A 144,179-nucleotide genomic window follows, 5' to 3' on the forward strand; every position below is an offset into this window, starting at 1 on the left:
GTCTGTAGATTAGAGTTGCCTTAAGCGTTCCGAATATACATCATTTTCAAAGGCTAAATGAGAAATACAGATAGTATCAGTAGAAAATCAAATGATTACACTTAATCCGATATGGAACTGAAACGTATATGGTGGAATGTTACCGTATACAAAAGCCTTCATATTTAAATACTTCGTATACACTAAACATATCGGTACAGAAAACCTAGTCATATGTTGTGAGCAACGAATAAGTACAAACTAGCTCTTGATACTGCGTGTGGTCATGAGTGAAGTTGGCTACAAGAGGGCACTAATGTACTATTTACATACTATAATTTTACAGACATGTATAATTACGTAAAGATTAAAATGAAATAAGTTTGAAATTAGTAAATTATCATATTACATTTGTTCAAAAAACTAATTGCACTGTCGAACACATATTTTCAATACTTCAGAACAAGATAGATAACCGTTGCTTTCGGAAAACAATTTCAGCATGTATACACGATTAACATTTACAGTGACTCGGTAATATTATTGTTTTTTTAAATAGGATGCACGTAGCCATATTATACATGAGTGCGTGTAGGCATTTTCTCATGGAATGATCTTAATTTTCAGGTACACTGGAGAAGAGAAAATAAATTAGTATCACACAATCAACCGTGATGCGGAAATGACTAGCGGAAGTTATACACGATAGCGAGAAAATGTTTCGATAATATATGCACAATACTGACTGAAATTTGTGATGGAACCTGATAGAAAGAGGTGTTCCGTTGATAGGATACATCCTGAGTCATTAATAAATGACCGTTGTATTGCAGAGAAGAGAGAAGGGTAAAAATTGTAGAGGAAGACAAGGCTCGGATACATTAAGTATAGTGAAAGAAGTTACTGAGAAAAAAGACTCGCACAGGATACATTAACTTGAAGAGTAGCGACAGACCAGTCAGTTTGGCACGAATATCACAACAGAACAGCTCACGCTACAGCTTATCTAAGAAGATAGATTAAAGAAAGACAAACCTATGTTCATAGCATTTATATATTTAACAAAAGTTTTTGACAATCTTGACTGGAATACACTCTTTGAAATTCTCAAGGTTAGAGGAAAACACAAAGAGTAAAGCATGAATCCCAAATTCAGTTCGAGTACGGGGGATATGTTATGGGGGCATCTGCCACATTTTCTCACTGAACTCCTCCCACCGCCCCGCTTCAAATATATCTTGCCAACACTCCCACATTTAACGAGCCACAGAGGCTGTAGCTTGCAATAATAATATTAAAATATGTAAAATGGTCTACTTTGATATTAATAACAATCTGTTTACATCAGAGCTTCGTTCATCGCTTTAATATAACTTCCACGAAGTGCGTCAGATTTGATATTGGAATCAGTGTCGGCTTGTGAGTACCTTTACCTGTCTGTAAAGTTTCCTCCGACTGCTCTGGTAGCAAGTCCATCCATGTAGACTACCCCTATGGAAATAAATTTAAAGGTATCGTGCACTAAGCGAAGCTTGCAACATTTTAGAAATTTTTACTGCCGTGCTTTTTTAGACTTCCTCAGTCTCCAAATGTTATCCAAAAGCTTTCGAAATTAAGGTAAGTAAAAATATAAATGCTTTCGATAATCTGTTGTTTGATCAGGTGGTGGATGGCTGAAGGTTGGGGGTTCTTGATAGCCATGTTGTTACTGTTACGAAGTTACACATCCGTGGCTCCTTAAATATGGGGGTGATAGCAAGTTTTATTTGAAGGGGGGAGTCCAATAACAAAACTTGACCTACCACCTTTCGATTCACGCCTGTCCACACACAATACATACAGAATCTCAATTGCAGTTATAAGACGTCAGTGCATAAAAGGAAACCAATAGCTATAAAGGGAGTAGAACAGGGTTATGACGTGTCCCATCTGTTATTAAATCTGTACGTTGAAGAAGCAACAGAGGAAACAAAAAATATGTCTGAAAAAGTTATTAAAACACAAATAACTAATAAAAGAAAATTTAAAATAAACATAAATAAATCAATACTATTTGTAGAAAAAATCTACATAAATGAATTCTATATTCAACACGTGGAATATGAACGTTCATGTTACGAAACATTTACAGGAATTAATTATTTGGAGTCTATCCTTATGACAGCAAAAGGTGGACGATTTACAATACTGAAACTAAAAGAATAAGAGTTTTTGAAAGGTTCTGGTAGAGAAAAATGCTGAGGATTAGATGGATGGATCCGCTATTAATGAAAAAGTACTGAACTAAATGGGTGAGAAATAGAATTTATGGCAAAACTTCATTAAAAGAAGAGATCGATTAAAAGGATGCATCATGAGTCAACGCGCAATAGCCAGTCAAATGGGGCGATTTGGGGGAGGCGGTGAGAACTAATAAAATTTATTCCACACATATTCTACGTAGTTTCTTTCGTGGTTAAGGAAGTTTCGAATTTGTAATTGAGACATATTATAAAGTGTCCGCTGCAGTTTTCTGTCGGCATATGAAGGCTAATCTCAGAAAATACTGCAGGGATTTTGATACTGTACTAATAGATAAACTGATTCAAGTAAAAGGTAGGTATGTAATTTATTACATCTACGACAGAAAAATCGTACGGCCGCAGATACTTTGTGCTAGCCTTGCGAATCCGGGGATGATCGCTGGCAGCCTATGAAAACATTTTGGCCGTAGGCGCGTCAAAACATGCCGAGAGTCGATATCTGTGTAAGCATCCTATTTGAGGAATCTAGCAACAGATCTACACAAATGTCGGTTGCTATCACATTCTTATAACGTGGCGAGTAAAACACTCAGAAAATGAATAATTCTATTAGCAACCAGACTGCGATCACTGATCGACCCATCCAAGCAATTTTTTGCGTAGAAATTATAGTCACATTTATGGAATCGAATAACTGCTGAAAATTGTTCATGAGTTCTTTCATGGAAGACGATTAGTTAACTCAAATGTTTGGTTTCGCAAATCGCTTTCACAGTCCGGAGTACAATGTTTGCATCGTTCTATATCATCTAAATTGGCCTGTGTAAATCCAGCATGCACTGCTGCGGCCCATTACACCCCAAACGACCGATCTATTCAGTATTTTATTAGCATTTTTTTCTTGAGGCACCCAACGGAACGATATTTCCTACGGATACTCGTAATTCAAAACAGAATTGAACAGAACTAATGTAGAGAAGTTACACCTACATGTTAATTCAAATAAATTCAATGAATAATAAGGCGAAATTAATGGAGTGTCAGCTTTTTCACACAGGAGAAACGATGATCAGGAGAAAGATCATAATAGCAGACATGGACGTCATATACTGAACTGACTAGCTGCAATTTGCAAAATTAGTAAAGCGATGTATCACAAACATTTCAACACATACAAAGTCAATTAGAAATAGCACCGAATTTTCGAACTGTCAGTTTATTAATAAATGGAAAAAATAAAAACTGAAGAAATAATCCAGTACACGAGCATTAGTTGCCGAAATGACTAGTATGAAACTCAAACATCATGAACAATTTAACATATGTAATTGTTAACAGCATTTAGCTCCATTTTATCAACCATGCATTGAATCTTGTACTATATCCATGAAACAACGAATCTCTGTAAAAATTTGAATATGATAAAAAAGATCAGGAACTGTGGCTTGGTACTAAAAATGCTACAGGCCGTGAAATAAAATGACTCTAAAATAGTTCTCGTAGTAGTCTTTACGAAGAGCTACTTTGTGATCATTCTACTTCAGTATTTTTTAAGTGGAAATTTTTACACAATGAGTATAAAGTAAAGTCGGTTTTTGTTTTTTGTAAGCACTTATGTGTTTAGGGGACACATAGAACTCTATCTCAGTATCTAAAGTGTTCTATCAACAGTCTCGTATGCACGCAGGCCAAACATGACACGATGAAAACCAATATACCTGCCAAAGTCGGTACACGATCATGCGACGTCAATTGTTCTGAGTAGGAATGCCACCAAAAGAACATCGCTGCCGGTTACGATATTTTACGGAAAACTAGTCAAAAATAAATTACTTGCACTAGTACAAGTTTTTTTGTGAGACTGAAATCATGTCGCTTTCGCGTCATTATCGCTGCTTATTTGGTTCAGAGTATTCGCCGTAACCATTACCAGGTAGAACACACAGCATTTCAGATTTTGCCATCGTTGAAAATTGAAACCTGAGATCTAAACAGTCGCTCATCGTAACCAACTACGCAATATTATCACACATTACGCTGCGTCTGGCTCGTTGTTACGATAATATGTTGTCATAATTACCCTACTAAACCTGTCGTGTATTAGGTATGCATCCTGCCGCAGACAATGCAACTCAAAATAGAATATTCTAACTAGACAGGCTACTTTAGTTTTCTCTTGATCAACTTCACCAACGGAAAATTTCAGCCGGTCATCAGCCACCAATAGGACAGGGAAGGCGAGAATTCAGTTTCCAATATATTAGTTCATTCACGGAAGATACAACAGCTCGTAGTCGCAAGACTTGAGCCCTAATATAGTTTTATACCACTTATCAACATGTGTATCGTAGAATGCAATTTATCAAATGGTTCAAATGGCTCTAAGCACTATGGGACCACATCTGAGGTCATCAGTCCCTTAGAATTAGAACTACTTAAACCCAACTAACCTAAGGACATCAGTTAATAATAGGCAACCAATCGCAATAAAGTCATGAGACGTCCAATTGACTCTTTTATTAGAACATGTTACGCGTTTCGGAATCACACCCATCTTCAGACAGCTGTTACAAAAACATACAAAACATATGTGAACAGCATACTCAACAGGTCTCAACGTTACAGAAAAAGAGATCTGGTCATATGAGTTACATACCACAAAATTCAACTACTTCCTAACCAACCAGGAGTACAGCCTTGACAACTCAAAGAAAGTGTCCAATAACGTATGACTATAACTGCGACACAATCAGTCTTGAAGCAGAGCGTATACTGACGCTAAACAGGTCAACTAGTAGCTTTCACATGTAATTTAATAATAATATACTCAAGATATAACATCTAACACTGTGCAATTACGACTAGAAACCGGAATGGTACTTTCGTACACGTTAACCTTAGAGGATTATTAATTAAAAAAAAAAACTCCAGAAATTTTACATTGCCATATTATACCTATAGCCAGTAGTGGCACTAAGCACAACTGAAACCACATGTTAATATAAAATAAATAATAGGGGGAGGGGGAGTTCCTTCATGAATAAGCCTTTAAACCTCCCAAATCTCTAAAAGAATACCACCAAATTAAATATAAGCAACATTATCCGTCATAAACTAAAACCTTGTCATCAGCTCGCTTACGCTAAGGACATCACGCACATCGATACCCGAGACAGGATTCGAACCTGCGACCGTAGCAGCAGCGCGGTTCCGGACTGAAGCGCCTAGAACCACTCGGCCACAGAAGCCGGCGCAATTTACTGGTCTGGACGGATAAAGCCTTGACCTACAACTCTTTCAGAACATCGAAATAAAATTATAACGAAATAATGGAGCAAAGGTTAGAGTTTAATACCCATGAACCCTATGTGCAGCAGAAGCTTATCACGAGCTTGGAAGAACTGGGAAAGAAAAGTGTGCGTTCCTCAAAGAATCCAGTGATTTAGGAATACACGGAAGCTGGATTTCCTTACTGAATTTTGTACCTTGTTGCTCCCGAACACTGTGCTGCTTCTGAAATAGTCATTTCATCCCGTCTTCATTGATGTGTAAGGCACCGAAGTGGCGTCAAATAGAAAGACTGCAGGAAGTCATAGTGTTGCTAGAGCCTCGTTTTCTGAATCGCATTTCTATTAAACCTATTAATGAGGTTCTGTTCTGATAGCTAAAATTTTTTCTTGAATTTCTATGAGAAGTTGCATGCCAAACACCAAGTATGGGGATTTTTTCTTCACCCTGTATAACAATCATAGAATATATAAAATTATTGTGGATATTCGAGAAATTTAAGGAGATATGGATATCTGACTACCCTTTTAAGTTTACGTACTAGTTTTATTGAGCTAACAGTTACCATGGGGCTACCAGTGGATATGTCCCAAAATAAGGTCCATGCCAACTTATCTGAAGAGTGTACATCATCTGCTTGTGAATTGTGTAAAAATTGTTCCGGTGTTTTATAGTTTTAATATTCTGTATGCTACACACACACACACACACACACACACACACACACACACACATATATATATATATATATATATATACCGACACACCCACACACAAACACACACCCACAAAAAAAAATGGTTCAAATGGCTCGGAGCACTATGGGACTCAACTGCTGAGGTCATTAGTTCCCTAGAACTTAGAACTAGTTAAACCTAAGTAACCTAAGGACATCACAAACATCCATGCCCGAGGCAGGATTCTAACCTTCGCCCGTAGCGGTCTTGCGGTTCCAGACTGCAGCGCCTTTAACCGCACGGCCACTTCGGCCGGCCACACACCCACACACACACCCATATATATATATATATATATATATATATATATATATATATATATATATGTGTGTGTGGGGAGGGGGGTCGGTGTGTATGTTTAAAGCACACATGATATTAAAATAATAAAACAGCTTTAACATATGTGTGTGTGTGTGTGTGTGTGTGTGTGTGTGTGTGTGTGTGTGGTGTGTGTGGAACAAATTTCAAGCATTTCACTAGCAGATAACGTACATGTTTCTTACTCGATGCACTCTACGTGAGAGCGCTCACAAGCTGTACGTCGTACGCGCAAACGACAATTACTTGATAGCACTTGGAATGTGCTTTCATCGCTGAAGGCTACGGCGCGCGCCATTTTATCTTCCAAGTGATCCTCTGACGGCGCCAGTTCACGTTGACACGGCTCACAAGCTTTGTTACCTGCTGTGGTAGCTGTATGGTCGTCATTGCTGCCTCAGAATACGACGATGCTGGCGGGCACCTGTGGTGCGTGGACGTCCATAACCTTGTCTATGACTGTGAGAATGTTCACGAGATCACTGATACCAGCATCGTTGCACTGTTGACGGCGCACCTCTAACTTGTGTGGCAATTCTCCGAAAGGACCATCCCATCACTCGGAATACCACAATCGTTTCTAACTCACTGTGTTGGCTGCAGGAAGCACGAGCGCGTCTCCGTGGCCTAGTTGCCTGTTTGCTTCACACGTTTGCACAACACTGAGACTTTTCGCTGTGTGCGTTACCAATTTAAGTGTAAACACAGAGGGCGCTCTAGTACCTATGCCACAACGTTACGACGTTTGTTTGGACTGACTCTAGCTACTCATCGCAGAAACGAAACTAAATATTTTCCGAATATCCAGAGAAAATGCGCCTGACGGTTCTCATATATTTTCGGCAGATGTTTACAGTTTAGTTTATGTAATGAGTAACGGAGTCAGCTTGAACAAATACTGCTGATCACGTCTTTCTTGAGACGCCCAGACTCCATGGAAATGTAGAAGTAATTCCTGTTACAAACAAAATGACTTTGGAAGTGGAATTTTATGTGCCCATCCGGTAGAGTGGTCCCATAATAGTCTAATGCGATATTGGTTTTATCGATATGAATTAACAGAGACAGTAAAACACCAAGAAACAAGGAATGAACAGTACCACAGCAGCGAATGCACCGACCTGGCCCTTGGTGATTGCTTCAGCCATGCTGCAGCACTGCTCAGTCGCTACAGCAGTACTGGTAGTTCTTTCATATTTTACTGCCGCTAATATTACATACCGATACAACGAACAACGCTCTAGTCTAATTGTGAACCGCCCTTTGGAATGAACACGTAAAATTTCACTTCAACAGTCATTTTGTTTATGATAACAAAGAAACCAACGCAGTGCTTCAGCACTGGGAGTTGCTTGGAAGACGCGATGAGCACTATTTGTTTAGGCAGACTAGAGCTATGTACTGAAATACGGAATTGTAAACATCTACCGAAACATTAGAGAAAATGCACTCCATGACAAGTAAGAGGGTACCCTGTATGTATTGTGGGGTGATTCAGCTGCTCCTACCGATGCCGTTATATGCAACCCACGATTCTCTCTAATCTTCAAAAGAATTGTCATCTTCTTTCGCTCGCTACGTGTCAACCTTTAGTCCTGTAGAAAAAATGGACATGATATTTATGTAGGATATTGAATGTGGTTAAATATTTTTATTGGAATAAGTTTCCGGTGGAGATTGCGGTTTTAGAGGCATTCGAGAAAAATATAGAAATGTGACCTTCAAACGTACCTCAATCCCCACACACATCCATCACTAGTCAGAATTTCTAGTATGTTGTTCCCTGTAGTTGCAGCTACAACTGTACAAAAATTTCAGAGTACACGAACTGTTCCCGATATTCGACCTTTGGTTGGGCTACTATGCCACCAGCATTGAAAGTTGCGAGCTCTATCTTCTTATCTCGTGTTTTCTACTGAAAATCTCGTGCTTGTACTCTTGTTAACTTTGCTATTACAGAGATCGCCTAAACTTTTTTTTTAAATCGGTCCTGTGCGCAAAAAATAACGTACTTGGTCTTTCTGCTGCCACTGCTTGATCTGTTGCATTCCATTATTTAACAAAAACACAAAAAAACCTATTATTCATGCTGAGTGCAATGAATTTTCTGTATGGCGACTCCTGCTGTTGCTGCGGCTGCTGCTGCTTACTACAACTACATATAATTCAAAAGAAAGGGTTTGGTCAAATCTAAACTCGATAAATGATAACCCAAACAAGTAATTCCTTTTTTCAAAAACTATATTCTGAAAGCAATTGTTTCTCTTTCAATTATCAAAACGCTAGAAGCTCTTTGAGCAATCGCTTCGTACGTAAATCTGCCTCCAGTGGCATTGAACTCTTGAGACAGACTGAATGAAATACATAGAGAAACAATTCCTTGACAATTACAAAAGAAATCAGTGACAAAAATCAATACTTAATCTATTCGCCTAACAATGGTTACCCTTAAGAATTCAACTCCTATCATTATAAAAATTACCGTCTGCTGCTACGCACATACACAAACACTTTTCTTTAAATTAATAAGCGCGCTGCAAATTATAAAAAATATCAAGTCAATACCAAATCCTGTGTCACTGCTGGCGGACACGGCAGTACGGCAGCTCGGCGACGACCCCTCGCACAACACACGTGCGCACCACAGCAGGCGGGCTCCTATACTGGCTTCCAAACTGCCACTAATTAATCTGTGCACTGCGAAGCGCGACAACAATATCTTAGATTCCAGAGCTTGTGTATGCGCGCTGTAGCCAACCTTTAAATCCTAAGAGAGTATTGCCAACTTTCAGCATAGTAAGCTGTTTCGTTAACATAATTAATTTCAACGTGTCCATGAGGAAAACAAGTTTTGTAAACGTTAAATTAAAACTAATTACTTTGACAATTCGATCGAAACTTATTCCTTATAAGAACAGTAGTTTCGTAGTCAGAAGACTTGACGAATACAACGATGTAACTGTCTATTTACGCTTGAACATCCACAAAATTGTTAGATAAGATTTACGCAAACGTCACTTTCACAATCCGTAAACGCTTGACTACACTGGTGGCGTAATAAGTGCTCGACTAAGCTGATGCTGTAATAAGGCCAGTCAATGAAGACCAAAAAAGGTCGAATGTGCGAAATAATGCATGGAGTCGTAAATCTATATATGTGACATGAACAACAAGTTAGAAATCCTGACCATTGGGGGACTGAATGGGTGTGAACTTGAAGGTCACTTTTGTACATTTTTCTCGAATAACTCGAAAGTTTTGGTCTCTGGAGGGAAAGTATCCCAGTACAAAATTTAACTACACCAAATTTCTTATAAAAGATCCTGTTCATTTTTCCTGTAGGACTAGTTATTTTCGTGCTGCGAGCGAGAGAATTAAAAAGAACACGTGCATGATTTTTAACGGCCAGGTACAGAATTGCGGGTTGCATAAAGTGACAACGGTAGGGTCAGCTTAATCGCCCTGGATCGTCAATAGACACGTTGTACGATAACTGCGTCCACGAAATCAGCGTCTCACGTAGACCGGTGCCTGGCTTTACGCCGTCCGCAGGCGTCGGCAGACGGCAACGTGTGTCACGGTGTCCCCGGAGAACCACCGGCCGCAACACGGAACTCCTTTTGGCCGGCGAGCCAGCCGGGCGGTCCGCCAACTCGGCAGCCCTTTGTCCGTGACACCTGCGCTCCGGGCAGACCCTCCCCCGCACGGCGGCCAGCCAGCGCCAGGTTAACTGCGCGGCTGCGGTCTCGCCAGCAAGGCCAGCAACTTTGCCTGTCACGTGCTGAAAGTCACGGTCATTTAGACAAGAATGGAATCTCCTCTTTCTGCAATCTTCAGCTCAGGTACCTGTCATATCTCTATAGACGCTGGCATAGCACTACTCTAAGAAGACAGGTGTGTGATGTACAAGTACAGCGCTAGCTTACCAGAAAGGGCGATAAGCTAAAAGCCGAATTTATGCCCCCAGTGAGTGACGGTTGATGTACTATCCTTGTAAGCTTACCGCACGTTGAAACTCTCGCATATGAAAATTGTACGTTTACCACCTCTGTTTCAAAAAAAATACATCACGTAAATTGTTATAACAATAAAACACACAGAACAAACCTTACACGGTTCACAGACAGGGACACTGCCGGGAAGGAAGTTAGTTAGTACACTTGGAAAGACGACGTCGATTTTGATCCTATGATAGTAGAAATACAGAGAATGGTCTCAGCATCGTCCGCCAGCAGCGCAGTGGCATAGCTATCAATGCGGCATCTATGTCTACTCTCTAAAAGGGAATGCTCACAACACGATGGCTCAGTGTTGTGCAAACGTGTGAACCGTGCCACAAAGACGTACTCGTGCTTCCTGCAGCAGACTGCGTGAGTTTGAAAGGAGGCTAATTGCAGCCTTCCGAGTGACGCGCGTTCACCTTTGGTTTTTCTGGAGGGGGCGTGAAAAAGCGATCGATAAGTGCAGAATGTTGTTAGACCCGTTCCTTTTCCAAGGTGATGTATGTTTCGAACACGATAATGCTCTCCGACACACTGACAGTGAAACTCAAAGTGTTATGCAAGACATGCAGCAACTTCCCTGCCCAGCACGATCCCCAGAGTTGTCTCCAATCCAGCACGTCAGGGATATGATGGGACGAGAAGTGACTCGTACAACTCATCAGTCTTGAACTGGAAACCTCTAAGAGAATGTACATTTTTTTTCTAGCAGTGTATGTAGCGACCAGGGGTCAGGAATGGAATAGCTCCTTATAACTGAAACAATTGTCAAATATACTAGGGGAGAATTTCTGCATTCTTCCTGAATGGCAATAAAATGGTTCAAATGGCTCTGAGCACCATGTGACTTAACTTCTGAGGTCATCAGTCGCCTAGAACTTAGAACTAATTAAACCTAACTAACCTAAGGACATCACACACATCCATGCCCGAGGCAGGATTCGAACCTGTGACTGTAGCAGTCGCCCGGTTCTAGACTGTAGCGCCTAGAACCGCACGGCCACTCCGGCCAGCGAATGACAATAAATTCCGTATTTAATCTGTAGCTGGAAGCTCTTTCTCTATTTATTTACCAGTTAGTTACCCCTGTTACAGCGAATTCTGAAAATTTAGTGGCCAGTCGTCATACTTTGGCTCTAAGTAATTGCCGTTCTCCTCGTTGACCGATCTCACTGCACTACACTGTATTGACAAGCATCACAATTAGGTTCAAATGGTTCAAATGGCTCTGAGCATTACGGGACTTAACATCTGAGGTCATCAGTCCCCTAGAACTTAGAACTACTTAAACCTAACTAACCTAAGGACATCACACACATCCATGCCCGAGGCAGGATTCGAACCTGCGACCGTAGCGGTCGCGCGGTTCCAGACTGTAGCACCTAGAACCGCTCGCCCACACCGGCCGGCATCACAATTAGGGATTAAGTGTGATAGATGTTGAGATCTGAATAGAAATTTTCATATCTGTATCATTAAACCGAAAATTTTAAATATATTTTGAAGGGATAGCCTCTTATTACTTCGTATGTCACTACACTGCTGTTGTACACTGGATCTGGTGCTGCCTACGAACAGTAGAAATGATGGGATGAAGTCTAGTAGCCAATATTTGGCCAGGAGCGGATATTGAAGTGGAACTATGTTGTTTCTCATCTTCAATTCGTGAGCAAATATCCTGCGAACATTATAAATCTATTCCCAGTGCTTTACAGGGTAAGAGAAACAAGAAGAGAGAGAAAGAGCGATAGAGAGAGAGAGAGAGAGAGAGAGAGAGAGAGAGAGAGAGATAGAGAGAGAGAGAATCAATATTGTTTTGCAGCTTACGAGCTAACATCCAGACATCCTGATGTCAGACACTCGGATCGGTACCAAACGTTCTATGCCGATAGAGTATCATCCAAAATTCCGATATAGTTCCAGTTATGTGCTGTTGTCCAGAGAACGGACGTAAACGTTAGTTAAAAGTAACACCAGATTTACACAGCAAAGTAAAAGCAGAGCTGTTAGTAATTAACACGCATATCTTCCGTGGGGAAATTGGTAGAGCGTTAGATATTCGTACAAATTGTCATGTAACCCCAATGACGATTTTTCTTTACTCTGTTATGCATGTTTGACATGTAAAAAGACTTTTTGATGTTTACAGAAATTTTCTCTTAGTAGTCTGCTTTCGCTTCGTTACTCTGAAAGTAGTAAACCTATAGAGTACATCTGTAGTTTCACAGAATATACAATCAGAAGAGTAAAGAAACAATCACATAACACCTGCGGAAGTAATAATATCAGTAGTAAAACTAATAATGGTAATAAAAACCAAATAATCGGATCAATAATAACGACCTAACGATAACGAAGCGCCGGCCGAAGTGGCCGTGCGGTTCTAGACGTTGCAGTCTGGAACCGCGAGACCGCTACGGTCGCAGGTTCGAATCCTGCCTCGGGCATGGAGGTGTGTGATGTCCTTAGGTTAGTAAGGTTTAACTAGTTCCAATTTCTAGGGGACTAATGATCTCAACAGTTGAGTCCCATAGTGCTCAGAGCCATTTTTTTTTATAACGAAGCAAAAGCAGACTGCCAAAAGAAAGTTGCTACAAACTTGGAAAACTCCTTTTACATATTAGGAAAATGTTCTGCCATATAACAATTTCAAGCGTAAACAGGTTAAAGAGAGTTTTCACCAGTGTCGTTTGAAGGCGAGGCCTTTGGTACGACGACCCCACGCTCTACCAACTGACCCACGCGAAATTTACGAAACAATTACTGACAGATAGTGTTTCCCTGTGTTCCGTAGTTCCGGTGTTACTTTTAATCAGCATTTATGCATATACTACTGGGCGACAGCACAACTCACGAACTTAATCGGCCTTTTGGCGGGTACTCCATCGACGTACAATATTTGTTACCGATCTGAGGGTCTGACATCTCAACGTTGGGGTGTAAGTGGACGTTTGACAGAAATTACTAATCTGTCTGTTGTGGTGAGAACTCAAACATTTTCCGTTTGCCACATAGCTCTTCACATTTTCGTGGCTGTTGTCAACCCCAATTACAATCGTATCTGGGCGACTCACCGTCAGCTTGGTCTTCATCAACATTGCATTTGAGTCACTGATCAGCATTCTCATGAATGGCTAAGGAAAACCCCAGGTGCGCGATGAAAAAGATGAAGCGGAAACGATGCAGCTTCACAACCTAGACGATTTTTATCTACAGATCTCTTAAAATACAGGCTGTTCGAATGACAAACGGAAAGGGTGAGTAGAGTGCAATGAAACTAGCAAATAATCCGTATACACACAGGCACCTGAGTGTGAATTGCATAGTCATATAGATGCAGTTGGAGATGTAGATCCGGAAACCAGTGATTTCGTCGATATGGTGTATTATGACTGAGTGGATGAGCATCTTGTAACAAAGTATCTGAGGACCCCAACTGAGGATATGCACTTGAGAGCAACACATTCAAACAAGTGTTCCACATGACAACCGTTCATGTCGAGGCAGGCCTCAGCACTTCTCCTCATCACTGCTCATACACGTTGAAAACATCCAGTGCCTTCCCTGAATGCATTGACAACAGTCCATAGTGCATTTGCGGAATTCATAGATACTGTAAAGACACCTGCATGCACCAAAGCTTTTAAATATACTCACACAAAAGAAAACGAGCTAATTCAAGTTTAAGGTCCTGAGAGACTGTGGTATTGGTGTACCACTATTTGACGATCGTTCGTGTTGTGTATTTCTGAACAGTCACATGAAATTGTGCCAATCCACAATCACACACTTATCATATACATATAGTCGCACGATAAGGTACAGCATCCAAATAGCCTATTAACCTCTATTGCACGAAGTAAAGCTATATACGAGCAGTAAGTCGGCATGGCAGGCTTGGGCATATCAGGGAAACCATTGTTTCCATCGCTTGTGTTTTTTGTCGTTCATGTCATGGTCTGATGTTGCTGTTACAGCACAGAATAGTAAAATTTTGAAAATCAGAAAATTTTATTAAAACTAGTTCACATTGCTACAAGCAAAGTGCGGTTACGCCATAGGCAGGGACAGAACCAGGAAATAAGCGATATGTCGCAATTGGATCAGGCCTCGACACGTTACAACACCCCGCCAAGAGAAGGAGGACGAGCTAAACAGAAAATAGCACGGGACAGAAAACCGACGGAAACGTGACGTACACATATTCCTTAGCTCGTAAGAAATGTCCAAAGCACGCATATTCCTTAGCTCGTAAGAGATGTCAAAAGAAGCTGTACCTATTTCGTAAGAATCAGTATCAGAGAACCTGCACAGCAGTTAAGAGACTGTCAAGCGTAAATAGCAGAATAACACACACATGCGGTCGTTACGAACAGAGCATCGCGACATAGCCTCACATTAGCTCCCTACAACACTCGAGACTTCCAGCTCTCAAGTGGTTGATGATTGGGATAAATGGTGTTCACAGTAATGGCACTCGATTCCATGATTGTGATACTGTAGCGAATCTATGTCCTAGATTCTAGAGAACGGTCTACGAACCAGCCGAAGATGTACCCGAGATGGCGATCTTCAGCTGATGAACGCCATACTGTTAACCGCCTATCATTGCTGATGGAGAAGCTAGCTCTCTACCGACAACACAACATCGCGGAGTGCTGAAAGCCTGCAGCAGGGTCTCGTGGGGTCCTCGCTCCTGTTCAACATTAGGCACTTCACGGTGCTGAAACCTACCTGTCCAGTAGGAAGGAGATCGACTGACCAAACGACTTCCGTCAACACTACATCTCGTTTATGCCATCAAGGGTCAACATAGAACTAGGTGTGGGACAGAGCACAGTCCAGGAGCTAGTATGTGACCATTCGTTCTGGACCATAGCCGCGCCGGCAGCGTGCAGCGGCGTGGGGTCACTTACATTTTGCCTGGGCCTGTTAGCGAGGAGCTGACTTGATAGACATCAGCGAGAATCCATCAGGCAGCTGAATGAGGAATCTGCTACACGGCCGGCATGGAACAAGACGACTGTAAATATCGTTAATAAGTAACTGTATTTTGACAATGTTTTACTAGTGTCAGGGACCCTTCATCTTGACTTCATTCAGTCTCCTTTCGGCCTCTCCCTATTACTGTCACATATAAATCCATATTCCGTCACTTGTTTGCGTGCGCTAGAAAAGGCAGTCCTAGGCGGAAGCCGGCAAGCGACCCACTCTGCGGCTATTGTATTCCCGTCAGGTGCCTGCACCCCGGCAGTCAGTGAACGCTGCGATCGCCCTAGAGGCCCCAAAGCATAACTGAGCACGATAACTTCGCGTTTCTTCGTTTACATCAAATACAAAGACACCGTGGCACTATGCGTCCTGTGTGTGAGTTCCATTTCAAATTTGGTCCAACCAGCATTTTTTAGTTTTTATACACTACTCGCCATTAAAATTGCTACAACACGAAGATGACGTGCTACAGACGCGAAATTTAACCGACAGGAAGAAGATGCTGTGATATGCAAATGATTAGATTTTCAGAGCATTCACACAAGGTTGGCGCCGGTGGCGACATCTACAACGTACTGACATCAGGAAAGTTACCAACCGATTCCTCATACACAAATAGCAGTTGACCGGCCTTGTCTGGTGAAATGTTGTTGTGATGCCTCGTGTAAGGAGGAGAAATGCGTACCATCACGTTTCCGACTTCGATAAAGGTCGAATTGTAGCCAATCGCGATTGCGTTTTATCGTATCGCGACATTGCTGCTCGCTTTGGTCGAGATCCAGTGACTGTTAGCAGAATATGGAATCGGTGGGTTCAGGAGGGTAATACGGAACGCCGTGCTGGATCCCAACAGCCTCGTACCACCAGCAGTCGAGATGACAGGCATCTTATCCACATGGCTGTAACGGATCGTACAGCCACGTCTCGATCCCTGAGTCAACAGATGGGGACGTCTGCAAGACAACAACCATCTGCACAAACAGTTCGAAGACGTATGCAGCAGCATGGACTATCAGCTCGGAGACCATGGCTGCGGCTACCCTTGACGCATCCTATGATGCATCACAGACAGGAGCGCCAGCGATGGTGTACTCAACGACGAAACTGGGTGCACGAATGGCAAAACGTCATTTTTTCGGATGAATCCAGGTCCTGTTTACAGCATTATGATAGTCGCTTCCGTGTTTGGCAACATCGCGGTGAACGCACATTGGAAGCGTGTATTCGTCATCGCCATACTAGCGTATCACCTGGCGTGATGGTATGGGGTGCCATTGGTTACACGTCTCGGTCACATCTTGTTCGCATTGGCGGCACTTTGAAAGGTGGACGTTACATTTCAGATGTGTTACGACCCTTGGGTCTACCCCTCATTCGATCCCTGTGAAACCCTACATTTAGCAGGATAATGCACGACCGCATGTTGCAGGTCCTGTACGGGCCTTTCGGGATACAGTAAATGTTCGACTGCTGCCCTGGCCAGCACATTCTCCAGATCTCTCACCAACTGAAAACTTCTGGTCAATGGTGGCCGAGCAACTGGCTCGTCACAATACGCCAGTCACTACTCGAACTGTGGTATCGTGTTGAAGCTGCATGGGCAGCTGTCCCCCTACACGCTATCGAAGCTCTGTCTGACTCACTGCCCAGGCGTATCAAGGCCGTTATTACGGCCAGAGGTGGTTGTTCTCGCTACTGATTTCTCAGTATCTACGCAACCAAATTGAGTCAGTTCTACTATAATATATTTGTCCAATGAATACCCGTTTATCATCTGCATTTCTTCTTGGTGTAGCAGTTTTAATGGCCAGTTGTGTATATTTATTCCCATTACTCGTAGTGTGTAGAACTCTATTAGCTTAAGCATATAAAACTGTGGAGAAAGGAACGCCGTTGGTGGGGCCTATTGAACACGTGGCATAAATCAGCAGTTGGGCAGGCTGTGGTCAAATATCCCACGGCGCAAAACTGTTTGGTCGGAAATCACTCACTGGCCGCGGTGGTCGTGCGGTTCTAGGCGCTCCAGTCCGGAGCCGCGCTGCTGCTACGGTCGCAGGTTCGAATCCTGCCTCGGGTATGGGTGTGTGTGTTGTCCTTAGGTTAGTTAGGTTTAAGTAGTTCTAGGGGACTGATGACCACAGCAGTTGAGTCCCATAGTGCTCAGAGCCATTTGAACCATTTGAACCATTCGGAAATCCCTCGGTACTTGCGGTACCTACAAAAGAGTCTGAAAAACCAAGATCGTAAAGCGCACCTATCCTACACACATGGGCGTCTAGGAATTATATGTTGCAACAGAGATGTAACACGATCTTCTGACAAACAGAATGTATTCTACGCTCGCCTCTGGGTACAGTTGAACGTACATGGTGTTACTCCTTCCTGCCTCGTACGGTTGCGCTGAAATGATAGTCATTTGCATACCAAATCATGTAGCGCCTTCCAATCCAATTTGACGGTTGTTGCATAGTGATCTAATGATGCTGTAATTTTAACGTCTAGTGGTGTATCTTAAAAGTGGACGATGAGAGGATTGAGAACTTATTCATAACTTGTCTTTCTTATTTGTCATTGCTGGTACTATCTTAAAGTGCGGAGAAGTTCCGTGAAGGCCGAAGCTAAACTCGGGGAGACACGGACTGGCTACGTCGGCCGGTGGGACTTTTTTGTTTGCCGTGGCGGCAGTAGACCCTAACGGAGTCGACACGCGAAGTCGGAACGCAAAAAGCGCGCGCGCGCGCGCTCTGGCGACGGGGCGGGCAGACAGAGCGTGGGCGTTACCAGCCGGCAGTCTTCCCAGCGGGGGCGGAACAAGTCGCGTTTTTCACGTCGCGGCTAAAGTTTCGAGGAAGGCGACTAATTAATGGCTACTTCCCGTGATGTATGCGCCAGCGACTGCGCTGCGACGCCGCGGCCCTTTATTTAAATCATCCTGGAAGGGGACTCGCAGAGAAAAAGAGCGGCGCTGGGGATGCTTGTTTAAAAATGTAGGATCCGGCGCGGGCCCCCCAGCTCTAATCCCAGCCATCTGTCCTCCGGCCGGCGCTTCGCCGCAGGGCCGCAGGGCCGCAACCGTCCGGCCACCAGCGGCTACTGTCCCTTCTCTGCTCGATTGCGCTCCACTGACATTCAGTTCTGCCGCCAGCAGACATTCGAGTGGAACAAAAATGTCTGTCTTCTGTGTAGAGGGAGCAATGGAACAGAGCTCAATGAAATGGCTACCTATTAACGAGACAGTGTTTCCGCAGTGAAATATTAAAAGTTGACTTAGCCAAATTACATTCGTGCTCATATTATAAATCATGTGACGCGATTCAAGAGAAAACTCTCATCTTCAGGTAAAATCCGTATGCATTCAACAGCATCTCTACCTAATACGTTCAAAAACGCCGCGCATAAAACGGGATATTCCGCGGTTCCTACCTCGGGTTCCGTTGTTGATAAAACGATAAGATCAAGTGTTTTGCATAGTCCATGGGACAGGAACCATTTGTATACCCAACAGAAGGATTGTATTAGTCTCACTATCCTACAATACAGAGTCATATAATTAATGTTACACATGTCCTCCCGCTTAGCCAAATGGAAAAAAATCGGTTGATTTGATTTGAATTTGACGTGATCTACGGTGGGCCCAATGGGACTTACGGAGGCACCATTAGTTCATTGGCGATTTCTCGGAAACCCCCACAAAAAGGGTTTTTCTACTATATTTTCGCCGTCACCAGCGGACCTAAACCCAGCCTAGAACTGCAAGACGACTATTCTGAATAAATGGCTGAAATTTTTGGGTGTGTTTCTAAGATCCACATCTCCAACAGCCTTGAAAATTTTCTTGGTATCTTTACCCGTTTCCAAGATACAGAGGTTCAAAGTTACCGCACTTCTACACGTTAAATCTGATATCAGGCGAAATTTAAACAATGTATAACCACAGCGAGTTGCTCAAATTTTAACGGTATATTTTCTTGGCATTTATTTAGAATATCCATCCATCCGTTTTCCAAAATCCTTCATCGTTTATCGAGGAATATACCAAAAACTTGTTCCTGGGTACCAAAACTCAACCGCGGATAGCCGGCCGCGGTGGCCGAGCGGTTCTAGGTGCTTCAGTCCTGAACCACGTGGCTGCTACGGTCGCATGTTCGAATCCTGCCTCGGGCATGGATGTGTGTGATATCCTTAGGTTAGTTAGGTATAAGTAGTTCTATGTTTAGGGAACTGATGACCTCAGATGTTAAGCCCCATAGTGCTTAGAGCCGTTTTAACCATCAACCGCCGATTATGAGATGGCTACGCACAAAAAATGGCTAATTTTTGTTATTGATATCTAAGATTTCGATCTCGAAAATAATCTTCAGATCTTTATTCGCTTCCGACATACAGACGTTAAAAGTTTTTCTATTTGTACACTTAAACACGCACGAAAAATCCGGTGTGAGTCGTAATCGATGTTTATAGAGTGACGCAGCATTTATGAAGTGACGTTTCATGGAGAGTGTCCGCGTTGTCATCTGGGAACTTCACATTATAGTACTGAAGGGTATTCAAAAATTTGCTACGTGTAAAATCTTGTCTGAGGTGTAAAATTAGTTTTACATTATTCGAGTTTCACATAAGTAAAATTTCTAAATTTTACTGACTAGTACATTTCATTTCATATCATATGAGTTACATTCATTGTTGCAGTAGGGAAAAGAAGGGAACCAGTGGACAAAATACTCTTATCGGTGCCAAAAAAAAAAATGCTAATATGTTCTTGTTTATTTAGAAGACTCTGACTGAAAAGTGGTGTACCAGCTGCCTATTCTGTCTTCCTTACCACTTTTAAAATTTTCCCAATAATTTTGATATGCGAACACATTCGTGGTTTTTTATGCTGAGAAGTGAGAAGACAGTGCCAGCGCGAAAGAGACGGGAGAGTGATAAATACTGGAAGATAGTAAACAGCGATTGCGTTGTAGAAAGAGCGTAGGAGAAAATGGCAGTGCGAGAGAAAGAGAGAGATGCTGTCGCAGTGCATCATAGTAGACAGCGACAGAACAGTGCTAGAAAAAGAGTGAAGGAGACAGTGCTCGGGGGCGGGGGAAGTGATAATGAGAGACTGAGTGTATGACAATGGCAAGGAGGAAGAGAGAGATAGTGAACATGAGCAGAGACAGCAGCAGCAGAAAGGAAGGAATGAGATAAAAACTGTGAGGGAGAGAAGGAGAGAGACAGTGATTGTGAGAGGAGAACGTAACAGGTGGACAGAACGAAGGGGACTGTCATTGTGAAACAAGATACAATGGCAATGAGTCACAAAGACTTAACAACAATGAGTTAGAGCGAATTAGTGAGTGGGAAAGGATGTAGCCGATTTATTCACCCATCCTCGCTGGATGTGAGCCTACTCCTTCTCTAACAGCCCCATTATCAGTTGTTAGTAAGATGGCTAAATATGAGTGCGTTCTATCATGCTTCGCAGGTCTGGAGTAACATGGCGTAGAGATACAGTTACATTGTCTCTAAGAGCAATAGAACGCACCTGGAGAAGGTACTTCACGTGATTTCAGCAAGGAGAGCGATCAGAAACGTTACTGAGGGGCTTCCTTTGCATCTGGCCGAAACGCCAGGCAGTGTGAAGAAACGGTACTGCAAACAGTGAAGTGAAGACTATATTATTCCACAAGGTAAATGCCAGACATGTTATTTTTTAATGACTAACCGAAGCCTTAATCGCCAGGCCCATGAACTTAATGATGAAAGACATCCATAACGCGCCACTACATCTGCAAGAATATTCACCTTCATCTTCCACTAGCTTGAAGACACTGGATCATTCGCAGCAACTGTCCGCACATTTCGCACCTCAGAGACAGAGGACAAGTATTCCGACATGTAGAACATGAATCTGAAGCGAGTGTATGACGTAAAGGAATTGCTGTAAGTATCAACCATAACCTTGCGTGATCAAAATGAGAGGGGCATTTGCTTTGCCCCAATCATATGCTACGAATGCAAGCTCTTCACCACCATGCTGTTCACCACCATGCTCTATTCCGATTTTTCCAAAGGCTTCTACAATAGACTCCCGAAGATTCGCAGTTCACAGCCTCCATTTCATTTACAGATGAGGCAGGGTTCACAAGGGATGGCATAGTAAATTAACAAAATACGCATGTCTGGGGAGATACGAATCCGTGACAAATCATGGAGGTGACGCATTAGGGTCCTTTCAGTGCCAGTGTATGGACAGGAACAGTCGGTGAGAAACGCAAATGGCTTCTCACGTTACTAAACAGGTTAACGGATGGTGGCTATCACCGATTTTTGCGTGATGAATTACCATCAGTATTGGCGAACTATAACTTTACAGGAAGATAATAACTGTGGTTTACAAACGACGTGGAACCGCCCTGTTTTCTACGCATCGTGTCAGAGTACCTCACAACCAGGCTTCATGGACGGTGGAGAGCTCGAGGAGGTCGGCCTCCTCGTTCACCGGACCTGAATCTGTTGGATTTCTGTTAGGGCTTTTAAAAGGCAATGATATATATAAAGGCATTAATTTAACCTACCCCGAATTTTTCTTTTGTTTCCTGTACTGCTTGTTCAATATACAGATTGAATAAGATCCGGGAAAGGCTACAACCCTGTGTCACTCCCATCCCAAACACTGCGTTCTTTGCATGCCCCTCGACTCTTATATCTGCCATCTGGTTTCTGTACAAATTGTAAATAGCCTTTCGCTCCCTCTATTTTACCCCTGTTACATTCATAATTTGAAAGAGAGTATTCCACTCAGCATTCTCAAAAGCTTTTCCTAAGTCTACAAACGATAGAAACATAGATTTGAGTTTCCTTAATCTATCTTCTAAGATAAGACGTAGGGTCAGTATTGCCTCACGTGTTCCAACATTTCTACATAGTCCAAACTGATCATCCCCGATGTCGGCTTCTACAAGATTTTCCATTCGTCTGTAAGGAATTCGTGTTAGTATTTTGCAGCCGTGGCTTATTAAACTGATAGTTCGGTAATTTTCCCATTTGTCAACATCCGCTTTCTTTGGGATTGGAATTCTTATATTCATTTTGAAGTCTAAGGGTATTTAGCCTGTCTCATACATCTTGCTCACCAGATGGTAGAGTTTTGTCAGGGCTGGCTCTCCCAAGGCTATCAGTAGTTCTAATGGAATGTTGTCTACTCCTGGGGCCTTGTTTCAACGTAGGTCTTTCAGTGCTCTGTCAAACTCTTCACGCAGTATCATATCTCCCATTTCATTTTCATCTACATCCTCTTCCATTTCCATAATATTGCCCTCACGAACATCACCCTTGTATAGACCCTCTATATACTCCTTCCACCTTTCTGCTTTCCCTTCTTTGCTTAGGACTGGGTTTCCATCTGAGATGTTGATATTCATGCAAGTGGTTCTATTTTCTCCAATGATCTCTTTAATTTTCCCGTAGGCAGTATCTATCTTACCCCTAATGATACACGCTTCTACATTCTTACATTTGTCCACTATCCATCCCTGCTTGGCCATTTTGCACTTCCTGTCGATCTCATTTTTGAGACCTTTGTATTCCTTTTTGTCTGCTTCATTTACTGCATTTTTGTATTTTCTCCTTTCATCAATTAAATTCAATATTTCTTCTGTTACCGAAGGATTTCTATTAGCCCTCATCTTTTTACCTACTTGATCCTCTGCTGCCTTCACTATTTCATCACTCAAAGTTACCCATTCTTCTTCTACTGCATTTCTTTACCCAATTCTTGTCAATCGTTCTCTAATGCTCTCCCTGAAACTCTCTACAACCTCTGGTTCTGCCAGTTTATCAAGTTCCGATCTCCTTAAATTCCCATAACTTATACACAAAAAAATAAAATGAAATCCTTGGATCTACTGATGAGCCAAATTTGGTAATTTGAATTTGGAAACTGTACTGCCATCGTTATGCACTTAGAGAAACAGAAATAACCTTCTCCATCAGCAACAGGAAGATGACTGGCTAGAACACTGCGGTAATTCCTTATTTAAGGGAAATAAGATGAATTATATATCTTACGCAGCTGCACCGATTTAATGGGAGTTGTTCCAGTTGTTCCAGTGGTGTCAAATTACACTAACCATATTTGGATTTGTCTGTAGTCAAAGATAAATGGACTGCTTTCGAACTTACGTTCGCTGACATAGCTACCGCATCAACTCGCTCTTTACAACATTGCACCCTTTTTCAGTATTCATCCAAAACAGGGGAAACCGTTTCTTCCTACGTATACTTCATATTCAGAAGTGGCGAGCTCCGCGTTACATAAATTTAATTCAATATTTTATTTTTCTTAGAGTGTTTCGGCTTGTTGTTGTTCAAGTCTTTTTTGAGCCGATTTTATATCCTTTTCTTATGCAATATGTCTCTTTAACTCAGAAATTGCTTTGTTGAAATTAGAGCCCTATGCCGGACTGGAAATTTTAATCTGAAGTTTTGGACGGTAGAGTTCTCTAATTTACACTGCGCTGTATTTTTTAATCCCCAAAACCGTCCAAGGATTTTTGTTCTGCCAATTTGTGATCAGTTTATTCTTCGGGTGCCCTAGATTTTAGTTCTGTCTATAATCTACCATAATCCTCTTTCATTTGAATTTTTCTCTCGCTTCTACAAGCTGTCACACTTTGGCATCAATCTACATTTTTTTGTTAACTCTCCAAAACTCGGTTACAAAGGTAGTGAATATTTAGTTCTGTGAATTGGTGATGCAGTTGTAGGAGATCTAGATTTTAATAGGAACAGTTTGCAGTATATAGCTACTGTGTTTTTGCTTGTTCTAAAAATTGAAGCGTGCCTCTCTAAATTTCTTACATTCTGAAGAAAATAATCTCCGATGCCACAAGTACAGCTTGTAGTATCGTTTGGGATGAGAGTGACGAGCTTTTCCACGAGGAACCCGTTTGTATCACTTGGCGGCCTACCTCCTAGGCGCCATTCGCCTCCGTCGTCATTAACGGCCGGTGTAGTGCGTACTCTGATATGCAGCTAAGGAGGTGTCACATGGCCTCGTTATTGGTCAGCGCTTCTCCATGACCTGTTAATGTGCCATTAGCAACCATGAACGTAATGGATCTTAAACTACGGCACTCGGGCAACTTATTTTGCGGAACATGTGCTCCACCTACTAAGAACAAAGCTAAAGATCTGACGTACTAAAATTTCTTTTACAGCTGTTAATTTTATATGTCAGGAGTGTTAAGTATGTGTGGTGTTTACGAAATCTCTCAACTTTTTGGTTATTATTAACAAAACTAGCGTGATTCTGTAAAATATGAAATAAACGTAGCCAGATCATGTAAAAAGACCTATAACCTACGCTTTTAGAATAGTTGTGTTTCATGGCATTAATGCTGGAAACACCCAGAGGAAGAGTTTTCTTGAACTACCGTCCTGCAACTTACATAAAAATACAGGTGTTCCTTTGTTGGTATTTAGTACCGCAGACCCGTCCCTCAAGCTGCGCAAAAGGCAACTGTAGAATGTATTCTGATATAACACTCCGTTTAGATTTACGCGTGTCAATTATACAGTTAAAGCTGATCTCTTGCAAATGTTTCTTGGTAATCTATATACGACCGTACGATTTTCGTTCTCCCGCTCCTAATGGTTACATTTCGAAAGTTGCACTTGCACTTCCCTTTGCGAGCTTGATTGGATTATTCAAGTCAAAATTTGCGTTTAGTTGTTTTGACGAACTATGTTCTGTGTACACAATGTGATTTGAGCTCCTCATTCACTGTCTCGTTATCAGTTTACTCATTTACGTGGAGGACAGTTGTAATTTAAAATTTAGAACATCTTTCTTGCCTGATGTCAGTAATCTTCAAATGAGAGTTTGCCTATTTTTAATTTTATGCTTTCTGTTTCTCCACCTTCCTTCTCACGTCCGCATGTCTTTAAAAATGGAAAAAAGCTCCTTTGAATGCCAATTTATAGATAACGAAGCAATTGAAACGACAAATTGAAACTTTCCAAAAGTTGATGGTCAGTATGCAGTTACAAAATCCAAAAATTTTTCTCATTCTTCTTTGCCTGCGAGTATAGTTCCTCCAACATCATGTTACGCACACACACACACACACACACACACATACACACACACACACACACACACACACACACACACACGTTTGATCTATCTCTACATAAATGCTACGCAAGCCACCAGGCGGTGCATTGTGGGGTTGGGGGGAACCACGAACCACTGATACTCATTCCCTTTCACATACATCAACATGATTACTCTGCTATTCACAATAAAGTGTCTCGCAGAGAGTTCAATGAACCACCTTCAAGCTGTCTCTCTACCGCCCCACTCTCAAACAGCGCGCGGGAAAAACGAGCACTTAAATTTTTCTGTGCCAGCCACGATTTCTCTTATTTTATTGTGATGATCATTTCTCCCTGTGTAGTTGGGTGCTAACATAATGTTTTTGGTATGGGAGGAGAAAACTGGTGACTGAAAGTTCATGAGAAGACCCCGTCGCAACGAAAAACGCCTTTCTTTTAATGTCCAATTCATGTATCACGTTTGTGGTACAATCTTCCCTATTTCGCAATAATACAAAACGAGCCGCCGTTCTTTGAACTTTTTCGGTGTTATCCGTCAGTCCCATCTGATGCGGATCCAACACCGCACAGCAAGACTCCAAAATAGGGCGGACAAGCGTGTTGCAAGCAGTCTCTTTAGTAGACCTGTTGCACAGTGTAACCGTTTTGCCAACGAACTACAGTCTTTGGTTTTCCCTACCCACAACATTTCTATGTGATGGCTTAAATTTAGGTTAGTTGTAAGTGTAATTCCAAAGTAATTAGTTGAGTTTACAGCCTTAAGATTTGTGTGACTTATAGCGTAATCGAAATTTAGCGGATTTCTTTTAGTAGTCATGTGCTTAACTTCAAACTTTTCTTTATACAGTTTCCACTATTCGCACCATACAATATCTTATCTAAATAATTTTGCAATTGTTGGTCATCTGATGACTTTACAAGATGGTAAATGACAGCATCATCTGCAAAAAATCTAAGAGGGCTACTCAGATAGTCTCCTATATCGTTAATATAGATCAGTAACAATAGAGGCAATACAACACTTCCTTGGAGAACGCCGGATATTACTTCTGTTTTACTCGATGACTTTTCGTCTATTACTACGAACTGTCACTTTTCTGCCAGGAAATCACGAATCCAGTCGCACAACTGAGGCATGTTCCATAGGCAAGCAGTTTTGTTAGAAGACGCTTGTGAGGAACGGTGTCGAAGAGCATCTGGAAATTTAAAAATATGGAATCAATTTGACATCCCCTGTCGATAGCACTCATTACTTCATGAGTATAAAGAGCTAGTTGTGTATCAGAAGAACGATGTTTTCTGATTCCGTGCTGACTATGTGTCAAAAAATGGCTCTGAGCACTATGGGACTCAACTGCTGAGGTCATTAGTCCCCTAGAACTTAGAACTAGTTAAACCTAACTAACCTAAGGACATCACAAACATCCATGCCCGAGGCAGGATTCGAACCTGCGACCGTAGCGGTCTTGCGGTTCCAGACTGCAGCGCCTTTAACCGCACGGCCACTTCGGCCGGCGACTATGTGTCAATAAAGCGTTTTCTTAGAGGTAATTCATAATGTTCGAACACACTATATGTTCCAAAACCCTACTGCAAATTGACCTTAGTGATACGGGCCTGTAATTCAGCGGATTACTCCCATTTCCCTTTTTGGTTATTGGTGTGACTTAAGCAATTTTCCAGTCTTTAGTTACGGAATTTTCTGTGAGCGAACGGTTGTATATAAGTGCTAAATATGGAGCAATTGTATCAGCATATTCTGAAAGGAATCTGACTGGTATATAATATGCACCGGAGGCCTTGCCTTTATTAAGCGATTTAAGCTGCTTTGCTACACTGAGAAATTTACTTCTATATACCTCATCTTGGCAGTTGTTCTTGATTGGAATTCAGGAATATTTACTTCGTCTTCTTTGTTAAAGGAGTTTCGGAAAATCGTGTTTAATAACTCCGCTTTAGTGGCACTGTCATCAGTGACTTCACCGTTGTTATCGCGCAGTGACGGTTTTGATTGCGTCTTGCCACTACTATGTTTTATGTATGACCAGAATCTCTTTGGGTTTTTGGCATATTCCGGGAACGTTTCGTTGTAGAAAATATTAAAGGCATCTGGCTTTGAAGTACGCGCTATATTTAGAACGTCTGCAAAACTTTGCCAATCTTGGGGATTTTGCGTTCTTTTAAATTTGGCACGCTTTTTTCGTTGCTTCTGCAACGGCGATCTGACCCGTTCTGTGTACGATGGGGGATCGGTACCACCATTTTAATTGCCGTCCATACTATCTCTTTGAAATCATTACTCATATTTTCTACGCTTACGTGATCAGATCGGAAGGAGTGGAGACTGTCTCTTCAAAGGCGTTAAAAGAATTTTTATCAACTTTTTTGAAATAGGTGTATTTTGCGTTTCTTTTTGATGGTTGAAGTTGTTACGGTATTCAGTCTAGCAGCAACTGCCTTGTGGTCGATAATCCCTGTATTCGTTGTGATACTCCCTATTCGTCCAGGATTATTTGTTGCTAAGAGGTCAAGTAAGCTTTCGCTTCGAGTGGGCTCATGAACTAATTGTTCAAAAGAATTTTCTGAGAAAGCATTCAGTACAATTTCGAATGACGTTGTATGCCTGTCGTCGGCTTTAAACGTATAATTTTTCCAGCGTTCGAGGGTAGATTGAAGTCACCACCGACTATAATTGTATGAGTGAGGTACCTATTTGAAATGAGACTCAAGTTTTCTTTGAACTGTCTAACAACTATATCTTCTGAATTGGGGGGTCGGTAAAACGATTTGAGTCCGATTATGAAGTATAGCCTCTACCCATACTATTTCGCAGGAACTATCTATTCAATTTCACTACAAGGTAAACTACTTGTGACAGCAATAAATACTCCACCACCAACTGTAATTAAACTATCCTTTCTGAACACTGTTAGGTAATTCGAAAATATTTCCTCTGAACTTATTTCCGGCTTTAGACAGCTGTCATACCTATAACTATTTGAGCTTCAGTGCTTTCTATTAGGGCTTAGAGCTCTGGTTCTTTCCCAACACAGCTACGACAGTTTACAACTTTTCCTATTCCACTTCGCAAGTAGCGAGAGAGAAATACGGCTGGCTGTGATCCTCCGTATGAACCCTTATTTCTATCATCTTATCTTCGTGGTCCTTAAGTGAAACGTGCGTTGGCGGCAGTAGAATCGTTCTGCTGTCGATCTCAAAGTCCGGTTCTCTGAATTTCCGCAATAGTACCTCATGAAAAGAGCGCCATTTTCCCTCTAAGGATTCCCATTTGAGACCATGAAGCTGCTCCATAATACTTGAGTGCTTATCGAACCTACTGCTAACACATTTAGCAGCAGGTCTCTGAACTGCTTTGATGTCTTTCTTTAAACCGATCTGATGGGGATCCTAAACATTCGAGTAGTACTCAAGAATGGGTGGCGCTAGCGTTCTATACGCCGTCTCCATTTTAAATGAGCTACACTTTTGCACAATACTCCCAGTAAACTCAAGTCGAGCTTTCGCTTTCCCTACTACAAAATTGGCGTGCTCATTCCATCTCATATCGCTTTCCATTTTTACCCGTAGATATTTAATGGACGTGACTGCGTCAAGCAGCACATTACATATGCTGTATTCAAACGTTACAGGTTTGTTGTTCCTACTGATCCACATTAAATTACATATCTCTACTTTTACTGCAAGCTGCCATTCACCAGTCCAACTAGAAATTCTGAGTCATGGTGTATTCTCCCACAGTCATCACCGACGTCACCAGTGCTTACACCACAGTGTCATTCGGAAACAGCCGTAAATTGCTACTCACCCTGTCCATGAGATCATTTATTATACAGAAAATAAGAGCGGTCCTATCACACTTCCCTGGGGCATTCGTGACTACATCTTTGTCTCGGATGAACACTTGCCTTCGAGGACAACATATTGGGTTATATTACCCAAAAAGTCTTCAAGCATTCAAGTATCTGGGACTCTATGTCGTACGCTTGGAACTTCAACAGTATTCAGTGGGGCACCGTGTCAAAAGCTTTCCGGAAATCTAGGATTGTGGAATCTTTCTGTTGCCGTCCGTCGATGGTTTGTAGGATATCACGTGAGTATAGGGCAATCTGAGCTACGCACGAGCTATACTTTCTCTGTGCTGATTTGCAGAAAGAGGCTTTCTGTCTAAGGGAAATTTGTTATAACCGAACTGTGTATGTGTTCGAAAATTCTGCAGTAAACCGATGTTAAGATATTGCTCTGTAATTATGCGGGTCCGTTCTTCTACCGTTCTTATATATAGGAGTCACCTGTGGTTCCTTCCAGTCACTTGAGACCTTGCAATTTCGATAAGTAAAGGTTAAGGTTCTTATGCCGCAGAGTACTTTGTAAAACCCGGGATTCACACATTTGCTTTCCGTTCTTTCAGCTGCCTCTAGCCAGGGATGCCTATTACTATGTCCTCCGTGTGGGAGAGTTCGACAGTCAAACGATGGTACGTCTGTACGATCAGCTTGCGTGAATGATTTCTTAAAAGTGAAATTTAGAACTTCAGCTTTTCTTTTGCTGTCTTCTATTCCCATCACAGGCTGAGCGACAAATGGCTGGATGGAAGCCTTCTATCCTTCTATTCACTTAGTGAATTTATATGTGACCAGAATTTTCTCGGGTTCTCGGCAAGACATTTCGCTAACGTATGACGGTGGAATTTTGCACTTCGCTCATTGACCTTCTTCTGGACGCAATAAAATTTGTACTAAATATTGCCTGCCGACATTTGCATGTAATTTTTTTTTCAAGTAAAGGAAACGGAAGTGCAACAATCTCTGTTTCGTCAACGTTTACTGAATCTGATTATTAAATAATGCAGGCCCTTCTCCATCTTGAACCCAATTACTTCACACATACTTCTCGAGAGTGTGACTAAATAGGCACATAGATAGGTATAGAGAGAGAGAGAGAGAGAGAGAGAGAGAGAGAGAGAGAGAACAAGAAACTTCGGTTGAAGAGTTGGTAGCATTTGCACACACAGCTAAGACAAATAGCTCTAGCCACAGACTTTATTTACCGAGAGAAAACTTTAGACAACCGAGCTTCATGTAATTCTTGGAAAAAAAAACTGATACATATTTCCACTGGCGTTGATAATTCACATTAGGCAGATGATTTATGTTACTGGACACTCTTAACTGATTTCTCTGTGCTGACTGATTTAGTATTTCCACATTAATGGCCTGAATACGATCGCTATGGCAAGTCAAACATTCTTCCCTATGCAAGACTTATTTTCTTGATCGTTTTCTGCACAGAGGACGATTTCATACCTCACACCCCAGTTTAGAAAACAGTTTGCTCCATTTAGAAATGCTGATGTGGCTCAGAATATACAACTGACTAATTCCCAGGCATAGGATGTATCTGTGTTATCACAATAATGGAAGTTCACTTAGATTGCAACTGAAATTATTAGTTTCAAAGAGTAGAACAAGAGAAAGATTACTGGTTTGGAGACCTAAACTGAAGACGCTTTTTGGACATTATCCAAACTAAATGGTACCATAACTACTAACTCTAATAATGAGCGATTAACAGTATCTGTTCAACATCAGAGAGTCAATGGATGGACTAAATTGTCGTTTAAGGCATCGGGATGCAGTAGCTACACGTAAAGATGTTCTTGGTTCTCCTTGCAATTATGGAAGAGGAGGACATCTTAAATGTTTCCTTCTCCTTGGCTGAAATTAGCAAGTTACTCTTCGAAACACCAGGTAACCCAATTATTAGGATGGCAGATTTTAGACAAATATTCCGCTCCTATATCTTACGTTTCCACCCTCCGTTGTGCTTCAAGCTTCCTTCCTCTCTTTCTGCGTCTCACCTTCACTGTTTCGATTTTGCACCTCCTCCCTGGACACCACACCGTATTCCATCGTTGATAACCTGACTCTCTCACAACTAGAAAGCCAAAGAGCTGATCGCTCCTCGATATCTCACCATTATGCGCATGGACACGTTTGCTTTCCAGCGTCAGAGTTGAGGAAACAGTCGTGCCCATATTAGTTTAGTATGAGAAAATAGGACTTTGTGGCTGTGTTTGAGGGGATGAGAGCGGTGGTAAAACACTACCACCAATATGCGTCGTTGCTGTTAACATATTACCGCTAGCACTCACTGGAGACGAGCTCTGAACATGTAACAGTTAGTTAGTAGAGCGTTACCACCTCACACTAACAACCTTTGTTGCCACTCCGAATGGAATGCAATGTGAGTAATTATCCTTCTTGTGAAACAGTAGGTAGGGGATAAAAGTTAATCTTGCCTCCGTGTCCGTGGTCATTAAGGCAATGCAATGCTTTAGAGTTTCACCCGGTTCGAATGCCGACGATGAAGACTTTTTCAACGTCAGTATTTCACGAGCGAATGAAGCTGGATTAGTTGTTTCAATTTCTTCACTACGACAAAATTGGCCATTGTCTTTAAAAAATTACTGTCGGATATTCTTATGTGGAATGAGGGCATATTACTTTCTATGGCTCCTTGATGTGTGTCCCTCCTGATTTCCGTAATGGTATTACGAACATCTTTAGTAGCAGTAGTAATGCATAAGCTGCTTTAGGAGACCTTAACTACACTTTGAATTAATTAGTGCCTCTTCTGTAAATTAAAATATATGCACAGGTCATATGAATAATTCACAATCTAAATTATATTTTAGTCTTTTTTCGATTTTTTTAAGGTAATATTTGGTTACATTTGTTGAAATTTTCGATTTGGATGATCATTATAATAAATACTTACCTCACAATAAATGGTGACATGTGAAGTCTATCGCGTTAAGCTATCATCATCACGGACAGGGATACTGTGGGAGCCACGGGCATGGTGTCGATTTAATTGGTCCTCGGGGCAGCTGCATTGTGTTATGTGGCTGGACGTCAATTAGTCGTAATTCAATATGACAGCTGTTACACCAATTTGCGTAGCGTTGCGCCACTGTATATACCGTGCCCGCAGCTGGGCTGAACAATGCTGTGGCTGATCAACCATCCATAAATAACACGAGCGCAGCGTGGAGTTTTGCCTGTTCTGCTCACCATGATTTATATTTTATTTATGCACTTCTTTCATTCGACCCATAAATCTTGCCCATATCCTTGTACCGATTTGTAGAACTCTTCATAAATCTGCACATTTCGTACTCAATCCAGTCATTCAAATTTTAAAATCATTCGATAGCGCAATATATCAGACTTCTTAAGTTTCTTACCCTCCGGTTTCTCTAATGCTCTGTTTTACTTCACTGCAATTTCACGTAAAAACGAACAGTTTCACAGTCATATTCGCAATTTCACGACAATAACTGATGGATACAGGATGTTTACCTGTCTCAGTACTCATCAACAGATTACTTTCGTTCATATTATACCGTTAATTTTGTGCTTGTTATCGTAACACTCCTTTAAATAATTTGATGAGAAACTTTCGGCTCCATGAAAATTGTATCGCCGGCCGGTGTGGCCGAGCGGTTCTAGACGCTTCAATCTGGAACCGCGTGACAGCTACGGTCGCAGGTTCGAATCCTGCCTCGGGCATGGATGTGTGTCAAGTCCTTAGGTTGGTTAGGTTTAAGTAGTTCTAAGTTCTAGGGAACTGATGACCTCAGATGTTAAGTCGTATAGCGCTCAGAGCCATTTGAAAATTGTATCCGTAATATTTATTTTTCTTAGCCAGTAAAGAACTCTTACAAGCGAAGTCTAGATACCGGTCTCCAATAATGATTTATTTCTCGAAGTTATTCAAGTTATACGAGATATAGCAAATGACTGATGAATTGGTTAACGACATGATGAGAAAGATGGAGAGACGCAATGAACATTAATTCTGCAGGTTGTATGTAATTATTTGTCAACAACGTGTATATGGCAATTGTGCAACCATGGAAGACAATGAGCATATTGGTCTGTTCCAGCCTGTTTCTAGAGTGTGTCCTAAGAGGAATGGTATGTATTCAGGGCTATGATAGGAACGATAATTTGAAGGAAAAGATTTCATATGGACGTATGCCCTATTAAGAATGGTTCTTGAGATAGAACACACTGCCATTTATTTTCTGTATTATTTAATACATTGTCACCTTAACATATGTCCAGATTCACAGCAGTTACTAATCATTACAACACGTTTTACGAAATATCAAAAATACATATTTTTAACATAATCATTTCTAACCATTAGCTACACGTCACATTACAGCTACTCTACAGTTTACATTAAATCTGAATATCTCACAGTCAGATTCAGTCTATTTCTTTACTCTTGGGAGAATATCTTGTGTTGCTTGTTTGAGCGCCTCTGCACGTTCCCTAGTTAGAGCAGCAGCGTGCAGGCCGCAAGTAAGCAGTCCATGTCGCTTATTCGCCTTTCGTTTGTACACCTCTGAACTCACCCAGTCTCACAAAGAAAAAGCTAATGGCCTAAGCTCTCGTGATCTTGCTGGCCAGTTAATTGCACTATCACGACTTTTTCAGCTATTAGGGTAAGTATTGTTGAGATGTTCCCTTACACGTTCGTTAAATATGTGGTGTGGCTCGGTCATAGTGGAAGTATACTGCAGTTGAAGTGGCCTCAGGAACGTCCACAAGGTGAACAACAAACGAATTTCCAGAAAAATTAAGTAATTTTGTCCCATCACTCGCTCTTGTAAAATGACTGGACCTGTGAATATGTTACCGATCGTGCTGTAGCAATCGTCAGATTGAAAAACAAATTTGAAAATTGGTTTCCACTATAACGTGTGGCCTTCCCTGTGACCATCGATGATTACGTGGGCTACTAATTCCATTCCGTTTAAATGTGTCTTTATCAGTGAATAATATGAATGGAAGCATATGACAGTTGTCGTTTAACCAGTGACAAAATTCAAAGTCGTGTGGCATTTTTGGTAGTGTGAAGATTGTGGACATGGTGTGTGTGAAACGGATACAAATTTTCCTTGTGTAATGGTCGACATGCACGTGTTCCTGGGACATTGATATGTACAGAATGTCGCCGTGTGCCAGTATTACAAATACGTTGCGCCATTTCAACAATACGTTGCTGTTCCTGCACAAATTCCTCGACTACACGTTCAGGCGAAAAACTGTAAACTTGGAAGAACACCGGTTCTCGCAGTGTTTTGAAAACTGCGGTAAACACTCTACAATCATCTGAGACGTCGGAAAGCGCCGACGGTATTCTTAAACAGCAGCGCGAGCACTTCCATCACAGAAGCCTCAGAGGCACACCATATTGGCGGTCTGGAACCGCGCGACCGCTACGGTCGCAAGTTCGAATCCTGCCTCGGGCATGGATGTGTGTGATGTCAAAAATGGTTCAAATGGCTCTGAGCACTATGGGACTTAACATCTATGGCCATCAGTCCCCTGGAACTTAGAACTACTTAAACCTAACTAACCTAAGGACAGCACACAACACCCAGTCATCACGACTCAGAGGAAATCTCTGCCCCCGCCGGGAATCGAACCCGGGAACCCGCGCGCGGGAATCGAGAACGCTACCGCACGACCACGAGCTGCGGACTGTGTAATGTCCTTAGGTTAGTTAGGTTTAAGTAGTTCTTAGTTCTAGGGTACTGATGACTTCAGACGTTAAGTCCCAAAGTGCTCAGAGCCATTTGAACCAAATATTTTAATTGTGTAGAGCCGGATATAAAATTTTCCAGTAAACATTAGTCCTGGAATTGTTAGACGTCGAAACCTAGAATACACAAACCTAAATGGCGTGACAAAATTAATCGCGAAATTTTATACAAATATGTCTCTACAAAGACCTACGTTCCCTCTTATTATTATTATTTTTAGTAGTAGTAGTAGTAGTTGTAGTGGTAGTAGTAGCAGTAGTAGTAATAGTAGTATTTCATTTGACCCTTCAGAGCTCTTAGAACTTTTAGGTTGTTTTCAAGAAAAGTAAAGTACGAATCTGCATCGGGTTTCACCGTATCTTCATCTACATCACAAACACGACACTACACTATATTCATTTCAGTCTGCAACACGGGCTGCTGCATTCGAAATAATTGACATACAGGCAGTCGACGTGGTTACAATTAAAAGACTTTTATCAAACCACTACACGAGCTTTTAGATTTTCATCAAGAACGTACGAATTTTAACAGTCTGGAAATACATACAGAGATTCAAGATGTGTTCTACTAAGTTAACAGCACCAAACCCCTGGCCCTATTCTGTACAATACTCGAGCCAAAATTTTGGCCAAGGTGTTCCATATCTTCTGCGACAAATGCTGCGAGTTTGTGATATGGCGCTACGGTCGCAGGTTCGCATCCTGTCTTAGGCATGGATGTGTGTGATGTCGTTAGGTTAGTTAGGTTTAAGTAGTTCTAAGTTCTAGGGGACTGATGACCTCAGATGTTAAGTCCCATATTGCTCAGAGCCATTTGTGTGATATGGGATGGGATGTTCGTGGGAAACTAGCACGTTAATACTTTTTAGCGTCATTTTGTATCTTATTCTGAGGTAATCTCGAAAGTGGTAAACTCACTGTTTACTTCTAGCTCGATGAAAGGCGAAAATACAAAAGTAAAATTACCGCATTTAACAAAGGCGGTGTGCGATATAACGCTCGAGACTACCAGTCTTCGTCACAGAATGGTAGGGAGAGGGTGGTGCAGCTGAGGGGCAGCTTGTGGTGGAACAAATGGATGCCGTTTATTGCCTAACTCAGGACAACAGCCAGTGGCAGGGACTTTGGAGAGAGACGAGCGGAAAACCTCTCGAACTCGATTACGGCAGAGCCGGGGCGGCCTCCTAAGGGATGCTGCGCACGCGCGGACGTCTGGCGCTGCGGGCGGCCACAGCACAGTGCCCTGGGGGCAGCCAGCGCCACAGGACTCCTCGCCTGTCCCTACACGTGCTTCCAGTTTATTAATATTCCGCTGCCTTGATGAAGGACGATGAGCTCGTGTGGCTAATGGCCTGGTACAGGCCTTTCTAATTGTCGCCACTTGGGCTATTTGCATGTCATGTGTGTTAAGTGTAGCCGTCTCGAACTGCTCTTGTAATGAATCTTTTTCTATATGGTAGTGCCGTGTTTGTGCTATATATGATCGTGAGAGGATAAGGTGAATGTCGGTGCAGACAAGTAACCTTCTCACTGTTTCCATAACATTTATCCCTTAGTAAGGTGTCACCTTTTTTATGATTTAGGAAATCTGTTTTACTTTGGTAAACTCTTTCCCCCGATGCCTGTCATGTCACCACAGTTATCAGTAAACCTAATGGTGGAAATCTTATCATGGGCCTGTCAGTTTAGTAAACTTTGTTTTACATCTACATCTTCAAGGGACATTCAATAAGAATGCAACACAGTTTCTTTTCGAACGCAGGTAGGTTTTACTGAAGATTCGATACACCATATTATCCCCCAATATTTTGGATACAACATCCTATTTTTCAACATAATCTCCATTCAAAGTGACGGCCTCACGCCAACTCACTCTGAGGGCAACAAGAACCTGCCCATCATCCACGTATTGCTGCCCTCGGGGTGCATCCTTCATTGAACCAGAGGGTCCTTCCTTGCTTTTGTTGTGTTAGGCGTTGAGAAAAACAGTGGGCACAGACCTTTATGTACTCAAAGTGGTGGACGAGTGTTTCAGCACAACCAACAGAGACGCCCAGTTGAGCAGCGAGGTGTTTGATTATGATTCGTCGATCGCCTCGAAGGAGGGTCTCAGCACGTACCAGCATTGTAGGAGTCACACAGCTGTGTGTGGCTAGTCGGTACTCGGGAGATCGAATAGGTGTGCGTCACCTCACCCAATGACATTCTGCAAGCGCCTATAAATACTCTCGATGCTCTGGTTTCCCACCAAAATGAACTCAATGACAGCTCTCTACTTGGAACAAACCCCTGTTATAGACGCCATTTTCAAGTCTAGCTAGCGGCGCCACCTATCGGAACTTCGTAAATCTAGAGCGATTGAACAGGGAACATTGTACAATATTCCACAAACATTATGCACTTTTTCAACCGAAATTACCCCAGAAAAAAAGTCTTGCTCTATTTATTGAGCGCTCATCGTATATCTGTATTCTAGGAGCTACCTTGCGGTACGTGGTGACGAGTACTTCTGGCAACGCTATCTTTTTGCAGATTTCTCTGTTCCTTTCACGAATGGCGCGTGTGAAGAATAGTAGCTCTAATTTCTAGAGTTTTCTCGTTGCGTTCAAGTTGCGAGATGTATGCAGGAAGAAGTAATAAACTACGCAACTCTCCCCGTACTCTATTGCAATTTCAATCTATACCATTACGTGACGCACAAAGCATCTTTTGTACCGTCTGCTACTTTAGTTTCTTGAGCGTTTCCGTAATGCCCTCGCGCTTGTTCCTCGAGGGAATAACATCACATACCCCGTCAACGTATCCCGTTTCATTTCGTTTTCTCTTACCCTTCTTCGTGTTTCACTTTTTTTGTCAGGCGGTGAATATAGAAACTGGTGACATTAAAACACACGAACACAAATTAAAGTGACGCTGGAAAACAATTATGTGAAGGAGTCTATCGGTTCAAAGTTATTACAAAGCGTAAAGTTCTGTAAGCACAGATTACGCAAGAGCACTTGCCCGCGAAAGGCAAAGGTCCTGACTTCGACTCTCGGTTCGGCACACAGTTTTAATTTGCCAGGAAGTTTCAGACTACAGAAGGTTTCAAATAAGTTGAGGGGCGTTGAAGATGACATTCCCAACCTTATCGACTATACCGAGTATGTTGCTTTGTCGTAATCAAATACGACGAGTATACATATACTGGCAAATGTGCTCTCATAAGAGAGCTACAGACATTAATACATTAACGAGGAAGTGGACAGGCGTGCTACACAGACAGTTGTCTTTCTTACATTGCTGGCTTCATCGTGGTGCTAAGGCCAGATACTGGATTTGTTGCAAAGCGATTACCCTCAAGTATGGTTTCTTCGCTTTATACGTCCCAGTGTGTAAGATAATGAGAAATCCAGTGTTAACATCTTCCGTAAGATGTGATCGTACACTATGGAGAAAATTTCAAGGTGTGCTTGCAGAGCTTCGTGGAAAATCAAGCTGGCTGAGGGAAATTGTCGCTTATGAAAGTTTTAACAAGGAAAGTTGTGACTGGTGTCTGCAGCAAAGTCCCATACTTGTCGGTCGGCGAGCGTTGGGGCAGAAGCAAACTGAGTGCTCATCCCTGCGAGCAGCTGGTGTCATAAGGCGTAAGTCAGGAATGTTGCAACTTTTCCCGTTGTCAATGACACCAGTTACTTGTTATTTAAGTCCTAACCAACCGTCGCTATAGCAGTAATTTCCAAAACTTTCATGAACGGAAATGGATAGTAACGTAAGCAGATGACATCTGCAGCAAGGAGCATGAAACTTAAAGGACTATAAAAGCCATATTTCGAGAGGACAGAATACGTTAAGATTATCTGGCTATGAAATTAATTAGAATAAATGTACGTATGAATAGAGTAATTAACCAATACTACTGCATAGAAAAATAGACAATATTGAGATAATGTCAATATATGCGAATCACTTAATATTTGTAAGCGACTTGATCTACCTACTGCAAGATTAGTGGTACTTGCGTGAAACCGTACGACAAATAAATTGTGTAACCCATTCAATATCCATTGCTGAATGAAGAGATCCTATAGATTTTGCCTTGTGTTAAAGCATTCACCAGTAATCATCTATGTTGTTCTTGCATGTTTTCTAGTACCTTCTACCCAACTTCTATTCTTTCGTTGCAGAAGTCTTCGTTATTTCTTGGAAAACTGCAAAGAATTTGAATGAATGATAGAGTTCCGTGCTGTAACTCACTTATTCACCATGAAAGTTTCTAACAGGCAAGAAACATAGTGCACACATACTTTTATATTCAGGTACATTTCAAAAAAGGGATATTTTCAGGGATACCAATGGAAAATGTATACGATTTCTGTTAAAGTAACAAATACTTTATATTCATCACGGTATTTACAAAGTATGTAGTCATCTGCTTCGAAATTTAGTCTGTGTTATAGCTTGAAGAAAGCACAAGAGTATGCTGGGAAGTGGTAAATTATGAACAAGAATCAGAAGAAAGCAGCAAGCGACAGGCATAAAGGTAAGCAGGGAACAATTTCCACAACAGGAAATGATCGAACATTGTAAGTACACACATTACATTTACAACAGTGTCATATTTAAACAGTAACATTCAATGTATAGGCAATAACAAAATGTTACTTCAATTTACGTAGATGTAAGTTATTAAGGAAGACTCTTATAATCGTAGTATGGTGTGTGATAACGCAAACAGCACTAAATAAAAAATACCATAAAAACTCTAGTTCAGGGAGAAGAAATAAAAACTTCGAGGTTTGTCAGTGACATTGTAGTTCTATCAGAGACAGCAATGGACTTGGAAGAGCAGTTGAACAGAATGGATAGTGTCTTTAAAAAAGGTTATGCGGAGAATATCAACAAAAGCGGGATAGGAGAATATAGTCGAAGCAAATCAGGCATTGATGAGGGAATTATATTAGGGAATGAGACACTAAAAGCAGTAGATGTATTTTACTACTTGGAAAGTGAAACAACTGCCTGTGGCTGAAGTACGCTGCAATTTGCTGACTCGTAACAGCAAAAATTGTTGTGGTGTAGGAGGACGCTGGAAATTCAAAGAGTATATCGTATAACAAAGGAGGACGTACTGAATCCAAATGGGAAAAAAATACCTGTCATTACTTGACAAAGTAAGGGATAGATTGACAAAAATCATCATGTGGCATCAAGTAACGAGTGATCATTACTTTGTTAACCCGTAAGGAAGACTGCGAATAAAGACTGCACAGGCACCCGAAGCTTCACTGCAGTAATGAGTTTCAGATGGATGTACACTAAGGTGACAAAGGTCATGGTATAGCAATATGCACACACACCCCTGAGTGTAGTATCGTGAACACAAATTATAAAAGAACAGTACATTGGCGGAGCTGTCATTTCCAGTCAGGTGAATCATGTTAACAGGTTTCCGACGTGATTAAGGCCTTACAAAGAGATTTAACAGATTTTTGAACGCGAAATGGCAGCTGGAGCTAGATGATGGGACATTCCATATCAGAAATCGTTAGGGAACTCAATCTTCTGAGACTCACAATATCAAGAATGTGCTAAGAATGCCGAATTTCAGGCATTACTCTCACGTAGAACAAAGCAGTGGCCAACGGCCTTCACGTAACGACCGAGAGCAGCGGCGTTTACTTAGAGTTGTCAGTGCTAACATACAAGCAATACTGCATGAAATAACCACAGAAATCAACGACTTGTTGAGTCCTTGCTACGTCGAGCTGCTACAGTACGCCGGGAAAAAGGAGGTCAGACACGATATTAAGAGGCATACCATGACTTTGATCACGTCAGTGTAGGTTGCAGCAGTTATGCACGGGTCATGAAGTCAGCACAGGCTAGACTTTTGTGGAAAGTTGCATGGAACCAATCCTCTGACTGAATACCACAACATCATCAATAAATGTCCATTGACTGTACCGAATATGTCTACAACAACGGGTCGAGGACAATAAAAAATAGCGATGGTTGGTGTTGTTCAGTGGAATGCAGGAAACGTACTTTCGAGAATGTAGCAGTACACTGACGAATCGTTGTAAAATCACGATGGGAGATCAAAGTATACCAGGATCTTACGTAACCACTGCTAGATACAACAAAATCTGTTCCCTTTCGCTGATTAGCTACGTACCTATAGTTTTTGCCGTTTTATACCATTCGCTATGTACGTGGTTCATATGTACATTTGTTCTGTTCCCTTTTCTGGAGCCAAATAACTGTCATTCAGCGATTACTCGCGGTGATTATGAAAGTAACTATACGATTCAATACTTACGACATTCGCTGCATCTCGAAATGGGGTCTGTATGATATCTTCAGCAAAATGACAGCAGAATTTCCTCTATGCAATGACACGGAAGGCACTTTTGACGGTTCTCTAACGTACATCATTTGTCAGTGCAGACTGTCACAATCTTTGTGTAATATAACAACACAATAAATCTAAATATGCCAGACAACGTCAAATATGAGGAGCAGCCAAATGAAAACCGATCACTCGCCACAACGGGATGATGGAATGTTTCTATTCAGAAGTAGTCTCCACACGCGTTAAGGCATTTATCCCACTGGGAGACGATGAATTCCTGTTTCGGTGGACGCGACTGAGCGCTGACGGATCCACAACCACACTTTCACGTCCGGCTGAAATCGACGTCGACCCACGTCTTTTTTCAGGTCGCCAAAGATGTGAAAGGCGCTAGATCCTGGGTGTATGGATGGTCTTGCAGTTTTCCAACCAAATCACTGAAGCTCAGCCTTCGTCCGAGTGGGAGGGTGAGGGGCGGCTGTCTTCATGCAACAGGATGATCCCGTCCGACAGCCCTCGGCAAACGGCAAAGCCAACAGTGGAAACATCCCACATCTCCTCCGCCAAAGAAATCCAAAGCTGTTGGCACAAGTTCCGGTGAGATAGTGATGATCGTCTTCTTCCTCTACAGAGGCCCTCTCCTCGTCGACTTCCTCGAGGGCGGAACCAGAATCAATGCGCGGTGCTGTGAAGACACTGTGACGCGCCATGAAGCCAAGACACCCAACAGTAATGTCAGATGGCATCATCCAGTTGCACAGTAAAGCACACACTGCCAGTCGGATGAAGGCAGCGTCTGCGATTTGCTTGGAAAACACTGCAACATCCTCCGTGCAGCCCGCATCTATCACCGTGTGCTTTTCACATCTCTGGCGACCGGAACAGAGACGGGAGACGTGCGCAGACGTCGGTTTCAGTAGAACGAGGAAGTGCAGAAGTGGGTTGGTTCAAATGGTTCTGAGCACCATGCGACTTAACTTCTCAGGTCATCAGTCGCCTAGAACTTAGAACTAATTAAACCTAACTAACCTAAGGACATCACACACATCCATGCCCGAGGCAGGATTCGAACCTGTCACCGTAGCGGTCGCTCGGTTCCAGACTGTAGCTCCTAGAACCGCACGGCCACACCGGCCGGCCAAGAAGTGGGTGCGGTGGCGAATCCGTCAGCTGCCGACCGCGTTCTACGGAATAGGAACTGAATGCCTCGCCTCCTATTGGGATAAATGTCTTAACGAGTGTGGTGATTGGTATTTAATCGAACCATTCCCCACTTCCTTTTTGGTGGAAGTTCGGTGGTCATTTGATTGCCCCTTATCGATGCTGTTTATGTTTACCAAATTTGAGGCGGGAGCTACTATAAACATAGTACGTCGATATTGAGATATTAGAAATTTAATGACTTCAGGATAGCAAAGGCTTCGAAACACATTTCACATTAAAAAAGTTATATAAGATACCTGCAAAAAGAAAGAAAGGTCATTCGCATTACCAACCGGAGAAACGACGTAGCGTATTAAAGAGTAAGGGTTTCTCGATCTCAACCTCTGTCTTGTGATTCGTCCCGTCAGGATCGATCACTTTGGTTGCAATGGACGAGCAGTTTATTAAATACAAGTTCTTGTCATCCACCAGAATATATGGTGTGTCTGTGACCTGATAAACAGAACTGAGCCTAATGATGGCAGTTTGTGTACGTACAGTCAGTCTTGTCTTGTGCCACCACATGTCTTAATTCGTCCATCGACTGTTCAGACCATTTCTACATGATGTTTCTGATTTCCAGGAACTCCACCGTTCTTGTCTTTCGCCGGATAACAAGAAAGGGTCACTAGCGAACTGTTTGTACACTGTCACTATTATCCAGTAGATGGGATAACAGAATCCGAATAACAATTGCTTATTTCCTGTATTTGATAAAAGCTTGATTTTATTGGTTTAAAACACGAAAGAGTCACTGCTTACTTTTTGATATGTTAGTGCAAACATTCCATTAACAGATTGTGTGTTACTTCGTTCGTTGTTCATTCATCCTTTCATCATTTTACCACGAAATGAGCTGGACACAACATTAAGCTATAACTAATTTGCAATGATACAAACACGCTGTTACACAATACTCACATGTCCTGTGTGCCAAGAATTTATTCATCATGTACAGCGCTGGTGTTTGTCCTTTATATGTAACAAGTTAAACTGCTGTGACAAAACTAATGTTCAATATTCATTCACGTATCATCGAATTTGCGTCTGCACACGCTCAAACACACACACACACACACACACACACACACACACACGCACACACAGAGAGAGAGAGAGAGAGAGAGAGAGAGAGAGAGGGAGAGAGACATACATACATACACACCATCAGCTGCCTATGAAGACCATGGTGACACGCAAGAGTTTCCATTGCATTGTTCTTGTTTTCTCATTTCTCCGGAAAGAGCTGAGTCAACAACCTCCACACTGAAAATTTAATTACTCTTTTTTGTCTTATGAAAGTGTCCATTAAGAATTCAGCTATTGTGGAGCTCTGCACCAAAATCTCATCCTTACCCTTCACGCAATTTTTGCTCCAAAATTAGATTCTGCTACGTAATTGACATTTTACGGAAGAAAATGACAATTTTAAAATTCACTAACCAATTTCTACCTGAAAAGAGTTCCTACATCCGTTTTTGTTGTCATGACATTTTTATGTCCTCCGTTGTTACCTCTAACGAACTTGCGTGACCGCTAACGATGTTGCGTCTGTTTACTTTGAGTGCTAACGACGCTTCTTCAGAGATTCCATTATCGTTATTACAAGACATTTACAATGCGGCCATTGAGAGCTGTAGTCATTAGGGCGGTGGTTATTATGGAACATTATTTACAGTAGCCAGAGAAATTAAGTCTTCTGGCGCTAAGGAGAAGCCGGAAATGAACGCTCCTTGCGTTCGATACCCACACAGGCGTGCGGTGACGTGTCTGATCACAGTCTTAGTGATTCAGGTGGCACATGAAAACAAAGATCCAAACAATATATACCGTTTCATATTGTTAAGTGACTTTAAGACGTTTACTGATATGCATCATGAAATCAGTTCTTTTGATTGGCTCGCAGAGAGTAAAATAAATGTAACACATTTTGCAGTTTTCATTCATCTTTCTGAAACTGAGATACCCCCACGCTAGACGGACAACTCCACACGCATTCACCATTAAAACTCTCTGAAATCGGTCTGCGTGAACAGAACTGTCTTCTAACGCAGTTATGGAATCCTACATATCTGAAGTTTCCGTCACCGAGATTTCGCAGGAGTTATTTGCGCCCAGTTCACCATTACTGATGTCATTATGAACAGAAAGGTCATGGAAGCACTGTTACTATTATTGCATGGTTGGCCAAAGGCTTTGTGTAGCCTCCGCATATATTCCGGCGATTAAATACGAACTTCACTGTTTTTATGTGAAATGATCGTTCGTAATTTGCATTGTGCGCTGCACTGGTATAATTAACCATCGCTAAGGTTTCAGGTTTGACAGTTTGAATTTCAATTTTACAAAGCAGGAAAATGTGCTTCTTGAGTAGGCACGTAGGCGCTAGAGTAGCGCCGTTTTGGTTATGCACCTATTGTGACATTTAAACAGGAAGCTATCCTTTTCTGAGACACCACTGTTCAAAAATGGTTCAAATGGTTCTGAGCACTATGGGACAACATCTGTGGTCATCAGTCCCCTAGAACTTAAGAACTACCTAAACCTAACTAACCTGAGGACATCACACAACACCTAGTCATCACGAGGCAGAGAAAATCTCTGACCCCGCCGAGAATCGAACCCGGGAACCCGGGCGGGGGAAGCGAGAACGCTACCGCACGACCACGAGCTGCGGACAGACACCACTGTTCCTCGTTGAGACTATGTACTGGGAACTGTCCACAATTTAGGATTTGCTGTTCCGTTTATAGGGTAACGACAGTAGTCGGTTTTTCTTCGGGGTCTCGCTTTGTTATTGTTCGTTTTATTTGCAATGTTCCTACATGTTGCAATATGTTATATAACAGCTACTACCAAAGGGATTCGAGCTTGATGGACGTCAGCTCTTTGTCGCACATGAAAATTTGGGCCGAACCCGGCCTTGAACATGTCTTCGTCTATCCGAGCACCCCTCCACGACCAGTGCAAACTTCCATATGTCGCAAAATGTGAACCCATTTCGTAATATTTACCACATTTATGATGAAGAACATAATGTGATGTATCAGGACCGTATAAACACAGATATTGTAAGAATGATTGGTATATCCGTGCCTCGACGGGCAAAAATGACGGTAAAATACACTGCTGGAAAAAAGTTAGGGCATCTGGAAGGACGAAATATATTTGGATCCGATGATGGCATATGCCACCTGGGCATAGTAGGTACACTGATAACAGTTTCAAGGTTGTCCACCAACAGATATCATAGTCGCATAGTTACCAGCGCGCCATCTGTGTCTACCCTTTAATAGGGAATACTGACAGTCAGAAGGCTGTGTGGTGCAAACGTATGAAGCAAGCTGGGAACAGTGTCACGGAGAGACACTGGTGCTTCCTGCAGTCAACTGAGCGAGTCCGAAACTGGTCGAATTGTGATCTTCCGTTTGGCGGGAAGGTCCTTTAGGAGAACTGCTGCACAAGTTGGACGTAATGCGTCAATTCCGCTACGATGCTCGTGTCAGTGGTCACACATTCAAAAACATGTGGACGAAGTTGGGGACGTTCACGCGGCACAGACGCCCACCAGGACTGTTGTATTGTAAGGGCGGCAATGGCAGATCATACAGCTATCGCAGCACACATTAGAAGCCCTGCGAGCCGATGGGTGTCAACACGAACGGTTGCGGACCGGTCGTTAGCAATGGCACTCTTCAACTCACGCCACAGTATCGACGTGCGTGGCTCGACTGGTGCCGTCATAGGATCATTTGAAAAATGGAATGGCGCGCAGTGATATTCAGGGATGAACACACATTCTGCCTGCAGACAATGATCGGTTTCAAGTATGACATAAACCTGAGGAGCGCTATCTCGTAGTGCATTCGACCGGACCGAACTAACCCCACCCCAGGCCTTATGGTCAGGGTGAGATAAGCTGAAACTCTAGTTCACCTTTGGTGTTTCAGGAGAGGACGCCAACCAGCGTGCAGAATGTTGTTAGACCCGTTCTTTTGTCGTTCTTAAAACAGTAAGGTGATGTGTCGTTTCAAAATGATAATGCTTGCCCACATACTGCCAGTGAAACTCAACGTGCCCTGCAACACGTGCATCAACTTCCCTGGCCAGCACGATCACAGAACTTTTCTCCCATCGAACATGTTTGAGATGTGATGGGACGAGAAGTGACTGATGCAACTCGTTAACCAAGTACTGTAACAGAACTACGTGAAGAAGTCGAGCAGATGTGGTATATCGTATCCCACGGCAGTATTCGCAGTATTCGGCATCTATACGATAGACTGAATGCCAGAGTAAGCGCCTGCATTGCGGCCGTTGCAGCCTACACCACTGCACATTAAAATTGCTACACCAAGAAGAAATGCAGATGATAAACGGGTATTTATTGGACAAATGCATTATACTAGAACTGACATGTTATTACATTTTCACTCAACTTGGATGCATAAATCCTGACAAATCGGTAGCCAGAACAACCACCTCTGGCCGTAATAACGGCCGTGATGCGCCTGGGCATTGAGTCAGAGTCTGGATGGCGTGTACAGGTACAGCTGCCTATGTAGCTTCAACACGATACCACAGTTCGTTAAGAGTAGTGATTGGCGTATTGTGACGATCCAGTTGCTCGGCCACCATTGACGAGAAGTTTTCAATTGGTGAGAGATCTGGAGAATGTGCTGGCCAGGGCAGCAGTCGAACATTTTCTGTATCCAAAAATGTCCGTACAGGACCTGCAACATGCGGTCGTGCATTATCCTGTTGAAATGTAGGGATCGAATGAAGGGTAGAGCCACGGGTCGTAACACATCTGAAATGTAACGTCCACTGTTCAAAGCGCCGTCAGTGCGAACAAGAGGTGACCGAGACGTGTAGCCAATGGCACCCCATTCGTGCACCCAGGTTCGTTATTGTCAAGGGTGATACGCCAGTATGGCGATGACGAATACACGCTTCCAATGTGCATTCACCACGATGTCGCCAAACACGGATGCGACCATCAGGATGCTGTAAACAGAACCTGGATTCATCCGAAAAAATGACGTTTCGCCATTCGTGAACGCAGGTTCGTCGTTGAGTACACCATCGCAGGCGCTCCTGTCTGTGGTGCAGCGTCAACGGTAACCGCAGCCATGGTCTCCGAGCTGATAGTCCATGCTGCTGCAAACGTCGCCGTACTGTTCGTGCAGATGGTTGTTGTCTTGCGAACGTCCCCATCCGTTGACTCAAGGATCGAGACGTGGCTGCACGATCCGTTACAGCCATGCTGATAAGATGCCTGCCATCTCGACAGCTTACGAGGCCGTTGGGATCCAGCACGGCTTTCCGTATTACCCTCCTGAAACCACCGTTTCCATATTTTGCTAACAGTCATTGGATCTCGATCAACGAGAGCAGCAATGTCACGATACGATAAACCGCAATCGCGATGGGCTACAATCCGACCTTTATCAAAGTCGGAAACGTGATGGTACGCATTTCTCCTCCTTACACGAGGAATCACAACAGCGTTTCACCAGGCAACGCCGGTCAACTGCTGTTAGTGTATGAGAAATCGGTTGGAAACGTTCCTCATGTCAGCACGGTGTAGGTGTCGCCACCGGCGCCGACCTTGTGTGAATGCTCTGAAAAGCTAATCATTTGCATATCGCAGCATCTTCTTACTGTCGGTTAAATTTCGTATCTGTAGCACGTCATCTTCGTGATGAAGCAATTTTAATGGCCAGTAGTGTAGGTGTTTCAGAATGGTCAATACCTGACAGCTCAGAACTTTTTGTGTTACTGATCTGTAAATTTAATCACTTGATGTACTGCATGTGCATTGCTTCAACAATAAATCTTGAATGAATTGGAAACATCTTAAGACGTTTGTTGGTCTTTCTCCAGTAATGTATTCGTCTCTTTCTATAAGGGAATCACGAATAGTGCGAGCATAAATTTCGTGAACTCCGTGATATGTGGAAGTCTGGATCAGTCCTGGAGCCGTATTTGGATAGCCGAAGTGGTTAAGGTGACCCCTCACGATAATTGGGAAATCCAGATTCGAATCCCTGTCCAGCACAAATGTTCATGTGGTACAAACTGCTGACGTGAATCCAGATCTGCAAAGTGGGAAACCGTTTCTTAACATTTACCACAGTTTTAATCGTCAGAACAGTGTCCGTTCCTTCAGACATGCACACATCACTGAAAAATATTGGAACGTGAAGACACAGATACTGTAGAAACACAGACATAGTAACCGTCATTAATGTAATAGGTGTTAAGAAAGTTAAAGGTGCTGCCTTGATTCATATTTCTTCATTCCGTCAGTCTTTTATATCCTGTCCTCGAAAAATCCTACGCCCGTGTGTGTCTCTAATGGTCCATCTTTTGTCGCTATTTACAGCACCAGGTCCTGTATCTTCCACGGTACTTTTTATTGGTCAGGGGCTCTGTCCTATCTTCTGTCCACCATACCACTGACATCCCTGAACCAACACTACGCACCCGACAGCAATGAATCACTTTCGCAGGCCTCGGTCCTGAAGTAATTCTAGTGTACGCTTCTCACACCCTCCTATCTACCACCAACTGCATGTTAACCATTTATAATCTTGGTACACTTACTAGCTCCCCAAAACTCAGGAAATTTTAGGTTATTTCTTGTGCGGTGTATATTTCCATGGTTTCCAACTAATCATTTACGACCTGCTTATCCAGTTAACTAACATTCTTAAATAATTCAGTGTAACTCTTGATTGTAGCCTCCCGTCCTCAAATGTTTTCCAGATCAAATCCTTGCCCCATCCTTCCACAACACCCTTTTTCACGATAGACATCTCCGTACTTCATAAACATCCCGAAAATTTGTTTGCAACTGCTCAATCACTTCCTCCCAGGTTAACAATTGTGCTATGTTGCGGAGCTAATATTAAAACGTCTCATCAACACTACATCGACATGCCGTCGATATCGCCTCCCAGTGCTGCTATAACATTTTTCTTCTACTAAATAACGAAATCTACCCAGAAATTTATCCTTCCTATAAGATATAACCCAACCCTCCTCATGTTTTCTCACATCAGAGGTGTTCCTTATTTCTCATAGCACCCCACACATCACGGCAGCACTTAACAGAACTACTTACAACTCTTCCTCTCCTAGTGCAGGTGCTACCGCTTTTGCATTGCTGCGCAGTGATGTGCTTCACAGGAAGTAACGTCAGCATCCGTTTTAAAATGCAACGAACGTTATTTTTCATAAATTTCATTAGTTTTTGAATGTATGAATCCAAATACACTACTGGCCATTAAAATTGCTACACCACGATGATGACGTGCTACAGACGCGAAATTTAACCGACAGGAAGACGATACTGTGATATGCAAATGATTTTCAGAGCATTCCTACAAGGTTGGGGCCGGTGGCGACACATAGAACGTGCCCACACGAGGAAAGTTTCCAACCGGTTTCTCATACACAAACAGCAGTTGACCGGCGTTGCCTGGAGAAACGTAGTTGTGATGCCTCGTGTAAGGAGGAGAAATGCGAACCATCACGTTTCCGACTTTGATAAAGGTCGCATTGTAGCCTACGTGGTTGCGGTTTATCGTATCGCGACATTGCTGCTCGCGTTGGTCGAGATCCAACGACTGTTAGCAGAATATGGAATCGGTGGGTTCAGGAGAGTAATACGGAACGCCGTGCTGGATCCCAACTGCCTCAGATCACTAGCAGTCAAGATGACTGGCATCTTACCCGCATGGCTGTAATGGGTCGTGCAGCCACGTCTCGATCCCTGAGTCAACAGATGGGGACGTTTGCAAGACAACAACCATCTCCACGAACAGTTCGACGACGTCTGCAGCAGCGTGGACTAACAGCTCGGAGAACATGGCTGCGGTTACCCTTGATGATGAGGATGATGATGTTTGATTTTGTGGGGCGCTCAACTGTGCGGTTATCAGCGCCCATACAAATTCCCAACCTTTGCCCAGCCCAATCTCGCCACTTTCATAAATGATGATGAAATGATGAGGACAACACAAGCAGCCAGTCATCTCGAGGCATGTGGTTACCCTTGACAATAACGAACCTGGGTGCACGAATGGGGTGCCATTGGTTACACGTCTCGGTCACCTCTTGTTCGCATTGACGGCACTTTGAACAGTGGCCGTTACATTTCAGATGTGTTACGACCCATGGCTCTACCCTTCATTCGATCCCTGCGAAACCCTACATTTCAACAGGATAATGCACGACCGCATGTTGCAGGTCCTGTACGGGCCTTTCTGGATACAGAAAATATTCGATTGCTGCCCTGGCCAGCACATTCTCCAGATCTCTCTCCAACTGAAAACGTCTGGTCAATGGTGGCCAAGCAATTGGCTCGTTACAATACGCCAGTCACTACTCTTAATGAACTGTGGTATCGTGTTGAAGCTGCATGGACAGCTGTACATGTACACGCCATCCAACCTCAGTTTGACCCAATGCCCAGACGTATCAAGGATCTATGCACCCAAATTGCGTGAAAATGTAATCACATGTCAGTTATAGTATAATATATTTGTCCAATGAATACCCGTTTATCATCTGCATTTCTTCTTCGTGTAGCAATTTTAATGGCCGGTAGTGTATTTCAGGGTAAGGGTACTTTACAACTAGCTTTGTATTTTGAAATGATTTCGGGTGGTAGATGAGTAACGTACTGCTCATCAGTGCAAGGATTTGGTTGGAAATACAGAACATACTTCGTATCCCGCGATCACAGTAGAGAAACTTTTAATAATACAAGGTCTTACGCTGGCGTCATCTAATCTTTCTGAACTTGTTATAAAAGTATCATGTTGCATTACATGCAGTCAAAACACAAAGGCACTCCACACATTTCTTGATAAAAAGCACACATGTGATAACATCCTCGTACCATTCATGCATATCGGCGCTAGACGTGACTGTCCCAAGCTTGCCGCACAGCACTACGCTACAGGCGGAGTGTTAACATGGAGGCTGCAGATCCGCTAACTTAGTCTACGCCATCCAGCGGCGAGAGAGCTAACTTTGTAGCTGATCTGCCGCCTCTGTGATAACACTACGCCTGTAGCGTAGCGCCGTGCAGCAAGCTTGGGAACGTCATGTCCGACGGCGATATGCGTGAAAACTACGAGAATGTCATCAGCTGCGTGGATGTTACTGTGTGTTTCTTATCAATATATGTGTATGTGTGGTGTGCCTTTTGTGCTTTGACTTCATGTGATATGGCCCTTTTGCAACATGTTTCATTAGAGCAGATGGTGGCAGCATAAAACTGTCGAAGCTGGTCAGCGTAGAACAATAAAAGTTTCTATCATGTATACTTTATGTAAGGGGATCGTTTTACAATAAGTGGAAAAAAGTAGGTCAAAATCAGCAAAATAACTGACTCAATAAAAATGTATAGTAAATAACAGTTTCGTACACACATGTCATCGCCAGAATAAACAACTAACCGAGAGTGTATTAAGTAAGTAATTGTAGGAACGCAATAATAAAATGTAGTAAAATACGTATTTTATAATCAAATTCAGAAGGCACCCACTTCCCCTGCTGTGCCCGCTGTCTCGCTACCAGGCAACGGTCACGTTCCGTCCACTTCATATGGATTGGTAGCAATCGAGAGGTGAAGTATACTCGTCCCTGCAGCGAAGAATTGTCAAGAACAGCAATGAACTGCACTTACGAGTCTGGAATCATGTTTATGTCCTGTATTTCATATTCCGTCAAAATTTGTTTTCTTTTAAGTTCTTTATTACCAGGGTAAACTGCTGCCTTTAAGAAAAAAGTTTTTAAGGACTGCTAATCATCATCAGGTCCCAAAAAGTCGTGCGAGTATTGGTACTACTGTGACACCAGTAATAAAATGTAATTACATGTAATTGCAAAAAATGGTTCAAATGGCTCTGAGCGCTATGAGACTTAACTGCTGTTGTCATCAGTCCCCTAGAACTTAGAACTACTTAAACCTAACCAACCTAAGGACATCACACACATCCATGCCCGAGGCAGGATTCGAACTGCGACCGCAGCGGTCACGCGGCTCCAGACTGTAGCGCTTAGAACCGCACGGCCACTCCGGCCGGCCGTGTAATTGCATCCACTGATAGAAAATCAAAAGTCATCATGGCAATTGTTCTCAAAACACGGCGGTGACTTTTACGGAACGATCGGGTCAGAATACTCGTATGTCGTCGACTGCTGTATTTCATGAAATACTTTTGTATGTTCAACAAAGGGAATATTTCTTTACTGGATTTCATATTCATGACTGACGTCTTTTGACCGTTTAAAATGGTTATAAACGATTTTCTGTAAGCGAATGAAACTAAGAAAGACAGAGAAATATTAATTTTATTATGCTGTAGATCTCATCGTAAGCCCTCCGGAGAAAATATTTGTTACCCTCTTTAAAGAACACAATGGTGGGTGTTGAGCACTTCAGGCAAAGTATAGATGGTAGCAGGTGGTATTTTGACCTAACTACTGACGTACTTCATGGCAGTGAATTGGTGTGTATTTCGCAGTCGGTTGTAAGGAGGCAGTGCATTAAGACCTGTCGACGTAGATACGTGACAGAATGGTAGAAAGAAGAAATCGTCTACGTACATGACCTCGCAGTCGGTTGTAAGGAGGCAGTGCATTAAGACGTGTCGACGTAGATACGTGACAGAATGGTAGAAAGAAGAAAACGTATACATACATGACCATCATACACCGTAAATAATGTTATTCTGTTTGCTGGTGTAAGGACGCGAAATGTCCGCTGTCAGCAATGTAGCTCGGCATCGGAACAGCAGTCGTTAAATTACCCTAATCGACCATGGCCAGAGACACCTGTTACACCTTGTCAACGACAATCGATTTCAAACCCGATAAGAACTGCTGACGTTAGATAGTGCGGGTCCACTTCAGTCTGCGACTAACACTGCTAAGGGATCCGAACGTAATGGATCTTTGTACTTGGGTGCCTTGCAAAAGGCCACTGCTCACAGGAGCACATAATCCTGCACTGCTTAATTGTGTCAAACAACACAGGAGGTGGTGAATAACGGGATGTAGGTGTGTAGCGTGATCCGACAAGTCAGCATTTGACATCTTTTCAAATGATAAAACCGCTGAAAGCTCTGGCCGACCAATTAGATGCTTAAACCACAATTTTCTTAGATGTTTTCTGCTGCATGACTTGTCCCACTCGTTTACTTTACCATGAACATGAAGTAGGTCATTTGATTCAAGATTTTTGGTGATAAAATGTTGCCCTTTGCTCTAATTTTCAATGATTATGCTGTGACACTTATCTTCCAACATGACAGCAGCCTGGCCGGCCTACGTTCCTGGTTTGACGAAAATTCAGACACTGTCGCTTTTATACTGGCCTGATACATCACCCAGCCTTAATCCCACAGAAATTGTCTACTTGGAAATAAACGTAGCAATCAGTATATCGGGAGTTCGGTAACTCTACGAGATTTAATCACGGAAGAGTGGCTTCAGCTGGATATGGCATATCTGATGAATCTTGTGCGTTGTCGCTCTCGTCCAGATTAGAAAACTTTCAAGGCTAGAGGTGATGTAACGCGGTATTAGCTTGATATCTTGTGGGAGTGAAGATTTTTCTGTCTGGTTTGCTTATTAACTACGTTGTCACAATTTTTCTAGACTTCATGTTGATGTGCGAGAGAGAAACCGATGCTAAGTACAAAGTTTATTTTCATGCTTCAGTTCGAAACGCTTCCCCTATCTTAGACCTGGATAGGATGTCGTCCGATGATGGGTTGCCGAAGCAAGGTAGGCACCTCGCAACTAATCCACCGAGAACGGTAGTCGCTGCATGCTGCTCCGACGAATAAGAAACGCGGGCGTAGACGCTCCTCCTGATGCCTCGTTGCAGCACCGCAATCGATGGTCTAGTTTCGGCTGGGCGGTGGGACGCTAGGCACAGTTTGCAGTCACTATCCAAGACGAAAGATCGTCTTACATAGGCTGTGGTGTCACCGCCAGACACCACACTTGCTAGGTGGTAGCCTTTAAATCGGCCGCGGTGCGTTAGTATACGTCGGACCCGCGTGTCGCCACTATCAGTGATTGCAGACCGAGCGCCGCCACACGGCAGGTCTAGCCTAGAGAGACTCCCTAGCATTTGCCCCAGTTGTACAGCCGACTTTGCTAGCGATAGTTCACTGTCTACATACGCTCTCAATTGCAGAGACAACAGTTTAACATAGCCTTCAGCTACGTAATTTGCTACGGCCTAGCCATATTCAGTTGCTATAATTCTGAACAGATAATATTGTGAATCATGTATCGTCAAGAGCGACGTTCATCATTAATGGATTGAAGTTAAGTATCAAACTAATTACGTCCGCTTTCTGAATTCTAATTCCTTGTCATGTTCCAGACCTCACGTCAGTATAGTTCTTCCCTCTTCACGCCAGCCTGCGTGAGTTAAAACGCGTGCATTTCGGCCTCCTCTAGTAACACACTGTTGGCTCTTCCGCCAACACAACATAGGCCACCAGTGTATTAAATCTCTTAGGCAAAACTTGATATAAGGATTACGTTAGTTATATTTCAAGTGAAGAGTCTTGTAAATTTCTGTCTATCAGGTGATACTTTAAGGGTAGGTTTACTTTCTTTGGCCCAAGGAAAGCATGTTCTTTGAGAATTTTTTTCTCCCGATGTGTTATAGATATCAATGTCAAATATTGTCAAAATGTTTATTTATATTTCCTCTACAAACTGGAATTTTTTTCGACCGGAAATGTCGACGAACAAAGGCGGAATTGCCGTCGGAACGAAACAAAATTTCGATGTAGACCTCCACGCGCGGTATGTCACAGGTCAGCCGGCTCGTCTGAAATCAAAATTGAGTTGACGTTAGCGAAGTATATTTCTTTAAGAGTTGTACCTCGCTTAAGTCATTTGAACCATCGGTTACAAAATGGAACACCATTTGCAAAAAATAGGGTGTTTTCAAAATGTTCAAATGTGTGTGAAATCTTACGGTACTTAACTGCTAAGGTCATCAGTCCCTAAGCTTACACACTACTTAACCTAAATTGTCCTAAGGACAAACACACACACCCATGCCCGAGGGAGGACTCGAACATCCACCAGGACTAGCCGCACGGTCCATGACTGCAGCGCTCTAGCCCGCTAGACTAATCCCGCACGGCTAGGTTTTTTTTCATCGATTTTTTGAATTCGTCGTCCAAATAAAAACAGTTAATGGATCGGAATAAAAGTGGCACAACTCCTAGACAATCGTGCCAATCGTTTCAGTAGATTTGAAGTTACCATACCGCGTGATAAAAAAAAAGGTCATTTCGAGAAAAACGCGCTTGAAGTTTTGACTACATGTAAATGCAATATTGTGCAACTTACGTTCAATCTCCTATTCCGGATCCACAAACTAGTCCTTCCTCTTCCTCATAAAGGGCGTTCTGCTCGATCTGGCCATCCTGCGCTGCTCCAGAGCCGCTCGTACGGCCGGTGACGAGCGGTTTTCGGCTGCTTGAATCCGGTGGTCGTCCGAATGCTTGGCGAACTGCATCGAATAGAGTCCCAGGGTGACGTCCATCGTTGTCATGGTCTTCAGAATTGCTGAATACCCTTCTTTGAAGCTGTTCACTGCCAGGAAAGTCGCAATCTCCACAGTCTTCGCACGAGAATGCAAATGCTTGGGGGCTAAATTCCAAACACATGCGTTCAAACTTTCATTTGAATTTTGTGTGTTTCCTCCTAAGCACCGGTACAATAACTCGTCCTTCGAAAGAAAAAAACTGGTGTGTGGAAATGACCGATTTCAGGCACGTGCATTTTATTGTTCAACTGCGTATAACAAACATTTCCATGCCGTATTCGGAAGAAACACTTCTATGGATCCAAAAATGCAATTTATAAAATTATATCATTTTTTTGAACCAAAAGATAGTAAACCTCCCCTTAATATTCATACACAGTTGTAAATAGTCAGAACCTTCGCGTGAAAACGGGTTGTAAATCTTCATATCTATATTGTAATGAACGAGGATAATATTATAGTTCCACTCAATCTCCTCCCAAAACATACGAAAGAATCCAGTACTGTGCCGGTGATGTATTTTCGTCCGGCACAACATTGCATATTCATGAATGTCTACGAATCTGCGTTTGACTTGAAATTTTCCCTAAGAAATTAAATGGTTCAAATGGCTCTGAGCACTATGGGACTTAACTTCTAAGGCCATCAGTCCCCTAGAACTTAGAACTACTTAAACCTAACTAACCTAAGGACAGCACACACATCCATGCCCGAGGCAGGATTCGAACCTGCGACCGTAGCGGTCGCGCGGTTTCGGACTAAAGCGCCTAGAACCGCTCGGCCACTCCGGCCGACCAAAAGAAATTAAATAAGACTCTTTGTAGCGCAGGCTGATTGAAAGGATAGTACTTTGGAGATAGCATAACTCATATCACAAGGAAGTGCGCTAATCTGAACTGATTCAGAATAATTTAGATGAGAATGCAGATACGTTTCTGCAACAGCATGTCTCGTAGTACCGCAATCACGAAGCCTTAAGTGTCGCGCTCTGGAAGTATTAGGGAAGATAATAGCTTAGTTACATGTCGTGGGCCCTGACTAGTATGCAATGTAAGTGGACAGTGCACGCTTTCATGAAGCAGCTTTGAGTATGCGCATGCTTAGGTGGGGAACATGGGGTAGGAATCATAGTTCAAATGGCTCTGAGCACTAACATCTGAGGTCGTCAGTACCCCTAGACTTACAACTACTTAAACCTAACTAATCTAAGGACAGCACACACACACATCCATGCTCGGGGCAGGATTCGAACCTGCGGCCGTAACAGCAACGCGGTTCTAGACCGACGCGCCTATAACCACTCGGCGAAGCGGCCGGCTGGCAGGAATCATAGAGAAGGGCAAATATGCAGAGTAATATCTATATGAATGTCAAACGTACTGTAAACGTTGCATAATCAGAGAGATACTACAGAATGAATTACTGTTCATGAGTGATTACATTGTATCAGTTCCCACATTTGCAGAACACAAATTTTACATCGTCATACTAAAAAATTTTAAAAGAATATTATAAAATTGCGGATCGTGAGTTTACGAGTGAGAGAGATCTGGTATAAATTACTTGAATCCACGTATATTCGAATTAGAATCGGTTATTGATTACTAGGTGTCTTGGTGAAATCGAGTGATTACAGAGCCATAGAATTCCCCACAGTAATTCGAATGAAAATACAACTCGACAAATGAGCTCCAGTTTGCGTAGTTTCAAAGCGTATGTGTGTTCCAACAACAGAGATGAAACGCAAATGCACGACGCAAGCTCCAGTCTCAAACCTTTGTAGTAGCTGGTTGAATGCGCCCATCGCAGTGACATCCGAAGCGGCAATTCAACGAACCACCAGAAACTACAGTCACCGACATAGTGCGACTTTGATCTGAAACGATTCGGTCTAGCAAACGAATATCGGTGGCTCGCACCCTGGTAGATGCCATACGTCAAATCTCTACGTATGATTGAACAGTACCTAGCGATGGCTTGCAAATGTACACTCCGGTAGCAGATCAGCTAGCAGACGTAGTTCGCTAACTTGCGAGAGTCGCTAAGGAAAAAATTACATGCGTGACACGCGAGTGCGCATGATATGAAACAGCGGTCGTGAAAAGAGGCCGTATTTCAAATTCAGCTTACGGACCGTGTTATTCTTTGCAGCTTGAAAGGAATCTGCGTTAGTAACGATATGAGCTCAGAAATAAAAACCTACGAGTGCTACCCACTTATCACGACAACAAACAGCTTTGCACGTTTCGTAACCAAAAAGCAGTATTACACTCAACACAGAAACGACGGAAAAAATTTGCTATAGACGCTATAAGGACCTCATTTCCAACTAGACGTCACTTGATAATGGACAATAATCCGAAACAAGCTTGTCGTGTAAGATATTAAAGAAACACATTACTTTAATGTAGTTACTTTAGGAGCATTCGTTTACATTCCACTAACAAATTACCCACTGTGTCCAGTGGAAGCACCTTCGCAGTGAAACAACATTTAATGTATTCCTGATTACTTTGTTAAATAAGGGTGGTCTATCATGGGAGAAGTTGTAGGAAGTAGGGTTCATATTCATAAAACCACATGGAATCTTATGGCAATGTCTCTCGTGACAAACAAAACCATAGAAAGCTACCTCGACACTGTGATTACGTAGGGATTTTGTTTACATCGTCGGGAAGACTGAATTATGAAGAAATCAGAGTTCCTGATCTGCGCAATTCAAATAATCAAGAGAGATAATCCAATGAACGCCCCATCCAAGACGCGCAAACAACGTGATAAATGCGAGCTGTTCAGAGTACCAACTCTGGAGTATGAAACTAATACCTCATGCTACAGCGAAAAGGGACACGTACATCTTTAAACTCCACATTCAGTAGCGGTCGACACCCAGGAAGCGAATAATAAGAATACCAATTTCTTTGTTCTTAATACAGACTCTCTTTGGAGCGACGGCAGCAAGGTTGTAGCGAATGTGATGAATGTAGAAATGGCTGGAAGCATGAAAATGGAGGGAAACGCTGCAAAATCTTATCTGCCATGGTGTAAAAATATTCTAACAATTTACCAAAAATTCAAATGTGTGTGAAATCTTATGGGACTTAACTGCTAAGGTCATCAGTCCCTAAGCTTACACACTACTTAACCTAAATTATCCTAAGGACAAACACACACACCCATCCCCGAGGGAGGACTCGAACCTCCACCGGGACCAGCCGCACAGTCCAGGACTGCAGCGGCTTAGACCGCTCAGCTAATTCCACGCGGCTGAATTTACTAGTTTGGTACTGAGTTTGAATGGTCTTCCACTACTGGAGAACGTAATACAGTGTGTAGAAGGGGAGGCAATACAGCGGATTGGCCGAGCAATGATGGGGTTAAATTTCTAACGCTTCATGGGAACGAAAACATTGTTGTTGACATCCATGTTGAACAGATACTTGTCTCATCTGAAGTAGGCAATCGTGGGAAGAGGCAGTGCGAAAGAAATTATCTCCCGGAAATCGAAACTTCAGAACACACCGAATGGTCCACACGAACCCCCACAGAATGCCACGAACTTGAGGAACGCCCTGTTCTGCAGCACTTCAGAACAAACACACGATGTCTCGGAATCCGCAACTTCATGCGAAATCTTTCAGCTATCGCCCAACAGTCGCTACTGCTCACTTTCAATTAAGTTACAAACGTAGCTGAGCAGATACACAATTGTAGCTGCCTGTACACATGCCTGTAACAAAAGAATAAAAATTAACTTGGTAGCGGAGTGATATGAGGAGTGTACCTACACTGATGTGGGAAAAGTCATGGGATACCTTCTAATGTGGTGTCGGACCTCCTCCTGCAGGGCGTAGTGTAGCATCTCGAAGTGGCTTGAACTCAACAAGTCCTGCTGAAATATTGAGCCATGTTGTCTCTAAAACCGTCCATAATTAAAAAATGTGTTGCAGGTGCAGGGTTTTGTGCACGAAATGAACTCTCGTTTACGTCTGATAAATGTTCTAAGGGATTCATGTCAGGCGGTCACGAAGGTCAAACATACCCTCACACTGTCCAGAATGTTCTTTAAAACAATCGCGAACAATTGTGGCCCGGTGGCATTAAGTCGCTGATTGAGAACAATTAGTCCATGAATGGCTTCAAATGGTTTCCAAGTAGCAGAAATTAAAAATTTCCCGTCAATGATCGGATCGGTTGGAGCAGAGGACCCAGTCGAACGCATGTGAAAACAGTCCACATCACTATGGAGCTATCACCAGCTTGCTCCGTGTCTTGTTGACAGTTTGGGTCCATGGCTTCGTGTGGTCTTCACCACGCTCTGAACCCACTATCAGCTCTTACAAACTGAAGTCGGGGCACACCTGACAAGTCACAGGTCTGGTCTAGGGTACAAACGATATGGCCACAAGTTCAGGATTGGCAGGCGATATCGTGCTGTTAGCAAAGGCATTCGCGTCGATCGTCTGCCAGCATAGCTCATAAACGCCAAATTTCATAACTCTAACGAGATTCTGAAAAAAGTAGGGGTAAGCTATAGGGAGAGACGGGTCATATACAATATGTACAACAACCAAGAGGGAATAATAAAAGTGGACGATCAAGAACGAAGTGCTCGTATTAAGAAGGGTGTAAGACAAGGATGTAGCCTTTCGCCCCTACTCTTCAATCTGTACATCGAGGAAGCAATGATGGACATAAAAGAAAGGTTCAGGAGTGGAATTAAAATACAAAGTGAAAGGATATCAATGATACGATTCGCTGATGACATTGCTATCCTGAGTGAAAGTGAAGAAGAATTAAATGATCTACTGAACGGAATGGTCTAATGAGTACACAGTATGATTTCAGAGTAAATCGGAGAAAGACGAAGGTAATGAGAAGTAGTAGAAATGAGAACAGCGAGAAACTTAACATGAGGATTGATGGTCACGAAGTCAATGAAGTTAAGGAATTCTGCTACCTAGGCAGTAAAATAACCAATGACGGACGGAGCAAGGAGGACATCAAAAGCAGACTCGCTATGGCAAAAAAGGCATTTCTGGCCTAGAGAAGTCTACTAATATCAAATACCGGTCTTAATTTGAGGAAGAAATTTCTGAGGATGTACGTCTGGAGTACAGCATTGTATGGTAGTGAAACATGGACTGTGGGAAAACCGGAACAGAAGAGAATCGAAGCATTTGAGATGTGGTGCTATAGACGAATGTTGAAAATTAGGTGGACTGACAAGGTAAGGAATGGGGAGGTTCTACGCAGAATCGGAGAGGAATATGTGGAAAACACTGATAAGGAGAAGGGACAGGATGATAGGACATCTGCTAAGACATGAAGGAATGACTTCCATGGTACTAGAGGGAGCTGTAGAGGGCAAAAACTGTAGAGGAAGACAGAGATTGGAATACGTCAAGCAAATAATTGAGGACGTAGGTTGCAAGTGCTACTCTGAGATGAAGAGTTTAGCACAGGAAAGGAATTCGTGGCGGGCCGCATCAAACCAGTCAGTAGACTGATGACAAAAAAAAGGACACGTTTTTCATACTTCCCACATTGCTTTCTGTGGTATTTCTCGCAGTGTTGCTTGTCTGTTAGCACTGACAACTGTGCGAAAACGCCGCTGTTTTCGGCTAGTTAAGTGAAGGCAAACGGTCATTGCGTTGTCCGAGGTGAGAGGTAGTGCCTGAAATCTGGTATTCTCGGCACATTCTTGACACTGTAGATCAAGGACTATTGAATTCCCTAAAGATTTCCGAAATACGGTGTCCCATGAGTCTAACTCCAACTACCTTCCGCGTACGGACTAAGTAAAACGCTGAAATTGGTTGCCAAATAGAATAAGATTGGAAACTTGATGGCTGCAAGGAGTTTAATTAGACATGCCCTATCAAACAGCCGAGTCCCGCAACCATCTCCCGTCGTGTAGCAATAATCACTTTGGTAACCTTTACCCGTGTCACTTGAGTACAAATGACAGCTCCGCAAGTGCACTGACATTCCATACCTTGTGTATCTAAAACACTCTCATCTGTATGCGTGCACATTGGTACGCCATGATTTTTTTCACCTCAGCGTACTTTAGTAATTGACAGTTATTCAGTTCCAGGGGACAGCATTTCCTTCTGATACTGTCTGGAGGCAGCGGCATAAGCCTCGCTCGTTTCCTATTGGCGAGACGGCCGACGCAGCAATCGCGGCTCGGGCCCCGGTGCGCAGGAAGATGCGGTTTGCGGGCGCGCGCGCTGTTTTATGCGCGCGTTAGTCTCACTTACGTCCTCCCGGCGGCCGTGGACACGTTTACGGCACCGTACGTCTCGCGCTCGGCGGTGGGCGGGGCCACACCAGCGCTGCGGAACTGATAGGCCCGCCTCCCTGCGCGGCGGGGTGCTTCGCGAATACACGCCTAGCCTGAACCGAACCACTGGGGCGCGTATACGACCGCGGCGCAGGCCTCTGTCCTGCCAGGGACGGTCCGTATGCTTCCGGGAGGGGCCTCGTTTCCTCGGGCGATGCGTCTTGTTGAGGAACACGATTGCCGCTCCCATGTGAACACGATGCCTGCGTATCCCCCTCTCACCCACACACGTACAGAGTGAGTGGAGGACCCGTCGCATTCTGGGATTTACTTGTCTCTTACTGCTTTCAGCGCAAAGTACCGTCGATAACGCGATATTTGGTGGCGTCATCATCTCGTTAGAAACACTTGGGCCGACAGTCAGCACTTTCTTTGCTAATGGGACATACATAAACGTAAAAGAATTTCATGCAGATTGTAACGCACGGAATACATAGGCCTATCTGTATCCATATGAGTGCATCAGTAAAGAAGTGAAAAAGGAAAAACTAGATCATGTGGTGACTTTGTTTTCTTTGACTAGTGGAAAGTATTTGTAATATCTTCACAGCTAGAGCAGTAGTAGTGGGGATCACAATAACATTTAATTATTCACCGGTTTCGGCTTATGCTGAAGCCATCTTCAGAATTTTTTGACCCCTAAGGCTGGTGGTGGCGGCTGCTTGGCTTTCTCGTGATGCCACTATCGTACACTGTCAAACGTGGACGAGCTGCTACACTGATCCACAGATGGCGTGGACGTGAATACGCACACTGCATTGATTTCCCTACAGTGCTTTCGAAGTGTGCATGCGCCCTGGGCCACAGAACTCGCACTGTTGTAGACGAGTTACTTACATATCTCGGCGAGTAAAACAGTTTTTTTTCGTGCAACATATGTGCCTCATTGCATGTTACTATTTCCCCAAAAAGCTCGTTTCGATAGCATCAATCGTTTGCGGAATACGATGGTTGTTATGACTACGCGATATGCGATGTACAAGGGCGTGAATGGCTGCGTGGCGCATGATCGTCCATCGGATTTAAAACCCAGTAACTCGAGAAACAAATGAGATATCGTTCTGCTCTCAATTTCGAATAAAACTTCGATATCTTATTTACATTTTATTTACTGCAATTTATGAGCTAAAATCGACCACACGCAAAATTTACTCAATTTACTAAATTTGATGCAGCGCAGTAAGTGTAACGGATAACGAAAAGAAATTCAGTTCTGTATCGAGAGGAGACATCATACTGCAAGACGTGACAAAATCAAATTTTTTCTACCTAGTAGTTCCCCAAAAATCGGATGGTAAGTATTTCTTATAGGTTGGAACGCCATCAGTCGGCATAGACACAACATCTGACGAACAGTATAGCCATAACAAAAGCCGCCATTAACACAGAATGCAGAGAACATGTCTGTAGCAGCGAAAGGGTTATATCCGCATTTGGCAGATGGAGGTCAAGCTGTGAACTGCGTATGTGACATACAGTGGAAGTCCGTATTGTGTGCACCTACTGTGGAGTCCCACCATAACCATGTTCCGCCTCTGTGGAGGCTAGGCTTGCCGTGAGCTGCCCTCTCTGTGAAATGCTGTGTCATGTATCTTGTGGATGGACACAGCACTTACGTAACTGTTTTGTACGTTTGAGAGAAATCACGGAAAAATCGCATTGACTACGGTTATTTTTCTGCTGTTTTTGCAGCCGTTCCATTCGTGAATGGCACGCAATTCTATATTTTAAAAAACTCCCTCCTTTAGATAGAAAATTTGAAACCGAAAGGCTGCTAATTATAGAGTCAACATCTCAGTCGTGTTTACACTTCCGTTATGAGCACATTCCGATCTTTTGCTGGTGATTATAACATACAACTGCAGTCGATTTGCTGCTTAGCAATTTACAATCCTACTTCGCGTCATGATCTCTCCTTTGGCAAAAGACCCCGGAATAGACCCCCAATCGGATCTCCGGGGGGGAGGGGGGGGGGGGAAGGGACTGCAAAGCGGAGGTGACCATGAGAAAAAGATTGAATAACAACCGAAAGATGAACGTTCTACGAATCGGGTAGTGGAATGTCAGAATCTTGAATGTGGTAGGGAAGGTAGAAAATCTGAAGAAGTCTAGATGTCGTAGCGGTCAGTGAGGTGAAATGGAAAGAAGACAAGGATTTTGGGCAGGAGAGTACAGGGTAATATCAAGAGCAGTAGACAATCGTATAACGGGCGTAGGATTGGTTATGAATAGGAAAGTAGGGCAGGCAGTGTGTTACTGTGAACAGCTCAGTGAGAGGTGTGATCTTACCAGAATTGATAGCAAACCAACACCGACAATGATAGTTCAGGTATACATGCCGACGTCGCACGCTGAAAATGAAGAGAAGATATATGAGGCTATTGAAAGGGTAATAAAGTACGTAACGGGAGATGAAAATCTAATAGTTGTGGAGGACTGGAATGCAGTTGTAGTGGAAGGAGCAGAACGAAAATTCACCGGAGAATATGGGCTTGGAACAAGGAATAAGAGAGTAGAAGGACTAGTTGAGTTCTGTAATAAATTTCAGCTAGTAATAGCGAATACGCTGTTCAAGAAACACAAGAAGAGGAGGTATACTTGGAAAACGCCGGGTGATACGGGAAGATGTCAATTAGATTACATCATGGTCAGACAGATATTCCGAAATCAGATAGTGGATAGTAAGGAGTACCCAGGAGCAGGTACAGACTCAGATCACAATATAGTAATGATGAAGAGTAGGATGAAGTTTAAGAGAGTAATCAGGAAGAATCAATATGGGATATGGAAGTACTAAGGAATGACGAGATACCCTTGACGTTCTCTAGAACTATAGATACAGCAATAAGGGAATGCTCAGTAGAGAGTACAGTTGAAGAGGAATGGACATCTCTGAAAAGGCCTATCACGTAAGTTGGAAAGAAATACATAGGTACAACGGAGGTAATTGCAAAGAAACCATGGGTAACACAAGAAATACTTCAGCTGATCGATGAAAGAAGGAAGTACAAAAGTGTCCAGGGAAATTCTGAAATATAGGAATACAAGTCGCTGAGGAATGTAAGTAGCAGGTGCAGGGATGCTGAGACAAAATGGCTTCATGAAAAATGGAAAGAAATCGAAAGAAATGATTGTCGGAAGGACTGCCTCACCATATAAAAAAATCAAAGCATCCTTCAGTGAAATTAAAAGCAAGGGTGGTTACATTAAGAGTACGATGGGAATTCCACTGTTAAATGCAGAGGACAGATCGGATAGATGGAAAGAGTACACTAAAGGCCTCTATGAGGGGGAAGATTTGTTTGAAGTGATAGGAGAAGAAACAGGAGCCGATTTAGAAGAGATAGGGGATACAGTATGGTATTGAAACATGTGCCCTCACAAAAAGAGAATCATCAAAGCTGCAAGCATCAGAGGTGGAATTTCTTAGATCCACCATCCAGAAGACCAAGACGGACAAGTTAAGGAATGAGGAGGTCAGGAAAGAAGCCGGAGTAAAAACATGCCTATTAGATACCACTGGCGCAGCTAGACTTCGATGGTACGGGCATGTGATGAGAATGGAGCCAAATATAACAGACAAAATAGATTTGGAAAGACAGCCGGATGGGAAAAGGCCTCATGGAAGACCTCAAACCCGATGCATGGAATTGATTAAGGCCAGAAAATGGGCAGTGGATGATGTTCTCCATGAACAGGTGTATTTGGACAGGCCCTAGGCGCTTCAGTGCGGAACCGTGCTGCTGCTACGTTCGCAGGTTCGAATCCTGCCTCGGGCATAGATGTGTGTGATATCCTAAGGATAGTCAGTTTCAAGTAGTTCTACGTCTAAGGCATTGATGGCCTCTGATGTTAAGTCCCATAGTGCTTAGAACCCTTGAATTTGAACAGGACGAAGTGGAAGAGGCTCATTACCAGTACTTGGGAAACTGGAACTGTTAAATGATGATGATGATGATGATGATGATGAGGGATCCAGTACTAGGCTCAGGCAGGACTTAAGATCGAATATCGCAAAAGCGATAGATAACGTGCAATCAGAATTTCTGAAATCATTGGGGAAAGTGACAACAAACCGATTATTTACGTTGGTGTGTAGAATGTATGAGTTTGGCTACATACCATCTGAATTTCGGAAAATATTATCCACACAATTCCGAAAACTACAAGACCTGACAACTTAACAATTCATGCATCCAAGTAGCTTACAAGAATAACATACAGAAGAATGGGAAATAAAGTTGAGGATGTGTTAGATGACGATCAATTTGGATTTAGGAAAGGTAAAGGCACCAGGAAGGCAACTGCGTTTGATAACAGAAGAAACGCTACAGAAAAGCCAAGTACGTTCATAGGATTTGTCGACCTAGAAAAACCGTTCGACAGTGCAAAAAGGAGCATGATGTTCCAAATTATGAGAGAAATAGGAGTAAGCTATAGTGAGAGACGGGTAATATACAATATTTGCATGAGCCAGCAGGGAATAATAAGAGTGGACGACCAAGAACGAAGTACTCTGTTAAAGAAGGGTTTAAAACAGGGAGGTAGTCTTGCGCTCCTACTGTTCAATCAGTACATCGAAGAAGCAATGATGGAAATAAAAGAACGGTACAAGAGTGGGATTAAAATTCAAAGAGAAAGGATATCAATGATAAGATTCGCTGATGACATTTCTGTCCTGAGCGAAAGTGGAGAGGAATTACATGATCTGCAGAATGAAATAAGCACTCTAATGAGTACAGAATATGGACTGATAGTAAACAGTAGAAAGACGAAAGTAATGAGAAGTAGCAGAAATGTGAACAGCAAGAAATTTAATATTAGGACTGATGGTCACGAAATAGATGAAATTGAGGAATTCTACTACCTACGGAGCAAAATAACCAATGATGGACGGTGCAAGGAGGGCATTAGAACCGGACTACCACCAATAAAAAGGGCATTCCTGGCCAAGAGAAGTCTGTTAGTATCAAACATAGGCCTTAATTAAGGGAAGAAATTTCTGAGAATGTACGTTTGGAGCAGAGGAATGTGTGGTAAGTGAATCATGGACTGTGGGGAAACCGGAACATAAGAGAATCGAAGCATTTGAGATGTGGTGTTATAGAAGAATGTTGAAAATTAGATGGACTGATAAGGTAAGGAAAGAGGAGGTTCTGGACAGGGTCGGAGAGGACAGAAAAATATGGAAAAACAGACAAGTGGAAGGGCCAGGACGACAGAGCATCTGTGTTAAAACATCAGGGTATGACTTCCATGGTACTAGAGGGAGCTGTAGAAGACAAAAACTATAAAAGAAGACAGAGGTTGGCGCGGGAGAGGAATTCGTGCTGGGCCGCATCAAACCCATCAGAAGACAGATGACAAAAAAAAATAAAAAACAGTGTATGTGTGTGTGTGTGTGTGTGGGAGGGGGGGGAGGGATAATAAAGGTCACGCCCCTTAGGCTCACGGTCAGAATGCAAGCACACTGCTGATAGGTTATCCCTCTATAACTGGATACTTAATAATGACCGGTGCCTAATTTTCTGACCAGCTAGACTATAGCAAGTATAATAATCTTTAAGTACACTGAAAAGTAAGGAGGCGGCTTACATTCTGAAACTGAAAAAATTTCTAAAACATGAAACCAGCGTACCCAGATCGCTCTACGAAAGAGTGAGATATTTTCCTTGGTACGATAATGAGTCATCGCGATCACTGGTTATATTTCCCTGTAATGTTCCTCTTGTTTTTCTTCTATCTTCGTATTCCTCATTATCATCATCATTAGATCGCTGTAGGAAATCATTGCACCTTATTTTATGGTGGGATGGTGCATCTTAAACTGGATCGTGTTTACCTAGTTGGCTCGCCCGTCCATCGCTTCGAAAGCCGTTTGACCCAGCTGTATCTTGGAAACGGTGAAGGGCAGAGGATCGTCTATCCGACGTTTTCCGTATGGGACGATTATTACAAGTTGATGCGTGTACTCAAACATCCTCTGTGAGCAGCAACCGAAGCGAATAAGTTCTGACCTCGTTAGCTGATTCACGGCCAGTAAAATGATGCAGGCAAGCAGGCTACAGCTATTGCTATTGTGCGCGCGCAATATTAGGGCGCCATCAGCGATGCAAGCAAGCCGACCGCCTACACACTGTCCGAATTGAGTTATGCCGTAATGAAGCAGTAATGAGTGATAATGAAAGAGCGGGCCGCCCAGCGCGCTTCCTGTGTGAGTTAGCTTCGATTAACGCCGAATCTGCGCCGGCAGAGGTCACATCCCCCGCGGGCAATGAAGGTCGCTTGTGCTTAATTGTTAGTTACAACACACGGACGGTCCACGATGCCAAATGCTATAAATTGCACGCAAGTATTATTGCGCGCGACGCTGGCGCTGCGCGTTACTGATAATTACCGTGCGGCGAAGTGGGGCATCAGATTGAATTACTCGTCACAAAAGCGCCAGCCACTCCTCACTAGCCGGCAAAACTTTAGCGAGATAACGCACACCCCAATAGGCCGTTTCGCGGTCCGCCGGCCACCGGTTATTTAAAATGACAGCGAAATCCGCGTGAGCGAACTCGATGTTTCCGCTCTCGGTTTGTCCCGTAATTTCTTGAAAGCAACAGCTAATATCAATTTTCATGAAGCGCAACCAAAGAGGATGACTTTTTTTTAACCATATATAACAGAGCTGCATTGTTGAAACAGCCGTACAGATTCTTTTTACTTTGTAGGCGGAGTTTGATGCAGTGGTCAGGATTTAATATAATTCATTACAGAGGAAAAGGAATCGCTGATGTGGAATAACTTTGTGAGCGGTATATTAGCAATGATATGACTCGATGCTTTTCCGCAGTCAACATAATAACACAGATCTCTGTGTTTTCTATGCGTGCCACATTGCTCTGCAGTCGACTGCCTCACTGCACCTTAATGGATACTCGGCGCGACTTCCTCTTGATTTCAAAGAAACGCGCAGGACTCAGAGATAGGAAGTTCTATCCTACAAAGCGGGGTAAATGCGATACAGATCGTGGGAGAAAAGACAACACCCAAAAATCTGATAGGATTTCATGTCATGGCTAGTACTGACTGAGGGATGTCTGACACCGGAACGGTACGCCACTGACAACTTCGTCCTCACGTGTTACCTGTAATGCGCCAGTATCGTGGTCCCCTTTTCTCGCAGGGTAATGCTCGTCCACGCTGTGAACGGTCTGCATGATACTGAGATATTCCTGCGACCAGGTAGATTTCCAAATCTGTCCCTTAAGGAAAATGTGTCGGACCAGCTCGGAAGTCAACTCTGAACCAGTGCCAGTATCTAAGCTATCGGCTAGTAGTTACAATAGCTGTGGCCTTCTCGGTTGGCAGGAGCAGAAGTCAGGGAATTACGATACGCGTGGTGTACGATATATATATCCCACACCGGCGGCCGTGATCAGGCCATACAATTGGGATCCGTGTTTGGCACTTCTTAATGAACTCGAGTCTTTGCCTCTTCCATCTGCTTTTCAGGTCCACCCACATACACCACCTCGGTGTATTCGTCGGCCGCAGCTTCGGCTGGACCTCTCCCGATGGCAAAAAGGTTCAGTTCCTCCTGCAGTCTTGGGCCGCCAATTTCTTGATCTCCTAGACGCATCCCGTGACTCGGAGGTTATCTATACCGATGGCTCGATGGTTGATGGCCGTGTGGGGTACGCTTATGCTCATGCGGACTATGTAGACCAGCGCTCCTTGCCGGAAGGCTGCAGTGTTTACACCGCAGAGCTAACAGCCATTTTTCGTGCCCTTGAGCGTATTCGTACCAGCACTGGAGAGTCCTTCGTCATTTGCAGTGACTCTCTCAGTAGTCTACAGGCTCTTGACCAGTGCTACCCACGCCATCCCATTGTTGATGCCATCTACGAGTCCGTTCACGCTCTTGAACAGTTCGGTGGTGTTCATATGGACCCCTGGACACGTTGGGATAACGGGAAACGAACTCACCGACAAGTTAGCCAAAGAAGCCACCCGAAAACGGACGTTGGAGATTGGCCTCCCGGCAACTGATCTCCGATCGGTGTTGCGCCATCGGGTCTTTGGGATGTGGGGAGACGAATGGCGCACTCATTCTGCACCCAACAAGCTGCGGCGAGTGAAGGAGACCACGACTGTGTGGGGTTCCTCCATGTGGGCCTCCCGCAGGGATTCTGTTGTTCTCTGTAGGCTCCGCATTGGTCACTCTTGGCTGACGCATGGTCATGTGCTGCGTCGAGAGGACCCCTCTCATTGTCGCTGTGGTGCAAACATGATGGTGGCCCATATATTGTTGGAATGTCCTATTTTAACCACCCTCAGACGAACTTTTAATCTCCAGGATGATTTATCATCTCTTTTAGGTGACAATGTCTGTATGGCAGATCGAGTTTTAAGTTTTATTCGCGCAAGCGGCTTTTATAGGTCCATCTAATTTTATTGCATTATCCTCTTTTGTGCTGTATCTTTTAATTAGTTTTGTGTTGTAATTCGACTCTACCCTAATCTTTTAGGTTGGAGATTTTAACGTGTTGCAGAGTGGCTGGCTCATCCTTTGATTTTCGTGATCAGCCAGCCACGATCCTCTGCTGTACAGTTTTAATTCTTTCTGCCTTAGTCTCTATGTTGTTTTTGTTGCTGTGCTCCGTTTTCCATGTTGCCTTACCATTGACCTTGGGGCTTTTCTTCCCCCGGAATTTTTCTTTTAGTGTTTACAATGACTGGTGGATGGTTTCAATGTGCTCTGTGTGTTTATGAAACAAGGGACTGATGACCTTTGCAGTTTGGTCCCTTTAATCTTTAAAGCAACCAACCAACCAACCAACCGTTGTGGTGACCTCATGTTATCGACCAGAATATTACGACTAGTATGCCAGCCATCACATTCCCATAGGTCCAAAATCAAGCAGCCGTCACATCCGAAGCCTCAAAACTTATGTACGAATCGATCAGCTGGCCAAATCGAGACCCATAACGAGGTCGCTTTCGTTCAGTAAGGCCCTGTCTCACACTTGTACGTGGAATCTATGTGTTCTTCAGTGTGATATCATTCAATATTTGACATTATTCACGCCCCTTATATATCCTACCAGGCTTGATAACAACACTGAAATGAAAAATAGTAACGCTCTCTGGTGGCCACGCTAACACAGAGAATTTTAATTCTAATAATTTACATACCCGCCAATGGTGCGTACGTGCACAAATTTACATTGGTAGCCGACCATGTCTTCTGGGTGCTTCACCTTTTCCAACAGGCAGTACGTTTAGCAGCATCATGTAATGATACAGCGGACGTGTGATTATGAGACAATATAGGAACTGTCAGTGCTGCGAAAATAAAAACAACAGAGGAATAGATTTGTTAAAGCCGGTTTCGGAAACAACCTCATGTAATAACTACGCTTGCCTCAGAAACTATGTTGAAAGCAAATATTCTTTTTTTGTTTGATTTTAAACGAGACAAAGATCATTTTGATTCACAGGAATAGAGAAATTACTACACGAGTAGTTCTAATAATACGCTTGGTGGTAAAAGCAGAGTGATATACGTCGAGATACCTTCCTTGCCTTTGTACTACTAGGAAAATCCTTTTGTAGTGTACAGTGCTATCAGGCCTTTGAAGAATGAGCTAAAATAGAGGGACAAACGAACTATCTGCAATATCTCCGAACTCCCAGAGGAATAATAAGAGAGTAAGAGCAGGACAAATAAATCCCTCATAAGCAGGATGCAGGCTGGTTACAACTTAACATCACTATCTTTCACATTGTACAACGGAGAGTCATGAAAGAAAGCAAAAGACACTTTCGAAAAAGAAATAAATGTTAAAATTTAACCAATACCAATGCTATTGTGTGCCGACGACGTAGTTCTTTTGTCTGCCGTTGGAGGGATTTAAACCATAAAGAGCAAATACAGATGTGATTGAGGGTATTAGAAAGAGGTGTAACACATTTATTAACATCAGAAGTGAGAAAACCACAGTTGTCGAAGCAGTGGCAAAATTCAGCTTTTTAGGAAGTAAGAGTATACACGATTTCAGATGCAAGTAAAATCTCAGAAGCAGATTGGCACCGGTGATGAAAGCGTTCTTTAGTAAAAGACTACCACTAATTTCAGATGATGTTACTTAAATGAGGAAGCATTTGCTGCAATTGTACGTCTGACGCACAGTATAGAGCGAAACTTGAGCTTTCGGAAAGACGAAGATGAAGTAGTTGGAGGCATCTAAAATGTAGTACTAACCGTATATGTTAAAAAATTAAGTGGACAGATAACATTAGAAATGAAGAAGTTGTCACCAGTACGCTTGTTTGCCCATTGGGACCACCCTGCTGCAACTAACTCCCACACTCGATCCGAACCCATTGGGCACCTAGTCGAGATGCTTACAACTCTATGGACATGGTATCGAACGAAATATATCAATATTTTACACGTGGCTAATATCGCACTCATGAAGTTATTGAAGAAGGTCTTCATATTTGATAAAAGGATTAGATACCCCAAATATGTAACTTTCTACTACAATTTAGAGTTTAAAGGTATAAGTGAAGAAATTTTTATTGATAGCGTATTGGAAACATTACATCGGTATTTACTACATTTGCGGGCTAGTAATTATAGATTTCAGGAGTAGTGGGTTTTTAGGTTGGTTAGTTCCTCGAAATGCATGTGTGAAGAGCAAGCCATTAATGATAATTTTCCCCTGGGCGAAAGGCAAAGGTCCCGAGTTCGAGTCTCGGTCCCGCACACAGTTTTAATCTGCCAGGAAGTTTCATATCAGCGCACACTCTGATGCAGAACGAAAATCTCACTCTCGAAACTTCTTCCAGGCTGTGGTTAAGCCATCTCTCCGCAATATCCTTTCTTCCAGGAGTGCTAGTTCTGCATGGTTCGCTGGAGAGCTTCTGTGAAGTTTCAAAAGTGAAGACGAGGTACTGGCGGAAGTAAAGCTGTTAGGACGGGGCGTGAGTCGTGCTTGGGTAGCTCATGTGGTAGAGCACTTGCCTGCGAAGGCCAAAGGTCCCGAGTTCGAGTCTCGGTCCAACACACAGTTTTAATCTGCCAGGAAGTTTCATATCAGCACTGACTCCGCTACAGAGTGAAAATCTCATTCTGGAAACATACCCCAGGGTGTGGCTACGCCACGTCTCCGCAATATCCTTTCTTCCAGGAGTGCTAGTTCTGCGTGGTTAGCAGGAGAGCTTCTGTGAGGTTTGGAAATTCTAATTCTAATTCTGTGTTTTTAGACGCAAACAAATAATTTCAAGTAGAAGACCATACACACCTGTTTAGCAATAGTACCACTCATTAGCTTCAGCCTGTGAATTGACTGACTTAATATTGAGAAAAGTGTTCACAGTTCTTTCTGTGTGTTTTTAAAGCCTGTGGAGCGAAATATTACTTCCTTTCACGTTACATATGGTGCACTCAACGCTGTACAAGATTTCGCCATTATCATAAAGAAACCATTATTTAAAATACTTCAGCTAAGAGAAACTGAACAGTATTCCAGAAGTCGCCTGCAAATGGATGCCGCTTCTAGTTAACTGAATGAAATGTTAGTGTCGATATAATGAGCTCATTATCACATACCGTCAAAGACAGTGATTTTCAAACTTTTTCGGTCCACAGTTCCCTTGACCTGAACATAAAATCCCGCACCTACTTCTGCACATGATATCCACCACGAAGTCTGAGGAAAATAAACTTAATTTTTGGAAAATAATTGAATAAGTGTAATTATTTCTATATTAACTGTTGCCATATCACATTTTAATCAACTTAAAATTTTATTCTTGTAACAAAATGAGTGGTAACGAAGGACTTGCTTCTTCATCTTCAGTTCTTCAAATCTCGTCACAAAATTTGAAATTGCGACTCTCCTCTGTTTTCACGTTCATTCGCAATCTTAATTTCGTGTAGATGACTGTCAATGCTGAAAAACCTACCTCACGTAAGTAGGTTGTTGCAAAAGGTATGAAAATTCGTATTGCCTTTGTACCCACTTGTGGATCCTCTTGCTTCACCAGACTCCAAAACTCATTTAGTAAAGAGGAAGTGAATCTCGATGTCAACGTTGAATCTGAAGAAATATTAATAAATTATTCTTGTTCTTCAGTGATAAACGTTGTTGGGAGCTCCATAGTGAAAATATCTTTGATCCAGTTGTACTGAACAACTTCTTCTGAAATGTACTTTAGAATGGAATCACGAAGTTCGGTTAAAAAGATCCGTGACAATAGGCATTAACTCTTCCCTAAACCAAAAGTCACTGTCTCCTAAAACCATGTGAAGAGTAGGGAAAACGTAGTGTATATTGTTATCATCTAACTTTTTCTTCCTAAATAATAGTTTGTTTCAGGGTGGAATTTTGTCTGAAAGCTACGGAATGAGTTCACATTAACTTGGAAGGATACATTCAATGAATTGAGGTTTTCGAAGATGTCACAAAGATGCGTCGGCTTCAAAGCAATGTCACTATCAGGTATTTCTCAGAAGTCAGACGTTTCTCTTGAACAACAGTAAATAAAGTTCATTCCTGAGTTTCATACGCCGTTTTCAAGACTTTCTCACATGAAAGCCAGTGAAAGCCCAAATCCCAACGCATATTTGTCGAAAACAAATCGACTTAAGTGAGCGTCTTTCAATGAAATTTAGTGGAAACCACAGAAAAACTCAATTAAAAACGATCTGCATTCTACAAAACTAACTTTCAAATTGATTGTTAATGAATATATGAAACAAATGAGTTAGGTAATACTGTTTGATTGAAAACTATTGAAATCTACCTCGCTGCCACAGTAACAACACTTACCTGACGGCTCACTAAATACCACAACTAGCGTACACGTTGTTCCTTTACTCAGTAACCCCATAAACCAAATCATTGCATTTTTAAACAATCGCGACGCCCTTATATAAGAGCCTCGGTGCCCACTGGAGCCGCGTTGCACAGATCGAAAACCGCCAAACTGCGTTCCGTGGAACACTGGTGCACTGCGGAAAGTGAATAAGTGCTCTGCGAAAAACTATTAATTACATGGCGGTATATATTTATATTTTTATGGTACTTTATTTTGGTAGATTTTATTGTGATTTATGTGTTATTAGTTACGATTTAAATGATGTAAGCTTTTCCTATTTTTTAAAATTTTTTTAATATTATTAATCTTCAATATATACAAGACGTTCCATCAAGGAATCAACATTCTCAAAGTGCTGAGTCAAAGTCTGCGATCCCCTGGTCTAAACAATTCAGCGTCTGGGGAAACAGCCCAGCGTCACGACAGACGAGTCGCCGTAAGGTAGGCAGCCCGCGATGCAGACCTTCCGCTACTCAGCGCTTGCAGCCGGCTGCTGATGGGGTGGTGGCGTGACGGCGTCCACGCGGCAACCAGAGCTGCGGAAGCAATTAGGGGCTTATCGCCACACGGCTGTCGCTCCACCCCCACCGCCCGGCCAGAAGGACGCAGCTTGCGGATATGAAATCCGACAGGGACGGGAGCCACACATCAGCGCCTGTCACGTGTCACGTGTGATGAGTCGGGAACCACTTCTTGACTTTAGACGACATACTACACGTTTATGAAGATAGAAACTTGATTTGAGTTGGGTTTATTAAAAACTCTTTCTCTCAGTCTACTTCGTACATACTGCCAAACACACACAAACAATTACCCGCAGGATTTTTCAGAGTGGTTTCTCTGTGACTTAAAAAATAATAGTCAAAGATATACTTAATATTTAACTGTAATTTCGTGGAGTTACGACCAAAGTTTACTTAGTTATTTTCCATATAGCTATAGAAAATAGTTACACACTGACGAAAGGATGGGACAGCGATATATTCACGTATACAGATGGAGGGAGTATCGCATACACACCCTATAAAAGTGCAGTGCACCGGCGAAGATGTTACTTCTGATTATGGCTGCACGACAGAAATTAACAGACTTTGAAAGCAGAATGATAGTTGGAGCTAGACGCATGGGACATTCAATTTCGTAAATCGTTAGGGAATTCAGTATTCCGCTATTTACATTGTCAAGAGTATGCCGAGAATACCAAATTTCAGGCATTACCTCTCACCACAGACAACGCAGTGGCCGATGGCCTCCACGTAACGACCGAAAGCAGCGGCGTTTGAGTATTTGTGTCAGTGCTAATAAACAAGCCACATTGCATGAAATAACTGCAGAAATAAATATGGGACGTAGGACTAACTACCCGTTAGGCAGACGACCGACGTGAGTGACTTTGCTATCAGCCCGACATCGCCTTCAGCGCCTGATCTGGGCTTGTGTACATATCGGTAGGATCCCAGACGACTGGAAAACCGTGGCCTGATCAGAGCTGTCCAGATATCAGTTGCTAAGAGCTGATGATAGGGTTCGGGTTTGGCGCATGCCACACGAAACCATGGACCGAAGTTGCCAACGGGGCGCTGTGCAACCTGATCGGGTCCTCATAAGGGTTTGGGCTGTGTTTACATGGAATGGGTTGGGCCGTGTGGACCAACTGAATCTATCATTAACTGGAAATGGTTCTGTTCGGCTACTAGGAGACCATTTTCAGCCACTAATGGACTTCATGTTCCCAAACAACGATGCAGTTGTTACAGATGATAATGCATAATATCACCGGACCACAGCTGTTCACAATTTTGTGAAGAACATTCTGGATCATTCGAAAGAATGGTTTGGTTACCCAAATCGCCAGATCTGAACGTTTATGGGACATAATCGAGACGTCAGTTCGTGCACAAAATCCTTTAGCGGTAGCACTTTGGCATTTATGGGCGGCTATAGAGGTAGGACGGCTCAATTTTTCTGTAGGGGACTACCAACGATTTGTTGAGTGCACGCCACAGTGAGCTGCTGCTCTACGCGGGGAAAAACGAGGTCCGACAAGATATTAGGAGGTATTCCATGACTTTTGTGACCTCAATGAATTTTTTAAAAATCAGAACGTTATTTTCTGTAATGAAGCTTGTGCATATAAACCGTGTACATATTAGTTTAAATCCAATTTTTATCAACTTTAGGTAGGGAGTAGATGCATTCAGTGTCTTAGGAGTGGAGGCAGCAAGTTGTGCATAACTGACTGTTTTCATACGTATGTTATGGTGGTGGAATATTCATATGAGCGATTTTTTCTAACGAGTGCCCATTTTCGTTAATTCATGCGCCTTCTAAACGACCTGCCGATGGTGTGCAAAATTGCTGCAGCAAGTTACCTCTATGCGCTTTGAAAGGTCATGTTCAGTTAGATAGTATAATGCACCCTTACAGTCTAATTTGTGGCGATAGTTGCATTGCACTCAATAATGACATTTGGTCTGCCACAGACAATGGCGCGAGTTACGCATGTCATTACTTGGAACAGCTTATAGAGGGAGCTTATCGTTCCGTGTCACAGTTACAGTACATTCTCTCTGCAGGTCGTTGAGAACGAAAACTGATTTGTGCATTGATGGAAATAGGCTTTCCTTGCAGCAACTCACTTAAATGAATCCTAGCATATCATGTATTAGGACAGAGACTGTTATGTACAGCAAATTGTATCCAGTCCTAAATAAATTAGTTAACTAAATCGTTACTTCAGAAAAAATTGTATTCTGTTGAAAAATTATGACTCATGGCTATAACGTTCTCTAAAATAATCTAAATAAACTGAATATACTATTCTGATAGTGCCACAGAAGGAGTGTTTTTCTCATGCTTACTTACCAAAATAAGTATCCTTTTCACTTAGTATTTTGTAAATTACAAACAATTGCCTCTAGCGAAAACTTGTCTAATTACGTTGTATTTTCTACAGTATGATACGATACATACATATATACATACACCGATTTTGTTTTAATTTGGATTGATGTACAGGGTGAACATTAATAAAACTGACAAACTGCAGATACGGAGTACTGACTGCGATCCCATCCCTGATGTATCCGGATGCCTGTATTTAAGGTGACGTTGATGCTCGACGCAACAATCGGCAACCGTCCGTAAAGGCTGGCCCACGTAGTTCTTGCCACTCTCACAAGGCGAGACTGTCTTTGATGGATTGCAGTATTCCTTTAATATTTGCGACCTGAAGTAACAAGAAGATTCTAAAATAGAAAGATTCATATCTTAGGGAGGTAAACGTCTTACGAACATCATGTGAGAAGTCAGAATTTTGCAAGAAGGGGATATGATAAGACTTGTGGTGAGGATGTAGGATGCTGATTTGCTCCTTTCGAAATTGTATAGTTGAGTCTGAAGTGGGTGCTAGCCTCCTAAATCTGCTGTGCAGGACTTCACTCTAAGCTGCCATATGATAGAGGAAGGTCGTATTATAGGCACTCCAAGAGCCTAGCTAAAATTTTTTAACAAATAAATTTATTTAAAGTAAATGTTGACGAATATATACTGTGCTTCGGAGTACGAAAGTTTCATCGTAACTTGTAGGTTTCGCCAGTTGACAATAAATGTTTAGGGAAGTTGATTTACTGCTCTGATATAGACACGGAAAGCCCCCGCGCTTATTTCTTTCATTTAAAGGTAGTAAGGCGATGTTGTGGCCTTGCTATTCAATACTTAATCGATGTTTATCATACGTCGGTGTTAACAGTTGACCTGCTGCAGAGCCATAGTCTAACTGCAATGCAACATGGTGTGAGACAATGTAGAACTAAATAGAGATTTTGGGGTAATAAAGGAACTCATACTGGGAAGTACAATATTCAGACAATAACTAAGAAAATCCACGTAACCCCACTACTAGGAGTATTTATTTTCAACAGGATGGTGGAATATCGTACATTGCACTTGTACCATAGCCACCAAGTTCACCATTTCCTTCCACTATAGATATTTTGCTGTGGAGGTAATTGAGAAAGTGTGCCATTGCTAACATACCGCAAGGTTGGGTAGAATTGAAAGCTCTAATTGGAAAAGATGTGAATTTCACTGACTAACACAGTTTGTCCCACGTTTTGGAGAACTTCTGACAGGAGCCGAAAACTGTATTCGACCTGAACTGCTGTCACAACAAATACAGTCGCAACCTGCACAACACCGCCTGCTACTTGGACGATATCCAAAATCCGCAGGACCTTTTAACGGCATTCCAGCCGCTTAGACCCACCATCTCAATCCACACCAGTTCTCATAGCACCAGCGTCATAAGCCGCAGCATCGTCAGAAACAGCAGCAACCACACCATCATCAGGAGCAGCCCCAACTCCGCCAGCCACAGCGGTCGCTACAACGCCTGCTCAGATACCAGTTGGTAAACATTCCCTACCCCAGTGATCCCACAACCCCCCCCCCCTCCTTCCACACCAGCCAAAACCTATCACTGTACGACAGAGTGAAACTAAAAGGACACAGATAACATCCCAATTCCAGAAAGTGACGACATACCAGTCGAAATCATTCCAGAATGTCTAAGGCGCTGCAATCATGGACTGTGTGGCTGGTCCCGGCAGAGGTTCGAGTCCTCCCTTGGGCATGGGTGTGTGTGTTTGTCCTTAGGATAATTTAGGTTAAGTAGTGTGTAAGCTTAGGGACTAGTGACCTTAGCAGTTAAGTCCCATAATATTTCACACACATTTGAACATTTTGAACATCCCAGAATAGCAACATCTACTCCATTCTTCTTCCTTCTTATCAGCAGATGTGACTCCCACTCCAAAAACATTCCTAACTGATATTCAGCTCTACATACCAGCAAAGCAAAACCACCAACTCATTCATAAGAGAGATTCCATCATCATTAAAACTAACGATCCTCATTCCGATTCATGTCTCCTCCGCATTATGCTCCCTTTAGGTGGTAATGCTACCATTACAGCCACTACAACCCTCCTTCTAGACAACCCCAACCTTTACGCGGACCCACACATTCACAACAGTGATCAAAGAAGTCAGCTTCGAGTACAGCAACGAAGAGATGGAAAGTGAACCCAACTCGCAGTCGATGATCAACGTCCGCGAGGCACTCCGCATTCAAAGTGATAATGCACCTTGCTTCTTAGTACGAGTGTTCTCAGAATCACCCGACACCACTTTCACTCTCATAATCCATGGGGGTCTTGATTTACTGCAGAAAGCATCCTGTAGAAGCATCTCTATCCACAACCCAACGTGTACAAATGTTAACGATGCCTCCAATACAATGGCCACCTGACAGAACATTGCAGGAACCCACCCCACCTCTCCTCATTGCAAGCAAACCACCTTCTCAAACACCCCGCCTACTTGCAACATATGTGACCAACCATAGCCTTCCTACTCCCGCAAATGCAAATCGAAGCCCTCTCCGTACATGCCTGAATTCGCCGTTCATACAATCACAATTGATCAACTGCTCCGAGGAAACAACTGCCTTCGTTTTCCACGCGCCGTTGAAGATATGATCTGTTTCATACCATTAATCGTGCGAAACATGCACCCTTTTGAAAGACCCCACATCCTAAAACATAAAATCCTCGCCACTTGCACCACTCTTCCATCTCAATACCTGCGTCATATTTCCCCAAAATGGAGCTCATTTCTTTTTCGATCGTCTAGTCTAACCCAACCCTCAAACTCATTGTTTTACAGAAAATGGCGTAGCATACCATGTCATCTACGAAAATATCTGTTCTCTCCAGCCGGCCGCGGTGGTCTAGCGGTTCTAGGCGCTCAGTCAGGAACCACGCGGCTGCTACGGTCGCAGGTTCGAATCCTGCCTCGGGCATGGATGTGTGTGATTTCCTTAGGTTGGTTAGGTTTAAGTAGTTCTAAGTTCTAGGGGACTTATGACCACAGATGTTGAGTCCCATAGTGCTCAGAGCCATTTGTTCTCTCCACTCTGATAAACATCTTCTTATACATACCCTCCAACAAAATGAAATCCATGCACTCCTCCTCAATGAATTATTTTTCCAAACCAACATTCCATCTGCATGTCTTCTTACATCCTACATCTTACTTACAATCGACGTCCTATAGCCCATGGCTGTGTGGCCGTCGCTCGTCTCAAAAATATCCCCTCTACTCCCCAACCACTCCTCAGTGATCCAACTGAGCACCTCATCCTCACCACCTTTCTCCCAAAATTCATATTAACCCTTTCCACTATCTGCATTGCTCCTGAACATATTTCTCGTTATTAATTATGAAACAGTATGTACACATTTTTTCCATTTTATATCCTGGCTGTGCTATGACTTCACATGATGGATTAATATCGGCTATGTGCAAATTTCAGGTGTTTACTCGTATCCTCATAATTTTACAACATTTCCGTGTATGGGTGTATAAAGTGTACGCGTTTCATGCCCACAAAGTGTGATGAAAAATTTAGAGGATATGAACAGACACTTCAAAATTAGCTGGTGATGGGAAATAAACGAATATGATCATAATACTGTCAAGATGGAAAATTGAATTGCATTTTATTACATTTGTCGCTGTGGCACCTGATACATAAAAAACAACTGACTTTGTAACTAACCGTCAATCGCCATTTTGAAAAAACAGATTGAGACACGAAGACGTAACAAGGAATTGAGTCTGACTGATATGGAGAAGGGGTAAGGCACTGGATTTACATTCAGCACCCCCCCACTTACGTTTGCGTTATGCTATTAAATGGAATAATACCATAGCATGGATGGTTCCTTTGAAAGGCTGCGGTCGATTCCTTCCCCATAATTTATTGAAGTTTATGCTCTGTATCTAACGAACAGTAATCTCCATTCCTTACCAAAACAGGTACTAAAATTGTTGCCTGTGGTTAATATTCAGCACTCATACTGCTTTCCTTTTTCTCTTTGTAAGCGAATCAGAACGTAAAAGGCACTGTATGCGGATCTGTTCTCCAGCAGCTACTGTCAAGGAAGGGCAGTAAGGGTATATAGCGTGACACAAGTGCTGAGTCGCCAGATCCGTCTCCCCGGCAAAGAATCCGCCGCAGCGCAGCGCAGCCATCCCCCAGTGGCAGACGAGTCCTCCGATGGCGCCAAAGACTATCTGGTCCACTCTCCGCCCCGCCAGATCTTATTTCGCGGGCGCCCCAACCCCCATTACTCCCTCTCTACTCTCCCTCCTCAGTCCGTCTTACTCCCGAACGACGGACTAATTTTTTCCTCTCGGTATTTTCGCAGGCGGTAGTAAATTCTGGGAGGTTCGCCTTATCTGCAGAACCGAAGCCTGCGCCTCATTTGCATAAAGCGCTTTCGATTCCTGGCCGCGTTCCGCGCCTCGGCGCGCTTCGCCCGCCAGCGACGCCCCTCGGGCCCAGAACTGGCGCTTAGCACCCTCTGCCTCACCCCTCCAGTACCCATTCTTCCCCTTTCACCCGACACCACTCCCCCTACCCCCTTCCGCTCTTTCGCGCGGAACGCTGGTGCTGCAGTGCACCTAGTGCCCTGAGTTTCGTGGAGTCAGCGCTGGCTGCCACAGTGGGACTGTTACCTTGTCTCTCAAATATTCTGTCCCACAGTCAACTGGCCACACACAATATCCAAAGACATGAAACCGATTGATCTCATCGCCATGCTTCATCACACTTCCTTCAGATATGTCGCCACAAGATGAAGTTTCCACCTTCGCTCTAATCCAGCTGCCCAAACTTTTAATAATCACCATAAGACTTTGATACTAGAAAGAGATAGTGTCTGTAGTGCGTAAAAAAAAAGTGACTACCCTTATAATGTTGTGTGGCAAGGCACACTTATCGGTTTTCAGATAGGAACCTTTTATGTTAGCAGAAGAGCCAACACCGTGTTACGAGTGGAGGCCGAAATGCACGCGTTTTAGCCCAAGCAGGCTGGCGTGAGGAGGAAAGAACTATACTGATGTGAGGTCTGGAACATGACAAGGAGTGAGAATTCAGAAAGCGGACATAATTGGTTTGATACTTAACATTAATCCATTAATGATGAACGTCGCTCTTGACGGTACATGAGTCACAATATTATCTGTTCAGAAGACATTCTTGAAGATAGTACTTTGAAACGTCCCCTCTGAACAATTATACATGACTGTGCTTATACTGACACACAATATTTTTAGCGCAACGCAATCTGACTTTCAATAATCCCTACAAAAGAATGGCCCTGACTAACATTAACCTATACCTTTCACAAATCACTTACCTCACAAAAATCTTCGTTACTCGAACTACTGCAATACAGCGAGCGCCACTACTGCCAGCTAAATAAACGATTCAAACTACGGAAGGCACTAGCTACTGATAGGCATAGTTAGCAAATGAAAGATTTTAATAGAGAACAAACAATATATTTACCTTAATAGTTTGAAAAATCATAATATACATAGCAGTTCATGACATCCAGTCTTACAAATTTCAAAACTCCGCCATTTCTCTCCCCATATCCACCACTGCTGGCGGCTCACCTCCAACTGCGCAACGCTACGCGCTGTTCACATACAGCTGCCCAACATTACAATGGCAGACAACAATGCAAACTAGCCACAGACTGCACACAGCACAGCCAGTGATTTTTATACAGAGCGCTACGTGGCGTTATCAATAAGAAAACCTAAACAGCCTACTTACAACTTATAGTAACTGAATATGGCGCCTTGCTAGGTCGTAGCAAATGACGTAGCTGAAGGCAGTGCTAAACTGTCGTCTCTGCAAATGAGAGCGTATGTAGACAGTGAACCATCGCTAGCAAAGTCGGCTGTACAACTGGGGCTAGTGCTAGGGAGTCTCTCTAGACTAGACCTGCCGTGTGGCGGCGCTCGGTCTGCAATCACTGATAGTGGCGACACGCGGGTCCGACGTATACTAACGGACCGCGGCCGATTTAAGGGCTACCACCTAGCAAGTGTGGTGTCTGGCGGTGACACCACAGAACGTATCTCCAGAAACACACGGCTTGGTCGCTGAAAAGCATTCCAGTCTCTGCTGGGCGTGCGTTTAACATTAAGCCAATAAGCCCACCACATCGCGCTGTCTACATTGAGCATGGGCTTCGAACTCCATAACTCCTACGTCAACGCAGACCATAGTGTGCCACACACCATACTCTGCATACTACGCAACAGAAAATAGTCCAGATCTGACGACCTTGATGGCTACTGGGATTTACAACAGTGAGGTGATTCCACACGTCGATATCAAAGTGTGCTGGACCTCTCTGACATCGCAGCCACATGACCAACCGGACACATAGTGGCCCTGAATAAGAGAAAGTGTGAAGTTATTCACATGAGTACTAAAAGAAATCAGCTAAATTTCGAATACGCCGTAAGTCACACAAATCTGAAGGCTGTAAATTCAACTAAGTACTTAGGGATTACAATCACAAATAATCTACATTGGAACGATCACATAGATAATATTGTGGGTAGAGCAAACAAAAGACTGGTACTAATTGGCAGAACACTTAGAAGGTGCTTACACAACGCTTGTCCGCCCTATTCTGTAGTGTTGCGGTGCGGTGTGGGATCCGCATCAGGTGGGACTGATGGATGACATCGAAAAAGCACAAAGAAGAGCAGCTCGTTTTGTATTATCGCGAAATAGGGGAGATAGTGTCACAGACATGATACGTGAATTGGAGTGGCAATCATTGAAACAAAGGCGTTTTTCGTTGCGACGGGATCTTCTCATGAAATTTCAATCACCAGTTTTCTCCTCCGATAGCAAAAACATTCTGTTGACACCCACGTGCATAGGCAGAAATGATCATTACGATAAAATAAGAGATATCAGGGCTCGCACAGAAAAACTTAACTGCTCGTTTTTCCTGCGTGCCGTTCGAGAGTGGAACGGTAGAGAGACAGCTTGACGGTGGTTGATTGAACGCTCTGCCAGGCACTTTATTGTGAATAGCAGAGTAATCACGTTGGTGTAGATGTATCCAGTAGGGTAGGCAAAACATTTCTAATAAATCTGAGGTAGATCGGTCCTGCCAGATGTGACCCTATAATGCAGTCACCAGTTACCCCAGCCAAGATCTTAAAAGCCACCCTGCATTAGCGATTTTTAATCAACTGTGCAAGCGCACTTTCGTCTGCCCAAACAAGCATGTTCTGCAGGTTTACTATGTCATCTTTAGTAAACATGAATTCATCTGTAAATAGTACCAAGATCGGCAACTGATGCTGGAGTGTGCACTGTTGTAAATACTCTGTAAACCGTTCGAGAGTGGAACGGCAGAGAGACAGCTTGAAGGTGGTTTATTGAAGGCTCTGCCAGGCACTTTATTGTGAATAGCAAAGTAATCACGTCGATGTAGATGAATCCAGTAGGGTAGGGAAAATATTTCTAATAAATGTGAGGTAGATCGGTCCTGCCAGATGCGGTCCTATGATACAGTCACCAGTTATCCCAGCCCAGATCTTAAAGCTGACCTTGCATTAGCGATTTTTATTCAACTGTGCACGTGCATTTTCGTCTGCGCAAACATACATGTTCTGCAAGTTTACTATGTCATCTTAAGTAAACATGAATTCATCTGTAAATAGTACCAAGTTCGGCAATTGGGGCTGGAGTATGCATTGTTCCAAAGACTCTGTGAACTGTACCTCTCATGGGTATTTCTGCTCCTGTGATGCCTGGACTTCCTGCAGATGGTATGGTTGGAGCTGCTGCTCATGGACGGTCCTGTCCTCCTCCAAGTGTAGTGTTTGAGCCATGTGTGGACAATTCGTATCAGATTTACTAACCTACCAGGAGGACAAAGTTAGACTGGAGACAGTATTAGCAAGTGCCAAGCACAAAGTGCTAATGCTTTAGTGTATACTGACACAAATCAGGCAGAAAATACCTACGTGCAACTTTCTGGCATCTCTGAGGTGTCTCTCGACTGCTGCGAACATGGAGTGACGTTGGGTACATCTGTTTGGAAAACGTTCCGCAAACGATCCTACAGCAGCTCTCGCACTGCAATCTGCTTCGTTGTACATGAGCACCATCGGTCATTTCCACAGCTGTATAACGGTATATGTCGCACTGCTGTCAACACAATTACTGTGCTGGCAGACCCCACAAGCTCAGCGATAGGAATGCGCACAAGGGCTTTGTGGAGGAATACAACGCATGCACAGGAATATCATTAGGCTCAGCTCGTCCATCCGCAGCACACAGATCCATAAATGGTTACACACCTTCCCCATTAAGATACCAAAATGAACCGGAACCGTCACAACCATACATTCTCAGATTTCACCGCTCTCCAGCACCCAAGCCGTGCATTTCCGGATAAGGGTCCCTTCTTAAAAAGCAGTTAGTTTGCATTCCCACATATCGTTGTCGGTGCTTTTCTGTAGTACCCTGTATGTGACAGCCCACTCATCTATAGTGCAGTATTACATGGGTTTCTCACCCCACCAAAAATTTTTCACTAGAAGCATTTACATTTCTCCATATATCAGTTTCAAAATTTCGCAACTAAAATTGGGAGAATGAAGAAGCATGGAACTAAGGTTATCGAAAATGCCAAGGAAATCTGTTACCGTCTACATCTAACACAGGATGTTTCCCAGTTGCTTGTGTAAAGCCCAGCCTACATAAATGTGGTTACGTCTTGGCGAGTAACCATCTAGCCAGGTAAAGGCACACGGTCCTAGGCAGGATGTATCAGATGTCAAAAACAAATCTCACATGATTCGTAAGGTTACAGTTAGGAATGACAAACCACAAGAAACTGAGTTACGGAAGAAATAAATAAAGGACCATCCGTTAAGAAAACTGAAATATCAGACTTTCCAAAAATCCACTATGTGGTCAAAGGTATCCAGACACCTGGCTGAAAGTGACTTACAAGTTCATGGCAGCCTCCATCGGTAATGCTAGAATTCAGTACGGTGTTGGTCCAAACTTAGCCTTAATGACGGCTTCCATTCTCGCAGCCATATATCCAGTCAGGTGCTGGAAGGTTTCTTGGGAAATGGCAGCCCATTTTTCATGGAGTGCTGCGCTGAGTGAGGTGTCTATGTCGGTCGGTGAGGCCTGACACAAAGTCGGCGTTCTAAACCGTCCCAGACGTGTTCTATAGGATTCAGGTCGGGACTCTGTGCAGGCCAGTCCATTACAGGAATGTTTTTGTCATGTAACCACTACGCCACAGGCCGTGCATTATGAACAGGTGCTCGATGGTGTTGAAAGATGCAAGAGTCATCCCCGGATTGCTCTTCAACAGTGGGAAGCAAGAAGGTGCTTAAAACATCAATGTAGGCCTGTGCTGTGACAGTTCCATGCAAAACTACTCCATGAAAATCACGACCACAACATAACACCTCCGCCTCGAATTTTACTGATGGCACTACACACGCTGGCATATGGCGTTCACCGGGCATTCGCCGTACCCACAGCCTGCCATTGGATCGCCACATTGTGTACCGTGATTCCTCACTCCATACATCGTTTTTCCACTCTTCAGTCGTCCAACGTTTACGCTCCTTAGACCAAGCGAGGTGTCAGTTTTGCATTTACTGGAGTAATGTTTGGCTTATGAGTAGTCGCTTGACCACGAAATCCAAATTTTCTGCCCTCCAGCCTATCATAGTACTTGCAGTGGATCCTGAAACAGTCTGAAATTCCTGTGTAGTGGTCTGGATAGATGTCTGCCTATTACACATTATGACCCTCTTTAACTGTCTGCAGTCTCTGTCAGTCAACAGACGAGGTCGGCCTGTACGCTTTTGTGCTGTACGTGTCCCTTCACGTTTCCACTTCACTATCACATCGGAAACATTGGAACTAGAAATGTTCAGAAATGTGGAAATCTCGCCTACAAACGTATTACACAAGTGACACGCAATCATCCGACCACGTTCGAAGTCCGTGAGTTCCGCGGAGCGCCCCATTCTGCTCTCTCACGATATCTAATGACTACTGAGGTCGCTGATATGGAGTACCTGGCAGTAGGTGGCAGCACAATGCCCCTAATATGAAAAAACGTATGTTTTTGCGTGTGCCCGGATACTTTTGATCGCACTGTGTAGGTAGAAACGACTTGTAAACAGCTTTCACATCATTTACAGATTCATATGGCCGTAGTCTTTGGATATGTTTTGATAGACGTAGTGGGAATGGATGCTGATAACAGTGAGTGTGCGCTTTGATTTTATATTGTTTGATTATGACATTGTCAAAGTGGTGCTAATTTGCAAGTATTATACTAACAGTTCTTAACATAATAGGATGACACATGTTCCTTACAAATTTATGGAGGAATACTTTTCAAATGCTACGTTTCTCTGAACTGCAATTTCTAGGACACAATTTCTAGGACACTGATGAAGCGATGAACGAAGTACCGATGTAAGCGTATTATTATTCTTGCATTACAACATTCTGTCTAATCATGTGTGGTATGTTAAAAGTGTCGCTGACTGCAAGTAATATACATTAGAGTGAGGTGGGTGTAAGGTGAAAGGACAGAGGCAAAGAGTGACACCCCCTACCCTCTGGAACCGAACCATCAATCCGCTCCTGCATCCAATAGGCATCTTTCAGTATATGAAAGACTGGAACTGAGAAGGAAACAAATATTGAATTTGTAGCTCAGTAGCCGGCCCATAGCGCTCAGAGCCATTCGAACCATTTTTCGTAACTCAGTAATTCAGGGTACTGGACCCAACAAAGACAGTCATTCATCTATCAACTGAAATACAGTTACAAAAAAAGGAACGACAGCAAAGGCAACATCATAGATCACATGCAGCATGGTATGCTGGAAATACGCCTGACAAGTTTATAGTGTTAACACCAGAAAGTAAATTATAGGACGTGTTCGAAAACAATTAAGCAACAAAATAGCTGAAAATATACACAATAACAATCTAAGTAAGTGATTATATGAAGCCCAAAACGCTTATAGAAATTAATACATAACACAGTCATCAGGTTTAGCAAAGCGAAGTCTTTATTTTTATCAATTTAAGAATACAGAAGCTGCATATAAGAGGGCGCGCTGAAAGTAATGCCTCCGAATTTTGTATACAAAAATTCTTAAAACTTTTTAAGTAAAACAAACGTTATTAACATTTTACATTTTTATTTGCAACCCTCTGGCGCTAGAGGGCTCCGAATGGTAGCGCGTGACGTGGAGGTGCATGAGAAACACTGTGATGGAATTTGAAGCGTTTTTTCACACATGGAGCGCCTTCTACTTTATCATGACAGTGCTAGACCACACAGAGTGCTGTGACATCTGCAACAATCCAACGCCTTGGTTTCACAGCCATCCTCCATACAGTCCCAACTGGTCCCATTCTATTTTCCTCTGTTTCCAGAACATGAAGAACACCTTCGCAGACTTCACTTTGATATTGGTGAAGCGGTGCAAGCAGAGATCGAGTTCTGCCTCCGACAACAAAGTCAGTCTACAGCGAGGGTATCAACAAACTGTTCTCTTATTCAGAGAAACGCGTTCATCGCTAAGTTATCTATGAATAAACATGAATAACAAAGATGTAGAATATTAATAACGTTTGTTTTATGAGAAAAACCTGAAGAGTTTTCTGATAAAAGATCGGAAGGCATTTATTTTCAGTATGCTCTCGTAGTATACTGTCAGCTTTGAACACCAAAGTTTATTCAAATGGAAAGCCTTCTATAATTATGTGAATGTACCGGCATCGACAGAGCATTCATTTTCATCACTCCATCTGAAGAGTTGTCACAATGTTCAAGTTACGTTTTCTGTACCCCATAATCATAAATAGTCTTTTATATTGGAAACTGAGCAACTGAAAATTATTGTTCAGTTGGGTTTGATATATCTACATAATTAATACATGAATTTGCCTGTAACTAAATTAAGTGTGAATAATATATGTACAAAAACATTTATGTTAATAAAAATCTTTCATAATACTTCATTTATAAATTAAGTCTGGTGAAATTCACCTGATATGGATTTTTAGGTAACTAAAGAAACAAATGTACAATAACCGCACATACGTTGTCGTCAGAGGGGCACAGTAATGGTCGTTATGTGCTTATGTGGACCCACCCTTCCAAGTCTGATTCATTATAATGACTATTTCGAATTTTAGGAAAAAATCAGATCCCTGAGTTAGCTATTTTCTGCAAATTAAAGTTGAAAGTATATTGCAGGAAACGTTTTCCGTTCTAACTTCCAGCAACAATTATATTCAACGGCAAGTGTCATAGAAGTAGACAGACGTTTGAGCGGTCATGTCTTTTATCTCCCTTTCTTTTATCCGTTTCGAATGAGAAACTTAAATAACTGGCCTCAACACAGCACATTGAATAACACCCACAGAAGCATCAGTCTAAATTCCCGAGTCAGTTACAAACAGAGAAAATATGAGATGTCCAGATTAAATGTTATTTAACGTAATAAGCTAAATTGACGCATCTAAATGTAGCTGTTACAATAAAATATATAAGAAGGAATATGTACGATAGGGGCTGGAATTTTAATGCTGATACATTTCACGTGCTTTTACTTTTCATGAATCATTTACTTTAAATGATGGCTAAATTTGTATTATGTTTAAGCATGCCAGGGCTCCACAATCGTAGTGTCTAAGTGCTTGAAACTTGGTCATAATAAAACAGTGGTTATTAAAACTGTTGCTCATTCTACTGATGGTTCCAGAATCACTTTACTCAGAACACTGGCTGGCTCACTTGCACTGACGTTTGCTACCGATTTCTATTACAAGAACGCGGGTATCAATTCTAGTAACATCATACGTGTCCCACATGAATAAATACATATAAAAATATTTATAATCTAGTGATTTCGAGTGTGCCTTTTATTTATGAAGATGTTTCTCCATTTCGATGTTTAAGCTATCAATAAAATATGCATATTTGCTATATTACTTCGCATACTTGTATCTCACACAATTATAAACTGACTTACTGACTGTAAAGTTAGAACTGTCATCAAACTGAAAGCGGGTTTGAACATCACAGTGCTGTACTGGGAAGGATCCTGTTACAGGTGGTCTGCCATTGCCTTCCTCTGACTACTAAAATTAGTTACTCAGCCGGATATAGGAGGACCTGTAGTTTAACTCTGATTCCTAACCACGGTTACTGGCTGTAAGCAGCATTAAAGAGGAGCTGATACAACGTAGTGTCTATATTGGGTGATTTAGCTGCCCCTACCGATGGTTTTTATACAATCTACGACACCAGCAAGAACCACATGCTGTATTTCCATATTCCCTTGCTTGCTGTGTGCATACTGTTAGTCCTACAGACAAAATGGACAGGATCTTTTAGAAGGAAATTTCTTGTAATTAATGTTCGTAATGGGATACGTTTTCGTTGAAGGCCACTACTTTCTAGTTATTCAAGAAATATGCGTTTGAAGGTAACTTTTAACTAATACAGGAACTATGGATTCAAGAGAAAAGTGTACCCCAGTACAAAATTTAACTTTATTACATTTCTTACAAAAAGGCCCAGTTCATTTTTTCTGTTGGACTTTTGGTTAGCACGTACCGAGCGACAGAATACGAAAATGTTGCACATGTACTTTAATCCAGTGTAGGTTGTATAAAATCCATAGGTAATGGCAGCTGAATTACGCTGTATGTGTGAAAATATTATGTTTGGTTGTCAGCAGTATACAATACATCTGTTGCTCTGTTTGGCAACGTAGGACAATATGATCGGAATATACGTGCACATGCCACTTGACATGTCACGAGAAATGAAGACTGACCGCGGATCTTTGATGAATGCCTTGCGCTTTACGACTTTTAGTTTTGTTCAAGTATCTGATTAAGTGACGTTCCTTTTCGGCAGAACGCAATATTCCTAGTTCGCAAGCTATATTTTATGTCTGACACAACCAAAATAACAAACTAGGTCAGAGTTATTGCGCAAAACGTATTTTAATATCCCCGAGTGCGGAACGTCTATGATATTGCTCTGAAAGCCTCGATTCAATATCAGTGATTCAGTGGCAACTCAATTTTATCTGCATTCGACGTACGTCAGTGTCGTCACAGGAATGGGGCATCAGCATTCAACCGATTACATCACTATGAACCACGTTCTGCGTTACCGCCAAGCAGTGGAACGTACAAATAAATGAATAAGTCTTTCACTTTTAATGATATTCAGTTTCCAGCTTAGACGTTCACAGACTGTTAGGAAGGAACATAAGAAAGATTTCTATTATTGTGAGAATAACGTATGTTTTATAGGAGTTTTACCATAAATGTTCAATACGTTCACCTTAGCTTGCATTTTTACCATTTTAATGGTGAAATCCAGAGAAAATATAGCAACGCTCGCATTGTCTGTGTGCTAGGACTTATTCCACAGCAATCGATTTCTTGTATAAACCCATATATAAATTAATTATTCTAGCTGTTATGATGACACAAATCTCCTCACATACTATGAACTATTCGCTGAAGAGAATTCGAACCCGAGACTCTGTGTGTGATGCGAGACACATTCTGAGTTCAACAAACTGATTTCGATTAAATGAATATTAAATGACACATTTACGGGTACTACGTAGGGCTGTTGCCTAATATTTCTGCTACTGAGCGGTAGTGCTCATACATTTTGCGTTGTTGTTTTGTTATTATAAATTTTTTGTCACATCCACACCAGTATCTTGAATGATTTCATGTAGTTCAAACCAACTCTGTGGCCTTAAGGCCCAGAAAATTTGTCCTCAGTCTGTTCTTAACCATGCCGAAGTTCTGTAAAGCAGGAGTGGCAGTAGTTTAGATTTATACGGGAAAATTTTGCTTGGTTCTAGATGTTAGTTGTAATGAAAAAAGAGATTGCTTTGTGAATCAATTCCTACGTGTGAGCAGAACCCAAACAAATATCTTGTTCAAAACTTTTACTTTTTCTGCCTACTCTAGTTGGTTTCGAGACTTCGGATGTCGATTTTTTGTAATGGGCCAGTCTAATGTGAAAAAGAACGCGCTTGTCTTGTTAAGTAGATTGTTCGTTTCGTTTTCTATATACTAGGAGCTAGAAATGTAAATCAGATTGATAGCAGGGACAAGGGCCTTCAATAGAATGCATCTGCTGATATAAAAACATTTATGTAGAAATGAACGCACGTCCAGAGAACAGCCTTGTATGCAATGAAATATGGACCAACGGATAGCTGGAGACGAAGGAACTGGAAGCGTATAAAATGCTGTGCTGTTGGAGGGTGTTAAACCCTATCTGGACAGATCAGCTACGGAACGAAAAAGTACTAGAAAAAAACTGAATCTAAGGACAGAAAGGTAAGAAAGCCGCTTTGTGGCACCTGCTGATTTTAGCTGCGAAAGGGCTCATAGCGACCACAAATTTGTCTTAGAGCGCAACATGTCTGTTTGTTTGGTCGTCTCCTGCAGCGGATGTTATAATAAATTATTGTTAGTTTTTGCATCTTAGAAGCTTATTGCAAATTGAGACTTTTCACCACGTGCTTTCATTCGTAAATTATCTGCTGTGGACATTCTGGAAATAAGGATACGTTATATGTACCGAGATACTGACATTTATAAATTGAAGACAGTATTTTCTTATAAAATACACACACAATTTACTTACGGTCTTTTTTACTTCTTGTTTACATATTAAGTAAACCAGTACTTTTTCTTTCTTTGTCAGCGGACTGCACGTTCGCTTTAGGCAACGTTTAGATTTTACACGTTGGCGACAATGACAGTCCACACATAAAGGAAACGAATAAACATTGATACTGTTCTGTGTGTGGAACACTTGAAACTTTATTATTGTTCCTCTTGTGGAGTTTAGAAAAAGTGAGGTGAAATGTAGAAACACACATGCCGTGTAAGAAAATTTGTGTTAAAAAAGCCAAAAACTAAATGTGCAAACAAGTTTCTTTCGACCTCATCCTCCGCTAACAACCGAACGAAAACATTGATTCGCAGAATATATAAACAAGAGGTAAAACACCGCAAGTAAATTGTATGTCAATTTCATAAGGGAATACTGCTTTTCACCTACAGAGGCCAAAACGTGGGGACATATTATGTATCCACATTTCCATAATGACTACAGAAGACGCTTTATAATTACAAGCGAAGCTCTTTTGGTGAAAAATACTCTTTATCAGTAGTAAGTTAAGACGTAAAGAACAAATGAAAATTAATAATCTCTGGCCAGCTGGTCGCGATGTATGGCTGTACATAGGCCGGTACGTTCTTAAGATTTGAGTAGTATCCTACATCAGTATTTGACAACATACCGTGGGCAACTTGTTTGCGATTGTGACGTCCGATCAGCTTCCTACGTTTTTACCAAGGCGCAGTTTACGCTCTATGAACGTATGTAGATTTTGATACAATCAATTTTAAAATGATTTCTCAGTATAAAGTGCGGAGAAGTGAGATTAGAAAAAGAAAAAAAGAACTTAGGAACGTCTCTCTCAGCTTATACTGTCTACTACACCGAGGTTCTAACCTGGAACCGCGCATTTCCCTTACCGAATGAGCATTTCAGTTGCTCTAGAAATCTTCTTTTGTGCTAAAATGTAATTAACTGCAACCTAGCAAAAATGTTGGCACAAAGCGTAATTATCATTAACACAACGCTAAACTCATTTACATCACAAAAGTAATTTAAAGAAAGTTAGAAGACATCGTGTATGACTTCATACACAACGGTAAGGAGAGATGCGCTACAGAGTAGTGTGGCAACTGTCGTCATAGAAAAGCTGTACAGCAGCGGAAACGATTAGCGAACAAGTTGACACAGTAAGCAGAAAATATACTGGTATTTCTCCAAGTGTATTACCACTCATTACAAATACGGCAGAAAGAAACAGAATCCAGCTCTTAGTCTCAACAAGAAAGAGGCTCTCTGTTCTTAAGCACGATCGATGTTGTCGAAACCGCGACTAGGCGGCGTCTGTGAAGCTATATGTACCGAAGAGGCTTCAGGTGCGTGTAGGTTGAGTTGTTGCTGTCGTCTACCTTATATTTCAGGGGCAGAGGGCACTCGTGGTATGGAGCTACCGCAGGTGTGGCTCAGTGGGCGTGCACGCCGGATTCCACTTGACCACCATCAGCATCTGGCGTAAACTTTCAGTTCTATTCCCAAACTTATGAAGTAGGGTGGCAACGCTTTTGTGTCCGTAAGACTATACTACCCTTAACGAGATAAATTTACTTTAACTTGTTTTTGAACAACGTTTTCTCTGTGCTATTTTGTTGAACTATTTTGACAGGTTTCTGATGTAAATTAGAGAAATTAAACACCATAATTGCAACTGCCACAGAAAATATATTGTTATCAATTAACTATTCAGGTGTACGTCAGGAAAGCAAACATGTGATATTGATCTTAATGCTACGAATGATTTGTTCAAATTTGTTTCAGAAGAAAGAGGTTTGCCGAGACTTTTAACTGGAGTTCTTATATAACAGAATTAAGGAATGATACACAACATCTATCATTTGTTCACCTTCATTACAATAAAGTCAAATATTACAAACATCAATAGTATTTTCCTTTCTGCATTCTCACGTGTAGTCTCGCAACAGTCTACAGTTTAGCCTATTTCCATTTCTAATTTTATAAGACAATATTGTCAACTATCTTGTTCAATAAAGAGGGTGCGTTACTCATTTCAGTGCAGAATCTACATCATCTTTCTCTCTTATTAGCTTGTCTCCACAGTCGCATGTAAACTCCTAGCTGAGATTTCAAAATAGAATTCTGCAGTGCTGTTGAGACAGTAAATCACTGTATGTCAGTGCCACTGAGTTGGGCGAAGAAGAATACTAAACAACTGGCATGCCAGGCAAAGGCGTTTTGTGTAGCATCCACGAAAAATTACACTGTAGCCACAAAACCTGGTCTACGCTTATCATATTTATAGCGGCTCTACTAAAGGTACAGAGATTTGTTCTAGCTCAAATCGAAATGGCAATCATAGAATGAAGGGCTTCACGGTCGGTATCGGCTTCACTTGAAACTTCCGGGCTCATATGCTGTGATCGATGTATAAATCTCTCCCCGGCTTTCGTCTCCGACTGTGGGAGACATCCTATTTTAAGTGAAGATGAAAAGTTTTCAAGCGTACCTCGCAACCCACCGTCACAGCTCACTTCTGCCAGTATCTCTGTGCCACTTTCCAGACTTCATTCTGGAAGGGATATTTTAATCCGCCAAATATCAGGTAACACTGGAAGAGATCGTGGAAGGGCAAAATTATATGACAAAACTTTTTTTTTTTTAGTGATTAGTCTTTTGACTGGTTTGATGTGGTCCGCCACGAATTCCTGTCCTGTGCCAACCTTTTTATCTCAGAGTACGTATTGCAAATTTGTCCTCAGTTGTTTGGTGAATGAATTCCAACCTGTGTCTTCCACTACTGTTTTTACCCTATACATCTCCCTCTAGTATTTCCCCTCTAGTTGCTAATGTCGTAACAAATGTTCTGTCATCTTGTCCCTTCTTTTCATCAGTGTTTGCAATTCATTCCTTTCCTCGCCGATTCTAGGGAGAACGTTCTCCTTCCTTGCCTTAACAGTCCACCGAATTTTAAACATTATTTTGTAGCACCACATCTCAAATATTTCGATTCTCTTTCTTTCCTGTTTTCCTACAGTCAAAGTTTCACTACTATACAATACTGTGCTTCAAAAGTACATTCTCAAAAATTTCTTCCTATGTTTGGTACTAGTAGAATTCTCTTGGCCAGGAATGCCCTTTTTTTCAATGATAGTCTGCTTTTGAATTTCCTCTTAGTTCCATCCATCATTGGTTATTTTGCTGCCTAAGTTGCAGAATTCCTTAACATCTACTTTGTGGTTACCAATCCTGGTGTTAGGTTTCTCTCTGTTCTCATTACTACTACTTGTCATTACTTTTGTCTTTCTTCGATTTACTCTCAATCCATATTCTGTACTCATTAGACTTCATTCCATTCAACAGATCCTCTAATTGTTTTTCACTTCGGGATAGCAGTGTCATCAGTGCATCTTATCTTTCATATCCTTAGACCCTGAATTTTAATTCAGTTCTTGAACCTTTCTTTTACTTCCATCACTGCTTCTTCGATGTATAGACTGAACAGCATGAGCAAAAGACTACATTCCTGTCTTACGTCATTTTCAATTCTTGTTGTTTCCTTTTGGTTCTTGTATATGTAGTCTACTACCCGTCTTTCCCTATAGGTTAACCGTATCATTCTCAGAATTTCGAACATCTTGCACCATTTTACACTGTCGAACGCTTTTTCCAGGTCGACGAATCCTAAGAACGTGTATTGATATTTCTTCAGTCTTCCTTCCATCATCAAGTGCGTCAGAATTGTCTCTCTGGTGCCATTACCTTTCCTACAGCAAAACTGATTGTCATGTAACAGATGTTCAGTTATCTTTTCCATTCTTCCGTATATTATTCTTGTCAGTAAATAGGATGCATGAGCTGTTGATTTTGTGATAATCCTCGCACCAATCGGCTCTTGCAATCTTCGGAATTGTGTGGATTATAGTTTTTCGAAAGTCAAATGGTATATAGCCAAACTAAATCAAATGATTCAAATGGCTCTGAGCACTATGGGACTTAACATCTGAGGTCATCATTTACCTAGAACTTAGAACTACTTAAACCTGACTAACCTAAGAACAACACTCATCTCAGCCCGAGGCAGGATTCAAACCTGCGACCGTAGCGATAGCGCGGTTCCAGAATGAAGCGCCTGGAACCGCTCGGCCACGCCGGCCGGATGTCGCCAGACTCATACATTCTGCACAAAGATATGAATACTGGATTTGTTGCACAATTCCACAATGATTTTAGAAATTATGATGGAATGTTATCTTCCCCTTCAACCTTGTTCTGTCTTCCAAAGGTCTTTTTAAATTCTGCTTCTTATACTGGATCCCGCATCTCTACATCTGTCACGTCTTTAGACAAGTCCTGCACCTCATAAAGGCCTTCAGTGTACTCTTTGCACCTATCTGCTCCCTCCTTTGCAGTTAACTATGAAATTGTAAGATTAGGACAGGCTAGTAAATGTCAAAACAGACTGTAGAATCTGTGCGTATAGTTGCGTGGAGGTGAAATAATTGGTACAGTATGGGAATGGATAGAGGTCAAATGACTGATGACGTAAAAGAAAAAGATCTGTGGGCAGTTTTCCGGTGCCACAGCATTTCTCGGCTTACGTCTGCAGCCGCGCCTTGCTCCTTGAGACTGAGGGAAGTGCCTCCTGGGGAAGCTCCGGCTGGCTGCGGTTGACAGCGCCGTCAGGGCCGCCAACTTTATTTGTATTCGGAATGAGCGGCGCAGAGAAACGGCCGCGTTAGCACGGCGGCCGCGACCCCCCGGGTTTTATCTTCCGCCCGCCGGGCTCTGCGGTGCGGGACCAGAAGGTGCGGAGAGCGGCCGGGTGCCCGTGAAGGCGCGCGCGTCGCCATGTTTGTGGCCCACCGGCAGATAACAGGCCGGCAACTTTACGGGCGGACGCAGTTCCGGGAATTCCGGTGCGATGGAGGAGGCCGCTTCCTGGAGAGTCTGCTGGGAAGACACAATGCTCCCAGGTTGCCTCATCACGCTTCCATCTTGCAGTACATTGTGTCGAACTGAACAGAGGCAGCGCTGCAGCAAATGGCCAACGCCGATGTCTTCCGTTTCATACATCGATGAAAGCGCAAGGTGGTGAACAAAGAGCAGTCGACAGGTATAGTAGATACCAATATGTAAGCCTACATCGACAGGATATGACGTACATTTCTCACAGGAGATGATCCTGTACCAATAAAATCTATTATATTAAACTATATAAATAATCAACAAATGTTGACATTCACTGCACCATAAAGCTTTCATCTGTCTTCCTGAACCTGTATCCGGGACGTTCCTGCATATTGTATAATGTAATTAAATCAAGTCGACATAACATTGTTTCCTTACTTTACGAAATTCCACATCGTACCTCTGTTGGGAATGCAGGGGGACGGCGTAGTCTGTCGTCATTCAGAATCAATTGGTAATAAAATGGTACTTATTAAACACGGAGACAACCGCAACTTGCCGGTAGGAGTGGCCGTGCGGTTCTAGACGCTGCAGTCTGGAACCGAGCGACCGCTAGGTTGCAGGTTCGAATCCTGCCTCGGGCATGGCTGTGTGTGATGTCCTTAGGTTAGTTAGGTTTAATTAGTTCTACGTTCTAGGCGACTGATGACCTCAGAAGCTACGTCGCATAGTGCTCAGAGCTATCTTTTGAACTGCAACTTAAATGAACTACTTCTTCTGAAACGTCCAGCACAATAATAGACATTCGAAATTAAACTACTGGCCATTAAAACTGCTACACCATGAATGACAAGTGAGTTTTCGTTGGACAAAACTAGACATGTGATTACATTTTCTCGCAATTTGGATGCATAAATCCTGAGAAATCCAGAAGAACCATCTGTAACCGTAATAACGGCCTTGATGCGCCTGGGCATTGAGTCAAACAGAGCTTAGAAGGCGTGTACAGGTACAGCTGCCCATGCAGCTTCAACACGATTCCACAGTTCATCAAGAGTAGTGACTGGCGTATTGTGACGTCCACTGTTCAAAGTGCCGTCAATGCGAACAAGAGGTGACGGATACGTGTAACCAATGGCACCCCATACCATCACGCTGGATGATACTCCAGTACGGCGATGATGAATACACGCTTCCAATGTGCGTTCACCGCGATGTCGCAGAACACTTATGCGATCATCATGATGCTGTGAACAGAACCTGCATTCATCCGAAAAAATGACGTTTTGCCATTCGTGCACCCAGGTTCGTCGTTGAGTACACCATCGCAAGCGCTCCTGTCTGTGATGCAGCGTCAAGGGTAACCGCAGCCATGGTCTCCGAGCTGATAGTCCATGCTGCTGCAAACGTCGTCGAACTGTTCGTGCAGATGGTTGTTGTCTTGTAAACGTCTCCATCTGTTGACTCAGGGATCGAGACGTGGCTGCACGATCCGTTACAGCCATGCGGATAAAACTGCTAGTGATACGAGGCCCTTGGGATCCAGCACGGCGTTCCGTATTATCCTCCTGAACCTACCGATTCCATATTCTGCTAACAGTCGTTGGATTTCGACCAACGCTAGCAGCAATGTCGCGATACGGTAAACCGCAATCGCGATAGGCTACAATCCGACCATTATCAATGTCGGAATAGTGGTGGTACGCATTTCTCCTCCTTACACGAGGCGTCACAACAGCGTTTCACCAGGCAATGCCGCTCAACTGCTGTTTGTGTATGAGAAATCGGTTGGAAACTTTCCTCATGACAGCACGTTGTAGGTGTCACCACCGGCGCCAACCTTGTGTGAATGCTCTGAAAAGCTAATCATTTGCATATCACAGCCACTTCTCCCTGTCGGTTAAATTTAGCGTCTCTAGCACGTAATCGTCGTGGTGTAGCAATTTTAATGGCAAGTAGTGTATTAAAAGTCCTCTAAAATATTAGTCCTGTCACTCTGTCTCTGAGTGATGCCTACGTAGAGTCCAGAGATGGCCTACGATGCTTACGGAGCCTAAGTCTCGGAGACGACGAATGAACACTGCTGCTTCAAACTCAGCGGTAACTGGAGACTGTATACAATTCGGCGCACTGAACAGAACTGTCCGCCGTAGTGCAGTGTTCCGACTAGGCATCGACCAATCGCAATCCACATGTGTGATGCGCCTGGGTTGGCAGCTGTGACCCCTGGCAGACCTCGGTATAGTTCATACTGCCAACTCCATAAAGCTGCTGCGCGACGATTATTTCGAGGCATATATCGATTGCGGTGCGTTACTCTCTGGATACGTGAGTAGCGCATCACACCCTCCTTGACCCATACACCAATCACTGGTCCATCTACATGCCCCGCACAACTCTAATTAATTTTTTTCTCGTAATTACATCACCCACCTCGCCTTTACCCAAATTCTCTTTTTCTTTTCCAGTCTTTTCAAGTAATTCTCTTTATTTTAGAAACGTAACCAGGATTCACTTTATTTTACCACATGGCTGAAAGTTCTGGCTAGAGCAGAACAGGGAGCCCCAGGTGGCAAAATTCGTACGTTCCACCATAATTTAAAACATTAGCAATACTTCTCTCTTCTCCGACCCTGGGCAGTATGCTGAATCATTTTTCTTACGTTTCTTAAGGACGCAATCGACAGGCACCTACTGTGTAGCGTTGAGACACTACAAAGAGAAGAGTTCCTGTTGCATTCCTTCGATTAAGTTCCGTGACATTATTCAATTTAGGTAGTCTCGTGTCTTCCCATGTTTTCTTTTACATCCGGCGTTCGCGTGCGCACTACGGACCTTTTGTTCATATATTGAATTGTTCTAGAACACATGGTTATCTAAATCCGTGTCTGTGCTACGCATGTTTAAATTCAAGTGGCATATAAGGAGATTTTCCCACTATCGACTACAATTTCAAATCATTTAAAATGCATTTATTTTCTGATCCTGAGACGTTGTTCGGGACGGATATTAGTTAAGCCGACTCAATGTTTTCATCTGCACCACGACGAAACTACGTACATCACCTGTGTTGTATCCTGGCTGCTCGTCGAATATGGGGTGCCTCGGAAATCTTCATTCTCGGTTCGCTAGACAACAATTCCAGCAAATCGCATTAATGAATTTTTATGGCAGTAAGGTACGTAACAATACTAAACTTTGCGAATTTACTGTGGTGTGTCGCAAACAATGGCCGAGAGACAAAAATAGGAAAGTCTCTTCAGTATATACAATTCTTAATAGAAATGCGATAATACAGTTGCCATGTCGCTGTTGTAGAGCTCGTAAAACGTCTAGTCGTCAACTTAGCAGTGGTCAGGCTGCGAGGCGCTTATGTTCTGCCGGCCGCGGTGGCCGTGCGGTTCTGGCGCTGCAGTCCGGAACCGCGGGACTGCTACGGTCGCAGGTTCGAATCCTGCCTCGGGCATGGGTGTGTGTGATGTCCTTAGGTTAGTTAGGTTTAAGTAGTTCTAAGTTCTAGGGGACTTATGACCTAAGATGTTGAGTCCCATAGTGCTCAGAGCCATTTGAACCATTTTGCTTATGTTCTCTTCGCGTAGAGGCCGCTGCTGTCTCGGCGTCGTCCTAGAGAGCGGTCGGTCATCGTACTATTGGCTGACGTCTCCTTCACAGCCGTATCTGCTCTACCGCTCCTGATGGTCGTTCCGGCGCTTGACTCTTACGCTGGAACGACGTGCTTGTAAATTGCATTGAACCTCTGATACAATTAAACTCTTTAAATTCATTCACTCATAAATTTTTCGCTGGAACTGGTAATTCCACTACTTGTATTTCCCTGCATTATGAATCCTTAAACTATTTTAATTGGCAATCATGACTTTTGCCCTTGTGTTGTATTTGATCCAGGGCTACACTGCAGATCCACACCCCACTAGTATTTATTCTTTTGTAAAACGTTTTCAGCACTCTAGATAATCTGACGCTTATGCAGTTTTCCTGTCGCTCAGACGACGTGATCGCAATTCATCGCATTCTCCGCACAAGCGTAATATTTTGAGGTTCTTACGCAGTGTATGTAACAGACGACAAAGGCATTTATCCTTGCACAAATCGGTCGTACAATGTGCCAACTTCTGTGCTTTGAGGCCACAGAGAAGATAGTTTGAAGTTCATGTACGTGTTCAATATTCGGCCGCGTTACTTCCAAATAACTTTCCCCCTTTTCGTTGGATATTTCGTAGCTTGCCATCTCCAGTTGTAAGTTGAAAATCATATCGCGTTCTCAATGGGTCATATTATCTGGGATATATTCAGGGCATAAATGTTATTGGTAATCATGTATAAAATTTCATGTGTGTTTCAAACGGAGAGGAAGCGAATACCATACTCATCCTCTTTTATTCCATACACATATTAGGTTGAATTTGGTTTCTTGCAGTCCTTCCTGACGTTGCAGTTTCATAGGCCAGCAGCAGATATTGCTCAATCCAACAACACCCCTCTTGTCAGTCGTAATCCATAGCCCGGCAATTTAATTACGAGCGCGAATTTCTCTCTGATTGATTCCCTGCCTGCAGCAGGTAGCAGCGCAAGGTGAGACAATTAGATGGCCTTCCTGGTCACCGCGTTGAACTGCGGAACTGCGGTGCTAATGGCCGCCTTTCGCCCAGCCGTGTCTTCGAGCCGAGCATAACACGGGATCGGCTGCTCGTGGCTGCGCCGCCACCGCCGAGCTGTTTGCGCAGTGACCAATACGGGGGCGCCAGCCATTACCTTGTTTACATAGGCGCCGGAGCCGACGACAGCGCCCCGTGTTAGCTGCAATGTCAATAGCCGCCGCAGTCGATGACCCGGATTTCTAAACACCAACCACCGCACTCCACTGGTTCCGTTACGGCACGGGTTTACCGCCACCCACTTTACTGGGTGGGGTGATCCGTAATATTTCGGACTCCGCGCGAGGCATCGAATCACCGTGTTGTGCAAACGTTGTTTCTGTTACGAATACTTAGATTCGTTTACTGCCATGCCCAATGCAGTCATCTACCGGCGTTCGTCTTCGTCTCACGAGAAGAACACGGCAAGTGCCGTGATTCGATTTTCCAGGAACTTAACACAGTAGAAGGGGAGTCAAAATAAGCATACGCGCATCTATAGATAAGTCGAGACACGTGTTCGCTTCTTTTGAACCCTCTTACAACTAGCAAAGTTTGGATGATGGCACGTACTGTGTTCTGCTAGTCAGCCTAATTGTTACATGCCACATTATTGACCATCTACCTTATACAGGGTGTATCCGAACTCCACCGCCCTAATTTTGGAGACGATCAGGCATATTCCCTGAGTATTACGGTGGACGTTATTGTAGTGTATGATATTCGGTGGTGTACGCAGCAGAGATAGATGATGAGACAGTAAACTGTACGGTACACACGTCTGAGCGGTCCTCTAGCAATCATGCAGGTGTGGCTTTAAGGGCGATTCTGTATCAATGTATGGGTACAAATTTTCAGTGACAGAGTTATTGGGCTGACACTTGACCAGATTAACAGCTGCTGTGTACCACAGGTCTCTCTGCAATAAATTGCCAACCCTATTGGAGAACTTTACCGTCGCAGAAAGACATCGACTGTGGTTAACTTAGGATGGGGCACCACCCAACATTCTACGGATCATGGTACAGTACCCGTAGCTGTGTTTCATGGGCGATGAATTGATCAAAGAGATCCGATAGCATAGTATCCCCTGCGCCAGGCCTGACGAAATGGGAGTATGTAAGTTTTATTAGCTCGTTTCAGGATGAAATTACCTCACTCTGTGATTCTGTTAAAAAACCTGCTGTAATACTGTTTATGTTACCACACAGGGCAAGATTTTGCTTAACGTGACTCACCTCGTGGGCGATTGAATCGTTCACTTCACGCACAAGGATCGCTCGGAATTCTGAATGGTTAGAGTGAAACACCAGGGATTTAACATAATTTTATCAGTTACTGTCGGTGTTCCTTCCATCACTGTATTACTATCGTAAAATAATAAACAAGCTTGACAACGAAAATAAATTCTCGAAAAGTATCATGCTAAGCATGAAAAAATGCATAAGTGGTGCAGCTTTCATTATTTAAATCCTAAATTGGAAAAAACCAACAGCTTTCAGTCACAAATAGTGATCAATTCACGATGCACTTTAAGCCCTAGGGTCTCATCTAAAGATGCTTCGCAGGTTTGCATCATTTTCCAAATTTAGGTTACTGTTCGTCTCGCAAAGGTTACATATGTATGACAACAAAGTGATAGACTGTGAATACACGTTTTTACAAAATTAAGACAAAATCGAAAAATTACTTACTGTTTCCATCAGTGGTTAGACGAAGTATAGTATGAGTAGTTACATACAGGGTGAACATTAATAATAACCGTCAAACTGTAGGGGCGGATACTTGACTGGAAATGGTGGAACAAACGTTGTATTAGCATGTGTCCGGAAATTCATCGTTGCCACTGTAGATGGCGCTGTCGAATCGAATGGATGTTCCTCTGATCACGTGTCCTGTGTAGACTGTGTAGGCTGTGTAGCTATAAGTACTGTAAGTAGTAGAACGGTCCGGTATTCATGTCTGGAAGAAGCCGAGGTGGTGCTTTGTATGGCCTGGCAGATGGAAACACTCGAGAGGCAGCTTATCCTGTAGAATCCAGTCCTCAAAATTTGGTGTTCGCACAGTCAGCCGCCTCCCTGCATGTTCGTCAGTCTGAAAGGATCCATGATCAGCAAAACGTCCATAAAGGGTTTCAAATGTTGTGGTTGGTGTCTGTGACAGTACTTGTTTTGGTATAGCTATGCTGCTTCTCGACCCTTTCCATCCGCTTAGCCGTAGACAAACATCTTTTCGGCTTGCTCCCAACATGAATACTGGACCATTCTGCTACTTACGGTACGCTGCGCCAATCACACGGCTTGCAACAACAGAGAACACACGCAAGTGGTCAGCGCCATCTACCGTGGCAACGAAACATTTCCGGACACATGTTCGTAGGAATTTTTTACTCTATTCCCAGTTATGAATCTTCCCTTAAATTTGTCCGTTTTATTAATGTTCAACCTGTATATGTACATATGCAAGGTGTTCGGAAATTCCCGTTACTAACTTCTAGGAGTTATACAAGGCAGTAAGAACCTAATATTTTGAATAGGAATCCACGTCCAGAAAGTTACTAATTCCGCGCTACAGCCGTTTGAAAACGTATTTGTGAGTAGGTATGCAATGGGGCAGTAATGGAGGGGTAGGGGGGGGGGATGGGGGTGGTTACGTCGGATCAGCTGATGTCATTTGACGTCCATTCTACTTCGACCTGTACTGAGACTCATTCATGTGTCTCTGAGTGTTACAGCAACATGACTGAGTACACTTTTGCTGAATGCACCGACATGATCCTTCTGAATGACGAAGCTGACAGTAATGGAAGAGCTGCTCGTCGCCTTCATCAAGATCGTTCTCCACAACATCCGACTCCACCGCATACCCTTTTCGCCACAAGCACGCAACTTCTTCGACAAAGGGTACCTGTATCTTCAGCAGGAATGACGGTGGCGATCCAAGGAGACGCTGTACACCCAGAATGGATGCGGTTGTGCCGACCGGGGTGGCCGAGCGGTTCTAGGCGCTACAGTCTGGAACCGCGCGACTGCTACGGTCGCAGGTTCGAATCCTGCCTCGGGAATGGATGTGTGCCATGTCCTTAGGTTAGTTAGGTTTAAGTAGTTCTAAGTTCTAGGGGACTGATGACCATAGATGTTAAGTCCCATACTGCTCAGAGCCATTTGAACCATTTTTGAACTGATGACCTCAGAAGTTAAGTCCCATAGTGCTCAGAGCCGTTTGAACCATTTGATGCGCTTGTACTGCATCACGTTGAAGGGTATCTGTCAACGAGTACACGAGCAATTTGTTCTGCTATTATTGAGTTGAATTCTAAAAAAAAAGTGATGTACTGGGTCACGCCTAATCAGTTACTTATAAAAGTCGTCGTATGATCAGAATTCTTTCATATGACTGTAGCAGGAAAGTACACACATCAATACAAGTTTTTCATCACCCTAGTTACCAGACCTCATGAAGACAGACATTGACTGTGGATATTGTATCACTGACATACTCCCTTTGACTGTTCAGAAATGTCACTAAACCCGCCTGTTAGACGGGGGTGTCCGACAGCCGATCAGTTCCAGTCAGAACAAAGTTCATATTTCCGGTTTCCCTCAGCCACAATTCTCTTGCAGTACTGATAACAGGTGCATTACCTGGTGGGAGTGAAATTGCACGGCTACTGGAAACATACCCCACATTTGAAGTACGATGGGCAGTACGACTCTTGTGGACAATACGTTTAACTTGTATAGATGCACCCTCAAATTCTGGCGGTATGTGAACCAAGTACAGTGTCGCATCCAGCCACAGGAAAATGTACCAGTAACTTGTTGGTATGATGAATGTGTAAAAATGTAAGTTAATGCTAATGAGTAGGAAGAACATACCTGTAATGTTTGGTTACAGTGTTACAAGTGTCTTGCGTGGCACAGTCAGGTCGTTTAAATGACTGGGTGTAACGTTGCAAAGATATATGAAATGGAACAAGCATGTGAGAATGTGGTAAGAAAGATAGATGGTCGACTTCCGTTCATTGGGAGAATTTTGGGAATGAGTGGTTCACCTGTGAAGGAGACCGCATATAGGACGCTGTTGCTTCCTGTTCTCGAGTACTGCTCCAGAGATTGGGACCCGCATCAGATCGGATTGAAGGAAGACATCGAAGCAATTCACAGTCGGATTGCTAGATTCGCTACAGGTAGGTTCGAACAATACGTAAATGTTACGGAGATGCTTCGGGGACTCAAGTGCGAATCCCTGGAGCGAAGCTGATATTGTTTTCGAGAAACGCTATTGAGAAAACCGGCATCTGAAGCTCACAGCCGAACGATTATACTGCCGCCAATATACACTGCGCGTAACGACGACAAAGATAAAATTCGCGAAATTAGGCGTCATAAGGATGCATACGTCTCAAAAATGAGATCGACAGGAAGTGCAAAATGGCTAAGCAGGGATGGCTAGAGGACAAATGTAAGGATGTAGAGGCCTATCTCATTAGGGGTAAGATAGATACTGCCTACAGGAAAATTAAAGAGACCTTTGGAGATAAGAGAATGACTTCTATGAATATCAAGAGCTCAGATGGAAACCCAGTTCTAAGCAAAGAAGGGAAAGCAGAAAGGTGGAAGGAGTATATAGAGGGTCTATACAAGGGCGATGTACTTGAGGACAATATTATGGAAATGGAAGAGGATGTAGATGAAGATGAAATGGGAGATATGATACTGCGTGAAGAGTTTGACAGAGCACTGAAAGACCTGAGTCGAAACAAAGCCCCCGGAGTAGACAACATTCCATTGGAACTACTGACGGCCCTGGGAGAGCCAGTCCTGACAAAACTCTACCATCTGGTGAGCAAGATGTATGAAACAGGCGAAATACCCTCAGACTTCAAGAAGAATATAATAATTCCAATCCCAAAGGAAGCAGGTGTTGACAGATGTGAAAATTACCGAACTATCAGTTTAATAAGTCACAACTGCAAAATACTAACATGAATTCTTTACAGACAAATGGAAAACTAGTAGAAGCCAGCCTCGGGGAAGATCAGTTTGGATTCCGTAGAAACACTGGAACACGTGAGGCAGTACTGACCTTACGACTTATCTTAGAAGAAAGATTAAGGAAAGGCAAACCTACGTTTCTAGCATTTGTAGACTTAGAGAAAGCTTTTGACAATGTTGACTGGAATACTCTCTTTCAAATTCTAAAGGTGGCAGGGGTAAAATACAGGGAGCGAATGGCTATTTACAATTTGTACAGAAACCAGATGGCAGTTATAAGAGTCGAGGGACATGAAAGAGAAGCAGTGGTTGGGAAGGGAGTAAGACAGGGTTGTAGCCTCTCCCTGATGTTGTTCAATCTGTATATTGAGCAAGCAGTGAAGGAAACAAAAGAAAAATTCGGAGTAGGTATTAAAATTCATGGAGAAGAAATAAAAACTTTGATGTTCGCCAATGACATTGTAATTCTGTCAGAGACAGCAAAGGACTTGGAAGAGCAGTTGAATGGAATGGACAGTGTCTTGAAAGGAGGATATAAGATGAACATCAACAAATGCAAAACAAGGATAATGGAATGTAGTCTAATTAAGCCGGGTGATGCTGAGGGAATTAGATTAGGAAATGAGACACTTAAAGTAGTAAAGGAGTTTTGCTATTTGGGGAGCAAAATAACTGATGTTGGTCGAAGTAGAGAGGATATAAAATGTAGACTGGCAATGGCAAGGAAAGCGTTTCTGAAGAAGAGAAATTTGTTAACAACGAGTATAGATTTAAGTGTCAGGAAGTCATTTCTGAAAGTATTTGTATGGAGTGTAGCCATGTATGGAAGTGAAACATGGACGATAAATAGTTTGGACAAGAAGAGAATAGAAGCTTTCGAAATGTGGTGCTACAGAAGAATGCTGAAGATTAGATGGGTAGATCACATAACTAATGAGGAAGTATTGAATAGGATTGGGGAGAAGAGAAGTTTGTGGCACAACTTGACCAGAAGAAGGGATCGGTTGGTAGGACATGTTCTGAGGCATCAAGGGATCACAAATTTAGTATTGGAGGGCAGCGTGGAGGGTAAAAATCGTAGAGGGAGACCAAGATATGAATACACTAAGGAGATTCAGAAGGATGTAGGTTGCAGTAGGTACTGGGAGATGAAAAAGCTTGCACAGGATAGAGTAGCATGGAGAGCTGCATCAAACCAGTCTCAGGACTGAAGACCACAACAACAACAACAACAATGATGCATAGAGATGGTCGTTCTTTCCTCGCTCTATTTGCCAGTGGAACAGGAAAGGGAATGACTAATAGTGGTACAGGATACCCTGCACCACGCACCGTGCGGTAGTTTGCAGAGTAATTATGTAGATGCAGATATAGAACTGACGAAGGCAGCACAGATCTGTGTGATACTCATCCGCGATACAGTCTACTAGATCTCGCTGCCTCTTTTCGGGAAGTTGAAAATAAAACATCGGGGAGATGGGGAGGGCTCCAGATTTTTCAACGATAAGGGCGTCCACAGCCCTCCTCGAAAGATTCCGTGACCTAGCACCGGATTTCCGTCGTCCCATAATTGAATGATCTGACCGTTGTCCACAGTACCTGGCGACTACGCTGAAGGATAGTGGCATACGAGTATATCTGTGTAACTCCGAAATGTGGAGCAGCGTCCGATAAATAGCCTTCCATGATAATGTTAAAAGTAACAATTAACACAACAAATATTGCCGTGCCAATATGCTTTTCCAGATTTTTCAAAAAGTGAAATGTCTTAGGTTGCTGGTAATGATTCCAAAAGAATGTCAAAGAATCAGTTTTAAATAAGCATAAGATTTTTGAAGTTGGAAGTAGAGAAACTCGAGTGAGCAAGAGAAATGCTGACAGAATAGTTCATATTCGGCAACGTCTAAGGGATCTGTCTTGTTATGTAAGTCTGCTGGCTATTGTGGCCGCTGTCACTGATGGTAGGCTCTTCCAACTTGTCAAGCCGCGTTACATTGCTCTCCAAAATTTTCAAAATTTTAAATTGCTTGCCGTTTCGATGTCTATGTTGGAATCTTCCTCGTGCTGTTCTCGGGTGCCCGTTTGAAAGCCCTGACGACGATCCCAGCACAGAGGTGAAAGTGTTTTAGGCTTTTGAAGAGGAACATCACGCGACTTATCAGCTCAGTATATTTTACCGTCTGCGTTCCCGTAGCTGTTTTACGAACTGTAATGCTTTGCACACCATCTATAGCCGACAACTGTCGCTGTTGAGCGCTGAGGTCGCAAATCATGCTGAGGACATTCCGTCTGATGTATAAGCTAATTTCTCAGAGAGAACCAACCATGTTGGAAACCACGTTTGAGGTAATGCACGTTAAGAAACACTTCCCATCTGAGGACAGCTGTCGCCTCCCATCTAGCTGCATACAAGACTTAAGCTACGGTAAATTGTGGGTGGGCTCCTTTGTGACGTTGTAAGGACACTTACTGAAATAGAAGATTATACTAGGAAATATTCTGGAATTGAAACAGGGATTTCTTAAGCAGTTCCGCGATTTATTTCATATACCGTCTAAGACAAAAGAAACGACACTGCACAAAGAAATTACCTAAATGAAAACACATGATTATAGTTTCAGAAAATTGGAATATTTGTTGAACAGGATAGGTTCACTAATTAAGCAAGTGAGTTACGCGTTGGTCCACCTTTGAACCTTATGCAAGCAGTTTTTCTCCTTGACATTGATTGAGAGGGCTGTTGGACGTCTTCCTGAGGGATATTGTGCGAAATTCTGTCCAACTGGCATGTTAGATCGTAAAAATGCGACGATGGTTGGACGGCCCTGCCCATAATGCTCCAAACGTTTTCCGTTGGGGAATGATCCGGTGACGCTGCTGGCCAAGGAAGAGTTTGGAAAACACGAAGACAAGCTGTAGAAACTCTCACCGTGAGAGGTGGGCATTATCTTGCTGCAATGTAATCCCAGGATGGTTTACCATGGACAGCAGCAGAACGGGTTTTATAATATCGTTGATATACTGTTGAGATGTAAGGATGCCGTGGATGAAATGGAGTGGCACCCTAGACCATAACTCTTAAATGTCAGACTATGTGGACGGCTACAATCAGGTTAGTATGCTACCATGGTCCGGGGCCTCTCCAGACGTCTTCGGCCTGGAATCTCATTGACTGGAATATGATGGTTTTCAGTGACGGATTCATGGGTTTCACTTCGAAATGGGCCCCGATGGTAAGCGAAGAGATGTCTGGAGGCACCACGGACAGTGATGCGATACCAATGCGACTATAGCCCGCCATACAGAACCAGGAGTGATGGTATAGGATGCCATTTCATTTCGTAGTAGGACCACTGGAACTGTCATCTGCAGCAGCCTTACAACACAATGATAGGTCGACGATATTCTTCTACCTGTTTACACTGTACTGATCTACTCTTGTTGCCAATAAAAGGAAATATTATACATGAACCATAAGATACAAGACCTTTAAGCAAAGCTTGTTTACCACACTCATAGTACACCAATAGCTCATTGCCTAGAGCATGACTGATCAAGTCGAGAGTAACTATAAAACGGTCAAGTTGAGAGTAACATGGCATAACACCACGTCCCAAGTCGCGGTTACACATTGGGTTAGACTTGAACGAACGTAAAATTACTGCACAACATAAACAAAGGAAGAGCCAGGAAACTAGTCATGACTTGCAAGCTAAAACAGAATAGATACAATATACGAGCGTTATCCTACAAAGTCAAACTCAGACATGAGAATTCGGTACTACAACCTGAAGAATTGTACATTTCGGAGTGTCTTATTTTAAATAAAAGAAAGGGGAGCTAAAAGAACTCTAAATGAAAGAAAGATTCTGAGTAAAATACTCAGACCACAGAAGACTACTGACGGGACGAGGAAGAAGAGGAAAAGGGAAGAACTCTACAAGTAAAAAGATGACGGACACAATGAGGAAGCTGAGGTTGTCGTTTTATTTACACTGCTAGTGATGGATGACCAAAAGAATCTTCATCTACAAATGGTTCAAATGGCTCTGAGCACTATGGGACTTAACATCTGAGGTCATCAGTCCCCTAGAACTTAGAACTACTTAAACCTAACTAACCTAAGGACATCACACACATCCATGCCCGAGGCAAGATCGAACCTGCGACCGTAGCGGTCGCGCGGTTCCAGACTGAACACCGGCCAGCTTCTTCATCTACATCTTCAGGTTAAAGGCCACATCTAATTGGGTAGATGAGATGAAGAGGTATGCAGCAGACGTAGGAATTGCGTGACAGAAGACCCACAATAGAAGAGAGTAGAGAAGCAGAGTTAACAGTATAAAATCAACAAACCAACAAACGAGAGGCTCATACGGATCGTTTCCGAGGAGAGAAAAAAAATGAAACGAAAGAGTGAAGAGGTTGTAGGATAAGAAGAGATCAAAAACCTAAGAAGAGACCAAAAACCATGGATTCATAAGTTCTTTGCGGTGCACAGTAGGCCAAATTCAGAAAAAAATCACTGAATGCTCTTTGCTAAAATAAGAGGCACATTTTACGTAGTCATGAGTATTAGATCAATACCGTGGGGAACGAAAATATCACTCAGCGCTTCATCTGGCCCCTCTAAAACGTGAGGAGGAATCGGCGGCTAACGCGGTAATTCGCAGCGCAGTTTCTCGTCGATCGGCGCCCCGCAGCAGCGGCCACCAGCGGGCGGATTGCTATTAGCGACTTAACGAAGCTGAAATTAGCACGCCCCACTGGCTTTTTACAGCTTATGAGCCGTGGGCGTCGATTCGCGCACGCCCCATGTACTTTAATGAACGCACGCCGGCGACGGCGGCGGCGCTAGGCGTCGTGTCCGCGCGACCTTCCTTCAATTTCGAGGCGTTCCGTGCGCCGCCGATTAAATTTTCAATTTCCACCGCGCCGAGAAGTCTGCCTTTGTTGCTGCGCGGCCGGGGAGAACGCCACGCCCCGGGAGTAATTATTTATGGAGGTAATACTACTTGCAGCGGCAATTAATTATGCCGTTAACCGGGATCTGGAGAGCGCCCGCAGCGCTCGAGGTGCACCATTAACTTAAAGAAAATGGGGGCCGGCCTCGTGCGGCGTTAACAAGACGGCTACTCGGCTGCCAAGAGGTGTAAGCGAGGCTGCAGAACCCGCCGCAGACTCAAGACAGATAGCTCCCCGTGTTTGCAGTAGGCACAGGACATTGTTGCTGTCCGCGGGGGCGCTCGATGAAGCGCAAGGGCAACCAAACTTAGAAGAGTATCGAGCGGATTTTCATTTCTAAGTGGTCATCAATACTGTAAGTATCTGCTGAAGAAGACGACACAAACAAGATATTAATTATGCCTCGTGTTAACAACAATAACATTTATCATTGTAATGATTGATTGGTTGCTTAGCTGATATTATGGTACCATAATGAAAACTACGCAAATCCGTGTCAACGATCACTGATAAACATAATACACTCATGCTCGTAAATCAAGGATAACTGCAGAATGTGCCACACAACGTGGCACTACACAAAACTGGCGCTGATAGCATAGGCACATAGGGAACACACACGACACAGATCTGTAAGTCCACGGTAATGGTGATAAGTTCGTCGCGAAACACATGTGCTACAAAACGCCACTGTTTCCTGCGCATGTACCCCGACATCAGTAAGTGAAATGATCAACATGCACACGTACACAGGCCGCACAACGGGTTGGCATACTCTGGATCAGGTGGTCGAGCAGCTGCTGGGGTATAGCCTCCTATTCTTGCACCAGTGCTTGTCGGAGCTCCTGAAATGTCGCAGGGGTTTGAAGACGTGCATCAATACGTCGATCTAGAGCATCCCAGACGTGGACAATGGGGTTTACGCCTGGGGAATAGACAGGCCATTCCTTTCGCCTGATATCTTCTGTTTCAAGGTACTCCTCCACGATGGCAGCTCGGTGGGGCCGTGATTTATCATCCATCAGGAGGAAGGTGGGACCCACTGCACCCCTGATATGGCGGACATACTGGTGCAAAACGACGTTCCGATGCACCTGACCTGTTATAGTTCCTCTGTGAAACACATGCAGGGGTGTACGTGCACCGATCATAATCCCATTCCACACCATCAAACCACGACCTCCATACAGGTCCCTTTCAAGGCCATTAAAGGGTAGGTATCTGGTTCCTGGTTCACGCCAGACGAAAATCCTGGAAGAATCACTGTTCAGAGTATACCTGGACCCGTCCGTGAACATAACGTTGGACCACTGTTCCAATAACCATGTAATGTGTTCTTGACACAGGCTTTACGGGCTCTCCTGTGGCCAGGGGTCAGTGGAATGCACCTTGCAGGTCTGCGGGCGAATAAACCATGTCTGTTCAGTCGTCTGTAGACTGTGTGTCTGGAGACAACTGTTCCAGTGGCTGCGGTAAGATCCCGAGCAAGGTTACCTGCAGTACTCCGTGGCCCTCTTTGCGGGCACTGGTGGTGAGTTATCGGTCTTCTTGTGGTTTTGTACACTGTCGACGTCCCGTACTGTAGCGCCTGGACGCGTTTCCTGTTTGCCGCAATCGTTGCCATAATCTTGAGATCATTCTTTGTGACGCAACGAGCGCCCATACTACGACCTGCTGTGTTTGACGAGCCTCCAGCCGCCCTAGTATTCTACCCCTCATGACGTCATCAATCTGTGTCCTTTGAGCTATTTTCAACACATAGTTACCATTATAATGTCTGAAAACGTCTGCACACTTACTCACTGCACCGTACTCTGACATACACCAACACACCTCTGCGTATGTGGACTGCTGCCAGCGCCACCGTGCGACGACCACAGGTGAAATGGAACGCGTGATCATACCTCGAGGTGATTTAAACCCGCAAACCGCGCACCAGATCATTGTTTCACCACGTATCAGCATTATCCTTAATTTATGAGCACGAGTGTATATTCGCGAAAATTGATACTTACATTATACTTGTACTTCATATCGAAGGGGATAAGACCCGGAGAGTCTAAGTAGTTGCCTAAGAGGAAACTGCCACACTACTTAACTGCGAAGTCGCAGAAGAAATATACACTGACGGTTGCACCATGAGCCACCAATACATTTATTCTAGTTCGTGGGATTGTTCACCATACAATGGGTATTGAATTATTGAAATATATTCATATGCTGAGATCATAAAAGTCATGGGATACCTTCTAACATCACAGAGGACTCCTTTTACCCGGCGTAGTACAGCAAATCGACGCTCCGTGGACCCAACAAGACTACTGAACCATACTGCCGCTAAAGACATCCATAACTCGAAAGTGTTGTGGGTACAGGAGTTTGTACACGAACTGACCCCTCGACAGTGTCGCATAAACCCATAAATGTTCGATGGGATTCATATTGGGCGACATGCGTGACCAGCTCATTCACACGATCTGTCCAGAACGTTTTTCAAAATAACCGCGAACAACTGTGACCGAGTGACGTCTTGGGTAACATGAAGTCGACGAATGGCTGCGAATGGTTTCCAGGTAGCCGAACATCACCATTTTCTGTAAATGATCAGTTTAGTTAGACCTGAGGAACCAGTACGTCCACGTAAACACAGCCTACACCATTATGAAGTTTATGGCTCCGTGGAGTCTGTGCTACACTCGAACCCCAACATCTACTCTTACCAACTGGAATTGGGATCCACCTGACCAGGTCACAGTATACCAGGCGTTTGAGGTCCAACCGCGGTGGTCACGAGCCTAGGAGCGGCACTCCAGGCCGTGTCCTGCTGTCAGCAGAAGCACTCGAGTCAGTAGACTGCACCCACAGCCCGCTAACGCCAAATTTCGCCACATTGTCCTAAACGATACTTTCGTCTTTCGTCCCACATTGATTTCTGTGGTTATTTCACGCACTGATCTTGTCTATTAGCACTGAGAACTCTACGCATAGGCCGCCGCTCGGCCACTGCGTTGTCCGTGGTGGGAAATAATGCCTGAAATTTGGTATTCTCGGCACACTCTTGGCGCTGTGGATTTTGGAATATTGAGTTCGCTAACGACATCCGAAATGGACTGTCCCATGCGTCTCTGCCATTCCGCTCTAATAGCCTTAATTCAGTCGTGCGGCCGCAATGACTTCGGAAACATTTCCACATGAATCACATGAGCACAAATGACAACACTGTCAATGCACTGCCCTTTTATGCCTCGTACGCGCGATACTATCGCTATCTTCATACGTGCATATCGCTATCCCACGACGCTTGTCATCTCAGTCTGTATATATTCTCGTTATGTTTTGTAGCATATCGGGGAATTTTGTGATATTTTACTGTTTACGAGAACATAACGAAGTCTCTGCTGCATGTTATTTATACTGACATATCAAAATATACTACTTTCAAAGAAGACGCCACCAAAGAGTATGGCAGAACCGATTGATATTTCAGTAGCACAAAGACAATGAGTAACTTACATGTGATGCGCAAAATGTAATGTTTAAGCGAATTTTTTATTCACAAATATTCTACAGTAAAATAATAAGATTGTCTACTCTCATCAGCGGTACAAATTAAACGTGAACAATAACAAAAAATATTGTATAAAATTTATGGTGCTTATTATCTTTGTGATACCGAAATATCGATGCAGTTTGTCATATTCATACGGAGAGTAGCGGCTCCGGTAAAAGAAAACCATCATAACGACCGGAAGATCGGTGTGCAGACCACACGCCCTACCTATCCGCGTCCTCAGCTGAGAATGACATGGTGGTCGGATGGTCTCGATGGGCCACGATTGGCCTGAAGACGGAGTGCCTTGTCATATCCATGAAACTAGAAGTACTATGTTAGGAAACTGTGTTTGTTGACGTTAGGTGTAAGTAACATGTGGGAGGGCTTACATTGTGACCTCTTTTGCAAAAGTAACCAAGATAATTCCAGAATTCCAGGTACAGTGTGAGGTTGTATATATATATATATATATATATATATATATATATATATATTTCAGTATACATTCTGTATTCTACCACAATTTCACACACACACCCACACACCCACACACACACACACACACACACACACACACATATATATATATATATATATATATATATATATATATATATATATATATATATACGAGGGCCGTTCAGAAAGTAACCTCCGGTTGATTTAAAAAATACACCAAGTTAAATAAAAATATTTTAATATATACATCTTACAACTACATCTTTGCACTATTTTTCTACATAGTCTCCATAGCGATTGAGGCACTTATCGTATCTCTTCACAAGCTTTGAAATTCCTTCTGCATAAAAATCACCCGCTTGTGCCTGGAGCCAGCCTGTGACCGCCTCTTTGAGCTCTTCGTCGTCATCAAACCGCTGTGACCCGAGCCATTTCTTCAAATGCATGAAGAGGTGATAATCACTTGGCGCCAGGTCTGGGCTGTAAGGTGGATGGTTGATAACGTCCCACTTGAAGGACTCAAGAAGGGCCGTTGTTCTGCGAGCAGAGTGAGGACGGGCGTTATCGTGCAAAAAAACGATACCGGAAGTTTCACAGTACACGTCTTGATTAATGGTCGTACCACGTTCCATGAATTCAACCAACAACACCCCTTTGGCATCCCAAAACACCGTTGCCATCAGTTTTCTGGCAGAAAAATCTTGCGAGGCTTTTCTTGGTTTGGTAGGCGAATTTGAATGTGCCCACATCTTTGATTGTTCTTTTGTCTCAGGGTTCACGTACTTAATCCAGGTTTCGTCACCGGTCACGATTCTGTTTAACAATGGTTCTCCTTCGTCCTCATAACGTGACAGAAAGTGTAATGCAGAGGCCATTCTTTGAGTTTTGTGGTGGTCGGTAAGAATTTTGGGCACCCATTGTGCACAGAACTTACGATAACCCAATCTTGCTGTCACTATCTCGTACAAGAGAGTCTTAGAAATCTGTGGAAAACCAGTAGACAACTCCGACATTGAGAAACGTCGATTTTCACGAACTTTTGCATCAACTGTCTGAACGAGTTCGTCAGTCACCAATGATGGTCTACCACTCCTCTCTTCATCATGAACGTTTTCTCGTCCACTTTTAAATAAACGTACCCATTCACGGACAACTCCTTCACTCATAACTTTTGGTCCGTACACGGCACAAAGCTCACGATGAATAGCTGCTGTAAAATATCCTTTGGCTGTAAAAAACCTTATGACAGCACGCACTTCACATTTGGCGGGGTTTTCTATTGCAGCACACATTTCAAACTGCCACAAAAACTAAACTAGCGCAGGTACGACGTTCACTCGACCACGGCTTGATGCCGACTGACCTGTTGAGTGCGTGAACGCACAGATGGCGTCGCTACTCCACCCACAACCCGCACTGTGACCAATCGGAGGTTACTTTCTGAACCGCCCTCGTATATGCAGGGTGTTTCAAAAATGACCGGTATATTTGAAACGGCAATAAAAACTAAACGAGCAGCGATAGAAATACACCGTTTGTTGCAATATGCTTGGGACAACAGTACATTTTCAGGCGGACAAACTTTCGAAATTAGAGTAGTTACAATTTTCAACAACAGATGGCGCTGCAAGTGATGTGAAAGATACAGAAGACAACGCAGTCTGTGGGTGCGCCATTCTGTACGTCGTCTTTCTGCTGTAAGCGTGCGCTGTTCACAACGTGCAAGTGTGCTGTAGACAACATGGTTTATTCCTTAGAACAGAGGATTTTTCTGGTGTTGGAATTCCACCGCCTAGAACACAGTGTTGTTGCAACAAGACGAAGTTTTCAACGGAGGTTTAATGTAACCAAAGGACCGAAAAGCGATACAATAAAGGATCTGTTTGAAAAATTTCAACGGACTGGGAACGTGACGGATGAACGTGCTGGAAAGGTAGGGCGACTGCGTACGGCAACCACAGAGGGCAATGCGCAGCTAGTGCAGCAGGTGATCCAACAGCGGCCTCGGGTTTCCGTTCGCCGTGTTGCAGCTGCGGTCCAAATGACGCCAACGTCCACGTATCGTCTCATGCGCCAGAGTTTACACCTCTATCCATACAAAATTCAAACGCAGCAACCCCTCAGCGCCGCTACCATTGCTGCACGAGAGACATTCGCTAACGATATAGTGCACAGGATTGATGACGGCGATATGCATGTGGGCAGCATGTGGTTTACTGACGAAGCTTATTTTTACCTGGACGGCTTCGTCAATAAACAGAACTGGCGCATATGGGGAACCGAAAAGCCCCATGTTGCAGTCCCATCGTCCCTGCATCCTCAAAAAGTACTGGTCTGGGCCGCCATTTCTTCCAAAGGAATCATTGGCCCATTTTTCAGATCCGAAACGATTACTGCATCACGCTATCTGGACATTCTTCGTGAATTTGTGGCGGTACAAACTGCCTTAGACGACACTGCGAACACCTCGTGGTTTATGCAAGATGGTGCCCGGCCACATCGCACGGCCGACGTCTTTAATTTCCTGAATGAATATTTCAATGATCGTGTGATTGCTTTGGGCTATCCGAAACATACAGGAGGCGGCGTGGATTGGCCTCCCTATTCGCCAGACATGAACCCCTATGACTTCTTTCTGTGGGGACACTTGAAAGACCAGGTGTACCGCCAGAATCCAGAAACAATTGAACAGCTGAAGCAGTACATCTCATCTGCATGTGAAGCCATTCCGCCAGACACGTTGTCAAAGGTTTCGGGTAATTTCATTCAGAGACTACGCCATATTATTGCTACGCATGGTGGATATGTGGAAAATATCGTACTATAGAGTTTTCCAGACCGCAGCGCCATCTGTTGTTGAAAATTGTAACTACTGTAATTTCGAAAGTTTGTCTGCTTGAAAATGTACTGTTGTCCCAAGCATATTGCAACAAACGGTGTATTTCTATCGCTGCTCGTTTAGTTTTTATTGCCGTTTCAAATATACCGGTCATTTTTGAAACAGCCTGTATATATATATATATATATATATATATATATATATATATATATATATATATATATATATATATATATAAAAGTCAGTGCATTTTCTACCACAGTTTCACATACGGTACTTACGAATGCACTATAACTCCCACACTTACGCAAAACGTAACAACAGAAGGCTCTAATGATGAAGCATTTACTTCGAAATGTACAATGGCACATGAAGAACGCTATCGCGAGTTGATCCCGATATCAAGTTTATCGTTTTCACTGTATAGCGGAGTGTGCACTGATTTGAAATTTCCTGGCAGATTAAACCTCTGTGTCCGACCGCTGAATCTGGGATGTCTGCCATTCACGGGAAAGAGCTCAGATCTCAGGTTCAAGTCTCCGTCCAGCACACGATTTTAATCTGCAAGAAGTTTCAGTTCAGCGCACTCTCTGCTGCCTCCCCCACATACTTCTTCCGGGAGTGCTTGTCTCACATAAGGTTCGGAGAGGAGCTTCAGGAAAGTTTGCAAGTTAGCAGATGAGGTAATGGCGATAGCATGTAATGTGTTTTGTACATGCTCGGTTCTGCAAAGAATAGCAGCTATAAAATCTGAAAAAATGCATAAAAACTACAGACGAAACAAATACGAGCCTTGGGGGAAGAAAGGAAACAGATTTAAAACCGGCACAGCTGAACCAGAGTTGAAGGTGAAAAAGCTCTAAATATATAGATACTTCATGCAAAGCTGTTGAGCAACTACTGTCACAATTTACATCACTAATTTTCACGTAGAAGAGTATACAGTAATCTAACAGTGTGCACCTGTTCCAAAGAACCACACAGAAAATAAATATTCAAGGTGACAGCCTCTAATTTGCAGTGAACCAGCCTACACCGTCCCTACAAAAATGGAGGGTTTCACGCTGATTTACATTTCCTGAGAAAGGTTTATGGGCGATTGAGGGAAAGCAAATTGCGGCAAATGACGGGCAATTTGCCTTCAGTATTCCGTGTGGAGCACAGCTGCTACACAGGCGGCGATTTGTGGCTTGTGCTTCCCCTTTGCGGTCTTCTGATGTTTATCGCAGATACCAGCTAATGTCTGTGGCAGAGTCTGGTACAATCGCCCATTATATCTCAATGAGAAACAGAAGTATCTGGCGAGTAACCACTGGATAGGTTAGCGGCCAAGATGCTTTAGTGCTTAAGCGCATCTTCAGAAACAGTCAACAATTACTGGTGGAACTCCAATGGTTTTTCAGGAACTACTAACATCTTTAATGCAGCGTTAACTAGATCACGACAAACGTGAATGTGTTCTGCTATTAATCAGTCGTTCCTCGTGCACATAATGACACAATATCAGGAACTATAGTAGACATAAGCATAATTAATTAAAGGAATTGTTGTGACGTAGGAACACTGAGCCACACTGAGAAGGGAGCCGAAAGGCACGCGTACACACACGCCGACTGGCGTCAAGTCTGGAACAGGATACGTTATGACTGCTATAAAGAAAATGCGTAGCTTAGGAATATACTTAACTTTATTCTTTGTTGGTTTACAACGTTCTTCTTGAGACATTTATACGATAACTCTCAAAGTAGGTAAGGCTAATGGCGCCTTGGTAGGTCGTAGCCATGGACTTAGCAGAAGGCTATTCTAACTGTCATTCGGCAAATGAGAGGAAGGCTTCGTCCGTATTGTCGCTAGCAATGTCGTCCGTACAACTGGGTCGAGTGCTCGTCCGTATCTCGAGACCTGCCTTGTGGTGGCGCTCGGTCTGCGATCACACAGTGGCGACACGCGGGTCCGACATGTACTAAATGGACCGCGGCCGATTTAAGCTACCACCTAGCAAGTGTGGTGTCTGGCTGTGACACCACAGGAATAGAGATTTTCATTCTTCCAGTATCAAACAGATCTGTGGAAAATAGTTTGACGAGACATATGGTCGCAATCGCATCCGTATCAGACAGTTATTCGGATGCAATATTGTCAGTAAAAAATATAATAAATCGGATGAAGTATAGCTAAATTTAATCCGCTGCCTTTCGGAGAATGGACGAATAAAGCTTACCCGATTTATTCACAAACTCAAACATGACCAAAAATTTCTTTGTCAGGTAGCATATTTGTAAATTTCGTACGGGGTCTCACGGGGTGAGAAGGGAGAAAACTAGACTGCAAAACGAGATATTAAATTGGCACATGTGCGTATGAAGATGTGAGGGTATTTCAATGTCTTTGAAGTCAGGGGGTGATAAGTAACGCGCCATGAGGAGAAACATTTTTTTAAAATTAGAGACATAAGTGTTCTCTGACGCTTTCCCTTTAGTATTTGCGGATTTGGAGTGACGAGATTTCGCCGAGCTAGTAGGATCGACTAAGCAGGTGTGCACCATAGTACCCACCGCAGCAATTTGAGAGTGATTTTCAACAAGAAAGAATGAGGGTTTCTAGGAGGAGAAAGATATTTTAGCAGCGAGTCAGCAATTTTTACTTTCACTGGGCGAACTGCTTTTCACATGGAGGAGATGAAATGCGCTTTTCACATGGAGGAGATGAAATTCTGATAGGTCTGCCTCGGTAGCTGCACCGTATTACTAACCGATGGGGCGCGGGTTCGATTCCCGACCGGGTGGAAGATTTTTTTCCGCTCGCGGACTCTGTGCTCTGTCGTCCTTCTTTATAGATAACATTCCACTGTTGAGATGATTGCATGGGCACGTCCGGAAAGTCAATAAATTACATAAAGACGAATGACATGCAGCACATATTGCTTACGAAAGCTGCAGATTCCCTAAGCCCTGCTACCTCTCAGGTGACAACTAGATTTAAACGACGGCTTGCATCACGAGGAAGCGTCGTGGAACATTTTGTCTCTAACAAAAGTTGTGCCCTGTGACGTGGTCTATCACCCCTAGACATTCATCGCGAAAGCTTCGAAACACCCTGTATATTAACATTTTACTTAGAAACCTGTAACAAGAACTGTTTTGGTCTAGCTATCGCCTCGTAACCGTAAAAATATGTTACGTCCCTTCACGTTGAGTTCGAGAATCATTGCCATCGAATTCTATTTTTTCATTTGTTTTTAACCGAACTGTGAATTAAACTTACAATGGTATGGCGTCTCGCATTTCTCACGTTGTTCCTCTTTTTAGAGCTCGTGACTTACGGTTTGTGTCTTTGTGTGATTCATATACCATTATGTTGCCTAAACACCATGAATCGTGTGATCACTAGCTTTGGAATTTCTGGAGCTGTGATTTGGTAAGTCACTGCATGAGAATTGGTCATCTTTTGGTGAGTTGTGTGAGTAATGCTTTACAGTCAAGTACTATAACTTCCCTCGATGTTTTACGTCGATCAGTTGGTACAAATATGTTCAATGACAACGTTTCCTTATCTGTCAATTACAAATCACAATTAAAAAAAAGACTGACAGTTCGTTGAGCGATACCGTACAAATAATTCTGTAACTGTATAAAATTAATAGATCCTGTGAACGTACATTAATAGAGTGTGGCCGACAAAAGAGCTACTTCGTGTCCATGCTATCCTGCACAAAAACTAACAAAGAAACAAATGGCACATTACGACATTGTTAAGTGCCAATCGCATAAACATATGAGCCGTGTGGCTGTCATTTTTTTTTTCAGGTGATCTCGTCACGGAACTTAAGTGAACACAATTGTGGAGGCCTCTACGTGGACAAAGACAATGACACATCGGCACTTCACCAGAAGATAGGATAGAAAAATATGCTTCTCGAATCGTGGTGTATATCCAGGGACTAACCCAGACAATAATTCGTGTAAATTTTATTAAGACGGTATTCTAAACCTCAGTTACTTGCAGTTGTCAATTAGACGATGTCCGTGGAGTTTCGTAGCACAGAAGTTGCCGCCATGTCTTTGTATGTTTTTGTGTTTGCTTACTGTTCTCAGTAGCAGCCGTGGACCTTACAACTCAGTTTAGTATTGTTTGGCGTTAAATGTAATGCAAATGGTTCAAATGGATCAAAGCACTGTGGGACTTAACACCTGAGGTCATCAGTCTCCTAGACTTATAACTACTTAAACCCAACTAACCTAAGGAAGTCACACACATCCACGCCCGAGGCAGGATTCGAACCAGCGACCGTAGCAGCAGCACGATTCCGGACTGAAGCGTCTAAAATCGCTCGGTCGCAGCGGCCGGCACAGGTAGTGCAGCCGCGATTATTTCGGTCGTAACCCGTCAGAAATAGAACGGTTTGCATATCGATCGGTAGACGTGACGAAATTAACTAAGCTTGCGCAATAGGGCTTTGTACTGTCACTGCCTTGGCTTCAGTTTGCTCTTTCTCGTGGATTTCACTACAGTTTATGCCTCAGTGTACATGCTCTCTCTCTCTCTCTCTCTCTCTCTCTCTCTCTCTCTCTCTCTCTCTCTCTCTGTCTCTCTCTCTTTCTCTGTAATCGATGTCTGAACGAGTTAACAGAACGCTCGTTTATATAACAAATTAATCCCTTTTTGTTGTCTTGCAGGAGGACGTTTGCTTTGTCAGGTTTTTGCTATTCTTACGTGTTTAATATCCGATATTTTAATTGAAGCAGGCGACCTCGCATTCACATGTGTGTGTGTGTGTGGAAATATATGGAAGATTTTACCAGATCTGTCCGACTTCTGCTCTCTAGAATTCCCCTGTTTCTTGCTGCATTCCCTTTATTAATAAATAGAAAGCCCAGCTAGTAGAGATGAGGTCGTATGCTGATCACGATCAACACAGCAGAAGACTAGCAACTAATGCGAATGTACCTATTAATTGGTAATCAAAAGTCAGGCACCCATTTTACTTTCTACTACTCCTAACACCACGTTTTGTCTTTTAAAAGAAAACCGACGGAAGCCGCAGCATCTACAAAATATGGTCACACCAATGAACCGATAGGGAGTTTTAGTTTAACTGTTAGTTACTTGTCACATAATGGAACACTGATTACGGGGCCAATGACCTAGTCTTGGTGAAAACACCGGTTCCCGTCAGATCACCGAAATCGCCGGGAGTGGGGGTTACTTGGATGGGTAAACACCCGGGTACGGCAAGCGTTGTTCGAGGTTTTTCCTCTGCGTTTCTGGAATGGGTAAGGAAGGATGCTGGCGTCAAGTTCCTGATCACCAAACATTTCTCCAATGCCCAGGATTAAATTCCAAACCTCTCCGCACTGCCTCGTGGAGCGAGGGCGTAAGACCCTTTACAGGCACCTCGATGCTTTTCAGGAGTGGGTTATGTGCTGGCACAGGGTTTCAGCCTCTCTCGCATCATCATCCAACTCAAATACGACAACATACTCCACACAAACCTTGTATAGTCATCCAGACATATCAGATACCCTTAACGTACAACTCTCCCGAGTTGAGAGGGAAAGGTGGCAGTTTGCGCGAAGGACAGAGAGGAACGTTTTCAGATAGGCGGCTGAATCTGTCCGTCAGTGTCTCCAAGCAAGCCATGCCATACGACTTTACTTTTTACTGGTTACAGGTAACAGGAATGAAACATGGAACGTAAAACACAAAAATATGATATTTTTATGTTTTCACAATGCGGTGCCCACAGTTCCTATATATTTGAAAAATGTCATATTGCCGCGATAGGCTGGTGGTAAAATACATGATTTATACTGTGTAAATAATTTTCAAGGCAAGTCAAGTCGGTAATATGACATTTGTAGATGGTATTTTTATTTTGGTTGGAAACAGACAACCACTTTACTGAAGAAAGACGGCAGATACTCACGAATACATCTGTTTCAACCATTTTAAGCAGTGACTGTGAATAATAGACTCCGGGCAAACAGGAGAGGAAAGAAATAGAAGCGATAGGGATGCGGATATGGAAAAAAGTCACAATATCATTCTCAACTGAAAATAATCTAATTAACAAATACTAAAATATATTAGGCAATAATTAGACAAGAAAAACGAATTTAATTGGATACCTAGTTCGACATAAGGACTTCACTAAAAACATCTTAGTAAGAAAAATTCTGCGAAAAAATCAAGAGGCAGTTTCAGCACTCCCATATTTCAAAGTAACATCATTGGAATAAACGATAACAACTACAACTTTTACTACACCACTGGCCATTAAAATTGCTAACCACGAAGATGACGTGCTACAGACGCGAAATTTAACCGGGAGGAAGAAGATGCTGAAATATGCAAATGATTAGCTTTTCAGAGCATTCACACAAGGTTCGCGCCGGTGGGGACACCTAGAACGTGCTGACATGTGGAAAGTTTCCAACAGATTTCTCATACACAAACAGCAGTTGACCGGCGTTGCCTTGTGATGCTTCGTGTAAGGAGGGGAAATGCGTACCATCACGTTTCAGACTTTGATAAGGGTCGGATTGTACCCTATCATGATTGCGGTTTATCGTATCGCGACAATGCTCCTAGCGCAGGTGGAGACCCAATGACTGTTAGCAAAACATGGAATCGGTGGGTTCTAATAGGGAACGCCGTACTGAATCCCAACGGCCTCGTATCACTAGCAGTCGGGATGACAGGCATCTTATCCGCATGGCTGTGACGGATCGTGCAGCCACGTCTCGATCCCTGAGTCAACAGATGGGGACGTTTGCAAGACAACAACCATCTACACGAACAGTCCGACGACGTTTGCAGCAGCATGGACTATCAGCTCGGAGACGATGGCTGCGGTTACCCTTGACGCTGCATCAGAGACAGGAGCGCCTGCGATGGTGTACTCAACGACGAACCTGGGTGCACGAATGTCAAAACGTCATTTTTTCGGATGAATCCAGGTTCTGTTTACAGCATCATGATGGCCGCATCCGTGTTTGGCAACATCGCGATGAACGCACGTTGGAAGCGTGTATTCGTCCTCGCCATACTGGCGTATCACCCGGCGTGATGGTATGGGGTGCCATTTGTTACATGTCTCGGTCACCTCTTGTTCGCATTGACGGCACTTTGAACAGTGGACGTTACATTTCAGATGTGTTACGACCCGTGGCTCTACCCTTCATTCCATCCCTGCAAAACCCTACATTTCAACAGGATCATGCACGACCGCATGTAGCAGGTCCTGTACGGGCCTTTCTGGATACAGAAAATGTTTGGCTGTTGCCCTGGCAAGCACATTCTCCAGATCTCTCACCAACTGAAAACGTCTGGTCAATGGTGGCCGAGCAACTGGCTCGTCACAATACGCCATTCGCTTCTGTTGATGAACTGTGGCATCGTGTTGAAGTTGCATGGGTAGCTGTACCTACACACGCCATCTGAGCTCTGTTTGACCGAATACCCAGACGTATCAAGGCCGTTATTACGGCCAGAGGTGGTTGTTCTGGGTACTGATTTCTCAGGATCTATGCACCCAAATTGCGTGAAAATGTAATCACATGTCAGTTCTAGTATAATATATTTGTCCAATGAATACCCGATTATCATCTGCATTTCTGCTTGGTGTAGCAATTTTAATGGCCAGTAGTGTACTAATATATATTACAGAGAAAAGGGCAATAATTAGACAAGAAAACCGAATATAATTGGACACCTAGTTGGACGTAAGGACTCCACTAAAACCTATTTGTAAGAAAAATCTTGCGAGAAAATCAAGAGGCAGTTTCAAATCTCCCATATCTCAAAGAATCCTTAGTGGGATAAACGATAGCAACTACAAATATAACTTTTACTATGTTTAACTGCGTGAACTGAACCTGGAGTAAACGTAGTTGCTAATCTTTGCATTCGTATATGCCTGTTTCGTAGTCCCGAGCAGTGCAAGCAGTGTAATAACGATAACGCTATCTGATAAAATGAGTAGCCCAAACCTAAACTGTATAACTGTAGTTTTACTTGCTGAAGTCATATAAAACGTAACTATGCATTAAATAAGCTGTTCTTTGAAATTCTATTATACCATATAGTGAAGTGCTACAATGCATGTGCTGAGCTTTTTTAGCTACATGTACCGATATGGTGATGCGCACAATGTGCTTTTTCATTGTAAAGATTTAATTTCTGACAAACCTTTGCATAATGTGCTACATTTTATCCACTAATATGACAACTTTGGATGCGGTTCCAACTCACGATGAACTCGGACAAACCAGAAGATGACAGCAGTCTTGGTCGAAACGAGTTATCGGAACTAAATTATTATATATGCGGTCTTTGGTATAGAAAGGTTTTTGCCTAGTAAAACTGATCGCTGTTTGTCATGTGGAGAATTTTAAATCACTATTAGCAGCTAAAGAACGCTCATAACCTCTATGGCATAACACATCTAAAACTACTGTTAGAAAAACGTGCAGCGTACAAACATGAAATACGACAGTGTTGTTGTTGTGGTCTTCAGTCCTGAGACTGGTTTCATGCAGCTGTCCATGCTACTCTATCCTGTGCAAGCTTCTTCATCTCTCAGTACCTACTGCAACCTACATCCTTCTGAATCTGCTTAGTGTATTCATCTCTTGGTCCCCCTCTACGATTTTTACCCTCCACGCTGCCATCAAATACTAAATTGGTGACCCCTTGATGCCTCAGAACATGTCCTACCAACCGATCCCCTCTTCTAGTTAAAGTTGTGCCACAAACTCCTCTTCCCCCCAGTCCTATTCAATACCTCCTCATTAGTTATGTGAACTACCCATCTAATCTTCAGCATTCTTCTGTAGCACCACATTTCGCAAGCTTCCATTTTCTTCTTGTCCAAACTATTTATTGTCCATGTTTCACTTCCATACATGGCTACACTCCATACAAATACTTTCAGAAACGACTTCCTGACGCTTAGATCTATACTCGATGTTAAAAAATTTGTCTTCTTCAGAAACACTTTCCTTGCCATTGCCAGTCTTCATTTTATATTCTCTCCACTTCGACCATCATCAGTTATTTTGCTCTCCAAATAGCAAAACTCTTTCATTACTTTAAATGTCTCATTTCCTAATCTAATTCCGGCAGCATCACCCGATTTAATACGAATACATTCCACTATCCTCTTATATCCTCCTTTCAAGACACTGTCTATTCCGTTCAAGTGCTCTTCCAAGTCCTTTGCTGTCTCTGACAAAATTACAATGTCATTAGCGAACCTCAAAGTTTTTATTTCTTCTCCATGGATCTTAATACCTACTCCAAATTTTTCTTTTGTTTCCTTTACTGCTTGCTCAATATACAGATTAAATAACATCGGGGAGAGGCTACAACCCTGTCTCACTCCCTTCCACTGCTTCCCTTTCATGCCGCTCGACTTTTATAACTGCCATCTGGTTTCTATACAAATTGTAAATAGCCTTTCGCTCTCTGTATGTGACCCCTGCCACCTTGAGAATTTGAAAGAGAGTATTCTAGTCAACATTGTCAAAAGCTTTCTCTAAGTCAACAAATGCTAGAAACGTAGGTTTGCCTTTCCTAAGTCTATTTTCTAAGATAAGTCGTAGGGTAATGTATCATGTGTCATGTATCAACGAAAAATGTAAAATTGTAAACTTTGGTGGCCGATGAGTAACTGTGTGACGCCTCCAACGCAATTTCGTCACGCAACTGACAAGGATAGTGAAAAGGAGGTATGTCGATATCAGGACATAAAGCCCTACGAATTTCATTTCGTGTACTCAGTTGGACAGTAGCTATGACTCACAGACAAACGCATAAACAATAGACATTGATATCAGAATTTGAGCCAGGATGTGCAGTTGGGTTCAAAGAAGCCGCTTGGAATAATCGGCGAATCCCTCGACATTTGGATAGGAGCGATGCCACTGTTTGATTACGTTGGCAGGAATTGATGAATCATGATCACAGTGTCAAGAAGGAAGAGACAGCAGAAAGTGAGACCTAGCAATAGTCAGAGAGGCACTCAGAGCCGAGAATTCGTCATTATCGTCGATCTGATGTGCAACTGGTGCTTCAGTGGCCACAAGGACCACAGTCTACAAATGATAGAAACGTAGGTTTGCCTTTCCTTGATCTATCTTCTAAGATAAAACGAGGGCCTCCCGTCGGGTAGACCGCTCGCCTGGTGCAAGACTTTCGATTTGACGCCACTTCGGCGACTTATGCGTCGTTGGGGATGAAAAGATGATGATTAGGACAACACAACACCCAGTCCCTGAGCGGAGAAAATCTCAGACCCAGCCGGGAATCGAACCCGGGCCCTTAGGATTGACAGTCCGTCGCGCTGACCACTTCATTTTGTTCTATACTGTTCGTCGAATTTGTTCGTGGCGGACGTCCGATGACACTCGTTCAGGTTGTTCGTTGATCCGTTTACTCAGTTTTTTATTACAGAGGGTAGCTACACCCTCTGACCGAACACGCTGAGCTACCATACCGGCCACCACTCAGCTACTGGGGGTGGACATCTTCTAAGATAAGTCGTGGGGTCAGTGTTGCTTCACGTGTTTCAATATTTCTACGGAATCCAAACTGATCTTCTCCGAGGTCGGCTTCTACCAGTTTTTCCATTCGTCTGTAAGGAATTCGCGTTAGAATTTTGCAGCCATGACTTATTAAACTGATAGTTCAGTAATTTTCACATCTGTCAACACCTGCTTTCTTTGGGATTGGAATTATTATATTCTTCTTGAAGTATGAGGGTATTTCGCCTGTCTCATACCTCTTGCTCACAAGATGGTACAGTTTTGTCAGAACTGGCTGCTGTAGGGAAACAGCCTACTCACGCCTTATAAAATTCACATCAGTCTTTCCATTGTGTGCCAGCCAGTCCGCTGTAACTAGCTTTGACGTCATAAATATTGCGCAATATTTTAAAATGAAGTAAATAACCTGAAACGTTTCTAGCATGTCAGGAGTAATAGAAAATCAATATGTGTTGGATATCAGTTCAATAACTTTAACCATTTTCGAAATTTGGACATTTTTCTGTAAAAATCATTGGCGCAACAGAAAAGAGGTAGAAACTTAAAAATTTATATTTAGATTGCTTTTGCATAATAATTTAGTAGAAACAGTATTTTGGAGCTCACAAATTAAAATTTTAGTTGAAATTCATTATTTTCTGGTTTTTATCTTATAAATTAAGGGAGCAAGATAGATTAAGTAGGCGAATAAATAAAGCTAGGATGTTTAAATATAAGTATAAGGGAGTACCGCTATAATCATAAAGATGTGAGAAATTTCAACTGAATAACTATAAAACTATAGCGATAGCGTATCTCCAAAGGACAAGTTCAGAGCTCGTCTACTGCGTGTAGTGTAATTAAATTACTTACCTGTGTGCTGATTGCATATTTAAATTGAGAGCTTCATCGGCCATCAGCAAAGGATGCAATGATTTATTCTATAACTTAAAGTGGTGCATTACTAGCCCAGCGGCTAGTCGGGAGAGCAGATTTGATCAGGCGTTCCCTTAGCCGTCCGCACCGCGGCTTTATATGTAAGAACGCTGCGCGAGAAGAGGAAGGCCCCAGTTCTCTCCAGACGCTGATTAGCGCACCACCTGTGCCGGGAGTCGCGTCGCGTCGGTATCGTTGATATAAACAGCCTCGGATGCAGTAGTAAGTTATTCGGGATACGCGTAACCATGAAATCGTTTTCGAGTGAAGTGTTAATTTTGTGATGACGTTAATGATCTACCTTTAGTTTGCGTATGTCGTATTTTCACGTGCCGCCGCAGGACAGACATTCTACCATTATTTAGCGTGGCGTTTGATGAACATTATCATCAAATTATGGCGAGCATTCACTTAAACATTTATTTTGAACAGTTATAGTGGCATCAGCGCATTAGACTCTGAACTGCTCTGGTAGTTGGATTGTGTGGATTCTTTTTGGTCTGTGAGTTTCAGAATACAATGAACATTTTAGAGAGAATGGTTTTTGATTATGAATCCTAGACAATCTCCTAATTCCTCAGAGCTATAAGCTGTAGCTATAAACGTATTTCTCAGATGAAGTGGGCACTAGGAATTCTAATTACAGGCTTCACGTTTTGCTAATCACTTTCTGGTTGCCAATATTGTAGTTAGAGAGCCAGTGTTGAGAACGGCAAGCAACAGCATTAAATAAATAATAGGAACATTAACACTTATACCACCCGCCGTCCCACACTACGACAAAACCAATGAAAGAAATGAAGCTCACATCACGTTCCTTCAGTACCAGAAATAAACTAGAAACCTTAGACAACCACATGGTCAAGTTGGCGATGGACAGAGACGGGTGGCTGTATCAGCAGGGCGTTGCCATTCGTGTCTGATGCACAGTGCTCTTGCTCGTTGCTAGTGTGGAATCGGAGTACAGAGCTCGAAGTGCGACGACCTCGGCCCGGTGTCTCCACCCACGCCATCCTCTTCGCTCTGAGGTCCGGCCTTTGCCAGTTTTTGCCGCCGCCGCGGCAATCCTATCAGGGAGTGTACGCGGCCGACACGAGGCACTGATTGCAAAACCTTTATCAAAAGCCGCGCAGACGGCGCCGGCACCGGCGGCGGGGGTCGGCGGGCGACGGCCTGCAAACAACGCCGCGCTGCGCCGCGCTGCGGCCGGGATCCGCTTAGCCCGCCTCGCGACTCGCGTCGCACAGTGCGCGCTGGAGCGTGGCGGCAAACTCGTTACCGCCACTGTCACTCCGCGGCCGCCGCGGCGGGATACAAAATTGATTTCCGCCTCAACTTCCACGGAATCTAATTTCGCAGCCCACCTGCTTGTAGACAGAAAACCTGCGGTAGTGAAAAGGAGGGGGAAAAAAATAAACAAATAAATGAAAACGCGTCGTATAGTGAACACCTCAGTCTGAGCGACACAAAGTAGCGAGCGCACGCCGAATCAGAGAGTCGGAACAGAAGTTTGCACCCAGTTATCGAGTTACCCACTATTCGTCTCTTGCAGTAAGGAGCTACAGATGAAAGAAGACGTAATGATGCATTCTTTGCAGCAGCCAATGACGCAGTCGTATGCAAATCTGCACAGGGGGGAGTAGGTTCTTCATCAGCCTCACTTCAGCTGCTGCCTCGTCGGTAGCTGACTTGTCTTGGAAAAAGCGCAGCTGAAGGACTGTCGTAATCAATTTCGTTTACGCTCTTGTTCTCAACAAATGGTTCAAATGGCTCTGAGCACTATGGGCCTTAACGTCTGAGGTCATCAGTCCCCAAGAACTTACAACTATTTAAATCTAACCAACCTAAGGACATCACACACATCCATGCCCGCGGCAGGATTCGAACCTGCGACCGTAGCGGTCGTGCTGTTGCAGACTGTAGCGTCTAGAGCCGCTCGGCCACTCTGGCCGGCGTGTTGTTCTCGGCTTACAATGCAATATTTTTGTGCTTGCAAATAGAAGGATAATTCATCCAGCTGATGCAGCGTCACATTGAATAGAATTTACAATCTTAGCCGGGTTGTGCTCGACAGCTTTGATAAAAGACATTGTTATACAGGGTGTTACAAAAAGGTACGGCCAAACTTTCAGGAAACATTCCTCACACACAAAGAAAGAAAATATGTTATGTGAACATGTGTCCGGAAATGCTTACTTTCCATGTTAGAGCTCATTTTATTACTTCTCTTCAAATTACATTAGTCATGGAATGGAAACACACAGCAACAGAACGTACCAGAGTGACTTCAAACACTTTGTTACAGGAAAAGTTCAAAATGTCCTCCGTTACCAAGGATACATGCATCCACCCTCCGTCGCATGGAATCCCTGATGCGCTGATGCAGCCCTGGAGAATGGCGTATTGTATCACAGTTGTCCACAATACGAGCACGAAGAGTCTCTGCATTTGGAACCGGGGTTGCGTAGACAAGAGCTTTCAAATGCCCCCATAAATGAAAGTCAAGAGGGTTGAGGTCAGGAGAGCGTGGAGGCCATGGAATTGGTCCGCCTCTACCAATCCATCGGTCACCGAATCTGTTGTTGAGAAGCATACGAACACTTCGACTGAAATGTGCGGGAGCTCCATCGTGTATGAACCACATGTTGTGTCGTACTTGTAAAGGCACATGTTCTAGCAGCACAGGTGGAGTATCCCGTACGACATCATGATAACGTGCTCCATTGAGCGTAGGCGGAAGAAACTAAAATGAGCTCTAACATGGAAATTAAGCGTTTCCGGACACATGCCCTCATAACATCTTTCCTTTATTTGTGTGTGAGGAATGTTTCCTGAAAGTTTGGCCGTACCTTTTTGTAACACCCTGTATGTAGTCTGTTAAGTATTAGCGTCGTCGGCATTACACTCAGATGGTAAAAGATATCGACTGAGTTCTTTCACGACCTAACAGGGGGAACCTTCGTCCTTCATGCAATGTCCATTAAGCAATAGTTTACTTTGAACTGTTGACTGAAATACACAAGAGGAGACATGAGTGCAGCTTACGCGTAGCGTTTATCAAAGATGTTAGTTGCCGACTGCCAAACGTTGGTTTATCGACAAAAATGAAAAGTGGATACTGCAGGGGGACAATAATCCGAAGCACCGCAGCAGGGTGTGGGTAGAGCAAACCAAAGACTGCGATTCATTGGCAGAACACTTAGAAGGTGCAACAGGTCTACCAAAGAGACTGCTTACACTACGCTTGTCCTCCATTTTCTGCAGTATTGCTGTGCGGTGTGGAATCCGCATCATGTGGGACTGACGGATGACATCGAAAAACTACAAAGAACGGCAGCTCGTTTTGTATTATCGCGAAGTAGGGGAGATAGTGTCACAGACATGATACGTAAATTCTTCTGATGAAATTTCAATCACCAGTTTTCTCCTCCTATTGCGAAAACATTCTGTTGGCGACCACCTACATAGGGAGAAATGATCATCACGATAAAATAAGAGCAATCAGGGCTCACACAGAAAAATGTAAGAGCTCGTTTTTCCCCTCGTGCCGTTCGAGAGTAGAACAGTAGAGAGACAGCATGAAGGTGGTTCATTGAACCCTCTGCCAGGCACTTTATTGTGAAAAGCAGAGTAATCACGTAGATGTAGGTGTGCAGAGGCGCCTGGCGCTAGTCGTATTGCAAATGTACAGTTTTACATCAAAAAGAAGTTACAAGAAAGAAAAATCATCACTTAGAGACCGATATCAGCACACAGTAAATACATTTGGAGGTCTCTTCCACATAAAGACTGCGAAACGTGGTTTCAAGTAAGCCTCTGAGATACTAATTTTTTTGCCCAGAATGTGTTTCCCTACAGCTTACCCCTATTTTTCGCAAAATCTAGGAGACTCTGCACTGTCTTACGGTGTCAAACACTTCTTGTAAGTCTACACATCCTATGATCGTTTCTTGGTTTTTATTTAGTCTTGCTTCCAGCATTCAGCACAATTTCTGGTCTCTGGAGCCTTTACATTTCCGAAAGTCAAAAGGGTCGTCATCTATCTTCAGTTTTCTTTTCTATTCTTCTGTATACCGTTGGTAGCATCTTGCATCCATGAGCTTTCTAGCTGCAATAATTCTCGCACTTATTTACCCTTGCTACCTTCGGGGTTAGGTGGATTGTATTTCTCCGTAAGTCTAATGGTATTTACCTCGTTTTATAGATGTTGCATAGTCGTTTGATTGGCACCTCCCCACTGATTTTAGAAATTCCGAAGGAATGTTATCTATCCCATGTGCCTTATTTCATCGCACATTTTCCATTGTGGCGTTAAACTCAGATTCTAATACTAGATACCCTATTTCTCCCATATCCTCTCGCATTTAATCCTGAGTACGTCAACAGATAAGTCCTCCCACCAATCCGATATGTTATCTGCCACAAACCCGATATGTTCTGTGCGTTTACTCTTAACGATTCCGCCCTTGCTTTTAATTTCACGCCGGCCGTTGTGGCCGGGCGGTTCTAGGCGCTTGAGTCCGGAACCGCGCTGTTGGTACGGTCGCAGGTACGAATCCTGCCTCTGGCTTGCATGTGTGTGCTGTCCTTGGGTTAGTTAGGTTTAAGTAGTTGTAAGTCTAGGGGACTGATGACCTCAGATGTTAAGTCCCATGGTGCTCAGAGCGATTTTTTTTTTTAATTTCACCGAAGGTTACCTTCACTCTCGTATATCCTTTTTCGGTATATTCACATAGTTATAGCACCTATTTCACCTTAGCTTCCCTGGGTTTCTGATTCTCGTAGGCCCAATGAACTTTAGGTTTTACATTATTTCCGTATATCGCTTAAAATGAATGCCGCAGTGGGACTCAAAGTACACGGCTACTTTTTCTGCTCATCTATATCAAAAGCAATGTTTTCTCTGTTCTTATTACTTCGTTGTCGACGGGGTGTTAAATCCTAATCTTATAAACTTGTTTTACTCGTTAAAATAATATCTGTGCTCCACCTTCAATCGGCGAGTGCTTCACAACAGATGAAGCACAAAATCGGACAGTAGATAGACGTCTGAGGGTATCGGATGTCTTTTCTACAAAGGAACCAATATGGGACTCGGGTTTAGGACTGCCACGGTAATCTACGTGTCCAAACAGAGATCTTAAGCCTCATCAATGAGAAACCCCTGCCGTATTCACTGCAATGCCTCAATCGGTTACCGATCCTCGGCGTTCGTTACATAAAGCCGGGAGTATCTAAAGGATGTGCCACTTTTGATAGATGTATAAGTCCACTGTTCCTCTATTCAGGAACCCTTCCACACCCACAAATCTAATTTACGTATCGCAATCATACTGCAGATTCGAAGTTATGCGATAGGCAACTTTGGGTACGTAGCCCATTTCAGAAAATACTGCATTATTTCTCAAATCTGCAGCCCTTTTTCTCAACACAGACTAATCGTACAGGGATGAATGAGATATCGCTAGAAAATGTTTTTAACCAGAATCTGACATTGCATACTGATTTTGCGCTAAAACTATTTTTGGTAAATTTTGGCGTGAAGACACTTTTAACTATCTTAGACAAAAAGGGCATCAAGGATGCCCTGCTTTATATCTGTATTTTTTTTTAAAACTAACTTATTAATCACGAATAATATATTATCTTTTCATACTATTTTATTAAAAATACCATTTTATTTGTTTTAAAGTACTTATTAGTTAGATAAATTATATGCCATGACGGAGGAAATGCATGACTTGCTTTATGTGCGGTTGCATGAAAACAGGCGAAATCTATAGGCAAGCACTCATACTTGGCGGGAGACATTGTTTTCCTAGGAATATTTACATACTCACTGTGCCCTCAGAGTAGAGAAGAGCGACGTGACGCTATCTATTAGCATAGTGGAGACACTGCCCAACATATTTCTGTGCAAAGCTTCATCGGATTTTCACTGTGGTCTCCATTTCGCCATAGATCGCTCCTTACGTTCCAAATAGCCCTCGTACAGTGCGCCAACTTCAGTTTCATTGGCAGGGGCCCAAATTAGTAATTTGCATATAAATATCCCGTGCACTTAATTTCACGGTAGTGTAACTGCAAGGTAGTTCTGTACCACAAAATATTCTGGATCAGAAGTTCAGTAAATATATTCCACGTAGCTTACCACTAACCGAAAAACTTTGTAAAGTAACTCTTTGTACCATTTCTTTGAACCACAGTGGCAACAACAGAGAGTTGTTGCACTAAAATCAGGCTGTAGGGACCACTAAGTGTATTAAAGAACTATTCATGTACGCCGGCGACATGCTTATACTAGTAGCGGAAGAGACTGCGAGCGGAAATAAAGCAACCCAGAGCCCATTAATTACCTTCAGCCAGCTCCCTATCTCTGTATTAAGTGCTCTCGCCACAGGCGTACACTGATGACGGAGCGTCTCATAAGACTCTGGCAAGGCGGAGATATTGCAAGGGTGAGCGGGCCTCATTAAACATTTTATCTCCGAAAAACGTGGTAATAAAAGTTTACAACGTTATCTGTGATCTCCTTGGAGAAAGCTAATGGCTTAAAAATAATTACCCTGAATTAAGAAGACAATTCGGAACTTTAATAGCTTCCAGCCTCTACCGCGTTTCCTTCACATAATTTTTTATAGCACCTCCTTTTTTCTTAACGAGTCTTGGTGAGATATCTACTGGACGATGGATTTCATGGTTTACAAAACATCCTTCAGAAAACTGATATAATTGTCAGAGAATATTGAGACGTAATGTACCACGGCACCTGTCCAAACATTACACCTGATCTATTGATAACGCTGCTGCTCCAAAGACACATAGACGATTTTTAAATCTGGCAAGATACGACGACTTGATGTGCAAAAAGAGATGTGTGGAAGTTTCACTTAGATAGTTACGAATGAGCTTTCAAACTAAGTTTTCTATAGTCTCATGTCACATAAAAGCCGAGGCTTAGTTGGTCTTTTGAGTTCTGTCTTCAGGTCTATTTAGTGAAAGATTAATTGGAAAATCGGTTGCTTGTGTGGCATGCAACATGCTCCGACAGTATGCACACAGTATGTGAATTTTTATGTTCCTTTTGCTTTACATTTTATTTCCAGTTACTTTAGTTTTTCAAACGTTAGTTTGATTTTAGATGATTCACTGCTCAGCCGACAACTGCTTGTACATGAAGATGATAAGTGATGCATGTACCTGCTACATCGCGGTGTGATATAAGAGTTAACTGATAACTTACGGTGTTTTTTTGTTGTTTTTTTTTGGGAATTCATCATCAGTAGGATATTAACTCCCAGAATACGTAAATCTCGACATTATGTAGCAACAGACGAATTTTGCGTGATATGATTCCGTACGAAATTGATTATTAAACGCCATAACCACTTAATTATTGTACCGTATTTTCGGTTACGTTTCCCACAGCAACCACCTTAATTTCTGTCAAAACAACAAAAGTAGATAAATAAATTAATATTTAAATATTCGGATATATTCTTCACAGATGATAGATATAATTTTCACTAAAGATGAATATTAGAGAAATTTATCTGTGGTCCCATATTACTAACGTGAGCCTGTACACTATCGAGCTACTGCATGTTGCATTACTAACGACGCCAAAGCTACTGGACCAACAGGCTATACACTGAGAATGAAATTTTCACTCTACAGCGGAGTGTGCGCTGATATGAAACTTCCTGGCAGATTAAAACTGTGTGCCGGACCGCGACCCGAACTCGGGACTTTTGCCTTTCGCGGGAAAGTGCTCTACTAGGAGTGCTAGTTCTGAAAGGTTAGCAGGAGAGCTTCTGTAAAGTTTGGAAGGTAGGAGACGAGGTACTGGCGGAATTAAAGCTGTGAAGACGGGGCGTGAGTCGCGCTTGGGTAGCTCAGTTGGTAGAGCACTTGCCCGCGAAAGGCAAAGATCCCGAGTTCGAGTCTTTAATCTGCCAGGAAGTTTCAGGCTATACGCTGAGTTGACAAAAGTAATGGGATACCCTCTAATGTCGTGTCGGACCTCCTTTTTCCCGGCCTAGTGCAGCAACTTGAGGTGCAATGGACTCAACTATTTATTGGAAATCCCCTTCAGAAATACTGAACCATGTTGTCTCTTTAGCCGTCCATAATTGTTGAACTGTTGCCGGTGCAGGATTTTGTGCACAAAATAATCTCTCGATTATGTCTCATAAATGTTCTACAGGGTTCGTGTTGGGCGATCTAGGTGCTAGGTGGCCAAATCATTCGGTCGAAATGTCAAGACTTTTTTTCAAACCAGTCACGAATAATTATGGCCCAATGACATTACATCATTGCGTGGGAACATGAAGTCCACGAATGGCTGCAGATGGTCTCTAAGTAGCGGAGCATAATCATTTCCAGTCAGTGATCGGTTCAGTTGGGCCAGAGGACCCAGTCCATTCTACGCAAACACAGCCACAGCTTTATGGAGCCACCACCATCTTGCAAAGTGCCTTGTTGACAATTTGAGTCCACGGCTTCGTGGGGCCTGCTCCACAAACGAACCCCACCAACAGCTCTTATCAACTGAATTCGCGACTCATCTGACCAGGCCACGGTTTACCACTCGTCTAAGGTCCAACCGATGTTCCACGATCCCAGGAGGGGCGCTGCAGGCGACGATGTTCTGTTAGCAAAGGCATTCGCGTCGGTCGTCTGCTACCATAGCGTACTAACTCGGTATTTCGGCTAACTGTCTTAACGAATATGTTCATCATACGTCGCACAATAATTTCATTCGTTATTTTGCGCAGCGTTGCTTGTCTGTTAGCACTGACAACTCTACCCAACGCCGCCGCTCTGAGTCGTTATGTGAAGGCCATTGGCCACTATGTTGTCCATAGTGAGAGATGACGCCTGAAATTTGGTATCCGCGTTACATTCTTGACACTGTGGATCTCGGAATATTGAGTTCCCTAACTATTTCCGAAACGGAATGTCGCATGCTTCAAACTCAAATTACAAATCTTTTAATTTTCACAGGGCATCCATAATCACGACGGACACATTTTCACATGTAACACCTGAGTACAAATGACAGATCCGCCACTGTACTGCCCTTTATACCTTGTGTATGCCATACTACCGCCATCTATATGTGTACATATCTCTATATCATGGCCTTTATCATCTCAGTGTGTAATGGCAGCGCAAAACCTTATCTGGTGGCAGATAAGCAATCTGTAACTACTGTAGTGACGTCTCGTGGCGTTACACAGTGTAAGGATATGAAGTTGATAAAAGAATGGGGATTTATTGTGCAGAACTTCTGCAATTGAGTGGTCAGTGAAACGGGCTGGTATGCGGGAGACCTGGGTTTTGTTTCCAGTGCTGTTAGGAATTTTGCCTTTTTTATTTATTTTTATTTTGGCGTCTGGTTTCATGAATCCATGGCGCGAGGACTGGTACACGATACACTCAACCTCGAAAACCTAACTGTGGAGTTATTCGACCCATTAGCAGCGCTTCTAACTTCAAGAAAGCCAACAAACATCCGTAGAGCGCTGTGCTGACTACATGCACTTTCAAAGCATGATGATGCTATTAGCGGAGGACGACTCGGCTGCCGGTAGGGTCCGATTGGCCCTTACCTTATTAAATGATAGTATTACAATTTGAAGCTGTTATAATTGTTTTGCAAGTCTGCAGTCAACGCCAGTGAAGAAACGTGTGCCACTAAACCTATTTAAGGTAACCCAACTGAGCATACTTTTAACAGGAATTTATTAGTTGTTGATATCGTTAGTCAGAAAACAGAAATTTAACTGCTATTACGTCTAAAAAAATTAATCCCGACACGTACTGGTGTTGTGGTCTTCGGTCGGAATACTGATTTGACGGAGCTCATCCTGTGTAAAGCCTTTGCAAAACGTCAGCAACCTACATTCATTTGAACCTGCTTTTTGTAGTTGAGTCTACAAATCCTGTGCCATATAGTTTGCAGTTCATCAGTCTTTCTTCCACGTTTAGTGGTAGTGCTAGTATTTCTCCGGAATTTCTGATTTTCCGAGAGGTCATCTTCTGTCAGTTTGTTCCGTTCTTCTCTAAATATTTTCCAGTCATGATTTACGAAACTGGTGTTTCTGTGACATTCATATCTATCTACATCTGCCCTTTTTAGAATAGTAATTAACACATTATTCTTGATGTCTGAATATATTTCGCCAGTGTTCTACATTTCGCGTATCTTGTGGATACGTTTTGTCATTTTACTTTGAGCCATGGATCTCAATAGTTCTGGGAGAATGTCGTCTACTCCAGGTGCCCTGTTTCGTGTTAGATCTTTTGGGACTCGCAGTATCGTATCACCTATCTCATCCTCACCTAATTTCTGTAACATTACTTTCAAATACATCTCTTTTGCATGGCCTTCTATGCATTCTTTCCACATTTCGGCCTTGACTTCTTCGCTTTGTACGTAGGCCTTAATGTTCACCGAGATGCTTCTCTTTACCCGCTCTTTCATTTCCCTAAAAGTAGCAGCTATCTTTCCCATACTCTTGCATCCTTCTACAGATTCATATTTCTCCATTAGCCTTTCCTGCTGTGATATTTTTCTAAGTTTTTACACCTATGTGCTCCCGCTGCCTGCTTTATTTTAAAGTTTTCTCCTTTCTTCTATCTACATCCATATCTATGCTCTCTGAAACAGTGTGCAGTGTATGGCAGAGGGAACTTCCTCTAATATGACATATTCGGTTTTCTTCCTGTTCAATTTTCCTGTGGAGCATGTGTAGAATTAATGTCTGGATACTTCTGTATGCCCTGTAAGTAGTCCACTCTTGTCTTTGTGGTCCCTATGCGAATGGTTCACAGCAAACGTACTTCTGGACTTCTCTCTTAACAATGGTTATTGGAATTTTTTGAGCAAACTTTCATGCGATAGCTGGCGTCTGTCCCCAAGTGTCCGCAGTGGCCTGGGTATGAAACTATTGTTTTGATCTAGAACTCGTTTCTGTGTGGGTTAAATGAAACCACATTGTCTTCTAAAATTGTTGCTCCTGCCAGTGCACACTATAATTTAATTTTTGTGTGCGTGAGAACGTTCCGTTGCTCAAATTCATCTACAGCTGAGCCTAGGTAGAGATTTACTGTGAAGGAAATGGTAAGTACTGGTACTGAGACTTCGAACTGGCCACTGCAAATGTTCACGTCTTTGAACCGTGCAGGCCGACGTAATTGTACAACAGACAGGCAAAAATCCTTCTTTCTGCTGTATGATTAGTGCCCTGGCTAATGAATTTCCTCATTGTAGATTCACCACTATGTACACGTTTGAAAGCAAAATCTTGAATATGACAAATTGTATGCAAGGTGAGTACCAAAAATGCTATCTAGACCAAGAATGAGAGTCATCATTTACGCTAAGGAACTTCTAGGCAAACACCTAGAGCCCTGACCACAGCGACTCTTACCACTTTACCACTTCTTCCACCCGAAACAGTGGGTTGATGGACAAGGTTGCAAACTAACGAAGAACTCAAGAGAGACTTTCTCACTTCAATCAAATTCAGTATCTCATGTGGTATCTAAGAATTTTCACTGTACTTCGTCTTTTTTGTTAATGTTGATTTGTATTTTTTTAATCATGTAAGTTGGATGAAGAGGTGGAGTTCAAGTTCTTGATTCAGGTGACGTATGTATGTGAGAGGGAGAGGGAGGGGGGCGGGGTTAAATACGAGTGCTCGGTGGCCGTCAGCGTAGACATAGGAGAAGGGAGAGGGTGGCATGTTGGTTATGTTTTGCAGGAGAAATGGGAAGGTAGAGGCGAAATTTAGAGAAATAGGAGAGACGTAGGGGGGGGATTGAGGAAGAGGATTTATATTTTATACTGTATTGTCATCCCAAATATGTACTCTTTGAAGATGAAAATCGTTACTTTTTTCTGATTGGTTCGTTCGGATTGTGTGCTGAACGAGTTTGTACATGAACTGGATGACATTTGCTTAAAATGCGGGCAGGACACTTTATCGTGCCGTGTCCACCCACGGTTTCCGTGATCT

The sequence above is a fragment of the Schistocerca piceifrons genome, chromosome 7, assembly GCF_021461385.2.
Source record: "Schistocerca piceifrons isolate TAMUIC-IGC-003096 chromosome 7, iqSchPice1.1, whole genome shotgun sequence".
Lineage (NCBI taxonomy): Eukaryota > Metazoa > Arthropoda > Insecta > Orthoptera > Acrididae > Schistocerca > Schistocerca piceifrons.